At 43.1% G+C, this 112,036-nt stretch overlaps 4 protein-coding genes across 11 annotated transcripts; 2 read left to right on the top strand and 2 right to left on the bottom strand.

Annotated features, from left to right (window-relative positions):
- The first annotated feature begins 4,871 nt into the window (after positions 1-4,871).
- LOC105016653 (RNA polymerase II elongation factor ELL2) lies at positions 4,872-46,224 on the top strand. 2 transcript variants are annotated; one of them, XM_029114322.2, is made up of 13 exons: positions 4,958-5,067; positions 5,825-5,872; positions 15,122-15,204; positions 15,444-15,571; positions 24,428-24,591; positions 25,515-25,810; positions 29,723-29,847; positions 32,538-32,658; positions 33,291-33,777; positions 40,895-40,949; positions 42,160-42,331; positions 43,470-43,514; positions 43,720-46,224. In XM_029114322.2, the coding sequence occupies exons 2-13, from the start codon at positions 5,845-5,847 to the stop codon at positions 43,825-43,827; spliced, it is 1,812 nt and encodes a 603-aa protein (XP_028970155.2). In that variant the 5' UTR covers positions 4,958-5,067; positions 5,825-5,844; the 3' UTR covers positions 43,828-46,224. The 2 variants fall into 2 exon arrangements, with proteins under 2 accessions (XP_010878936.4, XP_028970155.2); XM_010880634.5 differs by lacking the exon at positions 15,122-15,204 and having other exon boundaries at positions 4,872-5,067.
- A 1,187-nt stretch (positions 46,225-47,411) lies between these two features.
- On the bottom strand, positions 47,412-55,761 carry LOC105016654. The gene is made up of 5 exons (XM_010880635.5): positions 55,683-55,761; positions 51,744-54,346; positions 51,471-51,619; positions 48,881-48,984; positions 47,412-48,378 (listed from the first exon to the last, which is right to left on the bottom strand). Exons 2-5 carry the CDS (start codon positions 54,334-54,336, stop codon positions 48,252-48,254), a joined length of 2,973 nt encoding a protein of 990 aa, XP_010878937.4. The 5' UTR covers positions 54,337-54,346; positions 55,683-55,761; the 3' UTR covers positions 47,412-48,251.
- A 3,620-nt stretch (positions 55,762-59,381) lies between these two features.
- wdr93 (WD repeat domain 93) lies at positions 59,382-80,104 on the top strand. Of its 4 annotated transcripts, none has more exons than XM_034287493.1 (15): positions 59,382-59,544; positions 59,864-60,011; positions 60,649-60,859; positions 61,169-61,233; positions 61,578-61,656; positions 61,846-61,995; positions 67,969-68,155; positions 68,744-68,814; positions 68,992-69,078; positions 69,363-69,494; positions 69,918-70,179; positions 70,564-70,624; positions 72,218-72,374; positions 73,178-73,376; positions 77,302-80,104. In XM_034287493.1, the coding sequence occupies exons 2-15, from the start codon at positions 59,865-59,867 to the stop codon at positions 77,417-77,419; spliced, it is 1,926 nt and encodes a 641-aa protein (XP_034143384.1). In that variant the 5' UTR covers positions 59,382-59,544; position 59,864; the 3' UTR covers positions 77,420-80,104. The 4 variants fall into 4 exon arrangements, with proteins under 4 accessions (XP_034143384.1, XP_028969606.2, XP_028969607.2 ...); XM_029113773.2 differs by having other exon boundaries at positions 59,864-60,128; XM_029113774.2 differs by lacking the exon at positions 77,302-80,104 and having other exon boundaries at positions 59,864-60,128; positions 73,159-73,296.
- Positions 80,105-80,111: 7 nt separating this feature from the next.
- Positions 80,112-108,939, bottom strand: LOC105016655 (gonadotropin-releasing hormone II receptor). Of its 4 annotated transcripts, none has more exons than XM_010880640.3 (5): positions 102,725-103,166; positions 100,563-101,237; positions 88,657-88,861; positions 86,628-87,085; positions 80,112-80,840 (listed from the first exon to the last, which is right to left on the bottom strand). In XM_010880640.3, the coding sequence occupies exons 2-5, from the start codon at positions 101,181-101,183 to the stop codon at positions 80,703-80,705; spliced, it is 1,422 nt and encodes a 473-aa protein (XP_010878942.2). In that variant the 5' UTR covers positions 101,184-101,237; positions 102,725-103,166; the 3' UTR covers positions 80,112-80,702. The 4 variants fall into 4 exon arrangements, with proteins under 4 accessions (XP_010878942.2, XP_010878940.2, XP_010878939.2 ...); XM_010880638.3 differs by lacking the exons at positions 80,112-80,840; positions 102,725-103,166 and adding exons at positions 106,975-108,613; positions 108,864-108,939 and having other exon boundaries at positions 85,865-87,085; XM_010880637.3 differs by lacking the exon at positions 80,112-80,840 and having other exon boundaries at positions 85,865-87,085.
- Between the last annotated feature and the right edge of the window lie 3,097 nt (positions 108,940-112,036).

Below are 112,036 nucleotides of genomic sequence, written 5' to 3'. Positions count from 1 at the left end.
CATTGAGTGTGCCACTGAACTAAATAGGCTTAACATGTCAGCCTCATCAGTTCCCTGGGCGCTCTGCCTTCACAGCCGGCTCAGAGGCGTTTAACATCCCCCAGGGGGGCAGCCTGTCTACAAGCCCTTTAACCTGCGGGATAAGCAGCATCTCCATCCATGGCTCCCACAGTCAGAGATTACAGCTACTAACTGACCCAAATCCTCCTCTTCTCATCCATATCTGTTCCAGTAAATCTGCCTTCATCATCCCCGGCCTGTTAGGTGGAAGAGGTTGGATGGTAACTGATAAGGTCCTTCGATGTTTCAAAAGCAGGCTGCAACTCTGGTTGTACACGGCCGATTATGAAGTGTTTCTGTATTTAAACTGCAGCAGGCTTTTCAAGTGACTGATCGTGTTTTCTGTAAGACTATATTTGTTAGTGACAGAGAAATGATTGCTGCGTTCATCTGTTTTCGTTCCATTGGATTCCACCAATTAAGATCTTAAGCAAAAATTGCTAACATATTTTTTTAACATACAGTAATGCTCTTATTTTTTTATAAGGCCTTATTGTTGTTTTAGCAAAATATAGGGACCTGAAAGTCAAAACGCAACCTGTTGTTCAATTTTATGTTTGAATCTGTGTCTTTACATTTAATATTCAAGAAGAGTAGCAGTTAAACCATAATGTAAAGGTCACTGGTTTGAATCCACAATCTGATAAAGTATAGAATGTGCACTTTTTGCCAAATTGTTCCAGTACATTGTTCTACAGATGAGTGACGTCTGACTAAAATGTCATATTAATGTACTTCAATATAATATAATGCAGGCCAACTGAAATGCCATATTAATGTACTTCAATATAATATAATACAGGCCGACTGAAATGCCATATTATTATACTACAATATAACACAGGCCAACTGAAATGCCATATTAATTTACTACAATATAATATAATACAGGCCGATTAAAAATGCCATATTAATTTACTACAATATAATATAACACAGGCCAACTGAAATGCCATATTAATTTACTACAATATAATATATTGCAGGCCGACTGAAATGCCATATTAATGTATTACAATATAATATATTGCAGGCCGACTGAAATGCCATATTAATGTACTTCAATATAATATATTGCAGGCAGACTGAAATGCCATATTAATGTACTTCCATATAATATTATGCAGAGTGGTCCAGCAGTTATACTGTACACGGGACAGAAACTAAAAAACTGAATCAGAGTCGTCATTGATGATTTGATTATCTGCCCTTGAGCAATACACTTACCCTAATTGACTGGGGGTCTTCATTGTCCTTGGCGGGGTTACATAAAACACACAAAAATAACAACAAAAAAATTACACAAAAAACACCTTCATTTTACACCACACTTGTATCAACCAGGACAAACAACCCCATATTTGATCCTTTAAAAACTCACATTCATTATCAAGAAAATCAACACCACGCGTCATGGAACGTCGATATACATAGTTTCTCTAATAGTTTACTGTAGTGACCCGCGGTTATCATTCCTAGGCCATATTCCATTATTTTTTTAACCTAAGGGCAGACATTGAACTAGGTATTTCAGCAGCTCTAAGCAGAAATATTCATAAGCGGTCAGAGCTAAGATTATGTAATGTTATAACATCCTCAGTAGGTTCTGCTGTAAGTCAGTCATGCTCCTCTAGACAACATGTCGACATCCCTAAGCTAATTAAAGGCAGAGACTGTATAAGCAGATGAGACAGGAGGTATGATGACGTCTGTCTCTAGATTATGATAAGAGATGGATGCGTCCTACATAACACAGAATCAACAGTGGGATAGAAGTCTTAGTTCCATATAATACACCTCTCAGAAAAATGAAGGCAACACATCATTCACACATCAGGTCTCGATGAAGGGAATATACCTAAGATCAAGTCGTTGAGAACAAAATGATGTAACAACGGTCAAATGAAACCAAAATCACCAACCGACTGAGGGCTGGATTCAAACTCACACCGAAAATCTAAGTAAACAATTGGAATCACAGGCTGTTCTAACTTGTGGGAATTTCATCACGGCAACTCATGATGTGACTCAGTAGTGTGTGTGGCCCGTGCCTGCGTGCCTGTATGCACTCCAGACAATGTATGGATGTGCCTTCCTGGAGGAGCTGGACTGCCTGTACAATCTAAATGACTTGGTGTTATACTGTGATGATTATGTGTTCCCTTAATTTTTGGAGCAGTGGATAGTAGAAGACTTAATCTAATGTAATACAGGATGAACTACGGAGAAACTTACTGTATTATGATACAATACACTTCTCAATTTGCGATTTTATTTAATAAACCTTTGAATTAGGGTTTGTTGTTTTACAGAAATTACAATGTAACAACATCTTAATAACCAGTATGAAGGAAACATATTTTTTCATGTTAATCCACTAATATAAAGCAAATCTGGTATTCATGTTTTGTTTACTGTACAGGATCCTTGTGTAGACCATTTATTCTGGAAAGCTGCGCCATGACTGGGAATATTTGCCTAATATGGTAATTAACTAGGGTCTGGACTATTACATTGTTAATTGGAAAAATAAATTGGTCTTAATAAATATCTATAGTGTTATACATTTTTAAACACCAAGGACACTATGGCGTTTGACATGGGGTTTTATTTATAGTCAAGTTTTTTCAGGGAATTTTCCTTTGTTTTTCAGTAAAATGCATACAATATGTTATTATGGTTGAAAAAATTACAGAAATTACTTGTCTTGGTTTCACCCTTCACATAAACAAAAAGCTGGATCTTCAATAAGAGTTTGTCGATATTTTATATCTACTGTAGTTTATCAACTGTAACTATTTACATTTGCATAAGTGTGCGTGATTTGTATACATAAACCCACTAAATAGAACAAGTCAAATGAGAGACACAAACAAACTTTTTATCAAACCATGTTCAGTGATACCTTACACAGAAATGTGGCCATAGGTCAGTTGTAAGGGTTACTGATGGTTTTGTTTTCTTTCAAACATCAGCAAACGTTGATAACTGAAAAATCTCAGAGGAAAAAAAACGTTATACTTGACATTATACCTATACTCAAAGGGCCAGGTTTATGGTCGGGAGGAACGTACATTCATGGACTTGATGGTCGGAATGGCCACTGCAACCAATGGCTTGTCGAGCCCAAAAACACTGTTCCAATACAAAGTACCGTGGAGAAGTCATTTCCCGAAATTCCCAAAATGACACGTTTTGATATTTAGTTTGTGAAAACATATCCCTTTGAATTTTTCCATGAATTCTCTATGGAGAATTTCCCATCAATCACAGACTAATGTATTAACCTTTTAAGTTAATTCTGCAACATGAACAAGTTTCAGTCACGCAGAAAGAAAAACTGAAAATCACATAACATGCTCTAGTGTAGATTGTAATCTTGTGAAGGTAGATTTGGGTAGATTCCCAAGGCGTTTTAGTAGGGTTTAGCCCGTTTTCAGGACAATGCAAGAAGCACTAAAACATAAAGTTGCCTGCTTGTGTTGCTGTCAGCTGCCCCAACCGTTTGTGTTATGATTTTGTGTTTCTAAGATGCTGGTCGATCAAGAAATGTGTGGAACTGGAAGATAATGTGCAATACAGTAGCATAATAACACAGCTAACTTGAACGTCTAAATACAGACCTGCTGCTTTACAATGCTTATTTTCTATGCATGCTGAATAGAAAGTTGTCTAGCTATAAACACATTTCTAAAACGATAACTTACTCTAGAAGTTATTTATAGCCTTTGTATTAATTTAAGAAGAATGACAATCCTGACAATGTGCTTTTTGACTTACCCGTAACACTCTTTGCACATATTAATGTCACTGATAATATGTAATTGAGAACAGCTAGTAAAAATAAAATGTGTCTGTTCACGCTGGGCTGTTTTGTCTGTTGTCTGTTCAAGCTGGGCTCCGCTAGACTCCAGTGCAAGTGCACATCGTTGCACGTGTACTACATTTTGGCGGAAATGGGCTCGCGAAACCGGAACTAGTTAATATGGCAGCGCCCTTGATTCTGCGGATGCAACAGTGAGCAGATTACATTGGAAATGTATCGGCGCCATCTTGGACCCTGCCCCGTATACTAGGCCTACTTAAAAGTAATTTGGTCATGTGATAAACATGCTTACAAGCACGGATTACTTTGGATTAGGCCTATCACCATTGTTTTTCTGCTAGCTGCCTTCCTGAAAACGTAACCATGGATTTCAGAATATTTTGGCCATATACTAATTTCATGTAACATTCAATTGAAAAACAGTGAATTCACCTTTAGGCTACATTCATTTGCATGATTGCATAAACTAATTCAAACAGTCATTCAACCAATTTTCTATTCCTCATAACCAGGCTATCCAAAAACTATTAAATGAGGTATGAACTCAATTATATTTTTGTATTAATTTGAAACATTTGCGTAAATCTACCGATTCAGTTCATGGAAAGTATTCAGGATATGTCCAGTTGACCAATTAATAAATCATCTACCTCGTTTTTCAACTACAACCGGTCACTAAAATTTCTTCTAATTCACAACTCCTAAAACTTAATTCAAATTCATAGGGACTAGATTGGACTAGATAAAACAAGATTTTTTTTGTTACTGCTAAAAACATTGTCAGCCTGCATTAAACTCCCACTTGAATAGAATAGAGAGAATGTTAAGGGTTTATTTCACGTTTTGTTAGTTAATATTTGTATATTTGTACATATTTCCCATGCCAATAAAACTTTACTCACTTGAGAGAGAGAAAGCGAGGCAAAGACCGAGAGAGAGGGGGAGGCCGAGTGAGTGAGAGAGAGAGAGACGATGATAGAGAAAGTTGAGCTCAGGGCAGCAGTCGGCTAGTCATTCGATCAGTCAGATTGCATCCAGAGATGGCAGCGTTAAAGCAGGATCATCGCTACGGACTCTGCTCTGAAAGAAAGATCAACAGAACCAGTCCGAATAAAACACTTTATCACGTCAAACTCACAGACACCGCAATCAGGGCACTAGAAGCGTACCAGAACATCAAGGTAACGTCTGGACACCACTATTTTTGCTATTACGGTTATTTTCTTCTTTACTCTCTGAGACTTCATCGTAATAATGTCATTCAGTAGCCTAATACCTCATTCCACCGGTTATATTAAGTGACAGACTGATAATAATACTCTAACTACATTGTCTAAGTAGTAACAAAAATATTTGATATATATATATTCAAATGCCAATATAAATAATGTATAGCCTAACCAGTAATCGCGGCATTAAATGTATTAGTCGGCTGTTTTGGTCCCAAAGTCTGGCTGTAAAAATATCATCTATAGCCTATTGTTTTGTCCACAATCTGGCAACATTGTTTCTGTAAAAGGTCCCAATAGCGTTTGTCGAATGTGATTTTTGTTAAGTCTGCAAACTCCTGAATGCAATTCCTGACGTTTTCATTAAGATTAAACTTAATACCTGCTATGATATTGTGCAACAATAAATAAATTATCTACTGCGGTTAGGAATGCGTGCGTGTGCGCTGGTTTGCTGTAATACATCTTTCAGATCAGAACACATTAATTCAAATTGCGTACGTGGGAAGTTGCACTGTAAAACCATTTTTAAACCTCAGTATTTACAGATGCACCGTGTCTGTTGGTTCTGTAAAATGTGTGTTTTCTTGTTCGATCATAATTGTCATATAAATAACCTTGTTATAAGGCTAGATTCCTTCCGTGACCATGCTTGACCTGTAAAATGTTCAAGTTGTCAAACACTGACAACATGTCTCCTTCTCTTCAGGGTTCCTTACCAAACCAGCCATGCATCTGCTTCAGAGGGAGTCGGGGGGTAAGAGCTCCTGTGTTCACTTAATAGCCTGACCACTCGCGCTAAATGATTGACAGTATGTTTGCTACACGCTTCAGTCTGAGACCCCTCCTCTTTAACTCAGCTGGTTGAGCATTACACACGCAACGCCGCGGGTTGTATGTTTGATCCCTGGAGTGTGTGTGCGTGTACTGTTTTGCAGAGGCGCTTTTCGCGTGTTCTGTGTTATTGATTAAATGTATGAATGCGTCAAATGTGTAAACGGAGTGGCAGAAATGGTAGCAACGGGCGGAAGCTGAACCTTTGTTGCATGGATGACGTGCACTGAAGTTATTTTGGATTGACAGTGTATGCGAGGTCGAGGTGTCACTGGTTTCTGGTTGGTTGATTAATAATCTCCACAGAAATCATCAGGTGGACTCAGTTGTTGTCTGCCTGTTAGAAGAGTTTTCTTCTGCACAGCCTGAACACAGTTGTTACTCAAATGCAAGCAGCAGGTGTGTTTTGTGTTTCCGTGTCTATGTGTGTGTCTTCGTGTCCATGTGTCTTTCTGTCTGTAGTGTGTGTCTTTGTGTCCATGTGTCTTTCTGTCTGTAGTGTGTGTCTTCGTGTCCATGTGTCTTTCTGTCTGTAGTGTGTGTCTTCGTGTCCATGTGTCTTTCTGTCTGTAGTGTGTGTCTTCGTGTCCATGTGTCTTTCTGTCTGTAGTGTGTGTCTTCGTGTCCATGTGTCTTTCTGTCTGTAGTGTGTGTCTTTGTGTCCATGTATCTTTCTGTCTGTAGTGTGTGTCTTCATGTCCATGTGTCTTTCTGTCTGTAGTGTGTGTCTTCGTGTCCATGTGTCTTTCTGTCTGTAGTGTGTGTCTTTGTGTCCATGTGTCTTTCTGTCTGTAGTGTGTGTCTTCGTGTCCATGTGTCTTTCTGTCTGTAGTGTGTTTTTGTGTCCATGTGTCTTTCTGTCTGTAGTGTGTCTTCGTGTCCATGTGTCTTTCTGTCTGTAGTGTGTGTCTTCGTGTCCATGTGTCTTTCTGTGTGTAGTGTGTCTTCATGTCCATGTGTCTTTCTGTCTGTAGTGTGTCTTCGTGTCCATGTGTCTTTCTGTCTGTAGTGTGTGTCTTCATGTCCATGTGTCTTTCTGTCTGTAGTGTGTGTCTTCGTGTCCATGTGTCTTTCTGTCTGTAGTGTGTCTTCGTGTCCATGTGTCTTTCTGTCTGTAGTGTGTGTCTTCGTGTCCATGTGTCTTTCTGTCTGTAGTGTGTTTTTGTGTCCATGTGTCTTTCTGTCTGTAGTGTGTCCATGTGTCTTTCTGTCTGTAGTGTGTGTGTGTGCCTGCAAATGCCAGATGAGCTGGTCCATTCTTCTGTTTGGATTGTTTTTTGCTGTTGCACCTTGATCATTGTCTAAGTGCTTCCCAACCAGGGGTTTGAGGACCCCTTTGGGAACTTGGCCTATCCACAGGGGGAACTGGAAAAGCCTTGTGAAACCATAAGCTTAATGGTAAAATTAACACAAGGGGGGTTCTTTAGAAATACTTCATGGGTAAAATATAATAGGTGGTACAATAGCCTCTTAAACCAGGTCTGGCTTGTTGCTAGGCCTGGGGACTTTTGTTGCAATTTTTAAATTTTTTCAGTAACATCTCAAGATATGTTAACCCAATACAATTCATATTGCAACCTAGGTAGGAACTGAGAACTTTCAGGAAATGTGTTCTGTCTTGTTCGAAGAAATTGTGAAACCATGCTAAGCCCGCCTTCAACAAGCCTGTGAGTGGAGTTGTTCTGGAAACTAACATCCAATAGAAATCTCCCCGCTGAGAGTCAGCGGCAACTTTTTTTAATAGGCACGTTTCCAGACATCTATGGAGGCCAGACAAGATTGGAGGTGTGGCCTCGTGAGACTAGTGGTACAGTAACAAAAAAATTTAGTTAATAACAGGGTCTCAAGGAACAGAAATAGGCCAGTATGTCAGAAATCCAGGGAACATTTCTGGTGTGCGTGGCAGTGGTTGTGTTTCACGTTGTGGCAGCATGCCTTCCATCCGTATTTAATCACTTATTAAACAAGCCTGTTCCTCTGCTCAGACCCAGCTCTGTTCTCCTCTACCCAGGGCCATGGTGTCTGGCAAGGGACTGGAGCCCACAACCATACGGGCTCAGCTCAAAAATACCTGTGTCAGAAGGTGGCATTAGACATGCTGCTGAGTCAGTATGGGCACTGAATGAGCAGCTTTGTGATGGGGGGCCCCCATAAATGTAGCAGTAGCTGATGGGGGTCCTAATAAAATGTTACTTTAAAAAGGGAGGAAGGGGCCCACATCCTTTACTGCCAAATAAAAGCCTGGCTTTCAATCTCCCTCTCTGTCTCTTTGAATCTTTCTCACTGTTTCTTTAAACCTGTCTCTGTTTAAATTTGTCTCTTTTTCTCACTGTCTGTCGCTCTGTCTTTCTCTTTCGGTCTCATTCTCTCTCTTTCTTTGCCTGTGATTCCTCTTATTCTGTGTCTGTCTGAGTCTCTCCGTCTCAATAAGAGGGAATGTCTGAGGAATTCTCCACAGACCTGCAGTCTGAAACCAGACTGTCAAGACACATGGCATGGTATCAGACTGATATCTTTCTGTATGTGTAAAGTGCTTGTTTAGATCATTAGTAAGAGCACATGAGAGTTGTCAGTGTCTAGTCTTGTTTCTAGGCTTTGCTTTTCAATCAATCAAATGTATTTATGAAGCCCTTTTTACAACAGCAGTTGTCACAAAGTGCTTTACAGAGACACCCGGCCTTAAACCCCAAGGAACAAACAACAGTAGTGTTGAATTTCAGTGGCTAAGAAAAACTCCCTAAGAAGGCCGAATTTTAGGAAGAAACCTAGAGAGGACCCAGGCTCAGAGGGGTGACCAGTCCTCTTCTGGCTGTGCCGGGTGAACATATTAAGAGTCCAATTGGAATAATGAATACATTTCTCTGGGCTAAATCCACAGTCTATTTGATTTTAGACTAGGTCAAAAGTATGACCAGGCGGACAAGGACAGGGACAGCAACGGCCCCCCAAACCAGGTACTCCGCAGGTGTGGACCAGGACCTCATCTCCTCCTAAAATTTAAAACTGGAGGAGACTGAGAAAAGTTAGAAATGGATGCATTTGGATTCAGTTGCTGGTGTCTGACAACACAAGGACCAAAGAATCCTCAATGCAAGTTTATCTGACCATCATCATGCCGATAAATCAGAAAATAATTATCAGAGAAATAGCCAAAACATTAGCTGTGGCATAATCAACTGTTTGGTACGTTAAGAATGAAGAAATAAAGAATAAGAATAAAGAAAGCACTGGTTAGCTCAGCAAGGGCAAATACTTGGTAGATCATGGAAGGCCTCTTCAGTGGATGACCGAAGAATATTCTCCATAATGAAGAAACAACCAACAAAGAACTATCTGACAGATCAGGAACACTCTCCAGGAGGTAGGAGTGGATGTGTCAGCCACTACCATTCACAGAAGACTTCACCAGCTGAACTACAGAGGCTGGAGTGTGAGTTGCCAAAAAAACAGGAAGGACTGAAAATAAGAAAAGAGCCTGCAGGGTTTTGGAAAAAGGTAAAAATATTAGGTTGTTCCAGAGGGATAGAACAGGCATAACAACATGTCTGTATGTTTTGGGCAGCTATGGCTGCCACTGAAACTGTCTCACTTCATTGATGATGTAACTGTTTATGGCAGCAGTAGGGCAAATTATGATGTTCACAGAAACATTCAACCAAATGCCTCAACCCACTGGACAGCATTTCACCTTGGAGTAGGACAATCGCATCAAACATACAAAGCAACCAATTCGTTTTTCATGGCAAAAAAATTAATGTTTTTGACTGGCCAAGTCAGTCACCTCACCTGAATCCCATTAAGCATGCATGCGAATACCCCCCCCCCAAAAAACAAACAGGAACAAAAGATGCAGGCTACAGTGCAGTTCTGGCAGAGCATCACCAGGGAAGATACTATATTAGTAGTTAGTAGTAGTTGCCCAATAGCAGTTGTAGTAGTACATTACACTGAGATTACAGATAACCACTTCCTTCAGAACATTAAGCCAGGATGGTCATGTGGATTACTAGTGAGAGTGAAGCAGCCTGCAGCATTCAGCAGCTTTAGAAGTTCCCACCCTGAGTGTGCAGGGGTTTTCAGGATGTTCACATCGCCATGTCGGACAAGATGTTTGTAACAGAACAGAGGATGTTCAGGTTTCCATGTTGGAGAAGATGTATGGAACAGACCAGAGGATGTTCAGGTTTCCATGTTGGAGCAGATGTTTGGAAGAGACCACAGGATGTTCAGGTTTCCAGTTTAGAGCAGATGTTTAGAAGAGACCACAGGATGTTCAGGTTTCCAGTTTGGAGCAGATGTTTAGAAGAGACCACAGGATGTTCAGGTTTCCAGTTTAGAGCAGATGTTTAGAAGAGACCACAGGATGTTCAGGTTTCCAGTTTGGAGCAGATGTTTAGAAGAGACCACAGGATGTTCAGGTTTCCAGTTTGGAACAGATGTTTAGAAGAGACCACAGGATGTTCAGGTTCCCAGTTTGGAGCAGATGTTTGGAAGAGACCACAGGATGTTCAGGTTTCCAGTTTGGAGCAGATGTTTGTAGGAAACCACAGGATGTTCAGGTTTCCAGTTTGGAGCAGATGTTTAGAAGAGACCACAGGATGTTCAGGTTTCCAGTTTGGAGCAGATGTTTAGAAGAGACCACAGGATGTTCAGGTTTCCAGTTTGGAGCAGATGTTTGGAAGAGAACACAGGATGTTCAGGTTTCCTGTTTGGAGCAGATGTTTAGAAGAGACCCCATAGGAAAATCATCTGGCTTCAGGCTCTGCCTACCTGCCCTGCCACTCGTCCGCCAGCCACGCCCCATGCAGAATACTGTACATCCCCTCCTCCTCCCCCGCCTCACCCCTCCTCACCGGCTGTCTGTCTCGGCAGCTCTACAGCCATGCCCCAGTCTGAGTAATCAGGAATGGCAGATGATTACAGCCCCGTTGATTACATGCAGTAGAGGTTCCCATCAGACAGACCCGTTAATCACACTGACCCGTGGCCTGTCTGTGTGCCTAGAAACATTCCAATCTGTTACTGCATCCTGAGACCCGGAAGTCGTTGTTTCCCCGTAAGGACGGTGGCTTTAGGTGTTTCAGTTCCAGGGAATCCATGTGACCTGCCGCTCCTGCTGGTCCCAGATTTGATAGCCTGTTGAATCCACACCCTGATGACTCCCCTGGAAGCACAGACTTACAGCCATTCGTGAGATCTTCTGTCGTCATATCAGTGGTTCCATTGACATTTCAGCAGTCTCGGGTGTGTTTTCATTGTGATGTCAGCAGCCTCAGGTGTGTGTTCTTATGGTTGCTGTCAGCGAGGCCATCAGGATTAGATACTAACAGATCTGAATCAGGTGTGTCTCTTCAGGTAGAATTTCCATTTAACGGGACCCTCCCAAGCCTGCTGGGGCTTGTTGCAATGAAACAAAGTCGTAAAGACAAATGATACCTTGTGAAATTAGGAAGAACGGTAAATAAAATGTCATTAAAAGACATAAGAAAAAAAGTTGAATGTTGTGAGCCTAGGTTGACACCCGTGTAGGAATCAAATGAACCATAGACTGAATGACTCCAGGGGATCAAATGGCTGATTCAGAGGAATCACAGACCAAGTGACTCCAGGGGATCAAATGGCTGATTCAGAGGAATCACAGGCCGAGTGACTCCAGGGGATCAAATGGCTGATTCAGAGGAATCACAGACCGAGTGACTCCAGGGGATCAAATGGCTGATTCAGAGGAATCACAGACCGAGTGACTCCAGGGGATCAAATGGCTGATTCAGAGGAATCACAGACCGAGTGACTCCAGGGGATCAAATGGCTGATTCAGAGGAATCACAGACCGAGTGACTCCAGGGGATCAAATGGCTGATTCAGAGGAATCACAGACCGAGTGACTCCAGGGGATCAAATGGCTGATTCAGAGGAATCACAGACCGAGTGACTCCAGGGGATCAAATGGCTGATTCAGAGGAATCACAGACCGAGTGACTCCAGGGGATCAAATGGCTGATTCAGAGGAATCACAGACCGAGTGACTCCAGGGGATCAAATGGCTGATTCAGAGGAATCACAGACCGAGTGACTCCAGGGGATCAAATGGCTGATTCAGAGGAATCACAGACCGAGTGACTCCAGGGGATCAAATGGCTGATTCAGAGGAATCACAGACCGAGTGACTCCAGGGGATCAAATGGCTGATTCAGAGGAATCACAGACCGAGTGACTCCAGGGGATCAAATGGCTGATTCAGAGGAATCACAGACCGAGTGACTCCAGGGGATCAAATGGCTGATTCAGAGGAATCACAGACCGAGTGACTCCAGGGGATCAAATGGCTGATTCAGAGGAATCACAGACCGAGTGACTCCAGGGGATCAAATGGCTGATTCAGAGGAATCACAGACCGAGTGACTCCAGGGGATCAAATGGCTGATTCAGAGGAATCACAGACCGAGTGACTCCAGGGGATCAAATGGCTGATTCAGAGGAATCACAGACCGAGTGACTCCAGGGGATCAAATGGCTGATTCAGAGGAATCGCTGGCTGATCCTCTGTCCTCCAGGACCCTCTCTCTCCATATCACTGTTTCTCCTTCCAGAGCCAAACTTAAGTCAGTTTATTTTAATATTTGCCTCTAAAGCCATAAGGAGATCATAAATATTTCATTATCCTTGGTCAGTTGGCTCCCTGATGAATGCCACCCACATGGGTGCTGCCTGTGGCTCTCTGGAGGAGTTTCTGTCTGTCAGTGTGGAGGGGCGGGGCTGAGAGAGAGAGGGCGAGGGGGGGGTTGAGAGGGGGAGGCTGAGAGAGAGACAGGGAGTGAGAGAGGAGAGGCTGAGAGGGGAGAAAGCGGCAGAGGCTTGGTGGGGGTGACGGACAAGAGAGCAGGCGAATGAGAGATGGATGCGTGGCTGACATGCTCAGTAGGGGTCCTGTGGTCTGCCAGTGGGGGTCACAGGAAGAGCTGGGATTGGCTGAGGGCCGGAATAGGTGTTCCTGGGTAACTCTTCATGGCTGTGTGTGTGTCATTGTGTGTGTGTCTGTGTGTGTGTCTGTGTGTGTGCGCGTGTGTGTGTGTGTGTGTGTTTGTTTGTGCCCTGTAAACCATCTACCTGATCAATTATATACCTGCTTGAGAGCTAAGTGGTATTAACTGCTTCCACTCTTTAATGCACACCCTGTTCTGTTAGATTGATCCGTCATTGACCTCTACCTGGTTATGACATCCACTGCCCTGCAATCAGATGTCATGGTTTGACACATTATGGATAAACATTTAGATGTTTTTATTTTTTATTAACCCTTACCTTACCCTAACCTTAGCTTAACCCTTGTGGGGATCTCCCAAAAAACCTTCGGAGGAAACTGTTTTTCACATTTTACTTTGAGTGCCCTTACTTTGAGGCATGTGTACATAGACTGGGATTATATACACGCCCAAATGAGTAAACAGTGTTCTGTAAGCCTTTCAAGTGAGGCGAGTATCTGTGTCCACGGAGAAAATACAACTTTCAGAACATGTGGAGAAAGGCTATTTTAAGCTTAGAGGTTTGGTTTAATGAAAAAGTTGGGGTCAGGTGTTTGGTTTTAAATGGGAAAATTAGATTTTGAGGAGGAAGTGTGTTTTGAGTCCCGATGAAAATAGCAAAACATAAGAATGTGTGTTTGTAGGCCCCCCTCTCAATCCCTTCTTTCTGTATTAATGCAGACTAGTCATCAGTGAAGCAAAATGTGTACCATATTTATTACAACAACAAAAACTGACACAACTGTCTGGAAATGAATTAAACGAAACTACTGAAACAAAACTATTGAAACAAACTACCACAAAAAAACGACGGAAAACTTACAACTGGAACTAAACTACTGTCCTGTGAGTGACTTCTCTTCCAGCCTCAGGGAGGTGGGGAACTCTTCTTAACTCCAAACATCCAACCCTAATTATAACGTTTACCTAAAACCAAAATCCTAAGCTAAAAATGCCTTTTTCTTCATTGGAACTGGTTGAAATATCTTCACAAGGTCAACATTTTCTTGTTTTATTATCCATGTGGACACATATACACAAACAAACGCACTTACACACACAAGCACGCCTCACTTAAGAAGCTGTTATAGATCGCTGTTTACCAAGAGAGGTTTATTTAGGGTTGGACCGCCTAAGAATGTGTGTGTGTGTGTGTGTGTTTTGTTAAAACTATACTAGACAAGTTTGACTCCTGACAAGCTTTTCTGTTACTTCATAGTAGATACATTTTGAGTGAGAAGAACTTGGGGAGAGGAGAAGGTTTAGTTGAGACATCTTATCCTTTAGTCCTACACAAATCAAATCGAACTGTGTGAAAATGTGTAAGACTTCATACACAAAATATTGTTACTTAACAGGAAAAAGAGTCATAAAAAAATATGTTGATTTATTTAATATTTACCCAATGAATAACAAATAATGAATTACGGTAGATTACTTTGGTGCTGGCATAAACAAGTCAATATATGGGGATACGAGGTTGTAATGTCTACCCCAGAACCAGCAATGTTGTAATGTCTACCCCAGAACCAGCAATGTTGTAATGTCTACCCCAGAACCAGCAATGTGGTAATGTCTACCCCAGAACCAGCTATGTTGTAATGTCTACCCCAGAACCAGCTATGTTGTAATGTCTACCCCAGAACCAGCAATGTTGTAATGTCTACCCCAGAACCAGCAATGTTGTAATGTCTACCACAGAACCAGTAATGTTGTAATGTCTACCCCAGAACCAGCAATGTTGTAATGTCTACCACAGAACCAGCTATGTTGTAATGTCTACCACAGAACCAGCTATGTTGTAATGTCTACCACAGAACCAGCTATGTTGTAATGTCTACCCCAGAACCAGCAATGTTGTAATGTCTACCCCAGAACCAGCAATGTTGTAATGTCTACCCCAGAACCAGCAATGTTGTAATGTCTACCACAGAACTGTATATATGGCTTATATGTTGTATGAAAGTGTCTTTTTGTAAAATGGCTTGTGTTGTGTTATGCAATGTATGTGTTGTAAATGTGTCATTTTGAAAGGCCTCATGCACTTCCTTCCTTGGCTGCAGTTCGCTAGGCTTATGCCGTTAATTCAGCTGCATTCTGCTTTGAGAATTACAACAGTATCGTTATGAAGCTTGTGTACTAATTCATAGATCAAACATCCCATCCAATTCGCAACAGAGAGAACCCGATCCCGTCAGTCTGGGATAGTGAAGCATCGGGCGGTTTTGTCAAGGTGATGAAGTTCACCAACATGTCCTGACATTTCATGCAAACAGGAAACATGGTGCTTTTTGCAAGTCTTCATTTTTTTAAAGGGTTTTCTAGGGTTTAGGTCCAGGGTTCGGTTTAGGCATAGAAGTTAGGTTAGTGGTGTATAGGTTAGGGTAAGGATTAGGTGTAGAGATTTGGGAAGTTTTATTTTCTGAACAGTAATGTGTATGTATGTCTAACCCTGGCTGTGTTTTTCTCCAGTACATTAAGATCCCAGCTCACTGTCCTGATTCCCCTGCTGCTCTGCGGGTCTTCTCCTTCTACCTGTCCAGCGACAGTAAGGATCAGCCCCAGGCCAGTCTGCACTGTGTCCATCAGCATGTGTCCAGGTAAGACAATTACAAAAGAATCCAGCATTAAATGAGTTAGGGTTAAAGGAGTCAGGGTTAAAGGTGTCATGGTTAATGAGTCAGGGTTTAATGAATCGGGGTTACAGGTGTCATGGTTACAGGAAACTGGGTTTAAGGAGACTGGGTTTAAGGAGTCGGGGGTAAAGGAGTCGGGGGTCAAGGAGTCGGGGGTCAAGGAGTCGGGGGTCAAGGAGTCGGGGGTCAAGGAGTCGGGGGTCAAGGAGTGGGGGGTAAAGGAGTGGGGGGTAAAGGAGTGGGGGGTAAAGGAGTCGGGGGGTAAAGGAGTGGGGGGCAAAGGAGTGGGGGGTAAAGGAGTCGGGGGTAAAGGAGTGGGGGGTAAAGGAGTCGGGGGTAAAGGAGTCGGGGGTAAAGGAGTCGGGGGTAAAGGAGTCGGGGGTAAAGGAGTGGGGGGTAAAGGAGTCGGAGGTAAAGGAGTCGGGGTTTAAGGAGACAGGGGTAAAGGAGACAGGGGTAAAGGAGACAGGGGTAAAGGAGACAGGGGTTTACTCTGAGACGAGAGAGAGAAAAATAGAGAGGAGCAGACTGTTGTTTTAGTATTTCCTGTTGGTTCATCCAAGTATGTAGTTTGTGGGTTTGTATTGGTGTTGCTGTATACAGTGGAGAGAACAAGTATTTGATACACTGCCGATTTTGCAGGTTTTCCTTCTTACAAAGCATGTAAAGGTCTGTAATTTTTATCATAGGTACACTTCAACTGTGAGTGACGGAATCCAGAAAATCACATTGTATGATTTTTAAATAATTAATTTGCATTTTATTGCATGACATAAGGATTTGATCACCTACCAACTAGTAAGAATTCTGGCTCTCACAGACCTGTTAGTTTTTCTTTAAGAAGCCCTCCTGTTCTCCACTCATTACCTGTATTAACTGCACCTGTTTGAACTTGTTACCTGTATAAAAGACACCTGTCTGTCACGGCTTCGGGGTGTGGGAACAAGGAGGAGCAGGAGAAGGCGTGGTAGAAGGATATTTAATGGTATCCAGGAGAGATATACAATATATATGGTACGAAGCGTCGCACAGCTCTTTGACACTGTCGGAGACAATCACACACAAAGACAGGGGGAGCAGAGGGAACATATATACCGGGGGGAAACAGCGATGATGAGGAACAGGTGCACTAAACGGGACACAGGTGAAATGTATGATGAGACGGTGGTGTCAGAAAGCCGGTGACGTCGACCGCTGGGGCCCGCCCACTGCAGGGGGAGGTGAACCAGCAGAGGTCGCAGTTGTCACAGTACCCCCCCCCTGACGCGCGGCCCCAGCCGCGCGACGACGCCGGCCTCGGGGCCGACCCGGGGGGCGCGGAGCAGGGCGGTCCGGCCGACGCCGATGGAAGTCGCGGACAAGGACGGGAGCCAGGACGTCCTTCACCGGAACCCAGCTCCGCTCCTCCGGGCCGTACCCCTCCCACTCCACGAGGTACTGGAGGCCCCCCGTCCGGCGCCTCGAGTCAATGATGGAGCGGACAGAGTACGCCGGGGCCCCCTCGATGTCCAGAGGGGGAGGGGGCACCTCCCGCACCTCACACCCCTGGAGGGGACCATCCACCACCGGCCTGAGGAGAGACACATGAAACGAGGGGTTAATACGGTAGTCGGGGGGAAGGCGTAACCGATATGTTACCTCGTTGACTCTCCTCAGGACTTTAAAAGGCCCCACAAACCGCGGGGCCAGCTTCCGGCAGGGCAGGCGGAGGGGCAGGTCCCTGGACGAGAGCCAGACCCGGTCGCCCGGCCGATACACCGGGGCCTCCCCGCGGTGGCGGTCTGCATTGGTCTTTTGACGGCGGACAGCGAGCCGGAGGCGGGATTGTACTGCCTCCCATGTGCCCGCTGCCCGCCGGAACCAGTCGTCCACCGCAGGGGTACCGGTCTGGCTCGGCGTCCACGGCGCCAGGACCGGCTGGTAGCCCAGGACACACTGGAAAGGCGTCACGCCCGTGGAGGAGTGGTGCAGAGAATTCAGTGCGTATTCTGCCCACGGCAGAAACTCTGCCCACTCCCCCGGCCGGTCCTGGCAGTAGGACCGGAGGAACCTACCCACTTCTTGATTGACCCGTTCCACCTGCCCGTTGGACTGGGGATGGTAGCCCGAGGTCAGGCTGACCGAGATCCCCAGGTGCTGCATAAATGCCTTCCACACCCTAGACGTGAATTGGGGACCCCGGTCAGACACGATGTCCTCGGGCACCCCATAGTGCCGGAAGACGTGTGTGAACAGGGCCTCCGCGGTCTGTAGGGCAGTAGGAAGGCCGGGCAGAGGCAAGAGGCGGCAGGACTTCGAAAACCGATCCACAACGACCAGGATGGTGGTATGGCCCTGGGAAGGGGGGAGATCTGTCAAGAAATCAACAGAAATGTGGGACCATGGCCGTTGTGGAATGGGCAAGGGGTGCAACTTGCCCACAGGTAGGTGCCGGGGTGCCTTACTCTGGGCACACACCGAGCAGGAAGAGACGTATACCCTGACGTCCTTAGCTAAAGTGGGCCACCAGTACTTACCGGCCAGGGCGCGCACTGTTGGCCCGATGCCAGGATGACCGGAGGAGGGAGATGTATGCGCCCAGTAGATGAGGCGGTCGCGGACAGACGCCGGCACATACGTACGGCCCTCAGGGCATGTGGGCGGAGAGGGCTCGTCGCGCTGCGCTCCGGCGATGTCCGCGTCCAGTTCCCATACCACCGGTGCCACAATGCATGACTCCGGGAGCACGGGAGCATCATCCACTGGCCTCTCCTCCGTGTCATGCTGGCGGGACAGCGCGTCAGCCCCGACGTTCTTACTCCCCGGCCTGTAGGTGAGAGTAAACACAAACCGGGTGAAGAACATAGCCCACCTTGCCTGGCGAGGGGTCAGCCTCCTCGCTGCCCGCATGTACTCCAGGTTCCGGTGGTCAGTCCAGACGAGGAAAGGGTGTTTAGCCCCCTCTAACCAGTGCCTCCACGCCGACAGAGCTCGAACCACGGCCAGCAGCTCACGATCACCAATGTCGTAGTTCCGCTCCGCCGCACTGAGCTTCTGGGAGAAGAAGGCACAGGGACGGAGCGTGTTACGACACCCCGTCCGTTGGGAGAGGATGGCACCGAGCCCACAATCGGACGCGTCCACCTCCACGATGAACTGGAGCGACGGGTCGGGATGGGCCAGGACCGGAGCGGTGGTGAAACGATGTTTCAGTTCCACAAACGCCCGCTCCGCGTCCACGGTCCACCGCAACCGGGTCGCCCCCCCTTTCAGAAGGGAGGTGATCGGAGCCGCTACCTGGCTAAAGCCCCGGATAAACCTCCTATAGTAATTGGAGAAGCCTAAGAAACGTTGCACGTCCTTAACCGTGGTTGGGGTCGGCCAATTACGCACGGCGTCAATGTGAGGCTCCTCCATAGCCACACCTGTGCTGGAAAAGCGATAACCCAGGAAGGACACAGACGACTGGAAAAACAGACACTTCTCGGCTTTCACGTACAGGTCATGCTCCAGCAGTCGAGCCAGCACTCTGCGCACTAACGAGACATGTTTGGCGCGGGTGGCAGTGAATATCAAGATGTCATCAATATACACTACCACTCCTTCGCACAACAAGTCTCGGAATACGTCGTTGACGAAGGACTGGAAGACTGAAGGAGCATTCATCAACCCGTACGGCATCACTAAATACTCGTAATGGCCAGACGTGGTACTAAAAGCGGTTTTCCATTCGTCTCCTTCCCGGATACGCACCAGGTTATAGGCACTCCTGAGGTCTAATTTAGTGAAAAAGCGGGCCCCGTGCATCCTCTCCACCTCCGCAGAGATCAAAGGGAGAGGGTAGCGGAACGGAATGGTGATCTTGTTCAGCGCCCGGTAATCGATGCACGGGCGCAAACCACCGTCCTTCTTTTTCACAAAAAAGAAACTCGAGGAGACCTGTGACTTGGAGGGCCTGATGTAGCCCTGTTCCAACGCTTCCGCAACGTAGGCGTTCATAGTCTCCGTTTCGGTGCGGGACAGTGGATACACGTGACCCTTCGGGAGTGCGGCTCCGTCAACGAGGTCTATCGCACAATCCCCCAGCCGGTGTGGTGGCAACACAGCAGCCTTGGCTTTGGAGAAAACCGTAGCCAAGTCCCTGTATTCGGGGGGAATGGGCACGGCGGGCGCACTGTCTGGACTTTCCACCGAGGTCGAGCCAACGGAAACACCCAAACACCTACCCTGGCACTTCCGCGACCACCCCGACAGACGTCGACTAGACCAGGAGATGAAGGGGTCGTGTAGGGACAACCAGGGGAAACCTAAAACGACTGGGAACGTGGGAGAGTCGATGATGTGGAATGTAATGGTTTCGCTGTGTCGGCTGTCGGTAATCAGGAGGAGGGGAACAGTGCAACTCGTGACCAGACCGGACCCTAGTGGCCGGCTGTCTAAAGCTCTCACGGGCAGGGGGGTGTCGAGGTCCTGGAGGGGTATGTGCGACCGTAGGGCAAAAGACCTATCCATGAAATTCCCGGCTGCGCCTGAGTCTACCAGCGCCTTACACCGGGCAAGCAGCGGAAATCCGGGGAACCTAACAGGGACAGTGCACATAGAGAGGGAAGAGGTTAGTGGTGAATGTGCATGTGCTACCTGGGGTGATGCGGAAGTGCCCTGCCTGTCGCCTCTTGACTCAGGGAGGGAGGTGCGGCGTGGTGCAGTATTACGGCCTCGTTGCCCCCTGGAGGCATTCCGCACCTGCCCTCCCCGACGTCTGCCCGGCAGTGCAGCCGCCCCCAATTCCACGGGGACGGCGGTGACGGGTTGGCAGGGTGGAACGGGCGGGCCTCTACCGGGACGTCCTCGGGCAGCTAGCAGGTTGTCGAGACGGATGGAGATGTCCGCCAGTTGGTCAAAGGAGAGGGACACGTCTCGACAAGCCAGCTCCCTCCGGACGTCCTCGCGTAGGCTACACCGGTAGTGGTCGATCAGAGCCCGCTCGTTCCACCCCGATCCCGCTGCCAGGGTCCGGAACTCCAGAGCGAACTCCTGCGCCGATCTCGTCTCCTGCCGTAGGTGGAACAGTCGTTCACCCGCCTCTCTCCCTTCGTGCGGATGGTCAAACACGACTCGGAAGCGGCGGGTGAACTCAGCGTAGCTGCCCTGGGTGGGCTGCTCGAAGTTCCAAACGGCGGTGGCCCACTCCAGGGCTCTCCCGGACAGGCAGGAGACGAGTGAAGAGATCTTCTGGGCTTCGGTCGGCGCAGGATACAATGCCTGGAGCGCGATGTCCAGTTGCAGCAGGAAACCCTGGCAGCGGTCCGCCGCCCCGTCGTAGGCCCTGGGTAGCGGAATGGCCATCGCTCCCGTGTTGGGCGGCGTGGCTTGGGGAGGCGTAGAGACGGCCGGTGCTGCGGGGTTCCGCTGGCTCAGCTCTAAGCGCTGCACCGCTTTCAGTACGCTGTCCATTGCAGCGCCTAGGCTGGCCAGCATTGTTGAGTGTACTTGAACTGCCTCCGCAACACCGACCTCGCCTGTGGCTCCTTCAGGCTCCATATCCTTGTTGTAGTATTGGTGTGTGATTCTGTCACGGCTTCGGGGTGTGGGAACAAGGAGGAGCAGGAGAAGGCGTGGTAGAAGGATATTTAATGGTATCCAGGAGAGATATACAATATATATGGTACGAAGCGTCGCACAGCTCTTTGACACTGTCGGAGACAATCACACACAAAGACAGGGGGAGCAGAGGGAACATATATACCGGGGGGAAACAGCGATGATGAGGAACAGGTGCACTAAACGGGACACAGGTGAAATGTATGATGAGACGGTGGTGTCAGAAAGCCGGTGACGTCGACCGCTGGGGCCCGCCCACTGCAGGGGGAGGTGAACCAGCAGAGGTCGCAGTTGTCACACTGTCCACACACTCAATCAAACAGACTCCAACCTCTCCACAATGGCCAAGACCAGAGAGCTGTGTAAGGACATCAGGGATAAAATGGTAGACCTGCACAAGGCTGGGATGGGCTGCAGGACAATAAGCAAGCAGCTTAGTGAGAAGCCATCAACTGTTGGCGCAATTATAAGAAAATGGAAGGAGTTCAAGATGACGGTCAATCTCCCTCGGTCTGGGACTCCATGCAAGATCTCACCTCGTGGGGCATCAATGATAATGAGCAAAGTGAGGGATCAGCCCAGAACTACACGGCAGGACCTGGTCAAAGACCTGAAGAGAGCTGGGACCACAGTCTCAAAGAAAACCATTTGTAACACACTACGCCATCATGGATTAAAATCCTGCAGCGCACGCAAGGTCCCCCTGCTCAAGCCAGCGCATGTCCAGGCCCATCTCAAGTTTGCCACCGACCATCTGGATGATCCAGAGGAGGAATGGGAGAAGGTAATGTGGTCTGATGAGACAAAAATAGAGCTTTTTGGTCTAAACTCCACTCGCCGTGTTTGGAGGAAGAAGAAGGATGAGTACAACCCCAAGAACATGAACCCAACCGTGAAGCATGGAGGTGGAAACATCATTCTTTGGGGACGCTTTTCTGCAAAGGGGACAGGATGACTGCACCGTATTGAGGGGAGGATGGATGGGGCCATGTATCATGAGATCTTGGCCAACAACCTCCTTCCCTCAGTAAGAGCATTGAAGATGCTGGGTCTTCCAGCATGACAACGACCCGAAACACACAGCCAGGGCAACTGAGGAGTGGCTCCGTAAGAAGCATCTCAAGGTCCTGGAGTGGCCTAGCCAGTCTCCAGACCTGAACCCAATAGAACATCTTTGGAGGGAGCTGAAAGTCCGTATTGCCCGGCGACAGCCCCAAAACCTGAAGGATCTGGAGAAGGTCTGTATGAAGGAGTGGGCCAATATCCCTGCTGCAATGTGTGCAAACCTGGTCAAGAACTACAGGAAACATATGATCTCTGTAATTGCAAACAAAGGTTTCTGTACCAAATATTAAGTTCTGCTTTTCTGATGTATCAAATACTTATGTCATGCAATAAAATGCAAATTAATTACTTAAAAATCATACAATGTGATTTTCTGGATTTAGATTCCGTCACTCACAGTTGAAGAGTACCTATGATAAAAATTACAGACTTCTACATGCTTTGTAAGTGGGAAAACCTGCAAAATCGGCAGTGTATCAAAGTGTATCAAATACTTGTTCTCCCCACTGTATGTGAGATAGAATTTAGTAGATGGGACTTCCAGATGGTGGTAAGGTTACTATATCGCAGTATAGATGTGTCTCTGTGGCCATGGAATCAAATCCTAGTTGTGGCATATGGACAGAGTTGGGGAGTAATGCTTTAGAAGTAATCCGTTACATGTAACATATTCCAAAAAAACAAGTAACTGTAATATGTTACGTTACCAGCTAAAATATTGTAATCGGATTACAGATACTTTTGAAACAATTTATGAATACCTGGATTTCTTCAATAGAAAAAAACAGGTGCTAAAAATTACTGGGATGTTGCACGTTTGGATTTTTTTATTTATTGTTTTAAAAACATATATTTTTTTAACTCAAATAACTTTTGTGTGTGATCATCAAGCGTGCAACTGTGAGTGCGCATAACCATATTAGTGACTGATGAAGGGCTGGTTTATTTTTCTCCGGTTTTGGCTGGAAAAACAGGGTATGTCTACGATAATATTAGTCGACCAATATAATTTAGTGATCTACTATCGATGCGTCTTTCTCAGAACAATGATAGGTAATACCAGATTCTACTTTTTAGAATGGCGCTGCTTTCAAAATAAAACATGGAATTTATTACGATATTTGAAAAGAAAAGGTGTGTCGCCAAGGATGATGATTTGCATTTGATGCAGCCACCTTAACTCCATACAGGTTGGCCGTATGAATATGCTTGCTTTGGATCTCAGAAAAGTGTGTTCATTGGTTATCATTGGCTGCTGGAAAGTGCAGGTGTGAATCACAGTTTATTTCTGTAATTTACGTTTTGCAAATCGAAAAGCACAAAATGTCAATACCCTTTTTGAGAAATTGCCATTTATTTTTCAACAATGTTTTGAATCAATAAAAAACACTAATTACACATCCTTAGATTTTGGGTTATGTTCAGATAAAAATTCAGATTCTGGAAGATCGAGGTTTATTGGATTTATTGTAATGACTGAATATCTGACAAGACCTTTAGTGTGTAATGTAGAGATGTAGTCCAATCATATTGAAGTATAAAGCAATATTTTAGAAACTCTTTCCAAAGGCACTGTATACAACCCATAAGGTAAAATGCTAATTCTGTTTTTGGCCAGCTATGTAAACTCAAACGTTGATTGATCCCGCAAAGTGTTCAATTGGTTATATTCCTATTTGTCTTATCTGATACATTACTGATTACATTACTGAGTTTGAGTAATCCAAATGTTATGTTACTGATTACAAATGTGGACAAGTAACTTGTAACTGTAACGGATTACAAAAGTAACCCACCCAACCCTGCATACGGACAATTCCCAGAGGCTGTTAAAATAGTCTCAGTGTCCTCCAGGGTTAGTGCGTATGGTGTCAGTCGTCCTTGTCTCCCTGCTCTAGCCACTTTGTGTGATCAGTCAAAAACCTGAAGCTCAGTCATGGCTGTTGGTTGGTGAATGTGTTCTCCTATACAAGCACATATTAGCGAGTTGTTCAAACAGTTTGATAACAAGCAGATCGGCTTGGCCCGATGGACTTCAGAAGACATAAACCCTTATTTGAATCCAAACTGGCATAAAAAAAAAAACGTATACCGAATATGTATTTAGAAGACGGTATATAAACAATATTATGTTTCCTGTCCGTCGTTCCGTCTTACCTCTGCTGCCTTCCCCAGTTCAGGGCAGGAGGTGCTGGCCGACCAGGGCAGCATCCAGGATAAGGTCACGGTGTGCGCTACAGAGGAGTCCTACCAGACGACCAGAGAGAGGTTGTCTCAAGTGGAGAAGGACACCTGGAGCCGTGCAGCCATCCAGATCAAACCAGGGGAGACACAAAAAGGTCAGGCAGTTGTATGCCTCTTAATGTTGTTTTCAAAGTTGTTTTTAATGTTCTAATCATTTCTATTATTGCTGTTGATGTTGTTGTTCGTGCTATGATCCTTGTTGTTATTGTTGTCAATGTTGTTAGTGTTTTTAATATTGTTGTTGCTGTTGTCAATGTTGTTGTTAACGTTATAATTATTGTTGTTATTGTTGTTGTTTTTGTTGTTAATGTTATTAATAGTGTTGTTATTGTTGTTGATGTTTTTGTTGATATTTTTTTCCTTTTACCTGAGGAGAGTTAAAAAATTAATGAATGTACTTTGAACTTGATTTGACTTGCATTGTATTGTTGCTGTCTTTCTCAGTGTGTTCCCTCTGCCCTGTTCTCTCCAGCTGTAGATGCGGCATGGTGTTTCTTAGCTTATTGCTGTAGCTCCCTGATGGGTTAGGAGCTGTGAAATAGTTCAGGCTGATTTTAGGCTTCGCGTTGTGAAACATCCATCATGACAGATGTGCCCATGGGGGGATGTAATTGCATCACACTGTGGGCCGTTCCAAATGGCAGCCTATTCCCTCCATAGTGCAGTATGTTTGACCGAGCCATCAGAAAGGCCTTTAGCCTGAAGAGGAGGAGAGATGTCTGTCTTTAACACAGTTACCTCAGACATGTGGAGACACGGAGGCCTCTCTACAGCCCCCCTTTCCATTTCATAACCCTACACACACCGAGTGCTGCCAAACACTGAGTGCTGCCAAACACCGAATGCTGCCAAACACCGAGTGCTGCACTGACAAAGGAGGCATTGTGATCTTCGTTCAGACAGACTCGGCCAATAGCAGGGCTCTGGGATCAGATTCACCAGCCAACATATAGTTGCTGCGGATTCAGAGAAAAGCTTTTAGCATCCAATAATAACTTGGGTCTCTTTCTGTTTCCAGGTAAATGTGTAAAGCTCCAAAGGAAGCCGTCCACCGTGTCTGCCCCCGACAGCCTCCAGAAGCAACTGTCTCCCAGCGGCCCCAGGAGGAGCAGTGCCCCGGTTCCTGGGCTGACCAGTGCTGCCCCGAGGCCCCAGCAAACCCCCGGCTGCCCCCTGAGAGAGGCCCCCCTGAAGGAGAGGATCATCCACCTACTGGCCCTGAAGTCCTACAGTAAGCCGGAACTCCTCCTCTGGCTGGATAAGGAGAGAGCCAGTCCCAAGGACAAGGGCGAGCTGGGCTCCGTGCTGGAGGAGGTGGGTGCACGAACACACCATCACTTCAAAGGATTTCTCTGCCTCATTTCTATCCTCGTATTTAAAGGACAGTGTGTTTTACAAGTAGGGAACTGTAATTACCATATGGAAACGGGGCTGGTGCAGGAGCCCCAGGGCCCCTGGAATGATATGTGCTTGGGTCCCCTCACTTATAGACACTGATGTTATTACGGTCAATGAGCAATGCCAAGCAATGGGCCCTGTGAATCATGTCCACCACTCCCAGCGTTATATACGGCCCTGCATGGAAATTGGTTGTGTGTAGGGCAAACCACCAAATTATGACGTGTGATGTTGCCCATTAGTGAGGATTTAGACCCCATATCCATGATAAAGAACTGGGTCAGATCTGAAAACCTTATGAACTGTAAAATATTCTAAATATTGTGGCAGATCGTGACTATTGGACCCTCAGTAGCGCAAAAAGATTTGACGTCATACATAGAGAACTCAGATGCCTGCGTGTTCAGAGCATAAACTTTCTTTTGCAGACCTACTGTATGTAGGACAAGCAGTTCTTTGATGACAGTGTCAAATGGTCCTGAGCCACGCCTCGACTGTGGCTCACAGAAGCAGCAAACGTACACAACGGTTGCAAATATTGATAGCAGGAACCATATTAGAAGACAACACACCTGTGTCATTTCAAATAAACATTTACCAAAACAAACAGTTACTCAAATAGTGGCGGAATAAATTCAACCATACAACTACTCACATTGTTTAGGGACAGTATACGCTGTCAGAGAGAATTATTTTCCACAGAATTCATGTACCCAGTAATTCCAAATGCAATGTCATCACCTTTGCTTTTACCACACAACCAAGGATCTAAAGTTGAAATAATATTTTAAATATTGTATTTAAAATTATACGAACAAGATAGCAACAAAAAGCAAGATGTAGATGAAAACAAAAAGTCCACTCACCATTATGATTATCATTTAAAAACGAGGTCCGTTCTCCTGTCCTTCTTTATGAGATGGATAATGGCAGGTTCATGTTGCTTGTCTATTGATTTTAAATCCCAAAAAAGTTGCTGACAGTCGGGCCATCGGCATCTTTACGTACTCTCACTGCAAAAAGCTAGCCAGCTAGCTAGGCTCAAGCGTGAGAAAACAAGAAAAGGCTCGCTATTCGCTCTGAATTAGTGGCTTGTGATTGGTTGATTCTACTGTCATCCCAAAAGGCTAGTGCCTTCTATTCAAAGCATGATGGCCTAGCCAATGAGCATTGAGGCCAGCTAGATTATTTCTACCAAGAGATTACCAAACAAAAATTCAGATAGGATATTTTTTTCCCTTGGATATTAACCCTTCTGTAGGGTTAACCCATTCAATAGGAAGAGCATCACAATTATGACAAAAAAAGATTAAATCAATGAAAACATAATTCAAATTATAATATATACACTCACCTAAAGGATTATTAGGAACACCTGTTCAATTTCTCATTAATGCAATTATCTAATCAACCAATCACATGGCATTTGCATCAATGCATTTAGGGGTGTGGTCCTGGTCAAGACAATCTCCTCAACTCCAAACTGAATGTCAGAATGGGAAAGAAAGGTGATTTAAGCAATTTTGAGCGTGGCATGGTTGTTGGTGCCAGATGGGCCGGTCTGAGTATTTCACAATCTGCTCAGTTACTGGGATTTTCACGCACAACCATTTCTAGGGTTTACAAAGAATGGTGTGAAAAGGGAAAAACATCCAGTATGCAGAAGTCCTGTGGGCGAAAATGCCTTGTTAATGCTAGAGGTCAGAGGAGAATGGGCCGACTGATTCAAGCTGATAGAAGAGCAACTTTGACTGAAATAATCCCTAGTTACAACCGAAGTATGCAGCAAAGCATTTGTGAAGCCACAACATGCACAGCCTTGAGGCGGATGAGCTACAACAGCAGAAGACCCCACCGGGTACCACTAATCTCCACTACAAATAGGAAAAAGAGGCTACAATTTGCACGAGCTCACCAAAATTGGACAGTTGAAGACTGGAAGAATGTTGCCTGGTCTGATGAGTCTCGATTTCTGTTGAGACATTCAGATGGTAGAGTCAGAATTTGGCGTAAACAGAATGAGAACATGGATCCATCATGCCTTGTTACCACTGTGCAGGCTGGTGGTGTAATGATGTGGGGGATGTTTTCTTGGCACACTTTAGGCCCCTTAGTGCCAATTGGGCATGGTTTAAATGCCACGGCCTACCTGAGCATTGTTTCTGACCATGTCCATCCCTTTATGACCACCATGTACCCATCCTCTGATGGCTACTTCCAGCAGGATAATGCACCATGTCACAAAGCTAGAATCATTTCAAATTGGTTTGTTGAACATGACAATGAGTTCACTGTACTGAAATGGCCCCCACAGTCACCAGATCTCAACCCAATAGATCATCTTTGGGATGTGGTGGAATGGGAGCTTCGTGCCCTGGATGTGCATCCCACAAATCAACTGCAAGATGCTATCCTATAAATATGGGCCAACATTTCTAAAGAATGCTTTCAGCACCTTGTTGAATCAATGCCATGTAGAATTAAGGCAGTTCTGAAGGCGAAAGGGGGTCAAACACAGTATTAGTATGGTGTTCCTAATAATCCTTTAGGTGAGTGTATGTAGAGATTTGTATCCATCCTTCTCTCTGAGGGCATCAAGGGCCCTGACGGTTCCCAAATGCTAAATATAATTTGGCTGTTTGGTGGGTGGCTTCAGCAAAAATGTTGTTGAATATGTTTTATGATCTAAAATACTTTTTTTGAGGGAGAAGAAGAGAGGAGAACAGAGGAGAAAATATGAGGGTGAAGATGAGGAGAGGAGAGGTGGGTGAAGATGAGGAGAGGAAAATGGAGGTGGGGAGAGGAGGGTCGATTTGGATCACAGGAGAGTGGAGTTGGAGAAGAGGGTGGAGTTGGAGAAGAGGGTGGAGTTGGAGAGAAGAGGGTGGAGTTGGAGAGAAGAGGGTGGAGTTGGAGAGAAGAGGGTGGAGTTGGAGAGAAGAGGGTGGAGTTGGAGAGAAGAGGGTGGAGTTGGAGAGAAGAAGGTGGAGTTGGAGAGAGGAGGGTGGAGTTGGAGAGAGGAGGGTGGAGTTGGAGAGAGGAGGGTGGAGTTAGGAAGAGGAGGGTGGAGTTAGGAAGAGGAGGGAGGTGGAGAGAGGAGGGTGGAGGTTGGGAAAGGAGAGTGAAGGAGGGAAATGGAGTGGAGGGTGGAGTTGGGAATAGCAGGGTGGAGGTTTGAGAAAGGAGAGGGAAGGAGGGGAGGGTGGAGTTGATGAGGCGAGGATGAGACTGGGTTGGCTGCCTGGAGAAAGATGGTAACTAGAATATTTTGAATTGAAGCAGTTCAGAAAGAGAGGAAGGAAGGAAGCTTTTCAGTAGAGTTTGTAAAATGTAATGGATGTAAAGTTAGCCATGTAATGGTTCGAGTGCTGTTCAGAGGACATGGGGAGGTTCAGATGTTTTAGGGAGGACAACATTATGACAATCCGTAAATAATTCAGTATTGTGGCCAATTACGCTGATTTTTTGCATGCTGGTGTATTTCATTATTCATCAGCAGAATTAATACTAATCTTTGATCTGATTATCAAAGCTGAGAAGAGTTCAGTACTCTGCTGCTGTATACAGAAATAGTTATGCATAACCTAGAAGAAAACTGAACAAGACCTGCAGTAATTTGACAATGTTTACATATTTTATTACAGGATAAAAGTAAATGCTGGCCTTGTGGAAGAATAAAAAAAATTTCCCTTCAGGCTGCTTTTTGCCTGTTTGTCACACAGCCTTGAGGAGGATTGTACCTGAAGGCCAACATTATTCTGGCTGTACAGGTGGTTAACCTGAGCCTTACAGACAACATAACAACTTAATGTGTTTTTACCATTGTAGGTGGCTAAATTAAACCCTAAAGACAGCCGCTACCTGCTGAAGGAGGATTTCTACCGCGTGGTCCAGAGAGACTGGCCAGGCTACAGTGACGATGAGAGACAGACGATGAACAGGCTGCTGGCTAGGTAGGACTGACTCAAACAAGGGAAACCAATTCAGCTTCTTATTATCAATATGGGCATAAACATTACAAAAAGTAAAATTACATTTAAAAAAGAATTCACTCATAAGAACGCACAACAATTTGTGGTTTGTTGAGGAAGAGAAATAGCTTCTATCTATTTGATTTATATTCAGATATGAGCCAGCAATGGGCCATTGTTATCAAGGACTCACAACCAGGGACGTCTCTAGAAATTCATGGATGGGGGCTAAGTCTAGGTTTTTGGGGTATGGGCATACTCCCCTAAACATATTTTCATCATGCTTTTTGAGAGTAACTACATGTGTAAAATGTATTTTTGTATGTAAAGTTATTCTTGGTTTGGCTAAAGGTACACCTGTATCATAGTTTGTGTTAGACACTGATCTGATTACTTAAATTCTATCCAAGTGAAGAAATTAAAGTCCACTCCATCCAACATCAACAAAAGTCACATAAACAGCCAAAATACCTTGTCAACTAGACCTATATGCTAGTTTATAGTAAGTGAATATCTACATACATATTCTGTTTCTTAACAGGATTTCTCTGAATCATTTGAAACCAGATTTAGTCATTAGCCTATTCATCTCGGAATGAAATCGTATTTTTTTTTAATCATAATTCAAAAACTGTTTCTAAACAATTTCCATACATGACATTTTTAAGATCTCACTTTTTTTTTTACCTCCATACATTTCTGTAAGAAATGGTAGTGGGCTAGCTGAAAGGCTATATTGATTAGCAAAATGTACCGTTGCTTTCCAGTGCATTTACATTTTGAACTTGAAAGGATTTACTTCTCGGACCACTAGAAACTGCGGATAATGGGGGTGGCCGATGGTAAGGAAGATGTTAGCCACTATTTACATAAGAGAGGGCACTTCAGATGGGCGAGTTACGTTCAAAGTATCACTCTCTTCTATATTCTATAAAATTTTTATACAATTTGTAAGAAGTTTAAGATGGGATGGAAATCATTGAGAAAATATATTAACTGATATATTGACTTATTTAGGGGGGGGCTAATTAATAATTTAGGCCTAGTGACATCCATGCTCCCAACCAACAGTTATCTTAATTATACATGTTTATTATCTGTGTCTTAAAAGACAGTTTATTGCTACCCACATATTTTGTAGCAGAGAATTTGCTCAACTTGGGCTTTGTTGAAGGGTGTCATGCAAGTCTTTAGAATAAATATAGCAAAAATAACTTCAGATAAATGACCTGCTGGGCTGAAAGGGTACCAGAATAAACCACTGCGTCCTCATAGAGATGAAAATCACAATTACTTTTCAGGGAGACTGGCGAACGTTCTTTGTTAGGCTAAGTAGTAAATAGTTGGGGTCCTAAGATAGAACCTTGAGGAACCCCTTTTGCTGATGGCAAGAATATATATATATATATATATATATATATATATATTACTTTAAGTCTTAACATGCAGGCATTTCTTGAAGCAGCTGTGAGCTTCTTGATTTAGTGTGACAGAGTAAGAGTCTGCAGTATCCAGTGTTTAACACAGCGCTGAGGATCAGGGCCGCCAACCTCCGTTTAACCCCAAGCCCTCATCTCAGTATGATCCCCAGGTATTCTGGCAGTCAGAGAATTAGGCTAGCGACCAAAATGTTGCTGATTTGAATTCCTGAGAAAACAAGTGAAATGCCCCGAGGAGGGTACCGTGATTGCTTCTGTAAGTCACTCTGAATAAGATGTCTTCAATGTAATTGTAAAAATAAAAAAAATGTTTTGTGTAAGACATGTTTGTACTAGAACCATCTGCTGCAGGGCAAATACAACAGATCCTTAGTCAGTCTTTTGGCATGAGAAGAGGTGTACCCCGTTATAGACATGCTGGCTCTTGCATAGGCAACATGCCCTTAACACACCTGAAACCCAGAGTGAATGGTGGATGGGTGAATCCCCTCAGAAGTGTTGTTAGATGGCACTTACCCAAAAGCCCAGTTGAAACATGGGGGGTGGGGGGCTCTATCTCTGGTTGTTCTGGGGGATTTCTTCAAACAGCAACTGCAAAGAGATTACGATTAAAGTGGCCATCAAAAGTATTCACCCCCCTTTCCACATTTTATCTTTGGATTTAATAATTTTTTGCCACTGATCAACACAAACAAGTCCCTGATGTCAAATGAAAAATCGACACAATTTTCTGAATTAATAAAAAATATAAAACAAATTTTTTTTGCACATTTAACTTTGACATTATGGACTTATGTTGTGGGAATCAGTGGCAAAAACAATGTCTCCATAATGGCATTTAGTTTTTTTACTACTAGGTTGCTCTCCATTTTCTCTTCTCCAACTCTCTCCCCCATCCCTTTGTCTCTCCCCATCTCCCCCATCCCCCTGTCTCCCACCTTCTCTCCCCGTCTCTCTGTTTCCTCCATCTCCCAACTGTCTCCCACATTTCTCCCCATCTCCCCCATCCCCCTGTCTCCCACCTTCTCTCCCCTGTCTCTCTGTTTCCTCCATCTCCCCACTGTCTCCCACATCTCTCCCCATCTCCCCCATCCCCGTCTCCCCCGTCCCCCCCCCCCGGCTCCTCCACCATGGGATTGTTTTAATTGTTCTACCATGGTAAATGTCTGTGAGGGATATTTCTTTGCGTTGACCAAATCTATTGTCTGTAATTTCTCATTTTCTGTCTTCTAGAAAGTTACTGCAGCATCACAGCAGCCAATCACAGAGACTCAGCCTTCAGAGCAGCCTTTCATTCCACAAGCTCTCAAATGATTCTCCAGTGGACCCCAACCCATTCAGAACCATGCCTCTGGTAACATATAGCCCAGTCAGAACCATGCCTCTGGTAACATATAGCCCAGTCCGAACCATGCCTCTGGTAACATGTAGCCCATTCAGAACCATGCCTCTGGTAACATATAGCCCATTCAGAACCATGCATCTGGTAACATGTAGCCCAGTCAGAACCATGCCTCTGGTAATATATAGCCCAGTCAAAACAATGCCTCTGGTAACATATAGCCCAGTCAGAACCATGCCTCTGGTAACATATAGCCCAGTCAGAACCATGCCTCTGGTAACATATAGCCCAGTCAGAACCATGCCTCTGGTAACATGTAGCCCAGTCAGAACCATGTCTCTGGTAACATGTAGCCCAGTCAGAACCATGTCTCTGGTAACATGTAGCCCAGTCAGAACCATGCCTCTGGTAACATGTAGCCCATTCAGAACCATGCCTCTGGTAACATATAGCCCATTCAGAACCATGCCTCTGGTAACATATAGCCCATTCAGAACCATGTCTCTGGTAACATATAACCCAGTCAAAACAATGCCTCTGTCAGGACCATTCCTCAGGATAAGTACTTCATGAAATAATTTAGTTTGTACAAAATCTAAATCATTTTCATAGCAACATGAACTTTTGGCTTCCTCCTCCTTCAGAAACGTCCGGTGCTTCCTGACCCCTCTGATGACCACTCTCAGAAGAGACAGAGACTTCTGGACCAGAGGTTACCACCTACAAATGCTGGACAGATGCATCGGAAATCATCCTCGTCTCTCAACTCTGGTTTACACTCACAGACTAGTACCAGTACCCATGTTCTGCAGAGTCAGGATGGGTTCCCTCTTTTACACAAACTTAAGAGTCTCTCGAGTCTTCATGGATTGGAGCAAGTAGAACCTGACCTGAAACCGTCCAGCCCAGACCCGCCTCGGACAGACTCCGACTCCACTGTTTGTCAGCCACAGCAGATCACCAATAGCCAGCAAAGGAAGAAGAAGAACAAGAAGCACAAAGAGAAGGAGAGGGAGAGAGTGAAAGATTGCCAGACTAGTGAAGAAGAGAGGGAGAGAGTGAAAGACTTCCAAGGAAGTGAGGCGATGGATACCTGTCCTGACGTCAAGAACCACTCTGGCAAACTCGCTAGTAAGAAACGAATAGCCTTCCCTTCCTCTTGTCCAGTTATACTGTTCTCCTGTAATATCATACTCTGAATAGTATCTTCAGTGTTCTTAGATGTTGAAACTGCAGTAGCCCCTTTAAGTTCTTTGAAAACCCCTTGAAAAGGCTTTTCAGGATATTTTTCTTTCAGGGGAAGTAAAAAAAATAATCCTCAGAATGTTTCCTCAAGGGTAGGTCTAAGTAGGTCTGTGTGTCATGACACTTCATAGGTCTGTGTGTTTTGACAATACGTAGGTCTGTGTGTTTTGACACTATACAGGTCTGTGTGTTATGACACTATACAGGTCTGTGTGTTATGACACTATACCGGTTTGTGTGTTATGACACTATGCAGGTCTGTGTGTAATGACACTACACAGGTCTGTGTGTAATGACACTACACAGGTCTGTGTGTTATGACAATACATAGGTCTGTGTGTTATAAAACTATACAGGTTTGTGTGTTATGACACTATGCAGGTCTGTGTGTTATGACACTATGTACAGTGGGGAGAACAAGTATTTGATACACTGCCGATTTAGCAGGTTTTCCCACTTACAAAGCATGTAGAAGTCTGTAATTTTTATCATATGTGCTCTTCAACTGTGAGTGACGGAATCTAAAACAAAAATCCCAAAAATCACATTGTATGCTGTACAGGTGGTGTATTGCATGACATAAGTATTTGATACATCACAAAAGCAGAACTTAATATTTGGTACAGAAACCTTTGTTTGCAATTACAGAGATCATACGTTTCCTGTAGTTCTTGAACAGGTTTGCACACACTGCCACAGGGATTTTGGCCCACTCCTCCATACAGACCTTCTCCAGATCCGTCAGGTTTTGGGGCTGTCGCCGGGCAATACGGACTTTCAGCTCCCTCCAAAGATTTTCTATTGGGTTCAGGTCTGGAGACTGGTTAGGCCACTCCAGGACCTTGAGATGCTTCTTACGGAGCCACTCCTTAGTTGCCCTGGCTGTGTGTTTCGGGTCGTTGTCATGCTGGAAGACCCAGCCATGACCCATCTTCAATGCTCTTACTGAGGGAAGGAGGTAGTTGGCCCCATCCATCCTCCCCTCAATACGGTACAGTCGTCCTGTCCCCTTTGCAGAAAAGCATCCCCAAAGAATGATGTTTCCACCTCCATGCTTCACGTTTGGGATGGTGTTCTTGGTGTTCATGGCGAATGGAGTTTAGACCAAAAAGCTCTATTTTTGTATCATCAGACCTCATGACCTTCTCCCATTCCTCCTCTGGATCATCCAGATGGTCATTGGCAAACTTCAGACGGACCTGGACATGCGCTGGCTTGAGCAGGGGGACCTTACGTGGGCTGCAGGATTTTAATCCATGACGGCATAGTGTGTTACTAATGGTTTTCTTTGAGACTGTGGTCCCATTTCTCTTCAGGTCATTGACCAGGTCCTGCCGTGTAGTTCTGGGCTGATCCCTCACCTTCCTCATGATCATTGGTGCCCCACGAGGTGAGATCTTGCATGGATCCCTAGACCGAGGGAGATTGACCGTCATCTTGAACTCCTTCCATTTTCTTATAATTGCGCCAACAGTTGTTGCCTTCTCACCAAGCTGCTTGCTTTTTGTCCTCTAGCCCATCCCAGCCTTTTGCAGGTCTACAATTTTATCCCTGATGTCCTTACACAGCTCTCTGGTCTTGGCCATTGTGGAGAGGTTGGAGTCTGTTTGATTGAGTGTGTGGACAGGGGTCTTTTATACAGGTAACAAGTTCAAACAGGTGCAGTTAATACAGGTAATGAGTGGAGAACAGGAGGGCTTCTTAAAGAAAAACTAACAGGTCTGTGAGAGCCGGAATTCTTACTGGTTGGTAGGTGATCAAATACTTATATCATGCAATAAAATGCTAATTAATTATTTAAAAATCATACAATATGATTTTCTGGATTTTTGTTTTAGATTGCGTCTCTCACAGTTTTAGTGTACCTATGATAAAAATTACAGACCTCTACATGCTTTGTAAGTAGGAATACCTGCAAAATCGTCAGTGTATCAAATACTTGTTCTCCCCACTGTAGGTCTGTGTTTTAGACACTACAGCTCCTGCAAAAATTAACAGACCACTACACCTTTTTCTTTCCTTTCCAAAAAAGTCGAAAAGAATGGTTTTGAGTGAGAAACAGATGGGTTAAAATTAAGAGACCACTGCAAATTTAACGCTTCTGTTCCTCACTCAAAACTTTCCCTTTCAACTTTTTTGGAAAGGAAAGAAAAAGGCGATGTGGTTTCTTAATTTTTTTCGGAGCTGTATGTAGGTCTGCGTTATGAAATGACTTATGTCTGTGTGTTATGAGACTACGTAGGTCTGTGTGGGTGTTTTTTTTACACTACTTAAGTCTTTGTTATGACACCATGTATGACTGGGTTAAAAGCTAAATCAAGCTACTTCTGTAGCTCTATTACAGACTCCACTGGTGATTTATCAACATTGTGGAAGAAGATGCATTGAAGTGTGGGAATACCTCCTCTTCACTGACTAAGTCATTTTAGACTCCAGCATCATCATTAGTCAGGATAAGCACTGCTTTGGCGGTAAAACTGACACCTTTTCCCCAGAGTGCATTCATTTGGTTCACTGGAAAATCAGTCTACTTCAATTGAGTCTCTGCTTTAATTTCACAAATGGTCCATAAATCCATTGTGGCTGATTTACTTGATCCTTTCCTGCTGCTTGATTGCTTTCAGCTCCAATAATCACAGATCCTCTGATATGTTTTACCTCTCAAATAACCCTAAGATATGGGAGGCAGCAAGTGTGCTAACCTCTACACAAAGGGCATGAAACATCTGACATGTAGCGTTTAGCAAAACCATTGCAAGCCATCATCAGCTGTCTTCTTAGATCTTTTCTACAGTCAATCTGGTTTCAGGCCGGGGCATAGCACCATCGCTGATGTTGTGAAAAGGTTTGGATAGAGCCAACTAAGAGAACCCTGGATAAGTGACTGCTAAATGATAAAAATATATTAGATGGTGCACTCGTCAACTGTGTCGTAGCATAAATATTTGGGAATCTGGATTGATGACCCTTCCTTACAAAAAACATATTGGTTCTGAAATTGAGAATTAGTGGCTTCCACTCTCTTGAATCCATTGGTAGTTGTTGCAGGGCTTTATGTACAGTTGGATATGACAAAATGATGGAAATAAATAAAAATAAAAATATGCTTGCTGTACAGGAACAAATCAAGCCTTTCATTAAATAGAAAACAAAAAAGCGTAGCATGCCTAGAAGAGCGAATGTCTCTTACTGAGTGAATGAGTGACTGACTATGCCTTGTTAAATGGCGTAGTGGTTAGAGAAATGAAATACAGAACAACTGGTCCTGTGTTCGGTCACTGTCAAAACAAATTATGCCTTACGATTTGTACAGGATAAACAAAAACTTCGCTGGCTACACGACTCTCTCGTCATTTCACTTGATGAAAAAGTCAGTCATCGTCACCTATATTGATAGTTATTGTATAAATGTAATTCACGAATGGCTAATAAACTTTTAAAACGGCCATTAGCAAAGGTCATACAGTTCATAGATGCTATTTGTGGTGGAGGTAAACTTAATAAGAAAAGTTAGTCAGTTAAACACAATGCTAAATGGAATATTCAAACTTTGCATGATGTTAAAGCATTACATGATGATTACAAATGATCTAATGTCGAGTCGCTATACTGACACTAGATAAGTGTGCAGTTCCGTGGTGTAGTGGCTAAAGACAGCCTCTCATGTTGGTGACCCTGCTTCAAATCCAGTGAGGACAACAACATTCATTACTTTCATTTGCAGGCAGGCTGAACTAGGCTTGCCTGGTTCCTTTTCTTGTTTGGGGTAGTTTTCTGCCCCTTCAATGTGGAACAATATGCAAAACACCCTCCAGATTGGTTCCTCTAGGGCTTTTCAGACATGCGTTTGGGTCCTTTTTACTGATGAATGTATTTGGTTTTCATGATTGGGTAAGGTAGGATTTTTTTATGTTTGCATGGGTTTAAAGTTTTTTTTTAATACAGTATATGTTACATAAGGTGTCTTATGGTAGATAACAGATCACTGTTGTCCATACAGATTAACAGTGTTTGGAAAGTCTAGTCTGTTGAAAGCCCAAAGTACGTCTGAACAGAAGTCATATTCAAACTGATTCTCTTCGTTATCAGTCAGTGTGATTGGTATTGGAGTATGTGTGAATGAGATGTGATCCTGTGTGTATGAGGTGTGATCCTGGGTGTATGAGGTGTGATCCTGGGTGTATGAGGTGTGATCCTGGGTGTATGAGGTGTGATCCTGGGTGTAAGAGGTGTGATCCTGGGTGTATGAGGTGTGATCCTGGGTGTATGAGGTGTGATCCTGGGTGTATGAGGTGTGATCCTGTGTGTATGAGGTGTGATCCTGTGTGTATGAGGTGTGATCCTGTGTGTATGAGGTGTGATCCTGGTTGTATGAGGTGTGATCCTGTGTGTAAGAGGTGTGATCCTGTGTGTATGAGGTGTGATCCTGGGTGTATGAGGTGTGATCCTGGGTGTATGAGGTGTGATCCTGTGTGTATGAGGTGTGATCCTGGGTGTAAGAGGTGTGATCCTGTGTGTATGAGGTGTGATCCTGGGTGTATGAGGTGTGATCCTGGGTGTATGAGGTGTGATCCTGTGTGTATGAGGTGTGATCCTGTGTGTATGAGGTGTGATCCTGGGTGTATGAGGTGTGATCCTGTGTGTAAGAGGTGTGATCCTGTGTGTATGAGGTGTGATCCTGTGTGTATGAGGTGTGATCCTGTGTGTATGAGGTGTGATCCTGGGTGTATGAGGTGTGATCCTGGGTGTATGAGGTGTGATCCTGGGTGTATGAGGTGTGATCCTGGGTGTAAGAGGTGTGATCCTGTGTGTATGAGGTGTGATCCTGGGTGTATGAGGTGTGATCCTGTGTGTATGAGGTGTGATCCTGTGTGTATGAGGTGTGATCCTGGGTGTATGAGGTGTGATCCTGGGTGTATGAGGTGTGATCCTGGGTGTATGAGGTGTGATCCTGTGTGTATGAGGTGTGATCCTGGGTGTATGAGGTGTGATCCTGGGTGTATGAGGTGTGATCCTGGGTGTATGAGGTGTGATCCTGGGTGTAAGAGGTGTGATCCTGGGTGTATGAGGTGTGATCCTGGGTGTATGAGGTGTGATCCTGGGTGTATGAGGTGTGATCCTGTGTGTAAGAGGTGTGATCCTGGGTGTAAGAGGTGTGATCCTGTGTGTATGAGGTGTGATCCTGGGTGTATGAGGTGTGATCCTGTGTGTATGAGGTGTGATCCTGGGTGTATGAGGTGTGATCCTGGGTGTATGAGGTGTGATCCTGTGTGTATGAGGTGTGATCCTGTGTGTATGAGGTGTGATCCTGGGTGTACTGATGAATGTATTTGGTTTTCATGATTGGGTAAGGTAGGATTTTTTTATGTTTGCATGGGTTTAAAGTTTTTTTTTAATACAGTATATGTTACATAAGGTGTCTTATGGTAGATAACAGATCACTGTTGTCCATACAGATTAACAGTGTTTGGAAAGTCTAGTCTGTTGAAAGCCCAAAGTACGTCTGAACAGAAGTCATATTCAAACTGATTCTCTTCGTTATCAGTCAGTGTGATTGGTATTGGAGTATGTGTGAATGAGATGTGATCCTGTGTGTATGAGGTGTGATCCTGTGTGTATGAGTTGTGATCCTGTGTGTATGAGGTGTGATCCTGTGTGTATGAGGTGTGATCCTGTGTGTATGAGGTGTGATCCTGGGTGTATGAGGTGTGATCCTGTGTGTATGAGGTGTGATCCTGGGTGTAAGAGGTGTGATCCTGTGTGTATGAGGTGTGATCCTGGGTGTATGAGGTGTGATCCTGTGTGTATGAGGTGTGATCCTGGGTGTATGAGGTGTGATCCTGGGTGTAAGAGGTGTGATCCTGGGTGTATGAGGTGTGATCCTGGGTGTATGAGGTGTGATCCTGGGTGTATGAGGTGTGATCCTGTGTGTATGAGGTGTGATCCTGTGTGTATGAGGTGTGATCCTGTGTGTATGAGGTGTGATCCTGGGTGTATGAGGTGTGATCCTGGGTGTATGAGGTGTGATCCTGGGTGTATGAGGTGTGATCCTGGGTGTATGAGGTGTGATCCTGGGTGTAAGAGGTGTGATCCTGGGTGTATGAGGTGTGATCCTGGGTGTTTGAGGTGTGATCCTGGGTGTATGAGGTGTGATCCTGGGTGTATGAGGTGTGATCCTGGGTGTATGAGGTGTGATCCTGTGTGTATGAGGTGTGATCCTGGGTGTAAGAGGTGTGATCCTGGGTGTATGAGGTGTGATCCTGGGTGTATGAGGTGTGATCCTGGGTGTATGAGGTGTGATCCTGTGTGTATGAGGTGTGATCCTGTGTGTATGAGGTGTGATCCTGTGTGTATGAGGTGTGATCCTGGTTGTATGAGGTGTGATCCTGTGTGTAAGAGGTGTGATCCTGTGTGTATGAGGTGTGATCCTGTGTGTATGAGGTGTGATCCTGGGTGTAAGAGGTGTGATCCTGTGTGTATGAGGTGTGATCCTGGGTGTATGAGGTGTGATCCTGGGTGTATGAGGTGTGATCCTGGGTGTATGAGGTGTGATCCTGTGTGTATGAGGTGTGATCCTGGGTGTATGAGGTGTGATGAGATGCTTCTCTCTATACTTCCATGAGCCTTTTCTCTGGGGTCTCAGTGTACCTTGTGGATCTGGACTCAATAACAGATTCAGGTGTTGTGAGTTGTTGCCCTGATCAGTGTCTCCTGACACTGTCATACACTTAGCCTGGGGCGTCTTCATTTTGACAAACAAAACGTTTCAGATTTCAGTCATTGGATGAAATAAATATACTTCCCTGCATGATATGTTCTGTTTGCTTCCAATGAAGCAATACAAATGAAAGTGCTCAGTGTGAATTAACTGAATCCTAATGTGGCACAGTTGTAATCACTCTGCTAGGATACCTGTTGAATATGTAGCTGATGACAAAAGGTTGTTGAGTCTGAATAATCAGTCCAGCTGCCATTGACCGGGCCTCAATGTATTTCTTCGCAGAGACGCATATGGCAGATGTGGTTCCCTGCGTGGAGGAGAAGCCTGATTATTTACTGTGAGTACGACAGAGGATGTGGCATCAAGTGTCCGCTTGGGAAAGCCAAGCTTAAGGTGTATAAAAACCCAGTGAGACCACACCCCCACCTTGTGGACATACTGGGAATCACGGGATAACACATGATCAGAACTGTTTGCCACTGATACGTACGAGTCGTTCTGTAGGACAGCGAAGCACTGAGGGGAAAAAAGAGCTGTATCATATTGAACTGACGGCTATATTGGTTAACATACACACGCTCACCGCATCCCAGAAGTGAACTGACGGCTATATTGGTTAACATACACACGCTCACCGCATCCCAGAAGTGAACTGACGGCTATATTGGTTAACATACACACGCTCACCGCATCCCAGAAGTGAACTGACGGCTATATTGGTTAACATACACACGCTCACCGCATCCCAGAAGTGAACTGACGGCTATATTGGTTAACATACACACGCTCACCGCATCCCAGAAGTGAACTGACGGCTATATTGGTTAACATACACACGCTCACCGCATCCCAGAAGTGAACTGACGGCTATATTGGTTAACATACACACGCTCACCGCATCCCAGAAGTGAACTGACGGCTATATTGGTTAACATACACACGCTCACCGCATCCCAGAAGTGAACTGACGGCTATATTGGTTAACATACACACGCTCACCGCATCCCAGAAGTGAACTGACGGCTATATTGGTTAACATACACACGCTCACCGCATCCCAGAAGTGAACTGACGGCTATATTGGTTAACATACACACGCTCACCGCATCCCAGAAGTGAACTGACGGCTATATTGGTTAACATACACACGCTCACCGCATCCCAGAAGTGAACTGACGGCTATATTGGTTAACATACACACGCTCACCGCATCCCAGAAGTGAACTGACGGCTATATTGGTTAACATACACACGCTCACCGCATCCCAGAAGTGAACTGACGGCTATATTGGTTAACATACACACGCTCACCGCATCCCAGAAGTGAACTGACGGCTATATTGGTTAACATACACACGCTCACCGCATCCCAGAAGTGAACTGACGGCTATATTGGTTAACATACACACGCTCACCGCATCCCAGAAGTGAACAGTGGAAAGTGAACGCAGAATTGTTAAAAGTCTTCTTCACTTTGTGGTTTAGGACCAAGTGTGCCGTGAGGCACTTGAAGGAAGCCTGATGAGATGATGTCCTTGTCCCTGTAGGATGTACGGCAGCATTTGCAGCCCAGAGCAGCGCCAGAGGTACCAGGAGGAGTTCTGTTCAGAGTACGATGAGTACAGAGACCTCCACGGCAGGATTGCCTCCATCACACACATGTTCATACAACTGGGATCCAAGATGGAGACACTGCCCCCAGGCTCACCGGAGCACAAGGTAGCTTCCCCATTGGGCCGGGCAAATCGACCTGGTCAGGTTGCTAGTTACCTGTCCACATTTCTGATCAGTCAGTGTTACATTTTACATAGCTAGTCGTAAATTGATGTTGCATTTTAATACATTTGTTAGGTATATTTTTAACTCATTTAACTTCGACTTTGGGCTGTCAGATTTCTATAACTAATGTTAGCTGCTAATTTTAGCTGCTGAAGCCTCTTCAGTCTTCTTGTGTCTGTTGCAACACTCATGGTTCTCAAAGGTTAAGACCTGCGACCCCCAGGAGTGCAGATGTTCACCTTGGCATGCTAAACCCTGCACACACGTGTTGGCACGCCAAGGTGAACACGGACACACATGAACACATCCCTATGCGTCAAACCTGTCAGCAGCCACAATCCGCTAGTGATGTTAGTTAATCAGAGTCGTGAGCAAGCTGAATCATTATGGGCTGCCTGTATGTAGAGGGAGTCGTGACTCAAGGCTGTCTGTCACTGGGTAGAGTTCTTTCCCCATTAAATACAGAGAAAAGTTACAGGTGTCTAATAATTGAAACCAAATCAAACTAAATTAGAAAACAAGCAAGTTATCCTAATTATTCTGTGCCTCTATCCTTTCTTGAAAAGTAATTACAAAAAGTAATAATCTGGGTTTCTTTTGTTTAATGGACATGTTATGTGCTGAAAATATTTCTGATTGTAACGTAACAGATTATTTAAAGTTTTTTATCCGTTACTTCTTTTACCCTAGACGCACACACACACACCCACACACACACCCACACACACACACCCACACACACTGTCACTATATGGCTCTTAATTGTGCCATTCATTTACATATAGTGGATATAAAAAGTCTACACACCCCTTGCACTCTTATGCAACCAGGTTGTTTTTATTTTTTATTTTTCCCCCTCAAAGATTTCAGTTTGTTTTTCAATTTAATTGTTCACATTTAATGTCACATTGAAGGTGAAAAAAGTTCTGACATGATTTATCTTTATCTCATTATTTTACATCACAAGAACCTGGCATTTTAACAGGGGTGTGTGGACTTTTTATATCCACTGTATACCTGCTGCTGTTACTATAGTAAACGTGGCATATCTTTGATATGTATGTCTTCGGTCATCTAGGTTATGCAAGAGCAGATTCTGGAGAAGTACAAGAGGTATAGAAAGGTAAGATGCATGATGGTCCTGGTGTAGCCATGTTCTAAATCCAATACAGAACGGTGTTATAACCTACAGTACAATGCACCAATAAAGGTGTGGGAAGCCTCAAGTGCTCCTCTGGTTGCCTTTCACTGCATCTTCAATACAAAGCTGCCACTTTGAGATGTTCATAACATGTCTCATGATGACCTGTCTGGCTTTGTCTCGGTAGAAGTTCCCTGGATATCGAGATGAGAAGAAGCGCTGTCAATATCTCCATCACAAACTGGCACACATCAAACAACTCATACAGGACTACGATGACAACCATACACTGTAGCCTGACGTCTCATCTCATAGCCCTGACCTCTCATAGCCCTGACCTCTCATCTCATAGCCCTGACCTCTCATAGCCCTGACCTCTCATCTCATAGCCCTGACCTCTCATAGCCCTGACCTCTCATAGCCCTGACCTCTCATAGCCCTGACCTCTCATTGCCCTGACCAATGACCTGTCTTAGCCCTGACCTCTCATAGCCCTGATCTCTCATAGCCCTGACCTCTCATAGCCCTGACCTCTCATAGCCCTGACCTCTCATAGCCCTGACCACTCATAGCTCTGACCTGTCTTAGCCCTGACCTCTCATCTCATAGCTCTGACCTCTCATCTCATAGCCCTGACCTCTCATAGCCCTGACCTCTCATAGCCCTGACCTCTCATCTCATAGCCCTGACCTCTCATCTCATATCCCTGACCTGTCATAGCCCTGACCTCTCATCTCATATCCCTGACCTGTCATAGCCCTGACCTCTCATCTCATATCCCTGACCTGTCATAGCCCAGACGTCGGTGGACCAGATATTCTGCTGACGGGCTCCTTGAGCAACATGATGAATAGTCATGACAAAGGCATTTTCACTTCATAGCCCTGTAGCGTTGACCACAGACACTCAGATCCTCCCATAGCACTTTGACCACAGACACTCAGATCCTCCCATGGCACTGTGACCACAGACACTTAGATCCTCCCATAGCACTGTGACCACAGACAATCAGATCCTTCCATAGGACTGTTACCACAGACACTCAGATCCTCCCATGGCACTGTGACCACAGACACTTAGATCCTCCCATAGCACTGTGATCACGGACACTCAGATCCTCCCATGGCACTGTGACTACAGGCACCCAGATCCTCCCATTAAAGCTCTTATAAATCTCCAACTGAGATTTCAGAGGTCCAACCCCACTGCCCCATTTGGATGATGAAGTTCCAACCCCGCTGCCCCTATTGGACAATGACATTCCAACCCTATTGCAATTCATTGACAAATAAATGACCAATGAAAAAAGATCCCCCTTCTGAACTAATAGTATTTTATGGACCAAATGTAGCTCACTTGAATCGTATTGTACAAGCCAGACATGAGTGAATGATCCTCTGGTGACCGTACCTGTCCACATTAGTTGATCATACACACAAACCCTTGGGCTTGTCACTCCTGTCGGCTGTAGTCCAGGTACACTAAGTCTTTTTGATCCTCCTGTGTTTCCATTCTGTGAATGACTGTTGTATTTTCTTGAAGGTGCTGAGCTCCTCCTCAGTGTGTGTCGATTCTCCAGGGGTACCTTGCTCTCTGTCCTCAGCTTGCCCCGCCTGTCATGGCCCCCGGGGATTTTAGTGAAATGTCACTGAAGTGTTTGTGAATGTTTCGGTAATACAGGGGCAATGTTATGAAAGAGAGAAAATATCTCTCAGAAAACAATGCTGTCTTGTCTGCTTTAGTTAGGACTCACTTTGCCACAGATCACTTTACACTGCTCTAACTTTTGTATATTTGGAAAAGGATTTATATAAATCATTGTTTTAGGAAGGGCTGCAGTGAAACTAATTGACCTGCCATTTCAACCTAATCTTACACAAAAAACGCACAAATTAATCTGAACACAAAACGCATTGAACAATGAGATTTGTAGTTTCACTGTTGCCTCTACTAACTTTTTTTTTATATCCATCTTGACTTTCATTGCGAATTCCACATTCAAATTAATTTGTAGGTATTCTTCCTGAGACACTGTTGGTCATTTTGCACTGACTGAATGTGTGGCCTCACTCAATGTTGTAGAAGCCTTAAAAACCACAATCTAACAAACCGCCGACACTACATTTTATTGCAGTCTGCTGACACATTTTCCTGCTCCATTTGGCTAGTGGATCTTTCTGCAGCATCTCAAAACAGGACAAGATTATTGAGCACATTTCATGTGTTTACCAAATTGTCACGAAAGTGTGTTTTGTTCAAAGGATGGTGAAACACTTGATGGAGCTGCCCCCTGGCACCATATTCATGCCATTCACACTCCTGGTACTGCCATGAGTTTGATTTAGATAACATTCACTATTATTATTTTATAATGTATCTTATGGCTCTGAGGTGAACCTGGTTTTATGGCAAGGGATCAGAGATTTTTACAAATATAAGTCTCATTTAGCGGACACTTATCCAGAATGACTTACAGTTTTCAATGCATACATTTAAAACTGTGATGTTGGACAAGGGGTGAGAATTATCATTCACGGACTGAGGTCATTTTAACAACAGCTTGTTTGGGTTCATTTGTTTTGAAAATTACATTTGCATCAACATCAATGTTTTGAAATTACATTTTACAAATGTGTCCTTTTTGGCAACTGATGTTCAAATGTGAAACAATAAAAAACAATGTTTATATTTATAAGAGTGTTTTTCTTTGCTGAGTGCGAGTTATGTTCCTGAGTGCATTTTCTGGTTTTTCTGTTGCCATGGAGAGTGATGGGTTGGGTCAATAGAGATGGCTAAAATGTAACTGGAAAGTCCCACATTCTAGAATTGACATCCTCAGTTTTTAAACATTTGATTAATTTAACAGGGGGACAATATAGTTGGTGCATTAAAATAATTATAGTTTGGTGGGACAAAGACAATTCAGTAATGGTGAGCACACCTTACTCCGTTTAGTAGCTGTCACAATACAACGCAGAATGCCTGGACACAGTCCTTAGGTGTTGTGTATATTGGCCATTACAAACCATGGTGTTCAAATCCTGAATGCTGATTGGGCAATAGCTGTGGTATATAAGAATGCTGGTTTATAATTGCAATAAGGCAACTTGGAGGTTTAAGGCATATTGCCAATATACCACAGCTTACACTGCAATGCTTGGTGCACAAGGAGAGCTTATAGCTGTCATATATTGGCCATATACCCCACCCCTTCTGCTATAATGCTTTTTGGTCTACTGACTGCCCAGTGAGTAGGTGAACATGTTCCGAGTGGAACATGTTCAGCTAATATTCCCTGTCTCAACCAGGATGTCCAAAACTAATTTGGACGCCATTACTAAGATCTCCAACTTCTTGATATTCATATTTTTTTAGCCTGTATAGTTAATCACATGAAATAAAGTCAACATAATCTATTGTTTTTAATCACCATTAATTTCAGACCATATGGTTGTGTGGTAACTCATCATGACAAGATCAAAAGACCTATATGGGGACCTCAGAAGAAATATTATTAATACAGAAGCCTGGGATGGCTAACATCCATATCCAAGCTATTCGAAGTACATTATTTCACTGTCCAACAGATCATCTACAAGTAGACAAAATTCCAGACCACTGGCAATCTACATAGGACAGGTCGTCCAAGAAAAATGTCAACCCAGTAGCTGACCAAAAGATTATAGAATTTTCTAAGAACCCCTGGAAAACATTAAGGAATTTACAAACATCTCCTGCCACAATCAATGTAGAAATGCATGTGTCAACTGCCAGAAGGAGACTTTAAAAACTGGGTTTACATGTGAGTTCAGAAAGGAAGAGGTCTCTAATCTCAAAAAAGAAAAAAACTATCAAGACACAAAGAAACATTAACAAACGTAATGCTTACATGGTTTTTATTGAATACATAGTGAAGACAAAAGTAGCAGGTTGTAAATACATGCGATAGCGTACATGTAATCAATATTATGCAAGTGAGCAAGCATTCCAGTTTTTACAGTCACTGATCATTCTTTCAATACCCATGAAATTATCTTTGTATGTGGTATATTTTGTGACATCCTACTACCTATAAGAAATGTCTATCATGTTTCAGGGGATGCCTTCCACTGCATTTATAATGAGATCAGGATTCTATCATGTTTCAGGGGACGCCTTCCACTGCATTTATAATGAGATCAGGATTCTATCATGTTTCAGGGGACGCCTTCCACTGCATTTATAATGAGATCAGGATTCTATCATGTTTCAGGGGATGCCTTCCACTGCATTTAAATTGAGATCAGGATTCTATCATGTTTCAGGGGATGCCTTCCACTGCATTTATAATGAGATCAGGATTCTATCATGTTTCAGGGGATGCCTTCCACTGCCCTTATAATGAGATCAGGATTCTATCATGTTTCAGGGGATGCCTTCCACTGCATTTATAATGAGATCAGGATTCTATCATGTTTCAGGGGATGCCTTCCACTGCCCTTATAATGAGATCAGGATTCTATCATGTTTCAGGGGACGCCTTCCACTGCATTTATAATGAGATCAGGATTCTATCATGTTTCAGGGGATGCCTTCCACTGCATTTATAAAGAGATCAGGATTCTATCATTTGCTGTTTACATTATGAGCAAAATTTAAAAATACAGAAAAATGTCACAGAGAAAATAAATTGTCACCATTTATTAAGACATTGACGGTTGAGGATTCATCTCAGGTTTCTTAAACACAGGACTTTTGTTGAAGAAGGTAGTATTCACGGAATCTGTCCCCATAATCTCTGTATCCTCTGTGGCAATACAAGCCAGACCTCGTGTTAAACAGTTTCCCGGTGACACCTTCGTTAGTCCTACAAGAAAGAAAGTGGAAAAAGGTTATTTTGTCAAATGTAATGTTCTGTGACAATAGGACACTCAAGTTGGATAAAACCAACCACTTGGCCCAGTGTGATCTAGAGGTCTAAGCTGTTGCCTCCAGTACACATGTACAAGGTTTGCAACAGTCACAGTTCAAAATAGAAAAACAATATAAAAACAATTAAATTGAAGCCCTTCCATTTATAAAGCATTGTAATGCAAGCATTTCAATATTGTTGACAAGCTTCTGTTCATTGATGGACTCTGTAAAAGTACTTGTGACAACTGCTGATGTAAAAAGGGCTTTATAATATAAATCGGATCGATTCATTGATACACAAGAAACTGACCCGCTGCTCTTTAAGCAAAAACTTTCCTCTTCCACCAGTTTCCTGTCTGATATAACATAACATGCCATGATAAACACCACTGAAAACCCATTTTCCTAATCTTATGTATCTGTGACATGGTCTAACAATGGAAATACGTTCTTACCTGCAAACAGACATTGAGTCCCTGACCATCACTGCATCTTTGTTACTAGGATTGCCTTTGTATATCCATTCCACTCCTTTACCATTACAGGGGTCGACAAGAATCTGTAGAGACACAGAGGCATGGAGAGCAATATACGTAAAAATACTAAAATATTTCCAAGGAAAGACCACACGTAAATTCCTTGTTTTTTCAAGGAAATGTTGAACAAACACAGTTGCGGGCAGAATTATTGGCACCCTTGCACCATTTAAATAACTCACAACTGGCTCTTTAATAATCTGAAATACCAAGAGTGTGCAAAGGGTGGCCACTATTGTCATGGTACGGTGAGCAGCAGCGCCATCGTTCCGTACATTCTCAGTTTCCATCATCACATGAATGCATCCCGGACTTGTTTTGTCACATGTCTTCAATTATCATTCACACCAGGTCCCTGTTTGCTAATTTGTAAGTGTTTAAATGTTTCCCCTCTGCGGGTCATTGTTGTTGTCAGTGTTTGCCGTTGTGTGTTGCTGTTATACGTAAGTTTCGTTAGAGCTTTATGTGCACTCGTTTCGCTGCTTTAGTCAGCCATTTTCTTTCATTGTATTTTTTGTGCTCGGTGTTTGTTTGTTTCCTTCATTAAAAATAACATCACCGACTACCTCTGCCTGCACCTGGTTCCTTGCTCCTGCAACACCGCATTCGTTACAACTATAAAGAATCTAATGTATCAATATTTATTTGTTTAACACTTTTTAACTGGTACTAAAATGTTTCCATTAATTACTCTTTGCATTCGCTTAAACACCATAAAATTGGCTATACTGTCTTCATAATTAATTATACAGTTTGCAATGCACGAGTGAGGGAAGGATGGAACGGGAGATTGACAGACGGATCGGTGCAGATTCTGCAGTAATGCGGTCGATGTATCGGTCTGTCGTGGTGAAGAAAGAGCTGAGCCGCAAGGCGAAGCTCTCGATTTACCGGTCAATCTACATTCCTACTCTCACCTATGGTCATGAGCTTTGGGTCATGACCGAAAGGACAAGATCCCGGATACAGGCGGCCGAAATGAGCATTCTCCGCAGGGTGGCTGGGCAATCCCTTAGAGATAGGGTGAGAAGCTCGGTCACCCGGGAGGAGCTCGGAGTAGAGCTGCTGCTCCTCCACATCGAGAGGGGTCAGCTGAGGTGGCTTGGGCATCTGTTTCGGATGATATTGCAACCAGGCCTCTGGACAATGTCTGGCCTCTGGACAATGTCAGGCCTCTGGACAGGAAATGGGGCGGTGTCAGGCCTCTGGATAGTAAATGGGGCGGTGTCAGCCCTCTGGATAGTAAATGGGGCGGTGTCAGGCCTCTGGGCAGGAAATGGGGTGGTGTCAGGCCTCTGGGCAGGAAATGGGGCGGTGTCAGGCCTCTGGGCAGGAAATGGGGCGGTGTCAGGCCTCTGGGCAGGAAATGGGGCGGTGTCAGGCCTCTGGGCAGGAAATGGGGCTCTGTCAGGTCTCTGGACAGGACGTGGAGCAGTGTCAGGCCTCTGGACAGGAAATGGGGCGGTGTCAGGCCTCTGGACAGGAAATGGGGCGGTGTCAGGTCTCTGGACAGGAAATGGGGCAGTGTCAGTACTCAGGACAGGAAATGGGGCGGTGTCAGGTCTCTGGACAGGACGAGGGGCAGAGTCAGGCCTCTGGACAGGAAAAGGGGCAGTGTCAGGCCTCTGGACAGGAAATGGGGTGGTGCAAGATTAAAGTATCCTAACCAAAGCTAGTAACTACCGGCAAGAGAGTAGGTGACATGGAGTACATAGTGTTGGGAGTAGGTGACATGGAATAAATAGTGTTGGGTGTAACCTGAAAACTATTTGAAAACTACTGAAAACTATTTTGCATTATAATCATGTTGTATAATCATGTGTTCATGCATGTAAATAAACATTTTGCTGTAGTTTACCAGTTTTGTTCTTTTTTTTATATAAATATTTTTGTTTGCAATTCTCAAACTTTGTCTTTTAATAGGTTTGATTTTGATCTCAACAACCAATATTTCACTTTTGTTTGAAAGTATTATTTTTATGTCTACAACTTTATTTTTCATGTTTATGATTTTTACATTGTTTTATTCAGTCATATGGTGGGATGTTGACGCCATAGTTGAAGTTCTGTAAAATGACGAAGTATGGTGTTGGCAGCGTCATGTTGTGGGGATGCTTCTCACTTGGGCAAGATTACTATTTTATACTCCAATACAACTATTATTATGAGCAAGCATTCCTTCAGCAGCCTCAAATGATATTTGGGATTCCAGGTGCATTCATAAGCTGCAGCTTATGATGTCCCCTGCATCATAAGCTGCTGTTTAAGCAAGTCTGCCCATGTTGAAGCAAACTCTGGATTCAACTCAATGTTTTAATTAATAGACAGATGCTATAATCACTACATTAACTATTGCCCCCCTGCTAAGTAGTAAAGAGGCTTAGTGTAATATTTTACATTTTAATTTGATTGGCAGATGTGCTTTAGCATTGCCACCCAGGCATATACCAGGGCAACTTTGTTATTTCTGCATGACAATAACACATATGGCTTTGTTTCATTGTGTTACCTCAAAAGATGGATTTCTATACTCTCTCCAGGCCCAGTCATAATTACAGTGTAGTTTTCCCCAATGTTTGTACACCCATCCTCCTTGGAATTGGTCATCTGGCCCTCTAGTCCTACACACAACATATCCTTGTGGAGACTTGACCGCATCTGTAATAAGAGAACTTAGTTATGTTTTATCATTTGTTCATGACTAGGTTTATTATTCCTATCGTTTTTTCACTGTCATTTTACTTATTTGTTAACTCCTAAAGAATAGCATTTGTTTACTTACTTTGGGGTATGCTTGATGTGCTCATCCAACGCAGGTTCTGTCTATTGCAGCCTTTGCCGTTTGGATCCCCAATCCAAGGACCCACACACGTACATTTGGAGATGTGATTAGTGGTGGCGCATTTTGTGTTGACTCCACAGGACTGGAAACTGCATCCATCCTTGCACTCACCCCCACTACACACTTGGTCACTTCTACAAGCAGTGTGACTTGTGCATCTGTCACAACTGCTGGGTAAAGTGAACGACGCACATGGCTGTTTTTTACAAGTCAAAGTCACACTGGTGGCACCGTTTGTAAAGGCCCATCCTTTAGAACAGGACGCTGTGCAGTTTGTTCCTCCATCATTATTCTTGCATTCTATGGTCCCTTGCCCAATAGCCAGTGTAGTTAGACACACAGGGAGATTACTCCACTTTCCTTTAGAGCATGTGACATGCTTTGGGTAAGGCTGGAAACCATCTGTACACTTGAGTTGTACCTGCTGTTGGTCAGTGCTGTGGTATGGCTTCACACAGTTACTATTAGACAGTTTCTCAGCCTGGAGTGGGCCACAACCATTGTTGTTAAACAACATCCACTGTTGAGAAACATAGTTTTTAAATGTTTTACTGATGCCGGCTATGCTCTGTCTTTCACCATTCATCACCAGATACTTCAACCAGGCTGAGATGGCTTCCTTTTCAAGGGCAAACATGTAGCGCACAGAATAATCTAACCACTCACTATATGCTATAGAACACTCAATTGGGTTGCCTGGTTTCTGCAACAGAAGTGATTTCCGAATCATATCCAGTATGTTACTGCTATCACCAAATCCTTTACCTTGCATCATTTCGTTGAATTTATTCAGCATGAAATGTAATTCTTTCCCCTTCTTAAATGTTATTCCAACTTCCGATAAGTAGTGGTTTGTGGATATATTTTCAGCTTGTAGTTCTAAATGCAACTTTTTTACATAGCGGAATTTCTGTATCACATCATTGTACTTGATAAATACTTTTGTCCAATCAATTTCATTATGAATATTTTCAAATTGTGCCCTTGTGTAGTCTTGAAGGTCTTTGATACTGTAATAGATGCTGGTCAAATCCGGTACAGGCATAAATACAATGCTATCAAGTTGGGCTTCTATAGCTGCAAAGTCAATCAGATCTCTTACGCTTTCCTCACAGGTTGGACCATGAAACATTCTGGGGCATTGACAGAATCCCTGTGTTGTGTCTTTGAGTCGTTTGCACTTTCCACCATTGAGGCATTTTGTTGCTGTGCAAGGGTCCTGTTCGACACTGGCCTTAACTTTCATAAAGACAGCAATTATCTCAAGTGACATACACTGTTTCTCCACAATGCCTATAGTAGATGTTTGAGCAAAACCTTTCTCGTAATGAATGTGGATGAAGTCAATATATTTGATTAAATCTTCATTGAAGACCTTTTCTACACCATCATTTTGGATTTGCCAACATGAATCTAAGAACTGATGATTCATAGCATTTGATATCTTATCTTGAGTGGCCCTATCTACTTTAAAGCCTTTCTCTCGATGAATGAGGTGAACGGTTTTGTCTTGGACAGTAAGATCCACAGAGTTTCCACTGTTCCACTCATTAGAATCTGTGTCATGCACTATAACTGTCCAATCATACCAGTTATACTTCAGGTCCAGTTTGTTCTTGATTTTATTGGCTAGCTCGTAGTTGTCTGAGAATTTCTCTGTCCCAATTTCCACTGCATCTTTTTTAGCCCACGTAGCAAAGTCTTCGGCACACTGAATCACAGCATCCTTCATCTCAGTAAGCATTGTGGACAACTTTTCAACACTTTCTTCAGCAACAGCAGCCCCATCAAAGCCTCTCAAGATATCATTATACACATTCAACTGCAAGCCTTTAACCATGAGACTCAAAAAATAGGCAGAATATCTCATCACAATCTTGATGTCGCCTTTTGACTTCTCAATGACTAGTTTTAGGAGATTCTTATTTAAGCTCTCATTGTTTTTCTCTGTGAGGTACTGATAGAAGTTAGTGACACTGTTACGTGTTCCAGCATTGTCATAGTATCTGGTGAATGCTTCAGCGTAACTGCCCTTTTTTTCTGTATCGGCTGAAGGAGCGTTTTCCAAAAGCTTTGTCAACTCGATCCAGGTGTTCTTAATGACACTCTCATCTTTGCCATATGAGGTCGTGTAGGTCACCCAATTTATCTGGTCTTTAAGGTCTTCAAATTTCAGTGCGATTGAGTCTAGTTTTCTGTTCACCTCTGAAAACTGTTCTTTCATGAATGCCATGTTTGGATCTTCTAGTGGAATTAAGGCAAAAATAAAACTAAGCAGTGCACCAACAAAACCGAAACTTGATGCAACCTTCGACAGACCATCCATTATTTTTAAGGCCTTGCTGAAGCCCTTGGCGATGTCTTGACTCTGATCTAGAAATGTATTTAGTTTATCTAGGCCATCTCCGAATTCTTTTATGGTACTTAATGCTTTTTCAACCTTTGGAATGTTCTCAGCAGGTATGTCAGCTTTGGAGAAGCTGCAGTATAGGAGTAGAAAGAGCACAGCGATGAAGGCCTTTGCAGATCCCATGACATCAATTCTGTGAAAAAATTATCTCTGTGAATATTACTAACAGGTTCCTCAATAACGTAAAGTACCACACTATCATTTGCTTTCTCATCAGCGCCTATTTCAAGACTCATCACTCTTGTTAACTGCCCGTTGCTGTATAAAGAATGCTGGATACACTGGTATCAACCATTGCATTTTAGGTAAATCCCCAATCTACTTCAGCTCACTCTTCAACATTTGCTATTCTAGTAGTGTGTTCTCATAGATATTTCACACTGATTGAATCTAAAGCCAACATTTCCTTTGGCGGATGTTATTTTCTGTTTTCTGCCTTCAATGACTGGAACAAATTGTAAAAGACTCTTGAAGTCAAAACTTTCATCAGAAAATGTTTTAAATAAATGAATAGACATTTATATATAAGAATTAGGCATCTCAAACCAAAGCCCAATTAAATACATTTTCGAGACCAAAATTTAAAAAGAAAAAAGCGCTATGAGCACTTCTACTCAAAGCCTTTTAGTGAATAAATTTACCACAATAAAGTTAACAACTTCCTTCTTAAAAACTAAAATTACACCCTTTACCCAACATCGTGAAATTAAATGTGTTACTGCATCACTGTTTTCAAATTGGAATATAGTTCCTGAAAAAAATTAGGAGACCATTTCACCTTTCACTTTCAGTAGGGTTAAAATTAAGAGACCACTGCAAATTGAACGCTTCTGTTCATCACTCAAAACGTTCCTTTAAAATTTTTGTGGAAAGGAAAGGAAAAAGTTGCAGTAGTCTTAAATTTTTTTCCGGAGCTGTATGTCTATTTATGTACCATTTTTGTACATGTATAATTAAACTAAGTAGCAACACAAAACAACATTTTCAAATGTTTTCTCATTGAAAGTAGCTGCTAAAAACAAAAACAAATATTTTAAAAAACTAAAATACATTACATTTTTCTCTTGAGCCCAGCCCAAAAAATATCCAAAATCTGTAATCCACCAAATCATGCTAACAAAATAAAGTGTGCCAGGCTATTCTGGCCCTAAATAATTATTTAAATCCACACAAAAATAGGAATATCTCCAAAAGGCTGAATGTGCCGTTGCTTTTAATTTTTATCAGGTAAATATCCTAAGAACACATTCTTATTTACAACAGCAGCCTTAAAGCAGTTAGGGTAAATGGTCTTGCTCAGGGACGGAATGACATGGGTTTTTACCTTGTCAGCTCCGGGATTTGAGCCAGCAACCTACTGTATTATGATCACTTACGGAAATGTAGTTGAACTACTAAACTGTCTATTTTGTTGTTTGCTTTGTTACAAAAATAGATTCTTACACTATTCTGCTCTGATTCAGTCTTACCAGCTTGGAGCTTCTTTGTGGTCTTGTCCTGGTTACGACCTGTCAGAAAGGTGATCTTGTTCTGGTTATGATCTGTCTCTCAGACTGTGGTAGAATTTAATATCTGTGCAGAATTTATATAGACAGACATGGTGTGTTTTTTTCAGTTGAAAAAAATGAATATTTGCAATTGCTGAACATTTCTTGTCAATGATTAACCAAGTACTTTACCAGAATATTGACATACCGGGACTGTTTCTTTTTTTATTACTGATAGTCAACTCTCAGTCCAGCATACGAAGAGTAAAGATCCTCAAAAAAATAATGGATGAAAAAATAATCTTGTTATGCCTTTTTATTTCATGGCCACATATCATGGGCAAATGTCAAAATTATTCTGGCATATAGTGCTTGTACAACATTTAAGTAATTTAATAGACATTTTTATCCAGAGACAGTAAGTTCATAGAGGTTCATAAATGTTATGTACTGGCTCCTTCTTTTATCCACTGTTTTTGTTAAATCTACAGCCTCTTTCACAAAATATTAAAATGTAAGCACTAAGGTTTAAGTTGCACTCTCCCTTCCCTCCTAAGATATGTGATTAGTTGTCCTCAAACTATCAATTGCAGACAGCAGCAAGTGAAATATCAGTTATTCACTGATTGCTTTAATTCAGATTATGTCCACTAAGTGAAAGCAAATTCAGGATTTCCCCATTAGAGACAAACTTTTTTTGTAATACACATTTTGTCAAAGGTTCTTAAAAGTTTTTTTGTTGGTGCTGAGCATTCCAGGTGAAACTGTTAAGAGTTAACTGTTCTTAAGTTTTAAGTAAAGCATTTCCTGACTCATTGATGCATGAAAACTTGTAAAATCACCTCACATAGAGCAATGGGATGAAGCCATTAAAAACATGCTTAGCTTTCCATGTTTTGTATGGCATTGTCTCTGGTGGCCATGTGGTAGGTTTGTTGGCTTTTATTCCAATGGCTCAGGTTCAATGTCATATGCAACATGAAACACATTTTCATAACATTCCCATTTAATTGGAAATTGGGCAAGAATTTACAAACCATACAGTGGGTATAGAAAAGAATCACCCCCCTTCAAAATAATCACATTTTGTTGCTTTGCAGCCTGAAATGAAAAAGGACAAAAACAATGTTTGTTTTATTCAGCTGTACAACTTATAACAACCTAGTGCAAGATAAGGTAAAGGTGTTATGGTCAGATGAGACTAAAATTGAATTGCAAAATACTGTCAAATTCTTGAGGAAAATCTGCTGTTCTCCGCCAGAAAGTTGTAAATGGGAAGATTTACCTTCCAACATGACAATGACCCAAAGCACACAGCAAAACTGACCACACAGTGGTTGAAGGAGAAAAAGGTGAATGTCCTTGCATGGCCTAGTCAGAGCCCGGACTTAAACCCCATTGAAAATCTGTGGAATGACTTGAAGACAGCAGTCCACAAACGGTCACCATCAAATTTAATTGAACTTGAGCAGTTCTGCAAAGAAGAGTGGTCAAATATTGCAACGTCTAGACGTTTCAGTTTGTTTTTCAATTGAGTTTTTCACATTATAGGTCACATTAAAAGTGGAAAACGTTCTGACATGATTTATCTTTGTCTCATTCTTTTACATTTTAACAGGGGTGTGTAGACTTTTTACATCCTGGGATATAAAAAGCCCAGTCCAGGGACCAGAAGTACTGATGGCCATTTGAGGCTTCATTTCCGTTCTTCTGCTAGCAGAGCTAACTGCTAAGATTTTCTTTTTCAAAATAAACACCATCATTGAAATATATAGGGCGATATAGTTAACAATCTATTCTCTCATTTTATGTTTAATGTCCATTCCAATGCTATTCTTGTCTCTTCTTTTCACAGACTAAATTGTTAACTATATTGCCTTATAAATGTAAATGATAAGTTTTATTGTTATAAAGAAAATCTGAGGGCTGCCAGCATAATATCCTGCTGCTAAAATAACGCTAATGAAGCCTTGAATGGTCATCACTTGCCAGATGTCCTTGTGAAAGTTTTGGGGTCTCATTTTCTTAACTGTCCTGTTGTTTGACGAATCATAATTTAAAATCATGTTTGGGAATCATGGACACCATGTCCTCCCCCCATGGCATGGGTGACTTGCACATCTGTGAAGGCTTAATCTGTGAAGGCTTTAATTAATTAATGCTGAACAATATATACATGTTTTTAGAAAGCATGTGCTGCTATCCTGATGAAGTCTTTTTCAGGGAAGGTCTTGCTTATTTCATTAAGACAACGCCAAACAACATTCTGTATTGCAACAGCATGGCTCCAGAGTAAATGAGACTGGCTGCTAAACTGGCTGCTAAACTTGGCGCATTATGAAATGAAAAATAGGAAAAAGGAAACCGCAAACTGCTGAGCAGCTGAAATCCAATATCAAGCAAGAATGGGAAAAGATTTCACATTCGGAACTACAGCAATTGGTCTTCTCAGTTCCCAAATGGTTAGAGTGTTGTTAAAAAAAGAGGTGATGCAACACAGTGGTAAATATGTATTTTTCCAAAAACAATGACATTTCTCAGTTTCAAAATTTGATGTCTAAATTATTTGCACATCTTGGATTCTGTTTATATTTGCATTTTACACAGCGTCCCAATTTTTTGGGAAACAGGGTCGTAAATTAATTTTTACTGATTTGTTAAATTATACTAGTCTTATATAAAACTACTGTTACTTGCTTATGCTTTAGGACCATAATGATGGCCTTTGGCCTGGCTACAGAAATTATACAACCACTTTCTTGTTTGTATATGAACTATTGGATTGGATGCTGGCAATAAAAATATGTTTATATAAGTATACTACAGGAGTGCTGTGCTATCTTTGTTTGTGGTGTTCTATTTACTGTCAAAATTCAGCAGACATAGTTCCAGAGAGGTGGCATGTCAAATGCAACAGGTGTTCCTGATTACCTTTAAGCAAACTTTCAAATGATAATAAGGGTTTGCTTGAACATTCAAATGAACCTTGATGCTGACATGTTCTATTAGACCATATGAGAAAAAAACTTTCAACTTCAAATGTGCAGGAGCTTGTGGAGACCGGGTGAAATTGTTAAATTCTTTACATTTTCCTTCATAACTCAGACTATTTAAAATACACTAGTCATATTTTGGTATAAGAAACATAAACATATACAGTTCTTAAAAGGGACACTGACACTAACAAATGGAATGCGCACTAAAATCAAACATGGGAACAATTATGATTTTGAGCAATTATATACAATGAATTTTGACACTAGTTATAGTAACACAGTTACAATTGCCCCCGATCTTGCAGCCATGATAAAATCTTATACTGTATGCTAGCTAGCATTAGCATAGGTTGTTCATGTTCATTTTTAACAAAAAACTAAGAGATAAAATGTATGTAACTTTGAATTTGCAATCATCTAAACTTTAGACAGCAGAAGAAAGACACTGAAAGCTACATCCAAAAAGTAACTTCCATACAGGTTTTTGTTGAAAACGTCTGCCGAGGTAAAAATACTGCCTGCTCCTTTAGGCCTTTTCCACAGGCAGAGAGAGAATCTTACTGAGCACATGCAGTGTCATCACTCTAGCTTGTTTCTGATTGGAGGAAATGAGTGCGTAACCGCGGTTCCCAGTCAGTCCTGAATAGTTTTCTCAAGAGCACAGAGCTTGTTTCTGATTGGAGGAAATGAGTGCGTAACCGCGGTTCCCAGTCAGTCCTGAATAGTTTTCTCAAGAGCACAGTGGCTTTGTTGTCATGACTACGCTATACAACTCTCCGGATGAAAACACATAAGCAAGTTAGCTACATAACAAGGGCGCTTTGACTCTGCATCTTGTGACGTGAAAGGTAATATTAAGTTCAGATGTGAGCTATGAAACGATGTCCATTTATTTAGTGTATTTATGTAGCTCTGCTATTCTTGTCAAAATACGTTTTAGTATACACCAATGGCAGTGTTGTTATCATAGCTTGCGTGCTACTAGACTTTACTAAATTACTGCACTGTCTGTACTGTAGCAAGCAATAAAAAAAACACTCCGCAGGTACATGTAGGAACACTTTCCAATCAGTGTTGTTCAACCAGGAACTCTTCACTGATTCATTTATCTAAAGTATATTTTATTGCTGAAGTTAAACTTACAAGATAACATTTTCTTCGAGTCAGAATGCCTGTGTACATCAGAAAAGACCCCGTGGATATCATCCCGGAGCTCTCTGAGAGCTGCGGTGATGATGACGAAGAGGAGTCGTTCCTGAAGGACCCGGATCAACTCCAGGACCAACTGCCCCAGCCGTTCAGAATGATCGACAAGGTTCTGGGCAGGCTGGTAGACAGAGCATGGGACTGCATCTCACAGAAAGAGACTCTCAGGGTCGCAGAGGAAGCAAATAAAACTGTACCTGTTATCAAGGTCTCAAGTCAAATAAGGGTACTGACATATTTTCATATTTTCATAGATAGGTCTGCTATTGAAATGATAAAACCTTTTAAGTACCCAGGTGAGTCAATTAGGAAATAATTCTAATTTATAATGATGTCCTGGCCAAAGGGGACAATAAGATGACTGAGGACATGACAACACAGTACAACATTAATAATTAAAAAATACAAATAAACACTGTATGCATAGGAAATAAACTGTCAACAGATGACACTATATACAGTAGGCCTACGCAAAAAAACACAGATTTGTAATGGATGCGCAATAGGTTCACCAATCAGACAACAGGTTGGTTAGTTTATTTTAAGTAATGGGCTGAGATGAAAGTGTCAAGGGAATGTTTTGCAATTCATTTCATTCATTGGTGGTGGAGAAAGTAAAAGAATGGCAGCCAAAGCATGTGTTGGCTTTAGCAGTGACCTCTGTGAGATATCCACCTGAGCACCAGTTAATTTACAAATGTGTCAACGACATCAAAGTCCAAGACCTTTCCTTTGCATGTTCCCAGATCCCAGTGAGCACCAACTGTGTGGCCTGCTCTGAAGATGGCAGGTACATCTTTCTGGGTCACCCCTCCGGCCTGTCTGTTCTAGATCAGGCCCTGGGCAGCACCTCCTCCACGGTGGTGGTGTGGAAGGAGGACCAGGTGGAGATCACCTCTCTTCACATCACCTGTCTGGGGGAGACGGCCTACCTTTTGGGAGCCCTGGATGACATGGGTAAAGTTACAGCATTGTGCTTTAACACTATGTATAGTATTACATGTAAGTTTTTGAGATGTAGGATCCAGAGCAACGTGCAGTAGTGAGTACATACATTTTCATATTGGTTTTGGTATTCTGTGGGAACCAAACTCACATCCTTGGCTTTACAAGTGCCTTGCTACACAAACTACGGCAAAATCAATGAGTAAGACAAACTGAAAATCGTCAGCTTTGTGCTGTTTACGGAAAACTCAGATGCAGCGTTCTTCTCTCCATCCAACTGGTCGTCCTCCACCCCTTGAACTCCAACTCATCTGACTGTAGGTGTTGCCAGACTCTTTGCATATTCCTCAGAAACAATCCACCTGATAAAAGTCATTAATGAAACAGTAAGTATTGTTGATTCGCTTAAGATTTATAAACATCTGTTTTCATTCCAAAATTGTATTGTTAATGAGGTTGACAAGTTCTGTAACAGTTGAACAAATGGTGTCAGTTGAGCATTGGAGAAGAACTGAACAACCTAGGTTGGTGTATTCTAGTCTGCTTATTATCTCCGCCCCACAGAGAGGAATTCCAGAGGTAGAAATATTTTATTTGACAATTTAAAATAAACTAGTAATGTTGCACTTGGTAGTAGATACATCTCCACAAACTAAAGACAATATAAGCTCAGCTTTAGTGTTTCATCCCAGTATGTTGTCATCCTTTTAAAACATGAATCTGTGACCAGGAGGACATCAACCAGAGAAGTGTCTGTGCCAAGTTTGAACTCTCCAGGGGGGGCGACTACGGAGCAGCTACCATCTGCTGTGAGTGTCATACACATCTCGTCAATACTTATCATGTGCTGGTCACCAAACGCAGACTGTTATACTGACTCAACAGCCCTGGTTAATTGGGTTTACGGTGGGACCTCCTAGTGTAGCAGTTTGGGTTTATGGTGCCTGGAACCGGGTAGGAATGAAGGCCAGAACAAATATTTTTCCTCGGCCTAACAGGTAATGGTTCTCAGTGTCTGGAGGTGTACAGGTTCCCTAAAGACGTCTGGCTGAAGGAGTTGTCACAGCATGCACCTGGAGTGGGAGCTGCAATCAGACTGTCTCCTGTCACCATGGTGATGAAGATTAAACCACCAAAGCCACTAACCGGTACTTGTCATGGCACAATGTCATACCACACATTATCACATATCACACATCATCACATACCACACATTATCACATATCACACATCATCACATATCACATATTATCACATACCACACGGCATCACATATCACACATCATCACATACCACACATATCACATATCACACATCATCACATATCACACATCATCACATATCCCACATTATCACATACCACACGGCATCACATAACACACATTATCACATACCACACGGCATCACATATCACACATTATCACATACCACACGGCATCACATACCACACGGCATCACATATCACACATCATCACATATCACACATCATCACATATCACATATCATCACATATCACACATCATCACATATCACACATTATCACATATCACACATTATCACATATCACACATCATCACATATCACACATTATCACATATCACACATTATCTCATATCACACATCATAACACATCACACATTATCATATATCACACATAATAACACATCACACATCATAACACATCACACATCATCACATATCACACTTTATCTCTCATCACACATCATCACATATCACACTTTATCTCACATCACACATCATTACACATCACACATCATCACATATCATACATCACACATTATAACACATCACACATCATCATATATCACACATCATCACATATCACACATTATCACATATCACACATTATCATATATCACACATCATCACATATCACACATTATCACATATCACACATCATCACATATCACACATTATCTCACATCACACATCATAACACATCACACGTTATCACATATCACACATCATCACATATCACACTTTATCTCACATCACACATGATAACACATCACACATCATCATATATCACATATCACACATTATAACAAGTCACATATCATCATATATCACACATCATCAATTATCACACATTATCTCACATCACACATCACACATCATCACATATCACCTATCACACATTATAACACATCACACATCATCATATATCACACATCATCACATATCACACAGCATCACACATCATCACACATCACACATCATAACACATCACACATTATCATATATCACACATCATCACATATGTTAGAATTTAGCGGTTATGTATAGTGGTTAAATAATAGAGAACCTGCACAAATCAAGGGAGAAAATACATTCTGTATTTATTGGATTAATGCAGCAGAGTTGTTCTATTTCAATGAATGACCCAAAAATGTCTCACTGTAATGCTGGTTACAAGCTGATATATACCTTGAAGGGTGTGTCTACTGAGCAAAGATCATGTTTCTAAGATGATAACCCCCATGCCAGATGGTCAATGTAAACATTACTGTGGTTATCAAAGCGCAATCAACTGAAAGCCAGAATCTAAACACAGATGTTCCTATTGCTCTCTTACCTAGGTGCATATAACTTCCAATGAAACACACCTTCATAATACATTTAAAATCCTCCATAATTACACAGATTCCACAATACTCTGTGCTGTGAGCCATTTGGTTGGACTTTCGATTATGCCTGAAAACTAAAGTTTTGCTGGAGTTCCTGAGACTCTAAAGCTGACTGCGCGCACCCGTAATGATGCTGGCTTTTCTGTTCTTGGTTCCTGTGAACAGCTGACTGGTTGAGTAGTCGAAAACCTACACAATTTAACGACCAAATCAAGTAATGCTATAGCTTAGGTAGTCCACAGAGACTTAGTTAGTCCCTGACTAGGCCACGATTAACATTGTGAAACTCTCTAAGGTGGATACATTTGAGAGAAGTGCTAAACTGTATTTCGTTGACAATGCTAATGGTTTTAGGTGATTATACATTGACCTGTACAAGTAAAATACAATGCCGTCCAGTTGTACAAATACGACAGGAGGACTGCAGCCTCTGACACGCATGTGCACATGTTTTAATATCTTGGCGCGAATAGGACACCATCAAGAACGAAAAGGATAATTTACAACGATGCCTGGTATCTTCTTCTGTGGGGTTTAACGGCGGTTGGCATCCAACGCTATTGGAGTGTGGGCCAGCTTCAGGGAGGACCTAAATTCTCCCTGCCAACCCAGTTTCTCCATGGAACACAAACAGACACCTAACCACTGCACCTGAACACCCCCTCCCCAACATAGCTTCTAAACTCAACACGTGCACCCCCTCTGCCATCAGACCCTGTTGCAACCTCTCCCTCTCGTAGAGTCTGCACTGCCTCAGGACGTGACCCACCGTCTCCACTTCCCCACAGTCACACAACCCTGTCAGATGCTTCCCTATCATGTGTAGCGTGCCGTGCAATCCACAGTGCCCCACCCTCAATCTAGTCAAAATCCTTTCCTCCTTACTGCTCCTAACTGCCCTCCCTCCAGTCCACAGTGCCCCACCCTCAATCTAGTCAAAATCCTTTCCTCCTTACTGCTCCTAACTGCCCTCCCTCCAGTCCACAGTGCCCCACCCTCAATCTAGTCAAAATCCTTTCCTCCTTACTGCTCCTAACTGCCCTCCCTCCAGTCCACAGTGCCCCACCCTCAATTTAGTCAAAATCCTTTCCTCCTTACTGCTCCTAACTGCCCTCCCTCCAATCCACAGTGCCCCACTCTCAATCTAGTCAAAATCCTTTCCTCCTTACTGCTCCTAACTGCCCTCCCTCCAGTCCACAGTGCCCCACTCTCAATCTAGTCAAAATCCTTTCCTCCTTACTGCTCCTAACTGCCCTCCTTCCAATCCACAGTGCCCCATCCTCAATCTAGTCACAATCGTTTTCTCCTTCATACTCCTAACTGTCCTCCTTCCAATCCACAGTGCCCCACCCTCGATCTAGTCACAATCGGTTTCTCCTTCATACTCCTAACTGCCCTCCTTCCAATCCACAGTGCCCCACCCTCAATCTAGTCACAATCGTTTCCTCCTTCATACTCCTAACTCCTTCCATCCCCAAAAGGAAGTGCCTTCCTTTGGTGTCCGCATTCCACTGGTCCTGCCACACCTTCCTCACCTAATTCCACACAACCCCCTTAGCCTCTGCTCTGCTCAAGGACACCAACACATGCACCACCCCCCTCATCAGGGCCTGCTTCGCCAATTCATCGGCTTCTTCATTCCCAGCCACCCCAGCATGAGCCAGAACCCACATGAATGAGACCTGCAACCCATCTCTTCTCACTCTATCCTGTGCTTCCAACACCCTATTTAAAATGTCCTGCCTAGTGGATTTGAAGAACACCTCACACGAATCTGAGCAAATAACCTTCCTTCTGAGCTTAGTGTCCTCCACTCACCTAAATACAAACTGCACCACCAGAAGCTCAGCCAGGTAAACCGCCAAGTGATCAGTAAACCTTTTAGCAACACTCACACCCAATCCATCTCATTCAGCACCTTCTTACACCTCACCACCACCCTCAATGTGCTAAGCCCACGTCGTTCTTACATCACAGAAGATACAGAGAAACCTGAAAACCTCAACCTTCTCCCAAATTCCTCCCATACAATTTAACCTGAACCTTGTCACCCACCTTCCTCCTTGTGAAAATTAACACCTTTGTCTTTTCCACTGAAAACCTAGAACCCCACTGTCTTGCCCATCTTTCTACCCCATCAACCACTTCCTGAACCTTCCTGACAACATACGTCACATCTCTACCCCTCTTCCATAAGGCCCCATCATCAGCATACAGCGACCTACCAACACCCTGCTGTACCCAACAGTACACGTCATTAATCATTATAGAAAACAGGACCGGACTGATCACGCTCTCCTGAGGGGTTCCATTCTCCTCAGCACATCTCCTGGACAACGCCGTCCCCATGACCAAAAATAGGACCGGACTGATCACGCTCCCCTGAGGGGTTCCATTCTCCTCAGCACATCTCCTGGACAACGCCGTCCCCATGACCAAAAACAGGACCGGACTGATCACGCTCCCCTGAGGGGTTCCATTCTCCTCAGCACATCTCCTGGACAACGCCGTCCCCATGACCAAAAACAGGACCGGACTGATCACGCTCCCCTGAGGGGTTCCATTCTCCTCAGCACATCTCCTGGACAACGCCGTCCCCATGACCAAAAACAGGACCGGACTGATCACGCTCCCCTGAGGGGTTCCATTCTCCTCAGCACATCTCCTGGACAACGCCGTCCCCATGACCAAAAACAGGACCGGACTGATCACGCTCCCCTGAGGGGTTCCATTCTCCTCAGCACATCTCCTGGACAACGCCGTCCCCACCCTCACCTGACCTACCAAACAGGGAGTCTTTAATCCAATTGTACGTCCTGCCTCAAACCTCCATGATTCCAAGCTTAATCAGCAGCCCCTCCTTCCACAACATGTCATACGCTTTCTCCACATCACAAAAGACAGCCACCACTGCCTCCCCATTCACCTGTGCCTTCCTGACCTCCGCCTCTTAACACAGAACAGGGTCCATAGTACCCCTTCCTGCCATCGGCCTATAGTTAGACGGTCTTGTTGGATCCTTCCCAGGCTTCCTAACAGGCACCACCACCGACTCCTTCCATGCCACCGGTAGCTTCCCCTCTACCCACACCCTGTTGAACAGGCCCAAAACCGTGCCCAACACCCCATCACTGAGATGGGCCAACATTACATAACACACCTGATCCTTCCCAGACGATGTCTTCCCCACCTTATTCAAAGTCTCTTTCCATTGATGTAATGAAGTGATGGCAGGGGGGATGTATGACATGATCATTGATTATGTTTGGAAAGAGTTGAGCTCAGGGCTCAAGGCAAATCGAAATGGTACTTATAAAGAGTTACATGAAATATTACATGGGTTTTTTTGAAAGGTTTAACATTTTAACGGTTGAATTGAGTAGATCTGACCATTTTTGATTTGGCTAAGCAAAGTCATGTCTGACAATCTTATTCCACTGCTAGTTGCTATCGGGCATAAATATAGCGCAAGGATTCAAACATCCACCCAGCCAGTTCTGGATGGAAAAGGAAACTGGACATAGACTTTTATGGAAACTTGCCTTGATAGGGTGTAAACTTCACTCTAATGATAGAACTTGAGACCCACACGTTTTAGTACGGATCTATAGTTTTTTTTGGGAGTTGACGGAACAACACCCAGTGGATGAAAGTCTGATGGACTGTTGAAGCACACATGGTCACATGGTCCCAACATAGTGGAAGACACTGTTGTGGTGTTAATCTTGAATTAGTGAAGTGTTGGAAACTCACTACTCCACTACACACCTACACTGACTTGTTAGGACAACCAGGCAATTTGCTCGGTCCACTGACTGGAATAACTTTACATCACTGATACAAGATGGAAAAGACTGAAGACAAGAACCAAAGGACACTTGATTGGAAACTAACTTAATTCCCTACACTAATTCCCTACATATATTTTCCTAAATTAACTCATATGGTGATTTCATATGTATGAGGGTTAATAATGTAGTATTTTAAATGTATTATGAAGGTGTTTCATTGTAGGTTATATGTGCCTAGGTAAGAGAGCAATAGGAACATCTGTGTTTAGATTCTCTCTTTCAGTAGGTTGCGCTCTGATAACTACAGTAATCTTTACATTGACCATCTGGCATGGGGGTTATCGTCTTGGAAACATGATCTTTGCTCGGTAGACACACCCTTCAATGTATATATCAGCTTGTAACCAACATTACAGTGAGACATTTTGGAACGTTCATTGAAATAGGACAACTCTGCTGCATTAATCCAATAAAGAAAGGAATTTCTCCCTTGATTTGTGCAGGTTCTCTATTGGTTCTCTATTATTTAACCACTATATTTCTAAATTCTAACAGATATCACACATCATCACGCTCACAAAACTTTTTAAAAGATATGTATTGTGAACAGTATGTTCATCTTAGTGGGCTGTAGTATGCTCAGAATAACAAGATAACACACATCTTATCAATATTTTAACAGGCTCTACCATGAAGAGCCCATTTGAAGTGTTGCAAAAGACTGTGGACAGCACTGTTATTGGCTCAGGACAGAACCACCTGATCAGCAGTCGCCAGTGGGAGGAGCAGGATGCTCTGTTTAAGTCTCTATACAGGAAGTACCTAGTAACTAACCCCAGGCTCTCCAAAGACTCAGAGGACGTACTCAGGTAAACAATGGACAGACTGGTTGTTCTGGAAATGTTTTGAATGAATCAAACATTAAAGGAATATTCACATTTTAATGATAAATATAGGACCTTTGGTCAGTCAATACTCAGACAGTCTAAATCAGTCAATACCCAGAGAGTCTGAATCAGTCAATACCCAGAGAGTCTGAATCAGTCAATACCCAGAGTGTCTGAATCAGTCAATACTCAGACAGTCTAAATCAGTCAATACCCAGAGAGTCTGAATCAGTCAATACTCAGACAGTCTAAATCAGTCAATAATCAGATATTCTGAATCAGTCAATACCCAAAGATTCTGAATCAGTCAATAACCAGAGAGTCTGAATCAGTCAATACTCAGACAGTCTAAATCAGTCAATAATCAGATATTCTGAATCAGTCAATACCCAAAGATTCTGAATCAGTCAATAACCAGAGAGTCTGAATCAATCAATACCCAGAGAGTCTGAATCAGTCAATACCCAGAGAGTCTGAATCAGTCAATACCCAGAGAGTCTGAATCAGTCAATAACCAGACAGTCTGTGGAGGTTAGTTTCTTAACCGTGGAGATGCTGTGCTTTTTGAAGACGTGTGACCAGTCACTTCCTGCTCCCTGGAGGTCTGTTTCCTGCCCTGGGAGGGTATAAGCCTCAACCAGGTGGGTTAGGTTTATATTAAATGTATTATGAATCTGTATTTGAATCTTTAATTGTTAATTTGGGGTCTTACGCAGATAGAAATCAACAGGTTATAAATCACAAATGGAATCTAGTGTTAACTCAAATGTCTTAGTTGTTGTTGTCATTGATAATATTCCTGCCCTGTCTGTCCCCAGGAGAGGCAGTAGCTGTATGTCTGTGGTGGAACGGCAGCCACAGTCTGTTGCACTATCTGCTGTGCACAACTCCCAAAGACAAGACAGGTACATTCACCAGATTCAGAGGACTTCTAGGGTTTCATGTTCAGCCAGGCACAGCCGGTACCGTAGTAGAGGGCCATTTTAACCCTCTGGAGTCGAGTTGTGATTATGACGGCGTCTCAGGCTACTTTAATTAATATCACTCAAAAGCAGTTGGCTCTCAGAACCATACAGTACTAGAACCACTACCTCAATGCTTGTTCTGGGTGTAGTAGCTCCACCCGGTCAGTAGGGGGTGTTGAAGCACTAGAAGTAGTAGCTCCTCATTCCTCTCTTCTTTCCTCCAGACCCAGAACCCAAGCCAGATGTTCTGTGGCCCAACGCCCAGGAAGTCCTGTGTTCTGCGGTCAGCAGCTGTACCAGATTCCTGGCGCTGGGACTAGAGGGTGAACTGGTCACAGTCTGGGACAGACAGCTAGGTCTGTCCACTGGTTATGATTGGCTTAGTGAATAGTCGTTTTGGAATAATTACTAGTATCTTTTGAATTTGGACTAGGACAAATTGAATAGTAACTAGTAAATATTTCAAAAGAACTAGTTAATTTTAACAGTGTTTAGTAAATTCCATGGTATACATGTTATGCTAACTGATGGAAATAGCACACAGTGCCAAAAAATTTAAAACGTGTTTTCTTATTTTGTTTTGTTTACCTCAGTTGTTAAGTATGCCATTTCATATCCATATACCTTCAACCTCAGTTGTTAAGTATGCCATTTCATATCCATATACCTTCAACCCCATTTATTTTCTGTAGATTATAAAAGCCTTGAACAGATTTGCTGGGTTTATTCAGAAGTGGCTGTGTGTAGTTAGTTTCTTATAGGTCTTCTCCAATGTGCAGGTCTTCCGCTGTGTGTGGTCGCCGTGGCAGCCGACAGTGTGTTCAGCAGCCTGACTTTCCTGGAGTACTGGCCTGGTGCTGGTTTTGATGAGGCCCTCAGCCAGGGTCCTGACCAGAACCAGAACGGAACCTTCCTCGGGCAAGGCACCAGCCACATCAACACAAAGGTCCACGTCCTCGTCAGCTGTCAGAGTGGGGCACGCCATATAGTGTCAGCAGGCAGAGGAATGGATTCCCATGATGTCACACAACTATCTGAAAGGTTGTCTGTTTATGCATATCACAACATCTTTGTCTTTCTTTCTATGTGCTGTCAAGTTCACAATAAGTCCCCAAATTTACAAAACAGCATCAGTGTTTGAGTATGCCGAAGGCTGGACTTAACTTAAGTGTCCATCCAAAGGAACATCATATCCCTTTTTACTGTTCGGATTGTGCTGGCAACCATGTGATATCATACCTGTGGTATACGGGTCTCATATACCGCGGCTATCAGCCAATCAGCATTCAAGATTCAAACCACCTGGCTTATAAATATACATGTACACTATTTCTACATCTGTCTCTCCGTTTGTCTCTCTCTTTCTGTCTGTCTGTCTGTCTGTCTCCCTTCCTGAATATCCCTCTCTCTCTCTTCATCTGTCAGACCTCGAGATTCAGAGTGTTTTCCTGTGGTGACTGTTGCTGTACCGTTCCTCCAGCACCTGGTATGTTTTATTATGAAGACTTCCTAAACTTCATGTCCCCGACCAATCAGATGACAAGATCAGTCAGCCTGTCCCCGACCAATCAGATGACAAGATCAGTCAGCCTGTCCCTGTCCAATCCGATGACAAGATCAGTCAGCCTGTCCCCGACCAATCAGATGACAAGATCAGTCAGCCTGTCCTTGTCCAATCCGATGACAAGATCAGTCAGCCTGTCCCTGTCCAATCAGATGACATTATCAGTTAGATATTGAAAAGATTTGCTGACTGGTGCTCTTCATTTGGCGGTCTCTATCCATCCCATAATCTTGTTGTGCTGCCTGCTTTTATTCAGAGGGTTGATAATGAGTGTTTTGATTATGTAGGTGCCATTATATGGGCTGTGTCAGTAATGACACCCTATTGTCTGTGTATGGCACTACTGCAGACCTAAAGTACCCATTACATGAGATGTACGTAGATGGATTTAATTGTTTCAATGTTTCATTATTGACACAGTCATTATATTGGATGTGCAGTGGGGAGAACAAGTATTTCATACACTTTGCAGGTTTTCCTACTTGCAAAGCATGTAGAGGTCTGTAATTTTTATCATAGGTACACTAAAACTGTGAGTGACGGAATCCAGAAAATCACATTGTATGATTTTTAAATAATTAATTTGCATTTTATTGCATGACATAAGTATTTGATCACCAACCAACCAGTAAGAATTCCGGCTCTCACAGACCTGTTAGTTTTTCTTTAAGAAGCCCTCCTGTTCTCCACTCATTACCTGTATTAATTGCACCTGTTTGAACTTGTTACCTGTATAAAAGACACCTGTCCACACACTCAATCAAACAGACTCCAACCTCCCACAATGGCCAAGACAAGAGAGCTGTGTAAGGAAATCAGGGATTGTTTCCAGTCTATCTGTCCTGGTTGTCTTGTAGCACTTTGAACAGCCTACAGCCCGGGGTTGAGGTCCATCATGTTGTATGTTGCCTTTCAGTGGCTCTGTGTGTAGACTTTATACTGATTTATTATCTAATCTCTGTAAAACCGACGTTAAACCATGTTTATACCTGGTGATAACATATGTCCCTGGTCCATATCTTGTCCACATTCTGACTGTGCCCACATTTTCTGAGGGGTGCCAAAGATTAAAAGACACTAGTGGTCAGATCTTAGTGTAAATATCAGGACACCATCAGAATGTAGGAGGCAAGAGCCATCATCTGTTTCGGGTTGTTTCCTGGTGGTCTCTGGTAAACATGTTGTGGTCATGTTCATCTGTCTCAGGTTGTTTCCTGGTGGTCTCTGGTAAACATGTTGTGGTCATGTTCATCTGTCTCAGGTTGTTTCCTGGTGGTCTCTGGTAAACATGTTGTGGTCATGTTCATCTGTCTCAGGTTGTTTCCTGGTGGTCTCTGGTAAACATGTTGTGGTCATGTTCATCTGTCTCAGGTTGTTTCCTGGTGGTCTCTGGTAAACATGTTGTGGTCATGTTCATCTGTCCTTGGGTTGTTTCCTGGTGGTCTCTGGTAAACAGGCTGTGTTCATGTTCCATCATCTGTTCCTGGTTGTTTCCTGGTCGTCTCTGGTGAACAGGCTGTGGTCTTGCACAGGAACGGCCAGGTGTTTCTTGAAGACGTGGTCACTAGGAGCAGAGTGTGCCGCCTGTCCTTCCCAGACAGCCACGCCCTGGCCCGGCCCTGGGAGCCCCTGTTCCTGATGGAGCCCAACCAGCAGGCGCTGCTCATAAGAGGTACCGACACGGGGGACTGTATCTCACCAGACAAAATAGAAAAACCTTTATATTTATACCTCTGCTTGGATTGATATGGCATGGCTGATTTACTGTGTAGTGACAAACCTTTGTTACGTACTTCTGAACAATTGGCAATATTTTGAAATCAATATTTCATAAATATTTAAAAACTAGATGTTTATAAATGTAGTTCTAAAGGCATTTCAACATTGTATTCCACAGACCTAATAAAATGTCATGATTTTCAAGCCTTTCCTGCTGAATGCAGAACCTCCTTTTTATCTCTGAATGCAGAACCTCCCAGTTTCTCTTCAGTGGCAGAACATATTAGGCCCCATTTCAAAATCATTTTTTGCATATTTTTTTCACTGAGTGTTCTCAGCTCTTCAAGGTAAACCTAATAATACATAACGATACCCTGGGTGAACTAATCCCAAAGCAAAATGTATGAACAATGTAACGCAACGCCCAACGCCCAACGCCCCACCCTGAAAATGTAACTGCAATTACTGCAATATTATTCATTACAACCAAACACTTCCTGTAGTTGTCGGTCTGCCTCATGGCCCTGACAACATTTTAGCCCACTCTTCCATGCAACAGCTTTATCTTAGTGACATTTTCTGTCACTGACTGACCTATACTGATTAACTCAATTCCTTTATAATGACCTCGTATTAATCCTTTTCAGGTATTTTGTTCTATTTATTAACTGTATTTGGTTTGAGCTGACATTAAGCCATATTAGGTTTTCACTGTTATTACAACAAACTCCTTTCAGAGTTGCTTACTTCCTCCAGGGGATCACCTTCCAAGCCCTGACAGAGCAGAGGAGACGGACGATGGTGGGAGTCGCCTCTTTGTGTTCCGTTTCCATGACGCGGATGTCGTGAAGCCGTACAGAACCGGAGATGTCCTGCTAGCATCCTCACAGCATGGCCAATCAGCAACAGCACCATCAAGCCTGGAGGAAACGTGGAACCTCTATTTTCAGCAAAGGTTTTTTTCACCTATTTCATTTAGCCTGTCACAGCTTTGCAAGTGCCTATAACCCACAGAAAAGAAATTTGCTCAACAAATACTGTAAGCCTTGAGCTAGTGGATAAATCTGAATACGTTGGGTTTTATAATACTTTTTGACACAAATCCTGTCTCATTTCAAAATAACTCTGACCTGTTGTACCTGATTAACTCTAGTTGGTGTAAAACCTTTCCTTAAGAACAGTGTTAAATGACAGATGGGTTTCAGTGGGCTTGTTATAATGTCTGGTAGCTACCTCCTATAGCATCTAATTTGCCTGTCGGAACATTACAGTAGGAGGAACACATCGGAGTAGCTTGTTGCTGGACAGCTGTGATGTTGTAATCCGACGCTGCACTTTCTAGTATCGCTTGATATCTAGGTTTCTAAAACTAGCAGATGTTGAATCAGTCAAATCAAACAGGTGTTTGATTGGGTGTTAAAGCAGAGTGTCTGGGAACCTTGACCTTTCTGGGGAATTGCCTATATTTCTGATGGTATTACATTTTTATTATTCTAATAAGAGTCACCAGTACAGCATAGCCTCAGCATTTTTTTATACTTGGATGCTGTAAAAGATTACTATCACCGCTGGTGACAATAGCCCTGGAAATGTGTTATTGCATAAATATACAATAACTATCCTAGCTGTGTGTTAGTGTGTGAATATACAGTAACTAGCCAAGTAGTGTGTTACTGTGTAAACATACAGTAACTAGGCTGGCAGAATGTTAGTGTTTAATATACAGTAACTATCCTTGCATTGTGTTAGTGTGTAAATATACAGTAACTATCCTAACAGTGTTTTAGTGTATAAATATACAGTTACTATCCTAGCAGAGTGTTAGTGTGTAAATATACAGTAACTATCCTAACAGTGTTTTAGTGTATAAATATACCGTTACTATCCTAGCAGAGTGTTAGTGTGTAAATATACAGTAACTATCCTAGCAGTGTGGTAGCGTGTAAATACACTGTAACTATCCTAGCATTGTGTTAGCGTGTTAATATACAGTAACTATCCTAGCCATAGACATAATAAATAATAGACGCCGCATCGACCGCTACTGCCTACTGGCGCTGACGAGCCGTGGGACCGCCATCTTGGACCGGTCCGCCATTCCACTCAATGTAATCTGTTTTGGCAGGTGAAACGACCTGTCAGCGCATTTAATTAATCATACCTCAGTGAATACCTTACTGATTTTCACGCAGGTTTTTTTGCTGCAAAGGTCATACATGTAGCTATGATACAGGACACATGGTTCGGCGTATTTTAATATTCATAGTTTTATATTCATCAAAACTGTGAACATAATCCCCAAAAAGGGAGAAAAACAGGAACATTTCCAGTTTAATCATTCTGATTGAAACACCTAATGTGTAAATAGTGGCAGTAAAGTCAGAAATATATATTTCTCTCTCTCTCATTTCACAGCCCCCATCCCAACATACTCACATGGGTCCCAGTCTAAAATAGCAGGATGAAATGAAAAGTGACTGTTTTTATTTAAACTACACATTTACTTTGTTGAAACTCCCTTGAAAAGTCTGCAAACTTAATTAATGTAGCAATTTTCAAAACACAGTTACAAGTGCTTTTCAGAACCCAGAGGGAAAGGGATCAGGGCTAAGACAATAACAAGGACATAATGTAAAGATAAACTTCATTATACACAAGCTCACAAACTTAGTGTAAGGCAAAGGAGACCAACATTTGGATTCCTGGAGACACACACCATGAGGCTAGAGTTCATGAAACACAAACAAACAGAGGTATTTACAGACCCACCATCACTTACAGCAGTATTCACATAAAATGTGACAGACCATTGTTTTCAGGCAGTTTTAAGCCATTGCTTTCAGATTCAGTGTTAATCTTGTCAGAATGATGACAGTTATGACATAAAGATACTATGTGTGATGAGTAAGGTTAAAGTACAGATAAAGCTTAGAATTAGTTTTGGGATGTTGGAATTTAGGATTAAAGTCTTGAATTGTCGTGGAACCACACACATGCACACGCTCTAAAACCCCTGAAAGAGGACAGTTCTTCCTCGTGCTCCCTTTCTGCAGTTCAAGAGAGGTGAGTTTGGTAATGTGGTGCAGCCTTATTTTGAGAAACACAGACACAACCAATGACAACAAGTCAGAATGAGGGTTGTCGATGCCAAACTGAGTCTCCTCAATGTGTTCCCCAAGCAGAAAAACATCCTCCGTTCCAATCTCCTCCCGGACGATGTCTGTGACTGTCGACACCTTAGGAGCTGGCATTGGTGAAGCTTGGCGGATCACCCTCTCTGCAGCACTCAGCACCTTATTAAAATAATAATTTTAAAAAATACATTATAATGTATATAGTGCTTTACACAGGTGAGACACCACACCGAACCATCAGGCGGCGGAAGATGGCCTGGAAGTGCCGATGGATTGTTATTCCAGCCTCCTTATATGGAAAACAGGCACACAATACATACATTACTCACAAGACATAAAGATATTCATTAGGTATATTTTCAAAATTGTAATTAAAAGAACACCAACCCTACCTGACGCTCTGATTGAATTAAATAGGACATACCGCTGAACTAAATAATAAGCTTGTTTGAAAACCATTCTACTATCAGATGTTCTGTTGCCTTTATTTTAAGTGTGGTGGGTATGAGACATGAGAGGTAACTTACTTGTGTTAGGGTGAATTACATGTGAATAATACACAGTGTTGGGCAAGTTACTTGGAAATTGCAGTGAGCTAAGCTATTAGTTACTCTGCCATGAATAAAGCTTCACTACACAAAAGCTACCACCCAGTCAAATGTAGCAAGCTAAGTAACACAAAAAAAAAATATATAAAAAAAAAAGTTACATAAACACAGCAGTAGGCTAGTTCATTACATAGGAAGCTACTTTAAGTTGTGCTAATTTCACATGACAAGAAAAGTAGCTTGTGTGGCCAAGCTACTTGGTAAATAAAGGAGTTACTACTACTGAAAAAAGTTACTTGATTCTGAAAATAGTGAAGGTACCACCAAAATACTAAGTTACTAGCTAAGCTAGTACTGCACAACAGTGATAATACCGTCTTTTATTTATATAAATATATAATTAGCTGGCCAATGTTATACCAGTAATATTTGCTTTATTTCTACAATAGCATTCTTGAGTCAGTGTTATAGAATATGACTTATCAAGTCTCAGTTCGCTGGGTGAACACCGCCTGGTGCAGTAAACATAGCCTAGCTAGCTGGATACGATTTCAGTACAGTAATATCAAAGATCCTTGCTCCTTCTCAACTCTCTGGTAATATTCTAGTCACAAAATACAACCAATAATACGGTAATGTTCAATCTTACTTGTGAAAAGTAATCCCCCGAGCCCTGCTTTCGATGGTCCGCCGATATGAGCAGGAGTATGCTCCATAGTGCTCTGGCATCGTTGCTTCTGCTGCTACGCAAATAGGAGTATGACCGGTCAAACATGGCGGCCGTATTTCTCGCGCCCCAGCAGCCAATGCGGCGTCTACTGTTTATTATGTCTATGATCCTAGCAATATGTTAGCGTGTAAACATACAGTAACTATCCTAGCAGTGTTTTACTGTATAAATATACAGTTACAATCCTAGCAGAGTGTTAGTGTGTAAATATACAGTTACTATTCTAGCAGCGTGTTAGTGTGTAAATGTACAGTGACTATCCTAGCAGTGTGTTAGCGTGTAAATATACAGTAACTATCCTTGCAGTGTGTTAGCATGTAAATATACAGTAACTATCCTAGCAGTGTGTTAGTGTGTAATATACAGAAATTATCCTGTCTGTCTGGCAGTGGGTGTAATATAATATTCTGTATGTATTTGTCCTGTAAATCGGCTGTGTTGTAATTGTCTCGTTGCTTTGTGTTTCAGGGCGGAATCTGTTGGACAGAGAAACAAAGTCTTGACCCAGACATGGAACCATCTCCAACAGCATGCAGTCATGGTGCTCTCACAGAACCACCGTAAACCGCCAAAACCACAGCCATAGGGATTATTAGATGAGGAATGCAACATGAGCAGAGGAATGCAACATACTTTTTCTGACAGGAGTGAGGAATAAAACATCTCATAGGTTTACTGACAGGAGTGAAGAATAAAACGTCTCAGTGTTTTACTGACAGGAGTGAAGAATAAAACATCTCATAGGTTTACTGACAAGAGTGAAGAATAAAACGTCTCAGTGTTTTACTGACAGGAGTGAAGAATAAAATGTCTCATAGTTTTACCGACGAGAGTGAAGAATAAAACGTCTCAGTGTTTTACTGACAGGAGTGAAGAATAAAACATCTCATAGTTTTACCGACAGGAGTGAAGAATAAAAGGTTTCATAGATTTACCGACAGGAGTGAAGAATAAAAGGTCTCATAGTTTTACCGACAGGAGTGAAGAATAAAACGTCTCATAGTTTTACCGACAGGAGTGAAGAATAAAACGTCTCATAGTTTTACCGACAGGAGTGAAGAATAAAACGTCTCATAGTTTTACTGACAGGAGTGAAGAATAAAAGGTCTCATAGATTTACCGACAGGAGTGAAGAATAAAACGTCTCAGTGTTTTACTGACAGGAGTGAAGAATAAAACGTCTCAGTTTTACCGACAGGGTGAGCAATGTATTAATTACACACTGACCCATAAAAACCAAGAGAATTTATGTAATCTATGTTCTATGTGTTTGTCAAGACAATGGGTTGTTTTAGTGTCATACAGTGTAAGTATTGTAGTTCCTATATTGAGAGACTGTTTGGTATTATCTGCTGTTTTTTTTTTATTTACCCAATCCAATCTCAGCCCTTAATCGGAGGAAAAGCCACGATCTGCTCTGCTAAGCGTGAAACTCGGCGCCCAAAGACATTATCATCTCTTTCACTGTCTTCGATCCCTTTGTTTCCATTCTCACATTCTCCTAACTACAGTAGGCAATCTTCCTCTGACAAACATGTCTCTGTATAACAGAATGTGTTTTGAAGCACTAGACACTATACTGTCATTTTGCTTAATGTGTCAGGTATTTTGTCTAGGCATATAATGCAGCTTGTTATCTACATAAAACCGTTTTCTCTGCAAGGAAAAGGTATTCGTAGCGGAGTGTTCTGGTACATAATGTCTTAACATAATGTAACCTGAATGTAACCCATTTTCAGTGTGGCCCTTGTAATTTTGTCCATGATAGCCTTTATTTGTCTCAAGCATAGATGTTTATGACTGGTCCCGATCTAATGGAATCCCCCTTGATCTTAGCTTGCTCCTCAGTATATGTCTACCCACTAGAAAGCTGCGCCCTGGAAGATTCCTCACACTGGTCATTACTAACATCAGTGCTTTTTTTTCCGCCATCGTCAGTTTTCAGCTGCCAATGACTGGAATGAACTGCAGAATGAACTCTAAAACCTCTTTCTGATCAGTGCACCTGCTAAGCACCTCATCCACCTGTCTGTCTCACCACTTATAGTGAGCCCAGTTACCTGATCTGCTAAGCACCTCATCCACCTGTCTGTATGTCTCACCACTTATAGTGTGCCCAGTTACCTGATCTGCTAAGCACCTCATCCACCTGTCTGTATGTCTCACCTCTTATAGTGAGCCCAGTTACCTGATCTGCTAAGCACCTCATCCACCTGTTTGTATGTCTCACCACTTATAGTGTGCCCAGTTACCTGATCTGCTAAGCACCTCATCCACCTGTCTGTATGTCTCACCACTTATAGTGAGCCCAGTTACCTGATCTGCTAAGCACCTCATCCACCTGTCTGTATGTCTCACCTCTTATAGTGAGCCCAGTTACCTGATCTGCTAAGCACCTCATCCACCTGTCTGTATGTCTCACCACTTATAGTGAGCCCAGTTACCTGATCTGCTAAGCACCTCATCCACTTGTCTGTATGTCTCACCTCTTATAGTGAGCCCAGTTACCTGATCTGCATGGGTCTTACCTCTGTTGCTGGAATTCATTGATCTGTTGCCTATTCCATTGTACATGTAGTGTTTTTGACTGTACTCATGTGTACCATTCATCACGGTCGGCATGGTAGACGAGCACAACATCAGATCTTTGAGGAACACCGTCTGATGTTGAAGGACCACTACTGTCCTCAAATGGCCCATCAGTACACAACACAAGTATTGCCTGGATCGTGTCTGGCGTGGCAACAAGACAACGACCATAATATTACTGTCATGTGATCTCCGTTTCAGTGCCTGGACCTTTGTATCACCGTGACAAGAGTTCCGCTGCTTCCATGTTTTGGCTGCTCAAGTCTCAGAATCAGTCCCGGTTAGTCCCAGAATCCATCAGTCACGGTACCAGTCCTGGTTTTTCCAAGTATCCGTCATGGTTAATCCACGCATCGGTCCTGGTTAGTCCCTGAATCAGTCCCAGTTAATCCCTATGTCAGTCCTAGTATTAGTCACATTTATCAGTATAACAGGTATCAGTATAACAGGTGGATTGCATGGTTGACTATATTCACGATCTAGACAATTGAATATGCATTTCATCTAAAGTAGCCTTTACATTATTTAAGTGTGGTTCCTTATAAGGTAGAGATACAAGAGGGTCTCTGTAGGACAGTAGCTACCCATGGTCAGTTTTATACATCATTATAAGCCTACCTGCATCATGAGGAATTATACCACCAGGATTTAAGAAAGGTGTTACCTACAACATGTTTTGACACTCCTGTAAGATGTTTACAATTATTGCTTGTTGTTCGTGGTCGGATGTGTAACTAATGTGTTTCCTCTTTGTAATGTGTAGGTAGAGTCAAACCCCGCTGGATGTCCAGATCCCATAGAACCAGAAAGACAGAGGTGTCCTTACACAATTATTTTATTATACAAGTTAAAAATAGATTAGATGAATGGCATTCTTAAACAAGGCTGCACAACGCTGTTCTTGGAGATCTACTGTCCTGTAGGTTTCCTCTTCTACCCAACTAAATAGATTGAGCTTTTCATCCATCGAAGTATAAGAATCAGGTGTGCTGAATTAGAGTTGGAGAGAAAACCTATACAGGACAGGAGAGCTCTAGGAACAGGGTTGGGCAGCCCTGCTCTAAAACAAATGTGCTTTTTTGTATGGAGTCATTTAGGACTCACTATATCACCTATGGTCACCAGTAATCCCAAAAGTAGTATTATCCCTACGACTGTCCGTTGTTAGGGGGTAGGGCTAGGCCTGTCCGTTGTTAGGGGGTAGGGCTAGGCCTGTCCGTTGTTAGGGGGTAGGGCTATGCCTGTCCGTTGTTAGGGGGTAGGGCTAGGCCTGTCTGTTGTTAGGGCGTAGGGCTAGGCCAGGGTGGATCGTCCTCCCCCAGTGGTAGCCTCATCCGGCGGTTGGTGATAATAGACAGCACTGGTTCAAACTCCGTAGGTTGTCGGAACCCAGCTGAATCTGCGCCGGTTTTCCAGCTCTTCCCGGCGACAGGAGAAAATGAAAAATACACATAAACATCCAGATATTGACTGCCGGGTTAGATATACTCACGCTACAGTTGAATGTGCTTTCCTTTAGTAGCGTGATAGTGAGCGCTGTATCCAAGTTTCTCATCCGTCCTACTTGGGCGGAGACGTTCCTAGAAGGGTTTCTTGCTCCGTCATAAACTGGGTCAGCTCTGAACTCCGGAACTGTCGTGCATTGCTCATTTTCCCTTTCATCGTACCTTTTACGTTCGCCCACCCTTGTGCTCTACGTTCATCCGCTGTACTTTCCCTCCCTTCCTTTGAACTCAACAAACATATTTTATTGTCTTGGAGAAAGGTATAAACTGTCTGCATCTGGTCCTTATGAGGAAGTAAGTCCATAGGTAATATTGACACACTCACTACACTGCCCACCACACTGAAATCAACATGCAATTAAAATAAAGTGACGTTTGCAATCAAAATAGAGTAACGTTTGCAAGCAAGATACCACACGTGAACAACACAACACACAATCTGTTAAAAGTCCATTCCAAAGAGTGTCATTACTGACAGTAGCACAAGGTCCTCCATAACTACTGTCTTTCTTCTTGGTAATGGGTATTTAGGTAACACAGGATCCTCTTTAACTATTGTGTTTCCTCTTGGTGATGGGTAATATGTGTAAGTAGCAGGAGGTCCTCCATAACTATTGGGACAATTGTTTCTTATTCTTTTGGGAACACTTTTAATACATAGTCCCCCTATTTCAGGGTACCTCTGTTTCCGACCATTACAAGAAACCAGCCAGTCCCATCTATACCCGCTCTGATGTGTTTGTATGAGAAAGACAAACATGACTGTGTGTGTGTTTGTTTGTTCGTTTCTACTCCTTGGCGTGCCCATGTAACTGGACTGGATGGGTCTGGCAGAGACAAGCCACTCTCATTTAACATTCAGAGGGATGGCTTCGGATGGCTCCACTGGCAACCCTTTCTCTCGTTAGTGCACTAATTTTGGCCCACCGTAGGGAATAGGTTGCCATTTGGGACACAGGTGAGATGTGAGTGACGCGACGGCGGCCACATCAGCAGTGACTAAAGTGACGAAGAGGCTGCACGGCAGTTGCCTGGAGACTGAGGACGGTGCAGCTGTACTGTGCCTCGCTCACAAGTCAGATCACTTCTGCCACGATGGCATGTTCCCCCGGCAATGACATCACCAGACCGATTTACCGCAAACCTCAGTATATATTTACAGGCAGACAGTAAGACGTATCATTAGAGGCTTTTGAGAATCACACATATACAGTGAATATAAAAAGTCTACACACACCTATTAAAATGGCAGGTTTTTGTGATGTAAAAGAATGACACAAAGATAAATCATGTCAGAACTTCTTCCACTTTTAATGTGACCTATGATGTGAACAATTCAATTGAAAAACAAACTGAAATCTTTGAGGGGGAAAATGTTTAAATAAAATCCTCACAATAACCTGGTTGCATAAGTGTGCACACTCTCTTATAACTGGGGATGTGCCTGTGTTCAGAATTAACCAATCACATTCAAACTCATGTCAAATAGAAGTCATTACACACCTGCCATCATTTAAAGTGACTGATTTATCTCAAATAAAGTTCAGCTCTTCTAATAGGATTTTCCTGGCATTTTCTTAGTTGCATCTCAGGGCAAAAGTCATGGTCCGCAGAGAGCTTCCAAAGCATCAGAGGGATCTCATTGTTGAAAGATATCAGTCAGGAGAAGGGTACAAAAGAATTTCCAAAACATTAGATATACCATGGAACACAGTGAAGACAGTCATCATCAAGTGGAGAAAATATGGCACAACACAGACATTACCAAGAACTGGACGTCCCTCCAAAATGTATGAAAAGACGAGAGGGAAACTGGTCAGGGAGACTTCCAAGAGGCCTACAGCAACATTAAATGAACTACAGGAATTTCTGGCAAGTACTGGCTGTGCGCTACATGTGACAACAATCTCCCGTATTCTTCATATGAATGGGCTATGGGGTAGGGTGGCAAGATGGAAGCCTTTTCTTACAAAGAAAAACATCCAAGCCCGGCTGAAATTTGCAAAAACAAAACCCCCAAAAGCAAGTGGGAAAATGTGTTATGATCTGATGAAACCAAGGTTAAACTTTTTGGCCGTAATTCCAAAATGTTTGACGCAAAAACAACACTGCACATCACCCAAAGAACACCATACCCACAGTGAAGCATGGTGATGGCAGCATCATGCTTTGGGTCTGTTTTTCTTCAGCTGGAACCCGGGCCTTTGTCAGGGTGGAGGGAATAATGAACAGTTCCAAATACCAGGCAATTTTGGCACAAAACCTTCAGGCGTCCGTTAGAAAGCTGAAGATGAAGTGGAACTTCACCCTTCAGTGCGACAACGACCTAAAGCACACATCCAAATCCAAAAAAGCATGGCTTCATCCGAAGAAGATTAACGTTTTGGAATTGCCCAGCCAGAGCCCAGAGTCCAATTGAACATCTGTGGGGTGATCTAAAGAGGGCTGTGCACAGGAGAAAAGTTCTGACATGATTTATCTTTGTCTCATTCTTTTACATAACAAAAACCTGGCATTATAACAGGTGTGTGTAGACATTTTATATCCACTGTAAAATATATTATAATTTCAGTTGTGTCGCGACTGTTAGATCAGAGGATGTAGGAAAAGAGCATTGCCTGGTCCCCTGGCTGTAGAATGGTTCAGTAGCCTTCCTATCAACCCTGAGGGATGTTCTGGATGAGGCAGAGAGCGGAGTGTCAACCATGTCACCCAGATAAGTATGTTCTGACCGCCAGTCTGTACATCATGTGATGTGATGTCTCATACTGCCCTTCAGGCATTTCCTTATTATTAACCCCTCAACCAATTAGAACTCCTTACTCCACATATTTGACCTGGGACCCCTTTTTGATATTTAAATGTAAATTTATTCAGACCGTGTAAAAGCAATTTGCTCAATTATTTAATTCATTATTTTCTTTGCTGTGTGGAAAATCTAAATTGTAACAACTTTTTTATCCAAATTAAGTAAGGTATAAAATACACCAGTAAGTTTTGGCAAATTCTGATAAAAGAAGCGTTTGAAAGAAAGCATTGAGAGTGTCGCATTCTATGCCAGATTAGTATGAGAGAAGATTAGTACGTCCCAAACCGTAGTACACTGAAAATAGTATGCCAGAAATTCCTGGATGGTCCACTATTTCTGGTGGATTTTCAAAGTACGCATTTCTGGGGTAAAATAGACCACAACCCATTGCACAGTAAAAGAGGAGGGGTCTCCATTATTCTCTCGTCTTTTCACTTGACAATTTATCTTGTTGATTATTGTCACCTGTATTGATAGTTATTGCATCAATGTCATTCATGTATAAAAGAAAAAAAAAACTTTCCATGAAATGAAATAGCTTTGGCAGTGCAAAGTTCATCTTCAGTCTCGCTAGCATGGGCTCAATTCTTATGACTTTTCCAAGTAATAACATACTAGTATAATTGGCTTGTGAGCTATTAAAACAGCCAGTGGCAAAAACCATATAGTTCATGGATGCTATTTGTGGTGGAAATAAACTTCATAAGAAACGTTAATCAGTTTAACACAATGCTTAATGATATCTAGCTAAATATTCAAACTTGGTGTGATGTTAATGAGCGACAAAATGCTCTAATGTTGAGACACAATTTTATGACGAAGTGGTATGTCCCAATTGGTCCCATTACTGGCATACTAGCTTACTATGTACTAAACGGTACGTAATTTATCATCACCTGTGAAGTACGTATTTGCAGTACATAGTTTGTAGTATGCGATTTGAGATTTAGCCAGAGACCTCCCGAAAATCTATAGAATACCCATAAAATACCAATAGAATAAATAGAATACCTTTAAAGATATAGAAGACAGTTTTCTCCCCAACCCTACCAAGTCCAGGCATGGATGTCACCAATATGGAAAAGTCTGCTGTGCAGTACGACATCCGTGTTGTGATGTTGTTCTGCTCAAGGTCGAGTACCACTCAGCTGAAGCCTCCATCCGTCAAGGATCAGAGGATGCTGTCACCTGTCAACCCTCTGTCAAAGACGGATCCTCTACCAGTTGTTTTACGGAAATATGGTCACTCTTTGAAACTGCGGCAAGTGCCGCCTGTATAAACATCATCCAATAGGTGATTCTCTGTGTCGGAGACAAAAGCCTTGCCCCAGGTGAGGACCATTCTGGGCAACAACAGACTAACTCAGCTTATGTTCGTGACACTGAGCTTTCCTAGATTCTGACCGCTGGCAAACTTTGCATTCGCAGATGGCTGTTTAACGCACTGGTTAGTTTGATTTTGATGTGGCCATTTGAAGGGACCGTTGGCCTTGTTGTGACTTGACAGTGTGCGTTCTCATGTGGGTCGCGTGACGCCCCTTGAGTAAATGAGTCAGTTTGATTCTATGAGGTTGTAGAATATTCCTTCAGGTAAAAAGTTTGCGGAAAACCACTCGGTTCAGTTAGGTGTACTCAACCCTTGCTTCGTTGAGAGCCACTCAGTTCAGGAAGGTGTACTCAACACCTGCTTCATTGAGAGAGCCACATGGTTCAGTAAGGTGTACTCAACCCCTGCTTCGTTGAGAGAGCCACTTGTTTCAGTAAGATGTACTCATCCCCTTCTTTGTTGAGAGCCACCTGGTTCAGTAAGGTGTACTCAACCCCTGCTTCGTTGAGAGAGCCACTTGGTTCAATAAGATGTACTCAACCCCTTCTTTGCTGAGAGCCACCTGGTTCAGTAAGGTGTACTCAACCCCTGCTTCGTTGAGAGAACCACTCGGTTCAGTAAGATGTACTCAACCCCTGCTTTGTTGAGAGCCACTCGGTTCAGTAAGGTGTACTCAACCTCTGCTGCGATGGTATATTCAAAGATAAATATGTTTAGCATATGCTACTCTGCATAAAATGTCAATTTAAATTTGATAATATTTAAATAACCAAAATAACTTCACTAATTTCTTCAATCACTGATCATTTATTCATTGAGGAAAAACATACTATTTTCTGTGATATGTAATTTTTTCACCCTTAAGTTAAATACACTTAATTCTGGATAAAAGCATCTGCTAGATAAAAAAAAAAAGTGGTGTTATGACAGCAAAGTTGTCTTACTTTTGCTACATGAAGTGTTTATGAGGTGTATCATAACAAGCATGTGCACTTCACATAATAATAAACCAGGGACATGGCTATAAAAACGTAGCTTTGTGTAGTACTCCATCTCATAACATGCTCTCAGACCAGTCGGGATCTCCTTCTCCATTTTTGTAGTAGACCACTAAAAATCTGCTCCTGTTGCAGGCAGGTCTCATTCTGTTTGTCTTTCTCTGCTCACTATAACTGCTGTCTTCTACCCTTTCCTGCTCTGTGAAGGTTCCCATCCTGTCCTGCTCTGTGAAGGTTCCCATCCTGTCCTGCTCTGTGAAGGTTCCCATCCTGTCCTGCTCTGTGAAGGTTCCCATCCTGTCCTGCTCTGTGGAAGTTCCTATCTTGTCCTGCTCTGTGAAGGTTTCTATCCTGTCCTGCTCTGTGAAGGTTTCTATCCTGTCCTGCTCTGTGAAGGTTCCTACACTGTCTTGCTCTGTGGAAGTTCCTATCTTGTTCTGCTCTGTGAAGGTTTCTATCCTGTCCTGCTCTGTTCCGGTTCCTACACTGTCTTGCTCTGTGGAAGTTCCTATCTTGTTCTGCTCTGTGAAGGTTTCTATCCTGTCCTGCTCTGTGAAGGTTCCTACCCGTTCATGCTCTGTGAAGTTTCCCGTCACGTCCTGCTCTGTGAAGGTTTCCATCCTGTCCTGCCTTGCCGGAGATGTCTGTCTCTTACATGGCAGGGAGGAGGCGGAGTACCTGTGCGATCCTGTTAAAGCTGTAGCTTTCTCCAGGTCGGACATCATGGTAGCTGTCTTACAGTAGTGCTTCAGCCCCTTACGGATGTGTATGGTGAAGAGGCCGTATATGATGGGGTCCAGGCAGGTGTTGAATAGACCGAAGATGAACAGGATGTGTGTCAGGGAGTGGGAGACCTTCCCTTCCAGGTCGTCTGGAAAAAACCAGTACCACAGGCCCAGTAAATAGTAGGGGGTCCAGCAGACGATGAAGGACAGCACGATCACGAGGCTCATCTTAAGGGTTCTCATGCGAGCTTTAGGGATGTTGTTCTTGGAACGACGCAGGTGCACTTCGTTGGAGGACACTGGTAAGAAGAGGGGGGGTTAGATCAATCACAGACATGACAGGGGGGTTAGATCAATCACAGACATGACAAGGGGTTAGATTAATCACAGACATGACAGGGGGTTTAGATTCATCACAGTCATGACAGGGGGGTTAGATCAATCACAGACATGACGGGGGGTTAGATTCATCAGAGTCAAGATGCGGGGTTAGATTAATCACAGACATGACAAGGGGTTAGATTAATCACAGACATGACAGGGGGTTTAGATTCATCACAGTCATGACGGGGGTTAGATCAATCACAGACATGACGGGGGGTTAGATTCATCACAGTCATGATGCGGGGTTAGATTAATCACAGACATGACAGGGGGTTTAGATTCATCACAGACATGACGAGGGGTTAGATCAATCACAGACATGACAGGGGGTTTAGATTCATCACAGTCATGACGGGGTAAGATTCATTACAGACAGGCCAGCTGGTGTCAATCAGAAAAGAAATATGAACAGTGAATTGCAGGCATGCTTAATATTAGATCAGCTTTAAGGATCCTTATCCTTCTGCCTCTTATGTAATTAATCTAATGTGTTGTTTGATTACATTCATTTGATTTTATCATACGAACAGATGTTTAATCATCAAGTGGTGTTACAGGTTAGACTTATTTTTGGCACTGCAAGAAGATACAACGTGCCTGACAAACTAGGTTTTATGACCAGGTGCAGGCTTCCAAACAGCCTAAGAATGGCTCATATTGACAGGAAAATGAAATATCAACTCTAGTTTGGTAGACTGCTATGAAAAACTGTGAACACGCACCAGGATATGAGAAGTATAATGTAAATGTTGCCCCCGAAGTGACAGAAGAGTCATACTCACTGAACTAAATAATTTCAGGAGAAATTCTCATGTGAGGGGCAACACTCCTTTTTAGTTGTCTGGGGAAATCTTGACTGGTTTCGACCAGGGTTTTTATTACATGTGGACTGTGTAATAATTGTTTTTTATGGTTGTATTGTTCTCAGACATATTCATACAGTATTCTATATTTTCATTTCCCACAGCAGAACAGATTACTAGAGAGGATTTATTCTGTGTGAATTAAAGCTCTTATCTGAGAATCCACCACAGTTATAATGCCATTGTCAGTGGAACAATATGGGTATCAGAATGTCAGATTCACACTTACAGTGTGTGCATTTGTCCAGACAGATGGTTATCATGCAGAAAGACAGGCAAGCAGACACAGATGGGTTCAGCAGAGACTAGCACACAGACAGGATTTTGGCAGGCAGATAGACTGAGGATTGGAAGGCAGGTAGATGGAGTTGGCAGGGAGACAGACAGACAGGCAGAGGGACAGACAGACAAAAAAAGACATACCCACTGACAGACAGTGAGACAGAGAGAGACACACTGACAGACAGAGAGACAGACTGACAGAAAGAGAGAGAGACAGATATACACTGACAGACAGCGAGAGAGACAGAGAGACACTGACAGACATAGAGAAAGACAGAGATACACTGACAGACAGAGAGACAAGCAGCCAACATACTCTCATTGTCAGGAAGTTTGCTTACAGTTCCCCTTAGACATCCTCTTGGAGATCTCTATGAGTATCCTGGTGTAGCACACGATCATGATCGCGAGAGGCAGCAGGAAGAGACAGCTGAACGTGAACATGTTGTAGACGGTCTCCTGCCAGTGGGACAGGAAGCTGCCTCGGGTTGTACACTGAGTGAAGACGGCGGGATTCACAATGGTCACCACATGGAAGATGAACATCTGAGGAGAATAACAGGAGAACAGCAGAGCATGGAGGGTGAACATCTGAGAAGGACAACAGGAGAACAGTAGAGCATGGAGCGTGAACATCTGAGAAGGACAACAGGAGAACAGTAGAGCATGGAGCGTGAACATCTGAGAAGGACAACAGGAGAACAGCAGAGCATGGACATCTGAGGAGAACAACAGGAGAATAACAGAGCATGAAAGATGAACACCTAAGAAGGAAAACAGGAGAACAGTAGAACATGAAAGATGAAAATCTGAGAAGGAAAATCTGAGAACAGCAGAGCATGGAGGATGAACATCTGAGGACACCAGAGCCCAGTGTTATACCTGTTTTTAACTAGGTAATTAAAATTACCTTATTCTATACCATATTACTAGGTAATTAAAATGACCTTATTCTATACCATATTACTAGGTAATTAAAATGACCTTATTCTATACCATATTACTAGGTAATTAAAATATGGTATAGTTGCAGTCCAAACATCTCATGACGGTCTCTGGAATCCAGAGGTCAGTTAGCCCTGAAAGTACACCTTCAGTACTATAATACTGAAGAGTATTACTATAATACTGAAGAGGTTTCACATGTTTCTGTACTGTTGTAACACATTTACCCCCATTATACCATGCCAACAAACAATAACATTAAATCATATTTACCCGTAGAAATGATTGTTTCCATTCATCATTTTCTTTTGACAAGCAAATTTACACTCTTTCACTGTTTTCTTACAGTAGCTGATTACCTGTACGTAGCTGTACTTTAAGCACTGATCTTGGGTACAGGCTGACTAGGCTATACCATTGATGTTTGGTACATGCCGAATGGACTATACCATTGATGTTTGGTACATGCCGAATGGACTATACCATTAATGTTTGGTACATGCCGAATGGACTATACCATTAATGTTTGGTACATGCCGAATGGACTATACCATTAATGTTTGGTACATGCCGAATGGGCCGGAAGAACAGTAAAGTAACTGAATTTGCGTTTGTTTCAGCTGTTTCTTGAAAAATATATGCCCACTTTGAATTTGATGCCATCAAAATGTTTCAAAAAAGCTGGGACAGCGGTAACAAAAGACTGGAAAAATTGTGTAATGCTAAAAAAAAAAAAACCTGGTGGAATATCTCTCAACTAATTAGGTTAATTGGCAACAGGTCAGAATCATAATTGTGTATTAAAAGAGCATCCCAGAGAAAATGGGTCAGAAGTAAAGATGGGGAGGGGTTCACCACTCTGAAACACTGCGCAAGCAGATAGTGCAACAATTTAAGAATAAAGTTTCTCAATGTAAATTTGCAAAGAGTTTGGGGATCTCATCATCTATGGTACATAATATTATTAGGATTTGGAGAATCCAGGGAAATCTCTGTACCCAAGGGACAAGGCCCAAAACCAATATCGAATGGCCAGGATCTTCGGGCGCTCAGGCAGGACTGCATTAAAAACAGACACGATTCTGTAGTGGAAATCACTGCATGGGCTCAGGAACACTTCTGAAAACCCTTGTTTGTGAACACAGTACAGATCCACAAATGCAAGTTAAAACTCTACCATGCAAAGAAGAAACCAAATATAAATAAGATCCAGAACCGCTGCCACCGTCTCTGGGCTCAAGCTCATTTAAGTTGGATGGATGAGGAAGTGCAAAACTGTCCAGTGGTCTGACGAATCAAAGTTTGAAATTATTTTTGGGAATCGTGGACGCCGTTTCATCTGGACTACAGAGGAGAGGGACCATCGGTCAACTTATCGGCGCACAGTTCAAAAGCCAGCATCTATGATGGTTTGGGGGAGCATTAGTGCACATGGCATGGGTGATTTGCACATATGTAGAGGCACCATTAACACTGAACAATATATACGTGGTTTTGGTGCAACATATGCTGCCATTCTGATGACATCTTATTTCAGCAAGACAATGCCAGCCAACATTCTTCACGTATTACAACAGCATTGCTCCGTATTAAAGAGTCTGGGTGCTAAACTGGCCTGCCTGCAGTCCAGACCTGTCACCCACTGAAAACATTTGTTACATTATGAAACGAAAAATACTACAAAGGAGACCATGAACTGTTGAGCAGCTGAAATCCTGTATTACACACTTTCAAAACTACAGCAATTGGCCTCCTCAGCTCCCAAACGCGTACAGAGTGTTGTTAAAATAAGAGGTGATGCAACACAATGGTAAACATGCCCCTGTCCCAACTTTCTTTAAATTTGTTGCTGGCATCAAATTCAAAATGGGCATGTTTTTTCCAAAAACATATTGACATTTAAAGATGACCATCCTGATATGTGATATAAGATACAGCAATGAATACACGTGGTAGGGTGTGTCATATTGTGCATTTATAATCAGAATACTTCTACAAAGATGAAATGAACATAAGTAACAGAATGTGTTTTGTCTTGACTAAAATCACATAGACAACACTTTTCCACTCCAGAACCAGGCTAGCTAAGGGAGCTGTTTAATGTGTAATGTGGTGCTTAAAAGCTTGTGAAATCCCTTGTGAGGCAAAGTAAGGAAATTGCTTCCAAGATCTGGAGAACCACATTTGTTTTATGTTTTAAAACAAATTTACTCTGAAAGAGGCTGAGAACGCACTTATGTTGGGGCGTTGATAAATTATTGTCTGCATTTCCTATGAAGAAGTAAATGTCTGTGCCATGGTATTCTCAGTGCTATTGTAGCACCGGTACCACACCACTTACTGCGCCACTGGACCAGTTCTAGGCTCTAAGGAGTGGGGAACAAAAATAATTACACCAGAGACCTTTGCTTTAAATTCAAAAGGCCGGCAATTTACTGAACACAAAACACACGTATAAAATACAGTACACAAAACAAAAATACCCTGCAGGTTCTTAATACTGAGGTAAGTATAATAAATGAAAAGGTATTTCACTCTCTTTGTTCAATGTTATTTTAGTCGAACTAATCTAAGTTAGACCAGTCTCTTTTTCCTAGGTTGCACCTATTTTAAGTCCTTTATCCCTTTCTTTTAAGGGTTAAAGAATACCTTCAATTACACAATCAAATCAAAGTGGACCACAATCATTTCGGATCACATTCAAAAATATGAACTCAATATGAAAATAAAAGTATAACACCTTAAATTCAAGTTAAAATCCAAATGTGAGTTCAATTATTCAGTTCAATTAAAAGTTTCAGTTCGATTCAGTCCAAAAATAATAATTCGATCAGTTCCCAGTTCAGTCCAAAAACAATTCCTGACACTCCAACCCAAGCGTGCCGCACAAGCCCTGAAAAGTGAAGCCAAAACGTCTCGATCGCCCCCTGGTGAGTGGTCCTAGTATAGGTCATAAACCCCGCCCTCCCCATGTTATTCAATGGGACGCGAGACCAACTAAACAATTAAATTACCCTTCAAATATCTTTTTTCCGAAGCTGGTTTCTGTCATTTACTGTAGTTTGTATCACGCTAATGTCAAGAGTTTGTTTTTAAAATAAGTTGGTTTTTAGTTAGTTATTTAATGCTCTAAAAACGGTGGTGTGACGTCGTGATTGACAGCTATCTGAGCCGAGGAGCCACTGAAGCGCCAACAGGCTTTTTTTGCGATCTTCGGAGGACTGAGGAGATTGGAGCTTTAAATTGAATCTCTAAATTTCTATAATTGATATAATTTCACACGGACATAATGGGTTGTTCTGCATTAGATTGTGTTAACCGATCTGGTATTTCCAATCGATCTTTGAATTAGATTTTTTTCGGTAAGTTAAATTTATAAGCTATTTAATTAGTAAATAAATGTAATGGGCTAGCTAACGTTAGCTAAAAGACAACAAGCCTCGTTAATAGCCATGTTAATAGCTAGCAGGTGATCGTTAGCTAGAAGTTACCAATTATTTTTGTATTAGGCCTATTCTAAATTAAGGTTAAACATTATGTAAGTTAGGCTATAACATATCGTCTAGGTTTAACAAGCAAAGGTTGTACTGTACTTGGACTTGATTGAACTCTGTTTAAATGTGTGGTTAGTAGGCTACTTGTTTTTACCTTATTTTAATGAGGTTGGAGTGGAACGGAGCAGACAGAGTTCACAGGAGCAGGACTCCACTTCCAAAACAGTACAGCGTGTGCTTGCGATTGATTACGGTATGCACATTCTGCGAGGGAGAGTGAGGGCGGGGCACAGGCACATATGGCATTCTTTGGGAGTTTTTTCTAGCCACTGAAATTCAATACTACTGTTGTTTGCTCCTTGGGGTTTAAGGTCAGGTGTTTTGTAAAAGCACTTTGTGACAACTGCTGATGTAAAAAGGGTTTTATAAATACATTTGATTGATTGATTGATTGATTGATTGACCAAAGGACATTCACAGACTTGGCCTGTGCTTAGGGTTGTTGTCATGCTGAAACATGAAACTTTCCCCCAGTCTGAGATCCTATGCACGCTAGGTCAGGTTTTCTTCAAGGAACTCTATTTTTTTTTCTTTGCCTTTCCCTCAATTCTGACCAGTCACCCAATCCCTGTTTCTGGCAAGCATCCTGATGGCATGATGCTCCCCCAAAACATGCTTCACCGTAGGGATGGTATTAGTCAGGTACCTTGTTATCATCAGGTGTAGCACTTGAAATTTGGGCCTTATAGTTCAATATTGGTCTCCTCAAATCAGATACATTTTTTTCTCTCTGCTCTCAGATTCCCTGAGGCGACATGTCATATGCAATTTACTCAGGAGTGGCTCAGGTATGCTGCACAGAAGGTTATCTGTCTGGCAGTTTCTTCCATCTTTGCAAGGAAACTCTGAAGCAGTTAGAGAGACTATTGGGTTCTTAGTCACCTCCCTGAACAAGGCCATTGTTGCCCAGTTTATTAGCTTGGCCGACCAGCCAGCTGTAAAAAGAGTGTTAGTGGTTTCAAACTTCTTTCATTTCAGAATAATGGAGCCCACTGCACTCCTGCAAACTTTCAATGCTTTAGCAATTATTTTATAAAATTCCCCGGCTCTATGCCTCGACACAATTCTATCTCGATCTACCCAGAGTTCCTTGGATTTTGGGGCTTGGTTTTTGACATGCTCTGTGTGAAGTGTGTAAACTTATGGACTCGTGTGCGCCTTTCAAAACCATCCAATCAATTCGATTTGCCCCAGGTGGACTCCAATCAAGTTCAAGAGACATCTCCAGGATGATCAAAGGACACAGGACGCATCTGAACTCAGTTTGGAGTGTCATGGTAAAGGGTCTGAATACTTAAATAAATAGAATATTTAAAAAAATTATTTTCAATAAATTGCCAAGCATTTCTAAAACACGTTTTCACTTTGGTATTAAGGTGTTCTGTGTGCAGATGGCAAAAATAAACCCAAAGTTATTTCTTCCAAAAGGGCAGACCCAAATGGTCAGATTGATTTTAATCAGAAAATTCATGACATTACATGTGCCCTGGGAAATTGTAGCAAAAGCTGGAGGGAAATGTAACATGAACCCCAACAGTTTTTTTACCCCAAGGGAAATAGAAATGAATGTTTTAATACATTACAAAAAATGTAACCATTGAATAAAATCATGACCATAACCACCTTTATTTGCGAACTACATTTGCATTCATTTTAAGACAGCTGGTTGGAACAGCCCCACAAACCCCCACAGCTGGTTGGAACAGCCACTTAAACCCCCACAGCTGGTTGGAACAGCCTCTTAAACCCCCACAGCTGGATGGAACAGCCACATAAACCCCCACAGCTGGATAGAACAGCCCTATAAACCCCCACAGCAGGGTGGAACGGCCCCATAATCCCCCACAGCAGGGTGGAACGGCCCAAGAATCCCCCACAGCTGGGTGGAACAGCCCCATAAACCCCCACAGCTGGGTGGAACAGCCTCATAAACCCCCACAGCTGGGTGGAACAGCCCCATAAACCCCCACAGTTGGTTGGAACAGCCACTTAAACCCCCACAGCTGGGTGGAACGGCCCAATAAACCCCCACAGCTGGTTGGAACAGCCACTTAAACCCCCACAGCTGGGTGGAACAGCCCAATAAACCCCACAGCTGGGTGGAACAGCCACATAACCCCCACAGCTGGGTGGAACAGCCCCATAAACCCCCACAGCTGGGTGGAACAGCCCCATAAACCCCCACAGCTGGTTGGAACAGCCCCATAAACCCCCACAGCAGGGTGGAACGGCCCCATAATCCCCCACAGCAGGGTGGAACGGCCCAAGAATCCCCCACAGCTGGGTGGAACAGCCCCATAAACCCCCACAGCTGGGTGGAACAGCCCCATAAACCCCCACAGCTGGTTGGAACAGCCCCATAAACCCCCACAGCAGGGTGGAACGGCCCCATAATCCCCCACAGCAGGGTGGAACGGCCCAAGAATCCCCCACAGCTGGTTGGAACAGCCCCATAAACCCCCACAGCTGGGTGGAACAGCCTCATAAACCCCCACAGCTGTGTGGAACAGCCCCATAAACCCCCACAGTTGGTTGGAACAGCCACTTAAACCCCCACAGCTGGGTGGAACGGCCCAATAAAACCCCACAGCTGGTTGGAACAGCCACGTAAACCCCCACAGCTGGGTGGAACAGCCCCATAAACCCCCACAGCTTTGTGGAACAGCCCAATAAACCCCACAGCTGGGTGAAACAGCCACATAACCCCCACAGCTGGGTGGAACAGCCCCATAAACCCCCACAGCTGGGTGGAACAGCCCCATAAACCCTCACAGCTGGTTGGAACAGCCCCATAAACCCCCACAGCTGGGTGGAACAGCCTCTTAAACCCCCACAGCTGGTTGGAACAGCCACTTAAACCCCCACAGCTGGTTGGAACAGCCTCTTAAACCCCCTTTAGCTGGTTGGAACAGCCACTTAAACCCCCACAGCTGGTTGGAACAGCCTCATAAACCCCCACAGCTGGTTGGAACAGCCCCATAAACCCCACAGCTGGTTGGAACAGCCTCTTAAACCCCCACAGCTGGTTGGAACAGCCCCATAAACCCCCACAGCTGGTTGGAACAGCCCCATAAACCCCCACAGCTGGGTGGAACGGCCCAATAAACCCCCACAGCTGGATGGAACAGCCCCATAAACCCCCTCAGCTGGGTGGAACAGCCCAAGAATCTCCCACGGCTGGGTGGAACAGCCCCATAAACCCCCACAGCTGGTTGGAACAGCCCCATAAACCCCCACAGCTGGATGGAACAGCCCCATAAACCCCACAGCTGGGTGGAACAGCCACATAACCCCCACAGCTGGGTGGAACATCCCCATAAACCCCAGCCACTTAAACCCACACAGCTGAGTGGAACAGCCCCATAAACCCCCACAGCTGGATGGAACAGCCCCATAAACCCCACAGCTGGGTGGAACAGCCACATAACCCCCACAGCTGGGTGGAACAGCCATGGCCAGGGGAAGTAGGGGTGGTGCACCTTCCTGACGAGGTCCCGGGGGTCCGGTTTCGCACGTCATTTTGTCTGATGGACACGCATCGCCCAGCCGTGTTTGACATTGACATGTTCAGCAACATCTTTTATTGTGTGCTTTTGCTGAGGAAGTCGGTCAACCCCTGACACACAGCTGTACACACGCTGTTCGACCACCAGAACAACGCCAGGGGATTTGTAATTTGCCAGGAACAGTGCATTGCCATGGAGACGTAGTCAGTGCAGTTTTGAAGTGTGGCTGGATAGAGACCTGTTTTGGACTGCAGCATCCCTGTCGGTCCATTTTGATAATAGCTGATTGACCTGAGATTGAACCCTGCAGCCCTCCAGTTTTTACAGAACACAGTTTGTAAGAAAGGCTTAATGACATATTCATGACTGAACAGCAGTCTGGTGTTCATGTAATGATCTGGCACTAATGCTTTAAGATGCCCTCAAATCATTACTGAATTGTTCTTACCATATCCTTTCACGCATGGCTTCATTCGCCTGCTCGCCACAGACTCAAGTCATGCCCATGCAATTAGGATAATAAAACAATGACGTACTCAACTCCCCGATGTGGACAGTTGGTTTCATGTGGCTTCAAACAATCAGCTGTAATCAAATGGGAATGTTAGGAAGCATGTCACAGTGTTAGTGCCAGATTGTTACAGGACAGGACTGCTAGTTAATCAATCAATCAATCAAATGTATTTATAAAGCCCTTTTTACAACAGCAGTTGTCACAAAGTGCTTTTACAGAAACACCCAGCCTTAAACCCCAAGGAGCAAACAACAGTAGTGTTGAATTTCAGTGGCTAGGAAAAACTCCCTAAGAAGGCCGAATTTTAGGAAGAAACCTAGAGAGGACCCAGGCTCAGAGGGGTGACCAGTCCTCTTCTGGCTGTGCCGGGTGAGATATTAAGAGTCCAATTGGAATAATTAATAAATGCATGTGGGCTAAATCCAGAGTCTATTTAAATTCAGAAAATGCATTCCTCATATCAACAACGATTTGTAGTGGAGAAGGAGAACTTAGTGGGGAAGGAGAACTGACCCAACTCCCCCAGCACAATAGTATAGCAGCGTAAGACCTTGGAACTGAGACGTGGGGGTCCGGCGACACTGTGGCCCTACCACCCACATTGCCAGGCATCAACCAAAGGAACACCCACCAACCGCAACCCCCCTGAATGAGGACAGAGTGTTGCCAGCAGCGTACAGCCCAATTGCACAAGTGCGCAACAGAGAGACAACAACAAGCCAGTGATTCTTCCCCCGAAAGGCATTGGAGGGAGGGCATCCCAGTAGCGACGAGAGCCCACCTGGCAAGACAGCAAGGGTGGACAGTATCAAGCCTTCTGGTCACCTTCACGCCCCCGGGCCAGGCTACACCTAATTATAAACCGTGCTGTAGAGATGAGTTTTTAGTAGACACTTGAAAGTTTGCACTGAGTTTGCATTTCTAACCTCTATGAGAAAAGGCCCTGCATCCGGCTGTTTGTTCAGAAATTCTAGGTACAATTAAAAGGCCTGCATCCTGCATCTAGGTCAGAAGTATGACCAGATGGACAAGGACAGAGACAGCAGCGGGCCCCCGAAACCAGATACTCTGCAGGTGTGGACCAGGACCTCATGTTCTCCTAAAGTTTAAATTGGGAGGAGACTGGGAAAATTCAGAAAGTGCATTCCTCATATCAACAAAGATTTATAGTGGAGAAGGAGAACTTAGTGGGGAAGGAGAACTGACCCAATCCCCCAGCACAATAGTATAGCAGCGTAAGACCTTGGAACTGAGACAGGGGGCTGCCTTTATACGTTTTTTTTTTGTTTAACCATTATGGTTTCTTCTGCCTGTAAATACTGAAGTGCTGCAGTGTTCATTTCTTGGTAAATAGTGATTTTAACTTTTAACTTTTAAATGTTACTCAAATGATACATATATTACACATACATGGGAGTGATTAATGCCAAGTAACAATGTAGAAGTGATTTTGGAAATAATGTATAATGTACTTTTTGGGGGTGTTAGATTTGACCCTAGCTCTTTGCCTGTGGCAAAAATAATATTCAGAATTTTTCAATTAAAATCAATATTAAGATCTGACCATTTTATTTATAAACACACAAATCTTATCAAATGAATAAATGGTTTCTTGAATATTCCAGTGGGCCCACTTTTCCTCAACTGACACCATTATATTTAGCACTGATTACACGTGAAGCATTTCTTAACGTGCAGGATAGGTTTCGTGTTGTCCAATAGCTTCATGCAGGTTAAATCGGTCATGAATGTAAAATAAATGGTATTCTCAAGATTAATTAAGCAAAACAAGACATTATTTCATTGTTGAGAGTTCACATTGATGAAAAGTCTTCTTTTAAGCACCACATTCAACACATGACTAAATGGTTCTTCTTCATTTTCATTATCAAACAACTGTAGCAAATGTGCTTTGATGAGGTAGTTAAATCCACATAAACTGGCTGTTCCAAGTTTTTTTTACATCTACCTAAGTGTTTTGTGGACCAGTGTGTCCAACCAACCCTAGCTCAGTTATATATCTCACCCAGCCAGTCAGTCCTGAAAGGGAGCAGGTGTAGGGATGCCACTGATTAGTGCAGCACATGAACTTATATATGTTTGGAATATGTTTCAAAGACAATTAAGATTTTCACAAACGTATGTTATATAAACAGTATACCATGCTGTCAGTGTCACAAGTCCATTCAAGCTTTACATTGTGTTCATAACTTTTCCACCAGGCCCTGTTTGCATAAGAAGCTTGATACCTTGATAAGGTCATTTCCTAAAGCTCACCACTAATTAATAGGCTCCTTCAAACACCTAACAACCGCTGTCTTTTTGACCACATACTTTGCCGGTCCAAGCTACCACTCAATGCAAGCAAAAGGCTTGACCGCAGGCAGGATTCAGAGATATCTTTCTCCGCCCTTCACAGGTCCTCTAGATTGATATGCAGGCAGGATTCAGAGCCGCCTTTCTCCGCCCTTCCCCAGGTCCTCTAGATTAATACGCAGGCAGGATTCACAGCCGTCTTTCTTGCCTACCTTGTCAATGACCATGTCAATCACTTGAAAAAGGTTGAGGACATTTGCATCTTATTGAATCCTTATGAGTCCACTGCTCCCTCACACAAAGTACCTGGCTATGCTGATCCTCTTTCCCATCCTCTCCTAAAACTAGGGATGTTTACAGCCTCAACCAAAATTGCAATGTATACATTGCTGTAACTTTAACCAGGATGCCCGTCCTTAACTCCAAGGCAAAAGACCCACATGTTTTTCACCAAAAATATTTAGGCCAGCTGCGTTTATTCACCCCTCTGAGTCATGACCAGTCCCATCTGAGAGCTCAGCTCTACGTTATATAATGTTACCAACAGAGCAATGTGTCTGCCGAAAGTGCTTTCTGTGTTCCTGCCCATCTTGGAACATGTACAGGAAGGACCTGAAATTAGATCACTTCATTCAGATGGATCATTTCATATCCCCAAATCTCAGATAGAAGTGTGTCTGAATATGAATCTAGTTTCAGAACATACTGTGTTTGAGGATTGGTACCATCGGCAGCCCTTTGTATAATAATTATTAGACTACCTATCATTAGTAAATGCGTACCTAGTCATACAATACACGGGTATGGAAAAGTAGTCATACAATACACGGGTATGGAAAAGTAGTCATACAATACACGGTATGGAAAAGTACAATATGAGTACACATGGAGCTGTATGTCTGCATATGGTCTGTCTGTTCAGTCTCTGATCTAGTTTTTCCCCTCCACACTCTGGCGTTGTTGATTACTTATTACATTCACAGCCTTCTTCTTTTATACTTCCTGATTAATGTATATTTTCGAGGGTGTCTTATCCGTTTGTAGGTGGAATTTGTTGTTTTGACTGTGGTCTAAATAAACAACCCCAGTTTGACGGTTAACAACGACTGATGCTATTTTGGCTCACTTAAGTCAGTGTGGCATCTCTGTGTGTATGAAGGATTGTCAAAATTCCTACAGATCAAAATGATTCTCTGTCCTTCTGTGAGAAAAAATGTATCACCTGCCCTTACACTTACTTCCCTGGGGTTTAGAACCTTTCACCTGCCCTTACACTTACTTCCCTGGGGTATAGAACCTTTCACCTGCCCTTACACTTACTTCCCTGGGGTGTAGAACCTTTCACCTGCCCTTACCCGCTGTAGTAGAAGACATTACCTGTATGAGTAAAGTCTTATCATCCCCTGACTCACCTGTGGGACAGACAGCGCCACGCTCATCACCCAGGCCACGGTCAGCATGATGCTGTTCCTCCTTCTGGCCTTGTTGATGGCCAGCGGGTCCAAAATGGCCGCCTGTCTGTCCAGGCTGATGATGACCGTGATGAAGGCACAGCTGTACATGGCCTGCAGCTTGAGGAACATGAGAACCCTGCAGGCGGCGTCGCCGGCCAGCCACTGCACCGTAACGTTCCACACCGCGTCCAGCGGCATCACCACCAGGGTCACCAGGAGGTCGGCCACTGTCAGGTGCAGGATGAGGACGCGCACATGAGATCTCCTCTTCTGATTGGTGTTTGCCGCCCAGAGAACTGCCGCGTTGCAGAAGGCGGACAGCACACACAGGACGAAGGTGATGATGACGCGGACCTTCGCTGCCAGGGTGAAGGTGGGCAACGTGAGGGCGGGGATGTCTTCACCCAGCGTCCAATTACAGACAGGCCCAGAGTTGAATCCCGCCTCTGGCCAGTCACAGCTGCTGTTGAGCTGGTAGCCTGGGGTGAGGTGATATGTGTAGATCTCAGGATGAGAAATGGTTTGGGTTTGATTCAGGGACAGAGGGGGTGGATGGGGCGTTAAAAGCAGGGTGTTCATCTTCTTTCTGGATAACAGGACACAGCGTTATGCTCAGTCCCCATCGTAGAGCCACTAGGTAGAAAACCATGTAAAAAAACTGTAAGAGAAGCCTTCATTCTGGACAAAGGACTGCCATGACCAACACACACGCCACACAAATAAACACACACCTCTCACACTCTACCACTCACACACACACACATCTCATACTTTACCTCTCACACATACTCATCTCTCACACTCTACCACTCACACATACAGTACACACACATCTTTCACACTCTACCACTCACACACACACACACACACACACACACACTTGTAATACTTTACCTCTCACACACATACACACATACACACATGCACAACATAAAAACATATAGGTATTTATTTCATGCTGTTTTATCTGTTCCAAGTTAACTAGGGAGAGAAAAAATCAATTTGACCAATCCAACCAAAAATGTGATTTGTCAAACTCACACAAACACACACACACCACGCACAGAATCTCTGGAGATGGTGATACAAACTTTTCCAGTTTAGTTTTCCCAATCAAAACCTGATCCCAGAAACCTTAACAGTAACCCTAACTCTGAAATCATAATGTTAAAATCTAAATTGCCACCAACAAAGCCCCAAAGACAAAACATAGCCAGAAAGATCCCCACAAGGTCAAATGTTTCTTGTGGGGATTTGTGGACCCCACCAGGTTAGTAAAGCACACACATGTAGATACTATTCATTAAGACACCATCTACATGTACACCATCTAAGTAATATAAACATCCTATTAGAAATACAATAATTAATACAATAGAAAAGATTACATCTAAATAATATAGACATGATATGATTAATACAAGCAATCAGCATGCAGAACAACAAACAACAAATAAAGGTGGATACACGGTAAATAGAATGCAACATGTAGGAGATATAGGGGCATTTAGTAGGAGGTATAGGGGCATTTAGTAGGAGGTATAGGGGCATTTAGTAGGAGGTATAGGGGCATTTAGTAGGAGGTATAGGGGCATTTAGTAGGAGGTATAAGGGCATTTAGTAGGAGGTATAGGGGCATTTAGTAGGAGGTATAGGGGCATTTAGTAGGAGGTATAGGGGCATTTAGTAGGAGATATAGGGGCATTTAGTAGGAGATATAGGGGCATTTAGGACATATTGACGCCTGTGTCTGATGGGTTAGAGATGAAAGGGATTTACTCATGAGCTAATCATGCTTGATCAGACTCATTGAGACTCACTCCTTCAATAATTAAGGTTTTTGGAACAAGTTTAAATGTATTTATTAAGGGAATTTTAAATACATTTTGGATGAGAGGACATGGTTCTGATGATTCCATCGGTGAAACTTTACTGTTTTAAATTTGCCAACATTTTTAACAAAAACTGACTTACAGTTTAGTCAATAAATCAATTAAAACTTTGATTCTTAAATTCACAAAGATCACACAACCTGAAAATAGCCCTGAGTATAATAGCCTTCACCTTTTTAATAAAGACAATGTATATTTAGCCAAAGGTATATCATAAAGAAAACTTACACCCATTCGCCAAATAATGAGCCAGTATATTCTGTATTCCTTCTCAAGAGACCAAAGTCCTAAAAGGAGACATTAAGATGAAGTCCCCATCACAGCGTCCGATGCTTCCGGTGAGTGTTGAACAGCTGTACGGCAGAAGACGCCACACTGCTCCCACCATCTGGACCAGAGATGCTGCGCGCTCCCTGAATGTGCCCAGTGGCTGCCGCGATGCGCCTCCCCACCACGCTGGCCATGGAAACGTCGGCTGATGCTTGATCCGCCCAACACAACGTGCGTGACGCTTAGCCTCAGTGGCTTTATCTTTTGCAATAAATTAAAGTCACACAAATGTGTAGCACCATACTTTATACTGCTCCATAAAGAGAGAATGTGCCATGTTTAGTCACAGTACATTTTAATGAACACTGTAGATGAATGAAGTGTATCCTCTGATTCTGGAAGACGCCTCATGAGCTTACTACAACAATATTTGAATATCATAGATGGTTGAGCGTAGCTTTGTCCAGGAATTGGACAGTGGTTATACTTCCCCAGCTTTTTACAAAATCAGAGAGATCACTTTAGTATTGTCTTCACAGCTGAGAACCACTTTAAAATATACATTTTAGAACTTCATAAATACAAAATATATTTATTTTCATGTATATATATATATATATATATATATATATATATACATGAAAATAAGGGAGCTGAAAAATATATGTTAATTCCTTTGTGAGATAGGAACACACATACATGCAGGTCAAGTCTTTTATTTCTGGTTGCCCAAAATGTTTCCATTCCATAGTATACCAACGATGAACAGTACTTCTCTATAGCATACCAATGATATAAAGTACTTTTTTTATAGAATACCAAAGATATATAATACTACTTCTTTGTATACCAACAACACAATTCTCTGTATTATACCAACAACACTCCATATTATACCAACACAATACACTTCTCCATAATATACCAACACAATACACTTCTCCATAATATACCAACACAATACACTTCTCCATAATATACCAACACATTGGTATTATTTAGAACACACTCATATTCACAGCAAGTTACCGTGGTAGGTGCAAACATTTTAATTATGTTTTATACTGACCAGGAAGTGAACCAACAACACTTGCATTGTGGGCAATAGGGGACCAGTCAAGTGAATTTAGAGTGCTGCCCAACAGGCCAAATAATGTTGGCTTATTATATATCATGGACCCATCCATTTGTCACATTGTCCCTTTGTATTTCCTTTCATATTCAAATATGTAGCCTACAGTATTTTGTTCCAGGTCAACTCATAAAGGACCTCATGTGTCACTGTACGGTGAGCGGCAGCGCCGCGGTGCAGTGCACCTTCAGTTCCCAACATCATACTAACACATCCCGGACTTGTTTCGTGTCATTCACACCAGGTCCCTATCGTCTCGTTAGTATGTGGTTAAATGTTTCCCGTCTGCTCCCCAAATTTGGTGGATCATTTCTGTCATGGGGGTACGCAAGGAACCAGGCGCAGGCAGAAAGCGGTCGATGTTGACTTTTTTTAACAAACAAACACCGAGTACAACCAAAACAACGAACAGAAAGGGGATGACTTAAGCAGCAAACGGACGCACTCATCGGTTACATATAAAACATATAACTGACGACAACAACAATGATCGACATTGTGGGGAGCAGAGGGGAAACATTTTAACACATACTAACGAGATGATAGGGACCTGGTGTGAATGATTAAAGACGTCACACGAAACAAGTCCGGGATGCGTTAGTATGATGTTGGGAACTGAAGGTGCACGACACGGTGGCGCTGCCGCTCACCGTACCGTGACATTGAGTTGAACATGTCTACTGATCCCAGTAGGCAGTTTGAATCACTGGCTGTTTTATGAACTGGTCCACCTGAAATACGATTCCATAATACCTGATGTGAGACAGCTACACATAGAACTGGGAACAAAAAGAACGATTTACAGATCAATGTGCTTTCCCTTAGTCTTGGAAGCCAGAATCCAAACTGCACTCTGGCAATCTTCTAACATTCTGCCATTAGAGAATATCCTTTTATCATTCTGCCATTAGAGAATATCCTTCTAACATTCTTCCATTATAGAAAATCCTTCTAACATTCTTCCATTAGAGAATATCCTTCTAACATTCTGCCATTAGAGAATATCCTTCTAACATTCTGCCATTAGAGAATATCCTTCTAACATTCTGCCATTAAAGAAAAAATTGATCCTGCATGGTTGGCATGGCTACAGCATTATATTGCTGATGAAGAGGTGACTGTCTTGTTGGCATGGCTACAGCATTATATTGCTGATGAAGTGGTGACTGAAGTGGAGCCGTGTGCAGAGACATTTTCACATCTGCAAGCCATCAGACTGCTGAACACCTGAACTGGTCTGACCACCTGCACAGACAAACAGACATTCACACGAACACACACCATGTAAACATTTGCTTAATTACTGTTTTTGTTCTGTTTTTGTTGTTATTATTATTATACATCTAGTTGTACCCTTTTAATCTCATTTTAATTCATTTTTTATTGTTGATCGGGAGCTGGCAGGTAAGATTATTTTGTATCATTTGTTTCCTCACATAAAAATAACTTCACTCCATGCCTGGTTGGCATGGTTACACCAATAAAATACTCAAGAAGTTGTGACTGCCCAGTTGGCATTGCTACAACAACAGGGTTGTTCTAATAGGAATAGCCTAGCTAGCATAGAATTGTCGGAGTCATGGAGAACAGGGCGAGATGCCTGGCTAGCATTCTCCCAGTCATGGAGAACAGGGCGAGAAGCCTGGCTAGCATTCTCCCAGTCATGGAGAACAGGGCGAGATGCCTGGCTAGCAATGTCCCAGTCATGGAGAACAGGGCGAGATGCCTGGCTAGCATTGTCCCAGTCATGGAGAACAGGGCGAGATGCCTGGCTAGCATTGTCCCAGTCATGGAGAACAGGGCGAGATGCCTGGCTAGCATTGTCCCAGTCAAGTGGAGAACCAGGGCGAGATGCCTGGCTAGCATTGTCCCAGTCATGGAGAACAGGGCGAGATGCCTGGCTAGCATTGTCCCAGTCATGGAGAACAGGGCGAGATGCCTGGCTAGCAATGTCCCAGTCATGGAGAACAGGGCAAGATGCCTGGCTAGCATTGTCACAGTCATGGAGAACAGGGCGAGATGCCTGGCTAGCACTGTCCCAGTCATGGAAAACAGGGCGAGATGCCTGGCTAGCATTGTCCCAGTCATGGAGAACAGGGCGAGATGCCTGGCTAGCATTGTCCCAGTCATGGAGAACAGGGCGAGATGCCTGGCTAGCATTGTCCCAGTCATGGAGAACAGGGCGAGATACCTGGCTAGCATTGTCCCAGTCATGGAGAACAGGGCGAAATACAGTACCTGGCTAGCATTGTCCCAGTTATGGAGAACAGGGCGAGATACCTGGCTATAGTGCTGTCCTTCTCAATGCCATGGAGAACTGGGCTGGACGTTCCAGTCCCTCTGTCTTCTCTGCGTCACCCTATCTCAGTACTGACATGCCAAGACCTTGACTCAGTCAGGGATGCAGAAGTACATCCGTCAGCACAACTGTTGTCTTCAAGGACCGTTGGTGCTCTGTATTATAGCCCAGACCGTTGGTGCTCTTTATTATAGCCCAGACCGTTGGTGCTCTGTATTATAGCCCAGACCGTTGGTGCTCTGTATTATAGCCCAGTCCGTTGGTGCTCTGTATTATAGCCCAGACCGTTGGTGCTCTGTATTATAGCCCAGACCGTTGGTGCTCTGTATTATAGCCCAGACCGTTGGTGCTCTGTATTATATTAGTGAACCACCCAGGAACCGCCCAGGTCGGATCTTGTTTACAGACATTGTAAACAAATTTTTAAAAATTATAATTTTGTGCTACTTTACTATTGTACTGCAGAAGTGCTATGAGGCTACATTTGTTTCTCCACCCTGAAAGCTGTTCTGTTAACTGGATACACACTGTTTTGCTCCAGTGTGAATATCTCATATGATTCTCCTGTGGTTTTTCACTCTGAGTAGAGATTTTGCCCTCTCCTTACCCCATCGTTTACCCCCTCTCACGGCTATCCTTCTATATATATTTGTCTTTTGAGCCAACATCTGTTTTTCAGAGGTCCCCCGATAGCTGTTTGTCAGATGACCACTGAGATGAGAATTAAAGTGGGTGACTCATTTCTACTGTGCTGCTAGAGGGAGAGCACAAACTCACCCGCCGCTCTGTAGTGCTGTGGTGATCAAAGTGTTGCGGTGATGCTGTCCAGCCCGCCTGGCATGACCTCTGTGCCCTGTCTTCTCTCATCTCATCTCCCACACTGGGAGCTGACCGTCGCAGCCCAACGACCTGGCTAACCACCAGCCCGGCAGATGGACATGCAGGCGGATGAACAGACGGAAATGCAGAGAGAGTTTCTGCTCACTAAGCCATAGAGATTTTGAGAATTGGAAGTGTAGAGGGGACTAAAGAGTAAAGTTTTCACAAATCTGAAAAAGATGTGAGAAGATCTGAAGACTGGAGGATAAAAGATTTGTGACTTCGGCCAGGCTACCTGAAAGCAGACTTGATGAAGAGATGAAGGAATCTCATAGACCTTTGCTACCCCAGCCGAGCCTGTTTGGCCCCAACATCCTACATGGGCTTAGTGCCGGCTGGACATGTTGAATCAATCAGTAACTAGGGTGCAAGTATAATTTAATAGAATTAGTTAATGAATTAATCACTTACAAGCTGAGTCAATTGCTCCCTTCGCTCTTAAGAACCAATTCTCATTTGCCATGACGAACTGGCGTTAGATTGCAAGATGAGAAGAAAGCATACAGTATCTCATGAATAATGTAAATGTATATAACACTGGAACCTTCCATTTGGCCAAAGTGCTCACCACACAAGCTGTCTCATGGTCCGTGCTCTCCTATGTTTTGTATCTCTGTGGCCAAGCAAGGGGAGTGCATCACAATAGGTACATACATATATACATAAGTATTGGGACAGTGAAAGCAACATTGATTCACTGTCCCAATACCACTCAAAGCATATGAAAACACAATTAAAAGATGAATATCAGTCAAAAGTACAGTATAGCACCTTTTATTTCTGTCCACTCTGATGCATGTTTTATCAACTAAGAGTAACAGCACTGTCAGAGATTTCTGTCCTCCCTTTTAAAAAAAGCGTAGGTATTGGGACAGGTGTTTTTAATTGATCAGGTGTTCTCTGTTGCATTGATTGTTCACACAAAACTGTGCTGTGAATGATTAGTCTCTGTTTTATCTTCTTTTGGAATCGTTCTGTGTCAATAAGCATAATTATACATGAACACCATAGAACAAAATTTGAGCATGGCCAAATCAAAAGTTTGTGACTTTCTGAAAAAGACAGAAACCACTGGTGACAGATCGGCCAAGGAAAACAGCATGTGATGATAGAAACATAAACAGATGTGAAAAACCACCTTAAAACAAATGTCTGTGAAATCACCAACAACCTCCAGAATGCTGGGGTGAAAGTATTCCAATCTACTATTCGTAGATGTCAGCAGCAGAATTACAAAGGCCAGGTTAGAATTTGTTAAAGAGGTACAGAGATCAGCCAGAAAATTTTTATGGGCAGATGAAACAAAGGTGAACCTTGATGGGAAGGCAAAAGTGTAGAGACAAAAGAAACCTTCTGATGATCCAAAACATACCACCTCATCTTTGAAGCATGGTGGACGTAGTGTCATGGTGGAGCTAGTGTCATGGTGGAGGTAGTGGCATGGTGGAGCTAGTGTCACGGTGGAGCTAGTGTCATGGCATGGGCATGCATGGATGCCCCTGGAATGGCCTCAGTCATCTTTATTGAATGATGGGATCTGCAGAATGATTTCAGAAATGTATAGAAACATTTTAGCTACCAATGTTAAAAAAAAAAAAAAATAAACAACTTTTTAAAGATAAAATAACAACAATAAACCCCTCACAATCTAATAAATCTACCACAGGCCCCCCTACTGTTAACCTCCATATTTGTCCACCTGCTCCCCAGGACTCTCACATCTCCTCATTCAGTCCGGTTGATTGCCCTTACATCTCTAAACTCATGATGGCATCCTAAAATACTACCTGCTCTCTGGATCCTCTTCCCACAGTCCTGTTTAAAACCTCCATATAGTGGGGAGAAGTATTTGATACACTTCCGATTTTGCAGGTTTTCCTACTTACAAAGGATGTAGAGGTCTGTAATTTTTATCATAGGTACACTTCAACTGTGAGAGATGGAATCTAAAACAAAAATTCAGAAAATCACATTATATACATTTTTTATAATGTATAAAAAATACATTTGCATTTCATTGCATGACATAAGTATTTAATCACCTACCAACCAGTAAGAATTCCGGCTCTCACAGACCTATTAGTTTTTCTTTAAGAAGGTAAACTTAGTAAGAAACGTTAGTCAGTTTATTCACTAATGGCCAAATAACGCTCTGTGGTGTAGTGGTTAACGACAAAGCCTTTCACGAGGGCAACCTGGGTCCGAATGTCAAGATTGCAACACTTTCTATTGCAGGCCGGCTGAACTAGGCTTGCCTGGATTCTTGTTATATAAACACATGAATATGCGTTCTTAAAGGTGCAGTGCTGACAAAAAAGCAGTTTATATTTACTGACAACTTTCTGATATTGCTACATACCATTATGATGTCAAAATAAATGTCAGAGTTGGAAAAATCATGACAATGCCTTTTTTGTGACAGGAAGTTGCAAGACAGGATAATACTCACAGTAGGCTTGCCACATCTTGAAATACAGTGGGGAGAACATGTATTTGATACACTGACGATTTTGCAGGTTTTCCTACATAAAAAGCATGTAGAGGTCTGTAATTTTTATCATAGGTACACTTCAACTGTGAGAGACGGAATCTAAAACAGAAATCCAGAAAATCACATTGTATGATTTTTAAATAATTAATTTGCATTTTATTGCATGACATAAGTATTTGATCACCTTCCAACCAGTAAGAATTCCGTCTCTCACAGACCTGTTAGTTTTTCTCTAAGAAGCCCTCCTGTTCTCCACTCATTACCTGTATTAACTGCACCTGTTTGTACTTGTTACCTGTATAAAATACACCTGTCCACATACTCAATCAAACAGACTCCAACCTCTCCACAATGGCCAAGACCAGAGAGCTGTGTAAGGACATCAGGGATAAAATTGTAGAACTGCACAAGGCTGGGATGGGCTACAGGAATATAGCAAGCAGCTTGGTGAGAAGGCGCAATTATTAGAAAATGGAAGAAATTCAAGATGATGGTCAATCTCGCTCATTCTGGGGCTCCATGCAAGATCTCACCTTATGGGGCATCAATGATAATGAGGAAGGTGAGGGATCAGCCCAGAATAACACGGCAGGACCTGGTCAATGACCTGAAGAGTCATGGATTAAAATCCTGCAGCGCACACAAGGTCCCCCTTCTCAAGCCAGTGCATGTTCATGCCCATCTGAAGTTTCCCAATGACCATCTGGATGATCCAGAGGAGGAATGGGAGAAGGTCATGTGGTCTGATGAGACAAAAATAGGGCTTTTTGGTCTAAACTCCACTCACCATGTTTGGAAGAAGAAGAAGGATGAGTGACCCAATAGAAAATCTTTGGAGGGAGCTGAAAGTCTGTATTGCCCAGCGACAGCCCTGAAATTTGAAGGATCTGGAGAAGGTCTGTATGGAGGAGTGGGACAAAATCCCTGCTGCAGTGTGTGCAAACCTGGCCAAGAACTACAGGAAACGTATGATCTCTGTAATTGCAAACAAAGGTTTCTGTACCAAATATTAATTCTGTTTTTCTGATGTATCAAATACTTATGTCATGCAATAAAATGCAAATTAATTACAAAAAAATCATACAATGTGATTTTCTGGATAAAAAAATTGCAGATGTCTACATGCTTTGTAAGTGGGAAAACCTGCAAAATCGGCAGTGTATCAAATACTTGTTCTCTCCACTGTATCTGTTCTCTGTCCACACATCACAAGCGTAGTCAACCTCTCTCTCACCAACAGTACTGTCCCCTCTTGCTACAAAGCTGCTGCGGTCACCCTCATCCTAAAGAAACCTGGACTAGGTAACACCATCCTTAACAATTTCCATTCCATCTCCAATCTCTCCTTCCTGGCTGAAACTCTTGAAAGATTTGTTACCTCAGCTCCATGCCTACCTCCTCAAAAAAAATCTGTATCAGCCTCTTCAGTCTGGTTTCCGGTTAATCCATTGCACAATTACCTTCTTCTCTCTGCTGACGCCGTTTCCCTCAACATTCTGATTCTCCTCGAACCTGAGTGCTGCCTTTGACACCGTTAACCACCAGATTCTGCTCACCAGGCTCAAGGGGCAGGGCGATGAGGGAACTGCACTCTCCTGGCTCCTGTCTCACTAACCGAAGCCATTACGTTTCACTCAATGGCCTAAACTCATTCAGCCACAATTACTGGTGTCCCCCAGGGCTCAGTACCTGGTCCCCTACTCTGCATCATCTACATCCTTCCCTTTGGTAAAATCCTCCATCAAACTTAATTTCCACTGCAATGCTGATGATACACAAATATATCTAGCCACCAAGTCTCTCACCAACCCACCTCTGACCCATATTGAATCCTGTCTGATTGCAATAATAGCATGGATGAAGGAAAACCTCTTCGAACCAAACAGTTATAAAACAGAACTTCTACTCATTGGAACCAAATCCACCCTCACCAAAACTGTCACTTTCAATCTCAGCATCGATGACACCTTTGTTTCTCCATTCCCCTCACGCATGTAACATTGGTGTTATTCTGGACTCTGCACTCTCCTTTGATCAGCACATCAAACAGACTGTAAAATCTTCATTCTTCCATCTCTGCAACATCACCCAACTCAGACCTTCCCTCTCCTGTCCTGCTGCTAAAACTCTAATACATGCATTCATTACCTCCTGTCTTGACTACTGCAACTCCCTACTCACTGGCATCAAATCTACATCCCTCCATGAGCTCCAAATGGTTCAAAACTCTGCATCCAGACTACTCACTCACACCAAGTCCCGGCAGCATATCACCCCTATCCTCTGTGAGTTACACTGGCTTCCTATCTCCCAACGCACTGGCTACAAGATCCTCCTATTGACATATAAAGCCCTAAACAATAACGCCCCTGCCTACCTCGCTGAGCCTTTTTCTTCCATATAAATCTACACACTCACTCCGTTCTCGTACTTGCTCAAAGGCTTTGGTGACAGGGCATTCTCAAGGGT

This window comes from Esox lucius, chromosome 17 (genome assembly GCF_011004845.1).
Source record: "Esox lucius isolate fEsoLuc1 chromosome 17, fEsoLuc1.pri, whole genome shotgun sequence".
Classification (NCBI taxonomy): domain Eukaryota; kingdom Metazoa; phylum Chordata; class Actinopteri; order Esociformes; family Esocidae; genus Esox; species Esox lucius.
The sequence above is the reverse complement of the archived record's forward strand: the minus strand, read 5'-3'. Positions and strand labels throughout refer to the sequence as shown.

What these genes read in the sequence shown, in the direction of transcription:
- LOC105016655 (XM_010880638.3), bottom strand. Translation starts at nt 101,183, where the DNA reads ATGAACACCCTGCTTTTAACGCCCCATCCACCCCCTCTGTCCCTGAAT. An exon ending in TGGCGCTGTCTGTCCCACAG is followed by an intron (nt 88,862 to 100,562) that starts GTGAGTCAGGGG and finishes TATTCTCCTCAG; the next exon opens with ATGTTCATCTTCCATGTGGT. An exon ending in GAGGATGTCTAAGGGGAACT is followed by an intron (nt 87,086 to 88,656) that starts GTAAGCAAACTT and finishes TCTTCTTACCAG; the next exon opens with TGTCCTCCAACGAAGTGCAC.
- LOC105016653 (XM_010880634.5), top strand. Translation starts at nt 4,927, where the DNA reads ATGGCAGCGTTAAAGCAGGATCATCGCTACGGACTCTGCTCTGAAAGA. An exon ending in AAGCGTACCAGAACATCAAG is followed by an intron (nt 5,068 to 5,824) that starts GTAACGTCTGGA and finishes CCTTCTCTTCAG; the next exon opens with GGTTCCTTACCAAACCAGCC. An exon ending in GAGAAGCCTGATTATTTACT is followed by an intron (nt 40,950 to 42,159) that starts GTGAGTACGACA and finishes TTGTCCCTGTAG; the next exon opens with GATGTACGGCAGCATTTGCA.
- LOC105016654 (XM_010880635.5), bottom strand. Translation starts at nt 54,336, where the DNA reads ATGGGATCTGCAAAGGCCTTCATCGCTGTGCTCTTTCTACTCCTATAC. An exon ending in ATAGAAATCCATCTTTTGAG is followed by an intron (nt 48,985 to 51,470) that starts GTAACACAATGA and finishes GTGTCTCTACAG; the next exon opens with ATTCTTGTCGACCCCTGTAA. An exon ending in GACTCAATGTCTGTTTGCAG is followed by an intron (nt 48,379 to 48,880) that starts GTAAGAACGTAT and finishes TCTTTCTTGTAG; the next exon opens with GACTAACGAAGGTGTCACCG.
- wdr93 (XM_029113773.2), top strand. Translation starts at nt 59,865, where the DNA reads ATGCCTGTGTACATCAGAAAAGACCCCGTGGATATCATCCCGGAGCTC. An exon ending in AGGTCTCAAGTCAAATAAGG is followed by an intron (nt 60,129 to 60,648) that starts GTACTGACATAT and finishes GCATGTTCCCAG; the next exon opens with ATCCCAGTGAGCACCAACTG. An exon ending in GCAGGCGCTGCTCATAAGAG is followed by an intron (nt 72,375 to 73,177) that starts GTACCGACACGG and finishes TACTTCCTCCAG; the next exon opens with GGGATCACCTTCCAAGCCCT.